Here is a 131,904-nt window from a genome sequence, read left to right as displayed (position 1 = left end):
GTCCGCACCAGCACACACACACATTCCAATAACAACACGGTGAAATAGTGAGTGAGTGAGTAAGAGAAACAGAGAGGGAGAGAGAGGGATGGACGGAGAGAGAGTAAAAGTGTGAGAAAAATATCTTGTCATACACAGACTTTTACTTCAGCAAGTGTGTATGGCCACTACATACTGTACCTTTGACTCAAATGGGGGGGTACGTTACTAGTCCAGAGAGAGTGTGCGTGTGTTTGCATGTGTGTGTGCGTGTGCATGTGTTTGCACGCGAGCACGCACGAGCAAAAAAAAGTCCCGCGCTCAAATGTTTGTCTCTGCCTGATTGTGTACATGTGTGAGTGCAGTCGTCCACAGAAAAGGTGATGAGACGTGATATAAATTAACTGTGGGTTGTGCGCGCTGCCGTTTCGCACAGTTGAGCACTAGGCCCGGTCCCACAGAGTGATGTGGAACTTCCTGTCAAACAGGAAGCATTTAAATGTTGGCTGGAGAGTTATGGAATTGCCTGTGGAAACATATTAGGGGAGGTCAAACGCAGAGGTCAGCACTCCAAGACTTTCCACGTCAGGGTCCTCTCTTCGTCAGAGTCTTCAAGTTTTTCTAGTTCTGCTGGTTTGTTTTAATTGAGATGTCCCGTGATTGGAAAACAAGCCGTGCAAAAATATAAGCGGCATCACCGCAGAATGCCCGAACTGCACTTGAGATATTGAAACCTACACCCTCTCTTATTTTCACATCAAAACAGCGAACGTGTGCACAAACAAAACAAATCAATGGAAATATTCTGTTTCATGCAGAACCTTTCTTTTTTTGTGTCTCTTTTCTGCTGCCCTGAGTGAGGGAAGGCCACAAGTTCTGTCATGTAGTGTATATGCTAACTCAAAAGGAAGGACAGGTCCTAGCGATGCGGTCGCTTGGGTTGATGTGACCAGGACATGGCTATGGCAGCAGTGAAAGCCCGGTTGAGCCACAGTGACACGTCGTCTCCATCCATCTTCAGTCTGAAACATTTTACGCTAACTGACAGAGCGTGGCGCTTGCTTACCCACCTCCCAGAGGAAATAGTCCAGACTGGTGTCTTCTTGACATGCACTAAAGAGTGAGCAGTCCAGAGGTCCAGAGGGGCATTGTGTATTCAGTCCAAGACGAAAGGTTAGATCCTCTGAAAAGAAAGAGTAGTTCAGTATATATTGTTGAAAGTGACAATGACTTTTTTTTTTTTGGTGTGTTATTCAAGCAAATAGACAATTCAGTCAGTGCTTTCAGATATTATTTTTTGTTGTGTTTATTTTGCACATGCCTGGGTGTGCAGGTATAATATGGGTGTGTATGTTTATGTGGGTGTATGTGTCTTGTTTTGATATAAAAGGAAAATTAAGTTTACGCTGTTTAAAATAGGAAAAAAAAAATCCTGAAATATATTATGTGCAAAATAAATGAATCACATTAACATATGTTTGAAATGGGGGGGAGCAGACTTTTCCCATTGATTTTTAATGCATGTTTTAGTGAGATAATTTAATAAAAAATATTTTAAAAAAATAAGAATATTCCAACAGAGATGTAAAATGCTCACTGACACAGGATTTTGTCTCCACTTCTGCTCATATCCTGTATCTCGGTCAGGTACCAAAAGAAGGGGGGAGGTAGAAAAGGAGAATTGAGCAGTGGCTGTAGTAATAAATCACAGGATCGCTGGTGACATTCATACAATACGGATACAGTGTTAACTCAATGAGTCGGACAGCCCTAGCCTGTTCCTCCATCCTGACCTTGCCTCCCTGTCGTAATCAATCATGTTGGCACGGCACACACGTTCCTTATTTATTATTACTCTGGACCCGCATGTACAGTAAACAATGAGTAGAATACATTGGAAAGACTGAGAGAGTGGGCTGCTATTATAAGAGAGAAGGTAAAGGTCCGGTGGAATAACCGGGGGGCATATGTGTCCGGCTGGCTGGTTAAGAGACCCCTGAACAGGATGGGGGGCAGCCACCGTGGCCAATGGTTGGCTATAAGGTGCAGAAATGACCAATACTAAGTGCTCATTGCGCCAAAAAGGTCACGGCATTGTCACCATTTAAAATTTACACGTGCTGCCGCGGATGTTGTGAAACATCACGGTGTCATGTTCATGTATCGCCTTTTGTGTGGAGGCTGCACACTTGGATATGTGGACTTGATTCAAAGGAAGGTGGTGCTAAAGCTGTTTTCATGTCTCTTCCTACCTCCAAGATCACATTAACAAACTGTCAGACAGATGTCATTTAATCCCGAGCCTTTTGACTGTTTCTCTTTCTGAATGATTGTAATTTCACCTCTGTTATTCTCAGGTAGCAGGTGTATATCCTGAGTGGCAAACCGTTTCCTTTGTGGAACTAATAGCTTACAAAGTCAGTGTAAATTAACAATGACCCAATGTGAAGCCTTCATAACACCACCATAACAATCCATGAAAGCCGGCCAAGGCGGACGTCATATAGTCCCATATGCAGCCTATGCAGGGGGCCTGTCTTGGCAACAAAACAGGGCCCCCATGTACAGCGGAGGGCCCCTGAACTCCAAATGAAGGATGGCTGGCTACGAGGAGGGCCGAGGGGGAGTCAGTTTAAAACACATACCATATGCAGTTAGGAAGAGCCTCATTTATCAGCCCCTGAAATTCCTGGGTTTTTACACCTCAGACCCCCCAGCACTTTCCCTCCCTCCCCCAGGGGTTAGCCACCTCCTAACTGTACACCACAGATGACAGGTCGCTGAGACCCCGGCTTTAAGTGCAGACCACAACTCTGATTTGTCCCTCCATCAAAATAACAAGGGATTGATTATATAAGTAATCTTGTGGCAGGCTATACAGCAGTAAGTGTGCGATAAATATCCAATGACCTCCTCTCGTGTTTACTCAGTTATAATCGGCATCTTCTTTTTTAGGGTGTGAATTTTTTTTTTAGGTTTTCTCATAAAGTCCATCATCCTCTCCTGTCTCTTTTGCCCTTCTCCTACCCTTCCTGTCCAAGCTCTTCATCGCAGTCGGACATCATCTGGCCCGTGAATGGCACATTGTTATGCTCGTTCCTCAGTGGCCGCCTGAGCAGATGCCATGAGCAGACGCAACACCGGTCCCTGCACAAGGTTGGTGTAGCTCGTATTCAACGCGAGGCCGTAAATTACATCCCGCAAACACACAAACACTTTGCGCTCAACTGAGTTTCGGCAGTTTAGAGCACCACTGGAGGAGCGAAGCATATCCTGATTTTGTTTGAGTGAAGACCGGTTTCTGGCAGCGGGGGAAGTGGCCCCGCGGTGCACGATTGTGGCCCCGACGAAGAGATCACGCACGGACAGCTGGGCTTTGAACTTATTACCCCGGCGTTCCTGGGGTCAACAGCTTGGTGGCCACAAGGGTCAACCAGCAGCAAGAGGCCGGCTTCTATAGTGAACTACCCGACTTGTTTTGTCTGGGTCCCTGTGGCACGATTACCCCATGGCGACTGGAGGTAACGCTCTTTGGAGGGATCTGGCGGAGCAAAGTTTAGAAATAACATTTGGACTGTATGCGTGCTGGTTTCTGATTGTATTTGAACAAAAAACATGCTACAAATACCTTCCTGAATTGAAAAAGAAGTCTGTTCAGTTTAAGACTCAAACAATTATAAAGAGCTGCCAACTCTGCAAGCCGTTATCTGAACAAAATCACAGAGTTAAGCCTGCTAGAAGTACAGTAAATAACACTATAGATCTAAGATGAGACACAATAAAGTATGATTTGTTATGATCTTGGGAAATACATGGCTCAAAATCCAATCAAACATATCACCAAAGTGTGTTTGAGGAAGAATCCTCCTTGTTGCGACTCGCTACAGACAATATTTACACACTCAAATCCCACGTCTAGTCAACGGATGCATAGTGGCTCACTAAGATATATGGGTTACTTTATTCATAGCACTTCAATTACAAAATCATGTATTGGGGGAAGAATAAATTAATAATAAAAACCCCTATCTGAACTTCTAATATTTTGCTTGGCGAAGGGAAACGAATTACCCTTTTCAGAACTGATGATGTATTACTAGCGTTTGATCCTTGGAGGTTTCACCATGCTCACATTCATTACTTTCAAGTGCTGAGGTGTATCTGCAATTAGAAGCACCTTGCAGTGGAATCCTGACACTCCCGCAGACTTGAAACACCAGATCATAGAATCATCACGGCATTATACTGCAGGAGAGGGGACGGTGTCTCCTTCGAATGGAGGCAAAGAATGGGGGGTGGGGTGGCGGCGGTGGGGGGTGCTTAATTTAACCATGTGCCCGTAAGTGAGGGGAGCCGGTAAGCAAATGAGGACCTTTCATTAAATCAAAGGTGATTTTTGTTCTGCTAATGGGTGCCCCAAAAATCTAGTGCAGCAGCGAAACATGTGATCATTCTCTGCGGAGCCCGCTATACTGCTACAGACCGGTCAGGGCTATTCTTATTACAGTATGCATAATGTAATGAGCATGCTTGTTTAATTTAATCACACTGAGTGGACTGTGTTAGTATTTCTTTGTGACGACAAAGCCATACATGCATGTGGTTTGACAATAAAAAAAAAAGAGAATAAATAATACAATCACTCAACCGGCTCGTACAGTTAATGCACTTGCTATTTCACAAATGGCAGCCGTTTACATGGTATAGTGAGTTCATAGTAAGGAGTAGTCATGTGGCCCTCTGCTGTGTTTTTTGTCCCCCCCACCATCGAGCTCGGGTTTACATTTTAATGCCTAACTCTGGAATGTCTTTAGAATTATCGTCCTCAAGATTCGCGTCCGTCTTCGAGTCGGCTACTGATTGGTCGTGACAGGGCCAAAATGGCCACTGCGGTGGAACACCTCAGAGAAGCAAAGGAAGTTTAGCCAAAAAACACGCTGAGCCATTATGTTAAAGTAAACGACAGCACTTCCTAATGTCATTTGGCAGTGCTAGCACTCAGCAATTAGGGCCTCTCTTAATGCGACGCTGGGAGCATTTCTCCTCAAGGTTAGCGCCTCATTTCCCCACGATGGGTCTGCCGGGCCGCACCAGATGCATTGTGGGAGCTGGGGGGCACGAGTTAGGACAGGTGTCCGCCACCTTGGATATCTCCCCTCGCAGCTGGCACCAGCTGGCACCCCCAGTGCCCCATCCGGACGGTCTGCTCTCCCTTCTCTGCGGAGGAGAAGGCGGAGGAGGTGGCGGGGGGGAGGGGGTGGGCGTGGGGGGTGCAGTAGGGGGGGGCATGTCAAGGGCAGACCTGGTACAAGCTCACTCACAGGGCACCCATGCCATGACATGACCTGGCCACTAGGGGACCTGCCAGCAGTGAGGGGTAGAAGTAATGTGGTGCAGCCGTGCCCGTTCGGAGACCTGCTCCAGCATCCCTAATGGACCGGCAATGATGAGGCCCAGCAGTGCCAGAGGGTCAGAGGCAGCTTCTGTGGAGGACGCTGCTCTTCCCACTGGAGAGCGGAGGATGTCATGTCTGAAGGTGGTCTCTCTGGATGCACAGCAGCAGCCATTTTGCCAAGAGGTAAATGGGAGAGGAATCTTTACATTACTGAAATACTAAGTACTGTGTGTTTGCATACACTCATTGCATATACACATATATTAGTCATGTAAAATTAAAATATCATAAAAGAAGTAAATCTACAAGAATAATTTATCGTTTTATTTAAATTTTATTTTACAATAAATTATGCAATTTAGAGGCTTTATATGATCTTAGAATGTTTATGTATTTTACTCTAAATGTTTATGACAAATTAAATACTGATTTGATAGCAAATCAAGTTTAGACTATGTCCTTCATGCTGGTTTAAATATATAATAGATATTTGTATACAGGAACCGTCATATAAACAGTACGAGTACTGTAAAAACACATATTTTAAACACATGTGTTTTGTACTTTATATACTATATCTGTCTGATTTATACAAAAATTACAGGACTGGATATAATCAGATATCAAATATTGAGAAAACGCTAAAAGATTGCATGACTACAATTTAAACATTTCACAAATCATAAAAACTACGCAGCATACTTTATATATTTTGTGATTATTTTACAAACCAACATATTAAAAGTTTACACCTCATAGATGTTATAATATGATTTCAATTCATTTATTTAACTTAAAAAAATGTAATATTTTTGTCAGTAAAGGGCTGAATGCTGCAGGGTGAGAGCAAATTATCATGGATGTAAAGTGGCTGACTTGTCTCCAGTCAGGAGAAATCACTTCACATTATAAGCACATTATGTTCCAGGCAATGCCACACAGTAGATTCCTACTCATGATGTGAGTTAATTCACTTAATATGTCTTTAATGGGGGGAGGCTTTTCTTTGTATAAAATGGTTTCCACACTGACCATTATCTGAAATCAAGCCTAATGATGGCTCCAGTTTATGATAATGACCATTATCACACAGACCACCATCACGTCTGCCAAATGATCAAATGATCTTGCATTTCTTACTTGCACTATGAATTCGTTAGTCATGTAAATTTAAACCCTTGATGAAGCCCACCCCCCCCATTTCTCCTCACGCCCTCCTGTATATTATTAGACGTCTGATGCTGTTGTTCAGACCTTATATTGAACTAAGGCTGCTTTTGAAGTTGTTAACAGCATATAGAATATCATCTCTGCCCTCATCAGCCCTTAATGGACCGAAAAGAAAAAGGAAAAACATGCAGGAATCTCGCAGCCTCCTTAGTTAACATAGTCATCAGCTTCAGTATGTATAGGTAACGCTGAGGCAATAATAATAATTTGTAATAACACGCTGGCTCTCGGTGTCTGATGCCACATGAATCCTTTGAAGTGCAGACTGTTGATTACTGTAAATGAGAGCTGTTTCAGGGTGGATTGTGGGTAATTATATGCAGTGCACCCCAGGGAGCAGTGCGAGGACCCAGGGGACAGTGGTTCCACAGGAGAGTGAAGCACAGACAGAGCAACACATGCTGGGCCACCGATTCCCAGCATGGAACAAGTCAACAGGCCTGTCTTTTATTTCTAATGTCTGTGATTTACATGAAAGAACCACTGTCACCCAACCGCAACAGAGTGTTGTATACCGCAGTTTGATTGACAGGATTTCATATTTCACATGTCCCCGCCACCGCACCGCCACCCACCCCCACACACCCACCCCTCCACTCGCTCCCTGAACAACTTGATGATGATTGCAGCATTATAACATAGAACATATTGTCAGTGAAGCCACTGTGAAATGTAACTCCTCTGTATTTAGCCAGTGATATATATACATACGTATGTAAGTGTGTGTGTGTGTGTGTGTGTGTGTGTGTGTGTGTGTGTGTGTGTGTGTGTGTGTGTGTGTGTGTGTGTGTGTGTGTAAAATGCAGATATAAGCAGATATGGGGTCTTTTAATAAAACTTACATGGATGTTTTATTTATTAATTTCCATTTATTTAATCAAGTAAAGAAATTCTAAAGGGATAAAAAGTGTGCAAAAATAATTTTCTTTAAAAAGACGAAAACATATTTTGTTATCACAAAATAAAGCCGTCTTTATATATAATTCCTTCTGTGGAAATCTGTAAGTGGATGGTTCTATATAAACAGATAATTAACGACTACACAATTATAATAATATAAAATCTGTCCTCATAGAAATAGCATTTTCCAGAAAGTCCATACTACATTATAGTGTGTCGTCGATTGTTTAAACAGCTTATTTTTGCTAAATTCAGGGGTTAAAGTCCCCAATTTTTCTTAAGTACATATTTTCTTTAATTGTTCTTATCTGTCACATATACATTGAAAATTGAATTCAAATTAGGATGCAATGTGAGGCAAAGTTTCCAATCATGCTGGGAGCCCTGCAATCTCTTTCTCTTCACTTGAGCTCATTTCTCCACTAATGACTTTGCCCTCTGATGCAAGCCAAGGGATCATCAAAGGCCCTTGAAACAAAAAGGGAAATATAGCAATTACTGGGACTTTCATCGGCAAGAAAGAGATTAAAAACCCTGTGGTTGTATAAGCACCCGAGAAAGCAAACCGAGATCTGTTTCACTATTAAATGTATATTCAAGCACTTCACTGCAGACGTTACTCATCATCAACGTGTTCCTCTTCCTTTCGCCACCTTAATTCTTTTTTCTTTTTTTTTTCTTCCCAACGCATGATAATAGAATCAGATGTATTATGTATTACTAATCACATGATAAAAGCCTGTGGTGCTAGTAATGCATGTAGATTCCAAAATGCTGTGCATGTACAAGAAAAGTCATTGCCTTTTTAACAGTGGCCTGAGGGAATGGAATTGTCCCTTAGCCTCCATAACCATTGACACAAAAGGTCCCCAAACAATTTCAAATTACTGCTTTATTTCTCTCTCTTATATAATCCACCCACATTATTAAATCTACCACCTTCTGGGACTTTACTGATACAATAATATTACAGTGCTAAGATGTTTACATTCGAGACCGCTAGCTTTCCTTGTTATAAACATGTATGCCCTCAGGACTTGTACAATACGTATGCATACTACTTGGCCTAAATGAGGCGCGGGTCATTTTCTTTTTAGGAGGGGTCAATATTACCTCAAGCGCAGGGGCCAAGGCCGGCGCTGTAACCTGACTGAGCAGAAAATGGCTCCTGATACCCACAGATGAGATCTATTATACATTAAACATGCTTGTAAATATTCACTAGTCAGACCATTCAAATGGAAAATATGGTTTAGGTCAAAGGTCTATGAAAATGTTGTCTCCAGAGGAAGTCCCCTTAGAATAGAGGCAATGATGATAACAGGGAGAAACACCCATAGGGGACTGGGGAGAACATTAAGAGTTGTTTTACATGTTTGACTGTGGGACAGCAATGATACCAGGGAGATAAATGATGGGCACTTATCAGACTGGACTGACCTAGAGTTATGTACCATGGCTAATGGAATGTAACACTCCCATCAATTATACACAGACGGGCTGATTTACAATGAATTAATGTCCAGTAAAGTTTTCTTTCAAGCATTTTATTAGCATGCAAAATAAAAAAAAACAATTAGACCACACAGATATTAGGAGCACATCCTGAACACGTTGGCTTCTTTTTTTCAATATAACAATACTTATTGAAAGCTCTGAATAGCAAAGCACAATAGGTACAATGTAATATGTGGACGTCAGTGTTATTAGTGGTTCGTCTCGCTGACAGGATCACATGGCTCGAAAATTATTTCATCATGTTCAGGTCCAACTGTGGGACTACGGTGTTATCTTCTATTTTTGTCTCTCTCGGCCGTATATTTCAGAGGCCAGGAACAATGTAGTCTGACAGACATATTCTTTATGAGGGGCTCGTGGTCTCTCTAATTTGACACAGTTGTCAGAGATAAAGCTCCTTAGAGAGTGTGGCCATGCTCTGGGTAAGAATGGGGATTAAATTAACACCCCCACCTTCACATCCTGTGACCCCAATACTGGAGAATAAAACATACATGGTGATTCACTTCAACACCCCACATCTCCCTTCCAACTTCATCACCGGATGCTTTTGATTTTTGCTGCTAAATAAAACAATAACGCACCGCTCTGCTCTTTAATACTGAAATCAGAATTTACCAAGATTGTGCATTATATCAAATTAATAAAATTGCTAAAATATTTATTTTTTACAATTTATTTAAAATGTCATCACCATATGAATAAATAATGCTGTTTATCAACAAGCGTCTTTACTGTAAATGTGGCTGGCGAGAGTGAAATGACACCTCACACAGCCTACACAGTGTAACAATACACTCCCTCTCCTTGGTAGTTTCCTATCAAATGACCCGAGCACACAAAATCAAATCAACACTGGAATGGATCATATCAAATTCTAATGAAAACATAATGTGCTCTTAAAATGTGTGTTGGCCCGGCAGCCAGTCATCCAGAGAGTCTCCCCCAGATGACGTGATGAATAGGGAACACCGATCGAATATGCATCAAAGTCGAGCTCATGATTTATGTAATAGCAGTCACTTGGACACTGATTAGCTGCTCTGTCAAGCGTGTAATACGAGAGGCACAACCCCTGGTTTATCAGTCATTTATCTGAAGTGCGTCCTGATATTATCACTGGATCCTAATGTCATCATTATGCCGCACAGCATGTGCAGGCCAGTGTGTCATGGTGCCGGCGACACTGCCTGTCAGGAGTTCAAGCCTCTTCATTTGCAAAGTGCTCAGACATTCATAGCACAATGTCAACAGTAAAATAGAGAAGCCACATCATATCAGAGATGGAGGGACAGAGGCACAGAGGTGCACTAAATAAGTGGGCACAAGAGGGTACAGCGAAATTTTGTCACGTCTTTGTGGCGGCGGCATACGATGATCGGGCTAATTCTTTTGAGAGGAGTGGAATAACAAAGTGCCAAAGTAGAAAGAACAAAATAACAGGTTGCTTTTTTCATGCCTCCTTCATGGTTGGATTTGGAGAAACAGACATAATATCTACTGTACACTGGGTATACACATTGAGAACACCCGGACCTCCTCCATGTGCAATGTGAGGCCCACAGAGCCATTTCTACTGATTAAAATGCACACTCACACGCGGCACTGTGTGAGAGGATGGTGGTTGTTCAGTCTGTCAGGACTTTCCTGCTCTCGTGGAGAATATCTGATATCATAAATGACTTCAACTCCTCCCACGCCAACTCCAGAGTGAGATTGCGAACACAGGAAAAGAGAGCAAGACACAGACAGGCGGTGTATGACTGAGCTGTGACAATCATGCATTACCGGACGGACAAAAACGGCTAATAAACAATTCTGTCATTCTGACAAAAAAAGGTTGGGGTTGTTATTCTCACAAACATCTGGCGCTGTACACTAAAAGGAAGCTGTGCAACGTATAAGTCTATCAACACCTCACACAAACAAAAATTATGAGGGAAACTGAAACAGGAAAAGGAGCTCTTTGAGTCTCAAACAAAAGATATCAGCCCGGCTGCCAGCACAGACAGGGCACCACACCTTGGCAATGATGCTGCTCACAATCAAAGGAACAGTCGTCATCAGTGGTGCCGTGTTTTTAAAGGATATCTTAAAAAGATTGAAAATATGTGTCAGTATGGAAAACAATGAGCCTGGACCCTTTAGTATACTGAGTTATGTCATTCACACGCACTCCAGGGTGTTTATTTCACCACGGCACGGCCAAACTATTTCCTGTTTTTAAAATAAATTATTTGCACTCATCAGTATAAATATATATGACTGTACAAACAAAATGTAAAATGTGCAAAACAGCCTTGATGTGCCAGCACTGATTAAAATGAATATTCACAAAAAAATAACATTTTAAAAAGCAAAAGCCGTCTTTAAATGCATTTAGAATTGCACATGTGAGACTTTTTTTCCTACTTGTAATAAAGCAAACACAAAAACATTCAATGTGACTGCCACATTCGATAATTGTCTGGCCACCGAATGCAGCATTAAAATGATTTCAAACAGTATGGCTCAGAAGATCCAGCAGAGGGGGCTGCTTACTGCAATCATATGCTGATTAATTGAGCTTGATTCTCCCCATGCTGGGAACATAAGTTGTCCCACACTGTAGGCTACATGTTGGTATGTGGGTAAAGGTTACGCGGCTTTATCGAAGTCACCTTTTACCACAGGTAGCCCTTCACATCATTTTTGATGAATATTAAGAAAACAGTGATTTTCTGATTATCCCTCATCAAGCCTATATCAAACTAGGTTATGTTCATTTTTATTAATTGTGCATGTTGCTCTCTAATTAGCTAATGAGAGACAAAAAGCAGGTTTAGAGCGGAAAAATGCAAATGACTCTTAGAAAATAGCACAAAAAAAGTAAATGGCAAGGCTGAGAATCATTCTTCATTGAAATGTCAGAGATAAATGGCTCAAATGTCACATCAATTAAAACGGGGGACAGTTAGTAGTTCATTAAAGAGAGAGCCATATTGCACCGTCGGGTACCGTTGCCAACCCTTACTATCTGGGGCAGACTGGCAGCGGGTCCAGATGGCACGGAAATCCTCACAGATTTCAAAATGGTCTCTGCAGGGGTGGCGTTTTCTCCCCCTCTCCCACCCTCACCGCTGAGATGGGGTGTGGGCCACAGGCCCACGCCGGCCTACACATTCCAAACGGAGGCATGCAGAGAGCTGAAGGCACCGCAGAAATAAAAATAAAGCAGCAGAGGACAACAGATACTTTTAAACAATACAAATGAGGCCACACACTTGGTCATAATGACTGAAATATGGGCTTCAACTGAATCTATGGCAGCTCCAGGCAAAAACAAGGCAACTCCCTCTCCTGTAAACTGCAAACAACTCTAATGAATGGATTGTGCACTGACTCATAATAACACACTGACTGTATTAGCTGATAAAATGTTAGGGTCACTAGGTTTTTTTATTCACTAACATTATGCCTGGGACTCTTTCGCTGAGATGTCGTCACCATGGAGATACAGAATTGGACAAATGTATCACAATCTGCATTCTTGTATTTTTTTGTGACTGTTGTAGAAATATGAAATAAAACAAATATCTACATCCCCATCTTTACCAGTGTTTGGTGGAGCTCCCCCTGATGGACCCCACATCCCAACATGACACCCAGGAGACAAGTCTTCAGGGTCTGTCCCCAACAGGGGGCGGGGCGGAGACTCTCTACTGACCAATGGCAGAGCGAGAGCGGACTTTTCTCTCTCGCGATTGGCCGCCGCGACCACGCTGTGTGTGTGGAAACAGGAAGAGACTCCGGTCACGTTTGTTTTCGCTGGAAGATGAAACGCGCATCGCACGGACACAGACGTGATGTGAAGGACTTCGTTGTAAGCTACAGAGCTAATATGTGGTTTTAAAGTTCCTCTAACTACAGTTACCTTGAACTAAAAACTAAAAAACGACCCGTAACCGCGTTAAAATCCCGAGGCGGAAGTTGGTGTTCTCCTTCAGACACGAACCCCCTGTCGTGTGTTTCCGTACTTTCACCCACACTCTTAACATTAACACTCGTTTTTAACTCGCTTCAAAACACTCACACGCTCCAAAGGGTTTTTTACCAACGCTTGTCTGCGCTTCGGCTTAAAATGTCCTCCGTGTAAAAAAAAAAAAACCCAACACGACGATGACACATGTTGCGTTTCTCTCCACACCTGCGCTTCCTGCTCCATTAATCCCGCAGGTTTGACCAGGAACTAGTCTGACGAGAAACGAGTCACATGATTGACGAGCACGAGGCCGCTGCCAGTGTGTGTGTGTGTTGTGTTTTTTTGTTGTTGTTGTGTGTTTTAAACAACGCAGGAGCTGCTTATTGTTTGTTGATCCTCAGCGTGAAGAGGAGCCGGCTCGGGCCCTGAACTAGACACTTTGCACTAGTTTACCGGGGAAACTGCACCAAAACAAACCATGATGGCATTATTTTTAATCAGTGCAGAGGCTATTAGCCGGGGCCATTATTGCCAAAGTCCATTATTCCACGTATGAGTCTATTACCAGCTTGCTAAATGGCAGGCAGTGTGTTGAGCGCTTATCCAAAGTGCACTGTACCATTGTTTGGCTCAGAAATTTTCTCGCCTTTATTGTCAGTTCAGGCAAACCCCCGATGAATACAGTGAGAGAGCTGCAAGACTAGAAACAAGAAAGTTGAAGGAGACGCATTTGTGATCGCACACCATGACAGATGTGGTGTGTGTGTGTGTGCGTGTGTGAGGGAGAGAGAAGAAGAAGTGGTGGAGGTGGGGGGTAGCAACTGAAAGTCTAAATGAAACACTGTAAATGCATGACTACCATTTTATCACACAACCCCTTTGTTTAATCTAAAAATAAGTGTATCCATTCTTAAATTAAAAAAGGGTCCACAAGACCACATTGTTCAATGGAGCATTTTTATTTTTATTTGTTGTTTTATCTTTCTAACAAAATTATTCTTAATTATTGGGTTGTTATTTAAAAAGGCACGCTGATACAGACATGTCCGGGACAATTTCCTAAAGCTTAATATGATATCTTTAAATCACAAACAAATGACTTGTTATATTTATTTTGGGTTGATATCCCCCTAAAAATTACTCATGAGACAAAGAGTGAATCCTCACGCTGGCGATGCTTGGAAAAGGAAATGTTTAGTATAAACTCTCGAAAAAAAATAGAAGCAAATATATGTGTTGATTAGTAAACTGATTAATTGTTTCAGGTGTAACAAATCTCCAGGACTGCGTCTAATGAGTGCTGCATGTTGAAGTACATTGTCAATTTCTTTCTGAGGTGTTTTCCTCATGTGGATAACCACAGGAAGTTTTGCCTCAAGAATCTTTTAGGCATAAATTATCAATATTAGGGAAGAATTACTGTGAAGTCTGTCAATAAACTGGAGCTGGAGTATTGTTTCAAATGTGTAGCTTTTGTAAGCAAAACTTGTCAAATTATGGATTTAATACTTAAATCTTTTTCATCTAATTTTAAACTGAATGTGTTATGTTGATAGTACATAACAGCATATTTAAAAAGATCAGTTTGGAGTTGGGGAAACTGTTTGACATTTTTCACTATTTGTGATATTTCCTATAGTAAAGAATTAAATGATTAATCATGAAAACAATGTGCAGCTTAATTAATAATGAAAAATAATGGTTAGTTGTGGCTCTTCATATGTCTCAATTAATGTACAAACATATGTGTTAAAAAATTCATGAATGTGGATTACAAGCACTATTAAAAATAATAAAAAAAGAGAGATATTGTGTTTGTACCCTTTGGACACTTTTCAGATCAAGGTTCCATGAAGGAAAGGTTTCCTCGGTTGAAACTTACAATCAATGTGACCTTTATTTATTATAACCCCCATCTCTCAAAAACTCACATATAACATAGTCAATCATCTCTCCTTCCCTCAAAGTAAAAATAAAAAAGGAACTGCTGTCTGGTTATTGCCAGTATCCATCTCAGTCGTCAGAAAAGCTGCACGTTTTTGCTGTTGTTAAGGGCTGGAAACCAGAATCCCATCGGAGTTGCACCCTAAGGAACAAATTTAATGCTAGAAAAACATCCCGGCCATCAACCAAAAATGACGGATTGAAAATAATGTCGAGCTATCTTGGGAATCCCCCACCAGACAAGGGAACAGACTGCATTGTTTTTCTCATTTATGTGATATATAGAACAGAAAGAGGGGAAAAAATGGGCGATTTATTGGTTAGATAGGCGTATTCTTTTCCATGCACAAAAGAAATATTGGATAGTAATGTAGGGATCAAGTCACATCATGACATTGTTTGGAGGCTAGGTGTTCAAATATGTAAGTCATCATCCGTTGGTGGGCTGCTAGGTTTCCAATAGATCATTCAATGCAAATGTGTGTGGGAAATTGTGAAAGTTGCCACATGAATATGTCAATGAACACCGTGTAATTTGTGCTTCCTTAGCAGGGCAGCGAGATGAAGAAGCAGAGGGAGAGCCAGTGCACTCAGAAGACCATCTCATTGCTGAGCCCCCTGGGGACGATCCAAGTCAGTGGATGTGAGAATGGTGTGCACACCATCCAGATCCTAATGGATGTCGCACCTGCTGAAAGGTACTGTACAACAGCCGGGCTGGTGACGTGATAAACAAAGGTGTGAAATTTACAGGCAGACAGAATCCACTCCTGTGATGGAGTGCCACCATTCCTCATTGGAAGCAGGGCATTTTTGTAGATCCCACAAGAAATATCCTGGAGAAAGTTGGGCAAATATGAGCAGGCACTAGAAATATGAGGGGCACTAGAATACAGTTGGGCTGGAAATTAGATTTCTGATGGCATGTGGTTGTGATTCTTCCTGCAGTATATTTGAAATTTCAGAAAAATAACTTGTTTATTACCCACAAGGGAGTTGATTAGAGCTGATGTCTGTAGGGTCAGCAAAGGCCATGGGGAGCATGGACTGTTCCCTCCTGTTTATTTATGTTGCCTCAAAGTTGAATGCAGTAGTCTTGAGTGTCAAGCGACACTCAGAAATGTAATATGTGATTGCATTTCATGCCCTGCCCATCCCTCAAAATTGTTAGAATGCTGACAGTCTTACTGAAGCGATTGAAACTGATTAAACCCGGCATTAATAAGTACTTATTCCTTATTTTTACAGGTCCACATCCTACATCTCAGATTAGTTTTGATTAGATTGAAATTAAATATCCATGTATCGCAGATTTGCATTTGATAACCTTGAATGGTTTGGGAAATTAAACCATTTTCAAATGCAGCCGGATAGGAAGTTATCCTTTTGAAAATGTATGTTCAAATTCTAATTTATGTAAACCCATTAATGACCTTGTATATTATACCTCAACATGTGTTTCCTCCCTGACTGTCTGCTATTTCCTAAAATTCATCAAGCAGTAAAAACATTCCACTTGTTGTTAATGAGTTGAAGTCTGAAAATTAATAATATGGAATTTTGATTATGGAAGATGTCCTGTAACCATGCGCAAGCACCTTTTTCCGTCTCCTCGTGAACAGGGTTTAATTTGTGTGTTCAGGTTCAGTAGGAATATGCAAATGAATTTAATGATTCGCATCACTAGATCATTTCTCAGTTTAATATCATTTGCGGTGTCGGTCATAAATGAAGCCTCGATCACATCGTGGCCTGTACGTTCTCGAAGGTGTGAGCGGGAAATTACTGAACCAGATGTTTAGATATTTTTTATCACAACCAGTTGAATACAGTGTCATTGTTGTAGGACAGGGGAACTAGAGCCACCTCAGATATACGGAGCAACGCAATGTAAACAGGCATTAAGGGAGGCGAGATAAAGTGACAAAATATAGGCTTATCTTTGCAACTGGCTTTACATGTAGATCTCACAAAAGCCTGCCTGTAGCGGTAATAGTTCAGATCAGCCATTTCCATTGATTTATTTATGACATACTAAACAAGGCTCTTTTCAGCTTTGGATGTGGGGTGGCACAGGCTTAGGAAGTCAGTGTGATAAATGATCTCTAAGAGCATATTTTGGATAAGGGAGATAGATAACGTCCATGCCACGCATAACGTAACATGAGACCCGCAGTAGATATTTGTGACCGAGCCAAAGCTTTACAGGCTCGTGTGGCCGTGTTTGTTTTTCACAATTCACTATTGGTTGGTGTTGAACAGCCGAAGCAGCAACAAAAGCATTTGAGGCATTGATAGATAGTTATTGATAAACACCATTATAGCTACATAAACGCCCTTGAAGTATTGCTTACGCACCATGACCGTCAGCTCTTTCTAATAGAAACGTCTCAAGCCCCTTTTGCTTCCTAACTGATCTTAGGAACATTTCCTGAAATCAACCTCCTCTGCCAGTCTAACGACAGCCCTGAAGGCACCATCAGATGAACAAATTCATTACATCTCAACAACCCCTGTTGGGGCCCTACGCACCAGCCTCCCTGTTAACCGCCTTTCCCCCTCTTTAGTTTTTAGCATGGCCTCAGCGTTCACAGAAAAATGATACGCATTTTGTTTACAGGAGATTACTATTATCTGAAATATGATGCTTCTCGCCTCCTTCATACAGAGCACAGACACATAATACAGAGGAAATCATAGAGCACTTTTTTATTAGGGTGAAAAATGAAAAAAAGGGCTGGACTCCTGCCCCAAGACATTTTGTGAGCATATTATTTTACAATGCTTTGATCAATTTGTCTGTCAAGCTGGCTGAGATGTGGGGGAGCAGGAAAAAAGCAATTTAGCTTGTGAGGTCCTCAATAGAAATGTACTACAGGAGCCTGTGTATGACATGTTGCATTAGAACCTGACTAGCCTTTATTGCCTGATAATGTCGCGAGGCAATGCTGATATCAATCACCCTTTAACAGCCAGATGTGTTTTTATGAAAAGAAAAAAAAAATGCATGCAGCATTTCTTGGAAAATAATTGATTTAATTCTGAGCAGAGGGATTTCTACTTTTAACAACATAAAAATATTGTGTTGTGGGGAGAAAAAAGAAAGAAAAAACGTGCCCAAAATGTGCTAGAAGCTAAAAATTGTTAAGAACAGACTCTTTGCATATGCTCCTATAGAAAATTGTAATTAATTTTACACGGATAAGCATTCTGTCTCATTTGCATATAAATATAAACAATATATTTGTGCATCTGAATTCCCAGCACACTCGAGTCACGTGAGCTGCCTAAAATCCTAAGTGGCTAAAACCAAAAATTATCATTATATTTCCCAGGCCATAAATCCCCCCTTTTTTTCTCTGACACAAAGCCTTATAAATCTGTGTCTGATTTTTCACAGTGCACATTGTTTTTAGTTAATGATTTTCATCTGTTTGTTGTTGCTGTGATAGCGGGGAAATGTACCATATGCTCCGGCAAAAGACAAATGATTAGCAAATGAAATTCTGGACAGCTGTCTGACTGAAAGTGTTTGGTTGATAGCATTCTGCTACCATAATTAGCTTAAGCTTTGGGTTAATTAACTTTCTACCTGGATATGCATAATAATAGCATTCTGCAGAAAGCCAAGGAGCTTTCAGTATCTCGGCAGCAAGGCATGGCGTTTTATTTTGTATTTCAGCTGCATATTTCAATTTCAAGAGGCGATTTAGCTCGGGAGCATCGTCAAATATTGTAGATTTGACTCCTCAAGCCAGATAATTCTGAAACAATAGGGGCGTATTATGTGGCAGAAATGCCATTTCTGAATGTAATTAAAGCGGATGAAAGCAATCACCAATTTTTAAACGCTTTTGTCTAGCACGAGGCCTACTTGTAAAAAAATACCCATCAAGAGGAGAAAGGAGGCAAGAGAACCCCCAAGTCCTTATATAAGAGGCCTTTGAGACTGAAGTGAAGTACAACAGTAATTAGTCTTTTGTATGAATTTGCTGGCCATGGTCATGATTAGTTAAGGATATGAGAGGACTGCAGGACTGCATTGCTCTTAAGGAGGAGGGTGTTAAAGTCTATTTATCACCAGTTATCCTCACAGCTTTCCATTATCACCGACAACACTGGATGGGGGCCTGAGAACAGCCTAATTGTTCTGAGGTGGAGTGTTTTCGTGTCGAACCTGTCACCCCAGTCGCACTGGCATTCATAAGCAGCCAGACATTTTCCATATATCCAGCCCTAATACCCAAGCTGTCACAACAGCTTTTACACACTACTACCAGCGCTGGTGTGAAATATCTGAGGTGATGCATTTATCGTTTTTCTCACACTTGTGTAGTGTTGTGAATCAATGTCCTGGTTCACACTGAATAGCGGAATGGTAAATGTGTTCCCTGTTTGGGGCCTGTTTACATGATGTGCTCACACACCAGGAAACAACAACTTTTTTTTTTTCCACCATTATAATTTCCCTCTGTCTTCCTCTCCGTCTCTCAGCCGTTCTCGCTCAGTGGGTGTGTTTATATTTAGTCTAACATGTAATTTTAATCAATTTAAATGATTGTTTTTCCAGATATATAGACACAACCGTGTGCTTAAGAAACTGCTTGCATTTGTAACTAAAATGCTTTGTCATACAAACGGTGCTCTGCTGAGATATTGAATGAAATCATCAATAAGGCAGGGAGAGACGTTTTGACGTAGTCCCTTTAGAAATGGTATGAATAATTCATTGTGTAATGATATTCAGATGATTTTTGTTCTATTTTTTACTGCGGCCTTAGAATATTGTTTTGCATGTTGTGAAGTGTAGTACTCAGCTGCGTATTCATTAAGGTGCTGCTCCCACTGGCCCTTGGACCCATCTGTGCTCTATGTTTATGCCTCCGTCTCTCGGGACCATCCCAATCAGCCTGCATGTGCCATTTCCTGTGTAAACCAACACCTGTGTAACACACTACCTGTAAACCGCCCATGTAGACGAGACACTGACATTCACTCAGATGAAAATCTGCAAATGTTGTGGTTTCCAAAGCAGACCCTCCAGGGTCAGGACAGGAGCCGAGCGAGAGTTAGCTCTCACTGTCGAGCTGCAGCCAAAAGCAGCTCCTGCACTTTCTTTTTTTTCTGTTGTTGTTGTTTTAAATTTTTTTTTTTCCCTCCCTCCCTGCTGTCGACCGGGAAGTTTTTCAAGCACGAGGGTTGTGCTAGTTTGTTTTAGAACTTGATTGGATTCTATATCTGCAACATGCAGAAGTGTACAGTGTGTGACATACTAACGCAATATGCAGAGAGATGATTCTGCTCTGACATCTTGGAGGGGAGTACGAGTCAATTATGCCCAAGTGTTGTTCTTGCTTATCTTCCTGCGGCACCAAACAAGGATTTAGTCAAGGATTTAGGGGTGAGGGGGCGGTGGTGGGGATCATGGTAAGCGGTTCACAACAAAACACTCAAAACTCCTGGGAGCGGGCACTGATTTAAAAATAAATTACAGAAGACGAAGCGCTAACACTCAAGGGCCCTCAGCAGTGCTGGCGTACACAGGTGAAGATTAGCCTCCTCGCTAATCAGAGGAACAAGGCAGTAATTTGCTCTGAACACAGACAGTAATTAGGACTTGGTGACACTGGATTCCCATAATGCCTTTGTGCTTGACGTGGTCAAATTTTGACAGAGGCTATCCATGCAGGGTCACTGTCCCCCCAGTCTCTCGGCCCTCTTCAGTTGAGGCTCTAAAAGGTCCCTGCAGTTACAGGGGATCCCTAATGTACTTTGTGCCTCCCTCACTGGCTCCTTACCATTCGGGTAATTGGAATCTCTTACTGTGGCACTTGAGAATAGAGGCTAAAAACGCTATTTGAAACTGCTCAGTAGTCTGTTGTAGATAAACATTGCTGCGTCGGGGTGTGGATACACTACATAATGGAGTAAGAGTTAAGGCTCTAGTAATACATGCCTTCACTGACTCCTGTGGCTAGCCAGTTGGGAGAAGACCTAATTGTTGTGTGCTTTGTTGCCTCCTGTACTGTGTTTTACCACCACCTTTATGTATCGGAGTGAGTGTTGTGGCCTCTTCGGTGGACATTCACTAATAAGAGTTGTTGGATATCTGGAGAGCAGTTTATACGGCCCAGTTGTTTTTATTTTGAAACTGCAGAGCACAAAAACGTGCGCCCCACAACAAAATGAGAAGCATTCCTTACAGCTTACCACTCGGAAAGCTCTCGACTTTACTGCTGCAGTAGCTAGATAGGCATCTGAATGATCTTCAAACGGTTGAACAAGCTGCATTGAGCAAGTGGCTTACAATTGTATCACAGCCTTTGGCTCAGAGACCATCAGGATCTTGACATTCATAGAGACATGCTGTATTTTTTTCCCTTTTTAGACAGTCATTTTAGGCTTTTTTCATGCTCTCTTGAGTCTTTGACGTCTGCGAGTTAAGTATCTGGAGCTATAAGGCTGAGGAAAATATTGGACTGCTCTTGGCCTTTTCTATTTCATCCTCTGACCCGCCATGTTACCCATGATCGGTGAAGGAGAACTCTGGCAGGCTGTGTCAAAAGTGACAGCCGATCGAGTCAGGATGAGCGCCATCACGCTTCACAGGATGGAGGCATGAGTTCTGAGTTTTTCCCCCTTTTTGTGCAATATACCATTACACCCTTCGCCAGATTCCTTTCAATTAGATCCTGTGGTTAACCTGTTCCATTCTTACGACTGCAGCTGATAGAAAAAGTCTCACTGAAGTCTTGTGCAAGCACAGATACACAATATGTTAAAGAAAATTGACAAATTTAATGTCAGCTCTTCCTTTTTTTCCCCCTTTGTCTCCTTTGATTGTTTCTTCCAGGTTGAATGAAATAACCTCCAACGTTATATAAATGCTCAATTCATTCTTTATATTAGAGTTGGAAAATAAGTAGGACTCCAAATGACTCCCACTTTACGCTGCAATGATTTATGGTAATTGGAAATTGATTGTGACAGGAGCACAATATTAGAAATTTTCTCAAATCACAATCTTCTATCAAGGGAAATATTCTTTTTAGTGCAGCAGGTCCTGGCTACTTTGAAATTAGTTTCTTATTTCCTTACTTGTGATGAAACGTGATGAACGTCTGAAGGACATGGAAAAAAGAACGTATGATTTTTAACCAGTCAAAGAAAAATAAAGAATAAAGAAATTGTTTATTCAAACTTAAAACCTCTTGTTCCACATTGTTATTAAAATCATGTTTATAGTCTCTGCTAATTATAATTCTTAGATTTTATACAGGGGATGGCAGTTACTTTAAGACAATATAAAGATCGTGCCTCCTCTGAGAGTTTCTTTGTAATTAGCTCCACATTTATTACACATCTCTAATCTCTCATTTGAAGGGCAGACTTTCTAATGTGCCAGTCTGGACTCTGCGAAGATCATGTGATGCTGCTTGATTTGTGATTCACTGAAGCCTGAAGCGACTGGAAATGTTGCCAGTGCAGGAGCTACATCTCCACTGCCCTGCATGCTCTTTAAAAACAATCCCCCATCGCACCTAGAGGTGACAGACTTCAGCTCGACTGATGTTGTTCCACTTTTATTTATTTATTTCGGTGTTGTTTACTGGCCATAACATGTACTGCATTGCATTAACTTTTACTACTGTCAATGTTGTATCACTCAAAACACCTTTAAAGCAGGCGCATCCATATGGGGCGGGGGCTGAGGGGGGTGAGGGAAAAATTAGCCATGGTGACAAGTCTGAAGTGTGAGCTGGAGGTCAAAGGTGCCAAGCCTTAAGCAAAGGTGCTCTAGCCTTTGTCCGGTAGATTGTAAGGGCCTGCGGGTCCAACAGGAACATTTCCACACACAATATCCCCGAGCTGTCAGTGTGCAGCGGCTGGAACATCCTCTCAGAGAGAAAGAGGGGGTGTGTGTGGGGGGGGGTAGCGGGAGGAGGATGAGGGAGGAGGCGCATTGGGGTGGAGGGGATGGGGTGGTGGTAGTGGGGAGGGGGGGGCAGAGAGGGAACAGTGGCCTGAAGATCCTTGCTGAGAGAAAGAGGGATGGGGGATGGTGGGTGTGTGTCGGGGTGTCGGTGGTGGGGAGCCAAAAGAGCTGGAGTGGGAGGATAGAGAAATAGAGAGGGGGGGGAGGAAGAGGAGGGGAGGGATGGAAAAGGAGAGACAATGACAAGTAGGGGCTGGCTGGGCACTCACCCATGCCGACAGAGATTGCCATGAGCCATGGCCATTGTTTGAGCCGGTCTCAGCGCAGGACCCGCCAGTGGGTTTCCGAGTTTTCACCACTCAACTATAAACTGCTGCGCGGGTTTATTTAGAAATGAGAGTATTTACACCTTTTACTGTATTTACACCCACTGTTAAACGGCACCCGGGAGACTTCCATCGTGCCGCTACAAACTAGCGGGCAGAGCGGCTCTCTGAAAAACTGACCTGCTCAGTCATAACACTCCAGTAAACCTCAACTTCACATGTCCAATATAAAACGCTGCTCAAACTGTGACCTGCAGAAGTGTAAAAACACTTCAGGGCCGTGTTGTTACGGCGGGCAAGAGAGAGACGGTCTGTGTGTTTAACAAAGTAAATGTCCATTATTAATACCATACAGGATAAGCCAATTTTGAAAAAGGGGCACTTAAATGGTGATATTATTTATTTATAAGTCCTGTACACCAGTTAATGGAATTGGCGGCCTGCTTTAGATCCACAACACAGCTTGAGGTCCACTTTGCAGTAATGCACATGCTAAGAGAAGACCTTCCCTGTTGGGTCTTTAAGTGTCAAATATGGGTCAGTCTGCTTGCATTGACCTGGGGGGTGGTCAGCAGCGGAGAGAAATTCAGCTGTTAAGTGATGCCAACTCAACCATCGGCAAATTCCTCCAAGCATCTACTCTTGCTAAGATGCGCGTCCAAGTGCAGAGCTTTGCTGGCCAGCATCGCTCTGGCCAAAAAATCCATTTATTCTTGTCATGAACTATAAACTAGACTCAAGCAGAGTTGAAACTGTTGTTAACGCTGTGCTCTTAACTTTTTTTTTCTTTTCTGGAAACAGCTGCAAGACTTTTGAAAAGTCTCTCACTCTTGTTTTTCCAGGAACTGGTTCTGCTTGTTTTAAGTTGGTTGAAATAAAGTGTTCGCGCTGGTTCGTACGACTCGACAATGTTTTCTTTCATATTCTATCACGCTGCACTTGGTATATATATACATATCTACTGTAAAAAAAATGTCTGGATTAGTGTCTATTTTCTTGAACTTCTTTCTGTCTTTCATAGCTCTTGCATTTGTCACCACTGAGTGACAGGAGCGAAGCCAAAGTGCGTAACTTTAGATTTTAAGCACGTCTTGATTAACAACTTTTGTTTCACTCAGCAAATTATGTCATCTTGCATCTGTGTCACCCGTGGCGTGTTATTACACTCTCGTGGCACATTTTAGCGCTGTTCAACCAAGAATCGGGTATTATGATTGCTCCTCTGATCCCCACCTCACCTCCCCATCCTGCCTTATATCCCTCACAGGAGCGACGGGGCCCCCCTGAGCTGTGTGGTCAACGATAGCCCGGCAGAAACGAGCCCCGAGTTGCAGCGCTGCGTTGAATGGCTCCAGGCGTACTTCAGTGAGCCGCAGACCACTGGGAGACTCCCGCTCCCTGCCTTTCACCACCCCGCCCTGCAAGGAGGTCTGTCATGGATAAATATTTGCAGAGCCATGACTGGGATCAGGCTTTCACTCTTAATTGTCAGTTACATCACTTACACTCACTGGCTCACTGTGTTATAATGAAGTATTTTATGGCTGAGAGAGAGAGAGGGAGAGAGAGCGAGGGAGGGAGAGCGAGAGTGAGAGGGAAAGCGAGTGAGTGGGTGAGAGAAGGAGAGAGAACAGAACACAGAGCTGTAACTTGGTTCAGTAATCTGTGGCAGCTCTTACCACGCGTGTTAGTCTTGGCAAGCTTTTCCATGATTCTTGGCACATTCTTTGAAACTGATCGAATTCCACTCTTGACATTTTCAGACAGGAAGCTCTTTTTTTTTCTAATGAGAACATGTGAATGGTGGTAAAGTTTGAATGAGCTTATTGTTGGCTTGACCAGTCACCTAGGGCGAGTAAAATGAAAGCACCCCAAAAATGGACAATTAGTGTCCTTTCAACTGGAAGCTGTGGCTGCGGAGTGAGTGATTGAGGGCGCTGAGGAAAGAAACGAGGATTTAATTATCCCTCCAGTTTTTTTGTTTTTTTTCGGGAGACAAACAATACTCGCAGCCCGACAACTTTTTTTCTATTTTTTCAAATCATAAACTTATCACGCTTGTGCCGTTTCCCAAACAATTCCAGGCAGTTTCTTTGTCACGCCGAGATGTTCATCGCATCTTAACTTAAAGATTTTTCACGAGTGCTCATTTAAAGTCAGAAGCACACCTACACGGGAAAGAAAATAACTCTAATATATGCATTTAACAATTGTGCTTCTCTTCCTCTGCAATCAGGCCTTAGCTGCTCTCTAATTTCATGCAGATCTGCAGTGCTTGAGTGATGGCATTTTCAATGAGCAGGTACTCCATCGAGACCCTGTATACAGCTATGAGTCCCACGCTCCCGCAAAGGCAATGCAGAAATACATCAGGACCAATTACGATATCAACTTTCAGTGTGATTCCCTTCGCCACCAAGTGCTTGTGTACCAGCCCCAGGCTCTTTCAAATCGCATCTCATCTGAAGTCTTTGGGGTTTTAATTAAATTTCAGGATAGATGGAATTCTTCATTAGTACCTGATCTGAATAGGTGATTGTGCTGTGTTCCACCTCTCTCCCTCGCCTGTTGTTTTGGGGCTCAGTAAATACAGGGTTTAGGCTTCGATTGCTCTCAGTAGTCAGAACCATAGGCCATGCCAGTATAAAAATGTTAAATGTGAGCATCAAGAGTATTTGTCTTTTGAGAGAGGAAAATAGAGGTTTTTTATTTATTTTTTTGCTTGTTGATTCACAAATATTAAGGATTAGCTTCTTTTTTTTCTGTACAAATTCCTACTCGATCTAGTCTCCGCCGCCGCCACTTGCCTGGGAACAAAATACAAGTTTAATCAGGTCATTACAATCTGTGACAACCAACTTTTGTTTGCTCAGTTATCTTGTGGGAGAAGCTGAACGCGACAGCGCTCTCGCAGCACTTGTCATGTTATATTGAGTTGTGACCTTCACTTGAAGTGTTGCCATGTTTATTTACACATTTCTGACAAAACAAGCCACTTTTCATATTAGCTGTCACAATATACCTGAGCAACAGAGGTGACATGAAAGGAGACGCGAGTTGCAGTTTTCTATACTGTCTGACTGATTGTCATGCGCGACATCACACGCAAGTTTGGTCGACAGGGGTAGAGGGATGGCGAGTGTCGTGCTCCGTGAACATGTGTATGTTTGTGTGTGTGTGCGTGTGCGTGCACTCACGTTAACCCCCCCTTCAGAAAAACACAGACACCATCGTGAGTTCTTAAAACGATGCATATTCTTATCTCATTAATTATACATCCATATGTAACAGACGAGAGGATCTTAGTCTCGGTAAGCGGCACAGGGAATGTGCGGGGAGGGGGCCAGGCAAAGGGGGGGAAGGGCGCTCTTCAAAGCCCAAATGACTGTGTTCCTGCAGGAGCCTGAACCTCCCCCTGTGCACAGCACAGGGCGAGATGAGACACTCACCAGGACTCGCCCCTGTGATGTGGAGAGGAATTAGGGAAATGAACGTTTTCAGAATATCGAATAATCAGAGAATCATCAGCACCCCGTCAGCCTTCAAAAGTATGGATCCCTCAAGACTCAAGAGACACTTTGACTGGGAGTCAAAGTCTTCCCTCCCATTAGACACAAAGGATAATGAGGTAGCTGTATTTCCACTATTGTCTTTTTATTCTCACAGCCATGTATGAGGTGACTGTCAGCTGGAAGTCATCTCTCCAAATCTATCATTAGCAGGGCTGATGGAATTCAGTTCACAGTTTTTTTTCTCTCTCTCTCTCTCTCTCTCAAATTGCCCTCATATACAAAATTATGAGCAAATCCATCATACATGTCAATATTTCATAATCACTAGAACCGGTCGATTTTACTCCGGGTCAATCTGTCTCTGCCGCTGCAGTGGCCCAATCACCTGGCTGCCTGGTAGGTAATGGTCTGTGACACAATTATGGGATGTCTGTAAACATGTAAGTGGTTCCTCTCAACTTTTATTTAAACAATTGACATCACTGCACCCCGATCTAAAGAGGGTCCTGACCCCAGACACACCATATTAGGCTCTTTATGAAGTATGGGGCTCGGGGACTGCTCTCCAAATCATTGCTGGTCACCTCGAGTGACCCACATGAAGTCTCTGTCACTAACGCTGATGAGGGCAAAGTTCTTTAACCTCTGCGCCGGCAGATGAAAGCGCAGACACTTGATTTGTCCAGAACTGTTGGAGATGTGAAATCTTCCAGGAGAAACGGCTGCTCGGGATTTGTAGAAGGTGCAAACAGCACCGCAGCTTGTTGCTCGGTCTGCTGGCGTGACACCGACTCTGGTTGTTTGTCAATAACGTTCCCATCAGCGGGGATTTGTCTTCAGCCATCGTCTGGGCAAGTTGTCGCCAACCCACCCGTGACAAAGCGATATCAATGTGTACCGCTGCACATCATGTGGCCAAATCAGGGCTTTATGAGGGTGAATAATGCATAAAAGAAATTTCAGGGGTGTATCTTATCTCCTCATAACATTAAGTCTGTCTGCGTAAGAGCCCGTCATCTCGTTGACAGCGTGATTATTACCTGAAAAATTATTAAACAGTACCTACGGGCCCTGTTCAAGACAAAGAACTCACATGGGTGTGCATCAATCAAATGTATCCCCTTTAGGTTTTACACTTATTCCCCCCAGTTTAGGCAAATTGCCTTGTTCGCGTGGCTTTGTGTAGCGGAGAGTGACTATAAGGTAGCGAGGGAGCCTGGGGAGCAAAGGATGTTCACTCTGTAGAAGAGAGACAGGGGTGTGACATGTTTTCACACAATGCCAATTTAGAGGGATTTCTCATAGATCACTTGTCATGTGCTCTCTTAGACCATATAAATGAGAGAGAATGGGAGATCACTAATTGAATTTTCATGACTGAGTACATGTATATACTGGAAGAAATTCACCCCTCTTGATAACGAGACTATTGTTCCTCATCTTGCTCTCTGTGCTTAAAAAAAAAAAAAAAAGGATGTTGTTCGCTCGCTACATGAGCTCGGTGCATCGGTGTCTTAAGGTTTCGAGATGCTTCAAACACTTTTCCCCTTTTCTTTAGCAATCAGAGACAGAACAAACATGCCTCTCAGTCACTGCCTGGTAATCCAGAAAAAAAAGATAATGCTAGTGCTAAAGTGCTAATGAAATCAAAGCCGTTAATGTGGTCGGTTAAGCTGCGGATGATTTGAAGAATTCTGCCATTTAAGTGAAGATGATATAATGAATCTACTCTGAATAGAAAGCAATTAAAAGGACAAATTGGTCTGATTAACCTCAAAGTCATCCCACTGCCACAAATGGTGTGCAACATTCAAATTATTATTATTAAAAATCTGGAGCAGATTTGCAGTCTTTTTGGCCTCTCTTAATCCTTTTAAATGAAGGAGCGAACTTTTTTAATTTTAGCTGTGACCTTTTCAAAGCATAACCTAGATTTTTCTGCCATAGAAATAATTTTCTCACATCAGCTTCTGTAGCATGCTAATACTGGTTCCGAGGTCAACCGGAGGGACTTGGGTGCATTTGGTTGTTTAATGAGTATTGTAAAGAAGAAAAAACGGCACTCGTGCAGATCACCTCTGAAGAAGCCCTGCACCTCAAACACGTGTTTGTGCATAATGGAAAATTATGAAGTGGATCAAAATGTAGAGATGTGTCAAACTTTTTGATTTAAAGTCAAAACACTGTTTATTTCAGACGTGTATAATCCACCTCGCACTAAACTCTTGTCAGTCAGCCGTCTCCGTTTGATTAAACCAGGGGCTCTCGCCTTTTCTCTTCTCTCCTCCTGTCTCCCGCTCTTCCCCTCTGTCCTCTGCTTTGTGGGGAAGACGCGTTCACCAGCCGCGTGCTGCACGTACTTCAGAGGGATGTGAAGTTTGGAGAGACAGTCTCGTACAAACGCCTCGCCGAGATGGCGGGAAACCCCAGAGCGGTGCGAGCGGTGGGAGGGGCCATGAGGAGGAACCCGGTGAGTGTGCTTGACATTGATTGACAGGCTTCTCTGTTACGTACTTGCCTTATGTTGGACAGGGAGAGTGATTATGTTTTAGTTTAATTTGATTTTAATGGTTACTGCATCTTTATGGGTTGTGTGCATTAGTGGACAAACAGTGGAGCTGCCTATAGTCAGAAGTTAATTAGTAATTTAATATGCATAATAAATAAGGAATTTAATAAGACGCACAGGAGACACCATGAATGACTCACCTACAGTATTAAACATGGAGCTCCAACAATTTAATGAATGGCTGAAAATTAATCTACTGGTATTTTTTATATTAATAATATGAGCAAGTACTCAAAAATGTGAGGATTTGCTGCTTTTCTCTGTTTTATGCAAGTAAACAGAATCTTTTGATTTCAATTTGTTGGTGATAAAAAGAAGAACGTTTCAGATTATCACCTTCGAAACTGATAGGTATTTTTTTTAAACAATTTTTTTATGTTTTATAAACCTAACAGTTAATTGAGTATGAAAATAGTCGTCAGTTACGGCTCATATGAAATATTCCTGCGATGTAAATTTTAAATGTAATTTTGATCATCTGCGAGCAAGACGCACAAGTTGTTATAGATTTAAATGTTTTATGTCAAATATTTTCTGCTTTAAATTCATATAAGTTTTCAAAATGGTTAATTGAACAAATACACTAATATATAAATAAACAAGCACAGAAACAAATAAATAGTTATGAAATCTATACTTTCTGTCATCAAATAATTACTCAACATTGAAACTACATAAAAAACATGATAATATATAAAAGAGAGGCACTAATTGCAAAAGACAAGTTGTGTTTACCACTGACATTTCCCATTAAAATGCGTTTTTAAGAGTCCTCCTTGGTGCATTACATGTGTTGTGAAGTGTAGGTGTTCGAATACGTGCGATGACGAAACAGCCGCCTCCCGCTGAGAAGTAAAACTCTACCTCCAGCGCGATTTTAAGCCCACACCTTTTGTTCCCGTCCTCTCAAAGTCTTTACTGTAGATGTTCACTGCAAATCTCCGATTCTTGCAGGAAACCTGGCCCGCATCATTTTGCCCGTGAATCCACTGTGTACAAAATGGAGGGCTAGAGGGCAAGTGGTGTGTCTTCTTTTGATCAAACCCTTTGATCAAAGCCCGTTTAGCTCTGCCCATGTAGTGCTGTGGGCACCACCGGTGTGCTCTGTGAGGCAGAGGAGTCTTCTTGTACAGAAATGCAGCCAGTGAGATGTTCTCTCTCATATGTGCAGTGAAATATCTTGTGTACAACCTCACACTCAGCCCTGTGTTTCCCCTCCGACACCGCTTTTGCGATTAAAGAAGGGAAGTAATTTATAATGACAAAGCGGGTTTATAACACAGAGTAGATACAGACAAACCAGAAAAATAGCAATTTTCTGCATGTTTTTCACACTAGTTTCTCTACCTACTTTATGCATTACGTTAGCCATTGGCATTGCTTCTGGATGGCTGTCGAATACTTCTCAGTCTTGTGTTTTACAGACATTTCTTTCCTTTCGTCAGGGAGGCTGGGAGCCTGAGCCCTCAGCTCCTGATACAGATCCAGAGTCAGATTGTCAGTGTCAATTACTTGTCAGAAGCGCTGCTCCGTTCGGGCTTCAGCTGTGAAAAGCTCAGTGTGTTCAATCGATCCTCTCCTCTCTGTGGCACTTCTTCTTCACCAGGATTTGAGTATTGATAAGCCTGGTGTAGTGCTCTTTTCCCCCCAAGTGAAGAGGCAGATCCGAAGGCCTTGAGGGTACCCAGCTCTCCCTCCAAACCCGGGGAACAGTATTGATTCGAATACTGGAGCAGTATTTCTCTGTCTGCAAGGTTAATCTGGGGCTCGGAAAGTTTTATTGCTGTTGATATGGGAGCGGGTTTAATGATGGATTTGAACTGAAACACACTGCACGCCCCAACTTTTTTCTCTAAAAGGCTGGAGGTGCAGCCATCGAGTCAGGATAACTCATTTAAATTGGAGAAATATCGTCACAATGCACAGGAACAAAATGAGGGAAACATTAAGAAAATTTTACAAGAAGTATTTGCTGTGATTCTTTCCAACCGTTGCCACTCTCCTTGTTCTGGATTCACAATGATCGAAGTGTTTTAGGCTTGCTTGTTTAATCTTTCTCCAGCCATTTAGTTTACAAAGAACTCGGGACCCCCCTGGCATTCGTCTGCAACAAGAGTAAACGCTCCACCGACTTCCTCTTTTTAATGATCACAGGGTTATCAGATCTTAATGTTGACACCCTCTCGATTGAATATTCATCCTGCTGGTGTTTTTGCCCATTAATTTTTGATTGCTTCTTTGCTTTACACTATTAAAGAGTAAAAAACATTTATACCCAAAGACTGAGCCATCACCCTGAATGTGGATTTGTGCAGGATCAAACTAGACACCTCTGGTGTGGCACTTTGTTTTCATGCAGCGCATGAACATAAAAAGCAAAGAAAAAAGTGCAGATTCATATTTTCTGCATGTTAGTTACTTTTAAGTCACATCGTTTATGTGATAAATCAGAGATATTGTCATACGTGTGTGTATCTGCTGCCAGCATCTCCAGCTGCTGTGGTGCAGTGACAATAAACGTCAACCAGAGAATAAGACGGCAGTTGATTTTTAGAGTTCCAATAATATTTTATTCTATTTTTATTTTTCTACTGAGGCATCATAACATATTTAAATGTGTATATACTAAAAAAAGCTTTTTGCATTCTGAAACAATTGCATAAATTGGAAAATGGTTGTTATAATAAAAGCAAAATCAAACATTTTGAAAGTGTGTCCGAAAACGTTCTTGCATAATATTTGCTAAAGTTGCACATGTTTATTTCCTCCAAGTTGAATTCCTCTCCCTGTCTGTTTGTGCGTGTGCCAGGTTCCTCTCCTCATTCCCTGCCACAGAGTCATTTCGAGCAGTGGACAGAGTGGGCCGTACATGAGCGGCAAGGGCGACCATCTCAAACAATGGCTGCTCACCCATGAGAGGCAGAGAGGGGAAGGCTAAAGCATGACAGGCCAACTGTCCTTCATTCAGTCCACACACACACACACACACACGCTCTCACACAAGGCCAGTATTTTTTTTTTTTACGAACACAAAACAGGGCCATAAAGTTTAGCGTGCTTGGCACACACTATGGAACAACTGGAGCTTCTTGTAAATATTCATTTTATACTCCTTTTTTTTAAATCTAAGAATAGAGATGCTGCATTGTTAATGTGATACAGAGTTGTTGCAGAATTAGAATGTACAAAAATAACTTAAACAGAGAACAGTAGGAATTACAAACATATGCTCCCGTGGGTCTCTGTTGCCGTTTGCCAGATAGTGCTGGAATGGTTTTTCTAAAGAATTATTATTCCCTTAAAAATATGTCTCTTGCATTGTTGTTGTTGTTGTTTTTTTTTTTCCTAAGCAGAATTAGTCTTTGTACCTCTCGTTGGTTTTTTAATTTCCTGCCAAGTGAATGCTTTGTTCAACATCCAGTGATAAAGGCTCTGAATTTTACTGCTACAAAGCTTTGTAGTGAGGCATTTGTTTTGTCTTCATTTAGATCTCATTGTTTGCTCTCGCCTTATAAACCACCTAGAGAAGAGATGTCTTCTATGCATTATATACTGTGCTTGTGATACAACAGACATGCTTAAATAAATACATCTCAAAATGACAAATCTTGGCTTTTCATCATTTTAATTGTATTTAATTTAAAAATTGATTTCATGTAGCGTTCCCTCACTTCCGCTCATAATTAATTATGCTGTATGTCTTCTCTCTCTCTCTCTCTCTCCCCGCTGCAGCTCTGGATGTCAGAGCTCCTTCTTTTATTTCTGAGTGGTGTTTTCCATTAGAGGGCAGTACAGAACGGGAAACAGAAATCAACATTTCAACCTTGAATTCATCCTGCACATTAAATCTGTAACTTAAATGTTTATTATGTTATGTTATTTCCATCACAGATGCTTTAAAAAAAAAAAATCCCTCTGGGATAAATTATTCGTTCCTAAAGAGACCATATGGAGAGGTCAGCAGTGGGAGCGTGTGTTTAGAAAAATCACTCACTTTAATTGAGTGTGTCCTGTTTTTTCATGTTCTTCATTTTCTCACAATTATCTGGTGTAAATTGACAGTTTAGTTTTTTCTTCCCCCTAAATTCTCCATTCTCCTCACTGTCGAGTGCAGCTCCAGAGTGACCCTTACTTGCCCATAGTTATTCCTCCTCTGTTCAGCCCAGGTAGCCTAATAATCCGCCCTCCAAAAATAACCCCGGCTCTAACCTTTACCGAACCAATTCAAGTGGCCCACTCGCTGAATACATTTGAACTTTGCTGCATTTTTGAATTTCTTATCCGATCAGCTCCGTGTGGCTGTCCTCGCCGTGCAGCTGGACTCACTTACTCTGCCATCGGAGCACCATTCCAGCGTGGATGTGGAGGCAGCAGACAGGCAGATGAAGAATGAGACTCAGTCTGTGGTTTCACAGAGGGCTAATGATGCCTGTGGTGACTACAGGCTACAGTCAGCCCCCTAACGAAGGGAGCTGTGACACAGCCACAAGGGGTCCCATTTAAGCCGGGCGCACTCTGAAGTGCACTGTAAGCACCCTCCTTTTTTTTTGCTCGTGGCTAAGTAAATTCTATGGAATGCTGCGAATTTAGCAACTAGACTACTGATGTCTGTGGAGTTGTGCAGCTGACGTTAAAAAACAAGTCCGGCATCAAAGCGTCAGACGTGCTGCCAGTAATTGGCCGTGTAATTGCATAGGTACCCACGGAAAGTCTTTCAAATAATAACTCACACTTTTTATTTTCTCAATTTTGTTTTTCTTTTACAATTTCATGGTATTTTGGTATTTATCTGTATTAGTCGCTGTGTTATTGTTATGTCTGTATTATTTTGTGGCTGTAATTTTACCGTGTGTACCACTTCCGTATCATGCCGGCTCAGAGATAAAAAGGAATTAGATGAAAAGAGGCTGAGACGATCTCATCATCCGCACTGTTAATCTCTGTGAAACCTTTAATTTTGGCCTAATATCAGCCTCCATTTCAAGGAGAGGGAGTACACGAGTGCGTGTGCGCGTGCATGTGTGAGTGTGAGAGCGAGCATGTGGCCATGCGTGTTGGTGTGTGCACATGTGTATGTCCATATGTGTGTGGGTGAAGTGGATGATATTGAGTCTGACTTCATAAATCACCCAGACACTGATAAACTCCCCATGCACCCACACACCGCTAATGGGCAACCCTTAAGGAGTGTGAGTGTCTCGTGCGGCGTTTGATTCAACATTTATTAACCCCCTCACACACACACACACACTTTCTCTCACGTACTATACACACTCATTTGAGCCCCAGAAAGAGCGAGGATGTGGTTGGTGGCATTGGCAGCGTTAGTGCGGGGCTTTGACCTGGCCGGGCCGTATTAATCATAGAGAGAACAGCAGTAAGATACATTTTAGCTCGTGCAGCCACAACAACAACCTCCGCATTTCCTAACATTAGTTTCCCTCTCGTAACTTATATCCTGTCTACAACTCCCCACTTCCCATCTCATATCCTGGCACCCCTCCTCATTACAGAGCAATTTTCTGCCCCCGCATCAAATACAAACACTCTGCGAGCTTCCATCTCGTGCTCCTCATACATGTCGGCTCATAACTCTCCTGTTATCATCACCTGCGCCCCTCGGTACGGGTCTCAAGCTTAGTGGGGACCCTGCATAAGTTAATCCCGCAGTCACACCAGTGATTCATCAATAGCTGCTTCTTTAAAAAGTTTGCAAGAAAAAACAATAAGGGTAAAACTTTTTGGAGCATATGAACTCAGCTGCAAGCCATGCACGGCTGCTGGGAAGGCAGAGGAGTATCCGGCATGCAGATAGGCGGTGTCCAACAGTCAGATAGACACGGGGATAGATAGCTGGATAGACAGACATTAGAGTGGGGCTTGGCTGCGCTATCAGGTTTCCTCCCCCTCTGTCTCTCTGCCGGGACAGCCTGGCCTCGGAGGCCCTGACACCGAGGCACCACGCAGCCAGCCGCGACAGCTGCCACAGCAGCATCTAATACCAACACACTCCACGCTACGCCACAACTACAAAGAGGAATATCATTTCAAACATGGCATACTTTGATGCTCCTGTAATGATCTTTGTGTTTTGAGAGAATAAAGCGGGAGGATGGAGGGATCTCGCGGTGCCTTTTTTATGTTTTGTTTCTTAAGAACAAAGGGACCCCCTCCGCATAAGCAAGTTTAGGACAGTGGCGATGAGACGGAGCAGGATTAAATGAGAAAGTAAGAGAAACACCGAGAGGTATCAGCATGTGGGTGTGTGTGCTTTAGCAACCTTGTATCAGTGTGTCATTGTAACCTTATGAACTCGAGTGCTGGTCTGGGGGTCTCTAATTAGGAACGGCTGATGAACAGCCATACATTACGTGAGAGGGGAGGGGGGTCCTGTGATTGTGTATCCCTGCGTGTATCAATCTGTGACTATGTGCGCCGGTTGTCAGCGAGGTAGGAGAGTGTCTCAGCGTGGAGAAAGTGCAGGTCTAGCCTTGGTCATGTTGACGGAGGGGCGGCACTTCAGAGGCTCCAGGACCCCATGGCACCAGTCTCCCCAGTCCCCCAGACAGACTGGGAGCATCTGGGCTCTGTCAGCGCCTCTGGCCCCCGCAGACTCCGATCTATATGACGGGGGAGAGGAGTGGATTGGATCAGGGAGAGGGGAAAATATGAGCCAGATTCCTCTGCCTGCCTTGTGCAAATGCATGCTTTGCCAGTTCGCATATTTCACGTGTGCATGTGTGTGTCTGGTTGTATTAAGGCCTGATAACAGGTCATAGTGATTAATTTTGCATGATGGAAGATGGCGGGTTATTGATTAGCGACTAACGTTGGAAGAACTCTCTCTATAAAGTCTTCAATTAAGCATTAATTAAAAGTGTGAGGCTAAAAATATGCAAAGCCGGTTCTGAGCGAAAACATCAAGATTGGACGGACAGATATCATTCCAGAGTTTCCTTTACGAAAATGATTTGATCGAGCGCTACCACACGGAAACCGATCCGCACACTTGCCAACACTAATTAATCCATACACTAAATTAGGAATATAAATTGTGGTCCCAATTTAACAAGGTCAGTCTTAACTTCTCCCTTTACACTTTATTTAACTGTGTAGGGGAGGGGAGAAAAAAGAAGCCCTATCAATGTGCTTCGCTTATTATGATTGACGATTGATGATTAAGTCCTCCAGCTGACACACACCACCAAAGCCGGTGAGTTGGAATTGGATGTGACACATACACAGTTCTGCGTGTTAGGTAATTCGTTGACGAGGGGCCAAATTCATTTATGGAACAGCGGTATTGGCAGGCATGGACACTCTCTGCAAAAACAACGATAATCACAGAGGTTTGGCGCGGCGTGACAAGGACTCTTCAGGGAAAGGCCCTTACACGCTGCTTTGTTGGCCATTCCTCCCTAAGATGGAGGGAAACATCCGCCACTGTTCTTAAGATGAGAGTCGCTCGGAATCCAGAGGAGGAGCGGAGAGGTTCCACGCGAGGTGTGGACGGTGTCCAAAGGGCTCGATTAGCATTTGTTGGACGGCATCGCTGGAATTACAATATATGGAATGTGTACATTTTTTTAAAAACATGTACATTTCGCTGCAGCTTTTCACTTTTTTTTTTAAGGGGGAAGCAATAAGTGATTATTTGTCCTTTTTGTGCGGAATGGATGAAATAAAAGCTCTGATAAATCCTCTGTAATGAAACATGAGGGGGACCCTGTCTCAAGCCATTTAATCTCTTTTCACATTCTCAATTTTTTCTGCTAATGAGCCTTATTGACAATCAAACAGAAGCTGTCATCCCCCAGGATGCAACACTCCCAGCCCCTGCGTGTTTGTCATAGTGTCCTGGCAATCAGAGCCGCCTGCAAGACCAGGCTGGCAGTTAGTGGTTCTCACAGCAGCACTGCCTGAAAATGGCACACTTCCTGTAGAGTTGCAGCTGCCACCTCTGCTACTTCCATTACTTTCTATAGCATGCAGATGTTGTATCAACATTCCCTGCCAAGGGGACTGCAATAACTGTGAGATTCATGCCATGTTTCAGAGGCACGTCAATTTCTCAAGTGGCACAATTAAAGAGGGAAATACAGTACCAGGTTTTTCACAGGCGCTGAAATCGGAAAAGGGCTTTTTCACTTTTTTTTTTTTCCAAAGGGGGGCCTGTTTCATAAGGGTTCAGAAATCCACCCGATTTTTACTGCCCTTTTCCTGAGTTGAGCTGTTCTGTGCGCCTTTGTGCGGCAGACCTGTCGTGACCCACAGCGGATATGGAAATGGGGCTAAGGTTTTATGGGCCAAACGGATTGGACACAGTCAAGCTCAGGGGGCATGAATATTGGATGTTATTTCTGCTCCCTTTTTATGTAATCCATTGCCAATACATTATTAATAGATGATATCATATCCAGAACTACTGGACAAAGCACTACAGAGCGGTGCTATGAAAGGAGCTCTATGTGGTGGAGACTGTGGCAGAAAATACAGTTCTGGTGATATTATTTTATCGCTGTGGACTAACACTCTCTGACTAGGCAATCTTCACAGTGTAGTGTTCTTTGGACAAAGCGAAGTTCATAGAGGGGAAATACGGTGAATACTGTATTTCCACCAGGGGTGAATCCCGTATTTGTGGGTTTGAGGTGCACTGAAACATTGATGAAGTATCAGATGACACCCAAATACAAGTTTAATGGATTTTAAAGCACCGAGATACGTTGCTCATCCTCCTCTACTGCGGTGAGTGAAGTGGAAATCTTTCCAAGGTTCTGGAGGTCTCGTTGCACTGCAGACTCCCAGTGTACGGTAGCAGGGGAGCCGCCTCTTATCTGATGTACCAATTCACAGACAGGAGACTAATCTGGGACTTCTCCTTTTTTTTGGGAAAAAAAAAAAAAGGTCAGATTCCCTGTTTTTGATTCAAATGTGAAATTGTTCAAAAAAGGTCAGATTCCCTATATTGATTCATCGTGAACTCAAAGTTATGATCTCTGGTTGCCAGTGAAGTTTTTATGAGTCACAGCAGCAGTATCCTACTCGTGTGTAAACTTCACGGGAGTTGCAGCTGCCTCTTTTTTTTTTCTTTCTTCTTCTTCTCCTGCACAAAACACATCGCTCAGCGGTTACACAAATCCTGTCTGTCCGAGAGCAAATCCTTAAAAAGTACTTCTCAGCACTGCCCATCGAGCACACAAGACAAACCACGATCCACCTTTTAGTTTTACGGCCCGTCTTAATACTGTACACACGCTGGCACGAAGGTATTATCGCACGAGCATCAATTAAGTGTGAATGTATAAGTCCCCCCCGACGAGAGTTACATAGGGAGTGGATGCGCGTAAGGTAATATTCTCCTTTTAAGGTCAGTTTGAATTGTTTTTCCTCATGGGAAACGGCAGATTGATAAAGAGCAAACAAAACCTCTTTTCTGAATGCTTGTCCTCCATGGCCTCAATGAAGGTTTCATTCCTTTATATCATCCAGCCCAATTCCCAGCATGCACGGCCATTGTGGCTCTTTCAACTGGAGCTCTCCATTGACTGGCTCATTGTCCGGCTGCTCTTTTGTGCGCGCTATCACTGGAGCACAATCTTTCACCTGAACAGCACAGGAGCGCAGCCCTGGACATGCTCATGTAAAAGCCACTGATTCGCCCCCGCAGATGCCAGGTCACGCAATTAACACGGCACTAATGTTTTTATTGCATAAATATATATATCAACTTAAAAAAAAAAAACATTGGCTGATGCTTCTCAATAACGGGGATATTAGTCATGCTCTGGCAGACGGCGAGATGTTCAATATTAGCGCTCGGGCTTATATTTTTTTGAGAGGAGGGTTTTTTTGAAATATAACAATGCACGAGCAGATGTTTGAAGCGTGGCCCTCGGCTACACAAGGCTAGTTAAGATCGATATTGCTTTCAATATTTCTTTCCTTTGACAGATAACCAGTACTGAGGGAAGTCTTGATAAGAGTGGCAACATATGGATGTGGCAAGCCTCGCTCTCTTTTGATTGCGTGACCCCCTGACCTTTGCCTGTGTCGGAGAGGGAGGCAGCCACATGGTACGGTGGGGGTCTGTCAGGCTCTGGTTATGGGGCATTATTGACCCAGGATTTATAAATATTTAATGCACACATTAAGATCATGGTGGAGGGTGGCCATTAGAGTTCTCCAATAAAGAGGCTCTCACGATGATTGAGTGGTGTGGCAGAGCTCGGGGGCTGCTCGTCGGGTACAGTGAAACTTGCTGAGACGATAAACTGTACCTCCAGCCTGCCTGCCAGGCTTCAGAGCTCTTAAACCTGGCAACAACTGAGCAAACTTGTCATTTTTTTATTGTACTTTTACCCTCAGAATATTATATCGTCTTTTTTTTTTTCTCTCTCTCTCAGTGTCTGTTTTTGTTGTTTCCGCGACGAGAGACAGTTTCCTTGGTTTCATTTGCTGCCGCAGTTAGGACTAAAATAAACTGCGGTTTGTCATTGAATAATGGCGAGGAAGGAGCAGTAAGCAAAGGCGAGAGAGCCGAACCCGTGTATGTGCATCTGAACAGATAATACAATGTCAGGAAGCAGATGTGTGGCTATTGTTATCAGACACATTGGATTATCGAGGGAATGATTTCAAGCACGAGGCGATCGCAGCTGAAAATTAAATCGCTCTTTTGAGTGTATCTGTCCTTTGCGCTATCAGCGACTCGCCGACTATCTCCCGCGCCGCGAGATCCGTGCATGCCGGCTGACATAATAAGCTGTGATATGTTGATTGCCACTCGGATCGGCTGCCGTTTAATTGTGCATTAAAGGCAGAGGTGGCCTCGGACAATGTTGCCTTGATGAGAAATTGACATTTTGTGACCTGCTCAGGATGCCAGATAAGATGCTCAGTTGTTTTTAAGGGGAACCACTATTCTTCCCTCAAACACTTCTCTCCTTCGGTTTGACCCACTTGATGAGTATAGATTTCACTGTGGCCCCCCTTTCAGCGCTCAAACTATAAGAGGTTCAAAACGATACCAGCCCTTATAGACAAAGGATAACCTTGCTCTTTCAATGTATTGATTCCTTATTAACTAGGTGGCTTAATGCAATAAAATGAGGGATTTGAATGAGCCCCATTTGGGGTGCTTTGAATAAAACGCTGGCAATGTTTATGAATGACTGCAATGACGCTTTGAAGCGCCACAGATATGCTGATACAGAGACCGGGAGGAATATGCAACAGTGTCAGAGTGCTTTGTTGAAATAATGTGAGTGAAGAGCAGTTTTCATCTTTTATGGATGTTACACGTTTCCACAGGTTATCAAACAATTATCTCTATGGCAAAGTCATGGCAAACACGACAACTTACAGGCGAATCACAGGTTTGTCCTCCCAAGTTTCTACCTTCTCTGTCCTGCTCGTCAGTTTGTCTGCCGGCCAAACTGCACTGGAAACTGAAGAAGTCCACAGTTGATGAGCTAGTGTGTTTTTACTGAAAATTTTAATAAAACATCACTTATTCATTTCTGTTTCCATTCCAAATGTTGACATTTTTAAATTTTCTTCCCTGTAAACACATGTAAGCTATGTGGCAGAGTCATAAGTGGTGAGTAAAAATGACTTCTATACATTCTACAAAACAGAAAAAAAGTACAACCACAAATGGAGTGTTTTTTTTATCTCCAAGGTTGTCCCTCATGCACATTAGTCTCTATTGGATCTTAACAACTATCATATGGGTCACAAACAATTTATTTGACAATACAACCAACAAAGTTTTCTCCAAAATGGTCTGTATAGATAATTTAAAATCAATATAAAAATAAACAATGAAGTTTGACTTCCCCTTTAAAAAAATGGACAGAGAGTCTTGACGGAGTAACACAAATTTTTTGAGGATACACGTGAAATATATGCACATTGCATTTCATCAAATACAAAAAGAAAACAAATGAAGGCAACAGTTCTTGGCTGAATTATCTGTGCTGCATCACTATATTAAGGGCATGACGATTAATACATACATAATGAAAAGCAATATACAAAATTTCAGAGATAAATACATTATTTATAGTTGATATGTTACAAAATTTCCCTCAGTGAGCGCAAGTGTGTGTTGGAACAGAAATATGACAATGAATTACTACACTCCTACATTCTCGATGGATTTTAATTTTTGTTTTTCAAATGTTTTTTTGTCGATCTAAAAGAACATGAAAAAGACAGATGTATAAATATTTAGCACAAGTTTGGCAATATCACAATAGTCTACAATTTTTAACCACATATAAAACACATAAGGGAGTTGGAGCTAGAAGGGGGAGACTGCTCCTCATCAACAAGAAACAGACTTCACAGTAGCCTAGGAATGCATTAATATACAGTGCTAGCAAAAAAGTTGAAAAACATGGCAAAACACACTTGCTTAAAAGGAAGCTCTAGACATGGAAGTACATCATATTCATCAACAGAGCAGTGTTTTGTACACGTCAGTGTGCTTGTTGAATCAAAGTGGATTTTTTTTTTTTTTACTTTTGAAGATGATTTCTAGCTACAATAAATTACAAAATTTAAGTTAAAATGCAGGAATGAAACATGACACATCCTTACCCGCCCAGGCCCCACCCCGTTTTTTCTTCTTTTTTTTTTTTTACTCGCATTTGTTGTACTTTTATGATCAATTTTTCTACATTATATATCTCATATATTTTTCCAGTTGTAATTCAAACTGTCTTGGCCCCTGTGAATTTTTCCTCACACGTAAAAATACAAAAAAGTCACATTATAAAGACACACAACTGCTGTGAATCTATTAAAAGAGAGTTGAAACAGAAAAAAAGGGAAAAACAAAAACAATTTCTGAGGCAAACAAGTCCATTGGCAAATGTACTGTACATCAGTGTTTTTACTTTACAACCAGATGGTGAGTCCACAGAGTCCCTTCCAGTATTGAATGTGTTGGATGATTGGACAGATCCGAGGCCGAGGCGCGACCCGACAGGTATACAAAATAAACCCTTCTTCATCCCGCATCCTCTTCAAGGGTGATCAAATTGAGGGGGAGGGGAGGGAAATACAGACGACAAAAAAAAAAAGCATCCCACAGAAAAAGTATTGTTCCTTGTGAAATCCTTTAGTTCTGTAGGTGGGGTGAAAGTCATTTAAAAGAAACCAAAAAATTCTTCTCTTTTTTTTTTGTTCTTCATCTTTAAAAAAAAAACAGAACGAGCGGTTGACTATACATTACACCAGCGTTTTTGTGGTGTGTTCAGAGGACAGGGGCGGGGGGTTGTCCTCTGAAGTGGTAGACTGGTGCTTGAGATGATGAAAGTGCATTTACATTGGAGGGACAACCAGGCCGGACATGGCTGCGGAGAAAGAGAGAAAGAGAAGCAACGTTAACTTATTGGGCTTAAAAGCAAGGTTTGGATAATAATTTGAAAATTTTACTGCATGCATGGATGTGCTGTTGCTGTGTGTGTGTGTGTGTGTGTGTGTGTGTGTGTGTGTGTGTGTGTGTGTGTTGGTGTGTGTGTGGCTATGTGTGTGCAAGTCCAGCCATCTGACAGTGCACCAAGTGCGTGAATGCATGCCTTAATGTGGCTGTTTGCGTATGTGCCTGTGAGTGTTTGCCGTGTCCACCAGCCTGCTGCTGCACATCCTCCCTAACAGGCAGAGTTTGAAAACCTCCCTCCTGCTCTGACATTTCAGCCCCCAGCACGCCACTCTTGCCATGTGTGATATTTCTCCTGGCGTTGGGGTAATGGCAAACAGTGGCCCAGACTCCCTGGAGATGCGGCCGTGGTGACGGCAGAGCAACAACACGGTCACTTCCCACAATGCCACAATGCTACAGCACTAGGCGCTCCTCAGATTCCTCCTCTCGCTGCCTGTTCCTCCCCTCGTCTCTCCTCATCCTCCGCTCTCCCAGCACTACACAGCGCATTAGTCCCACACTTTCCCTTTCCCTAAGACGTGTCATTATCCGAGAGAGATTAGGCGAGATCAAAAGGTAGCTTCCCTTATTTTACCAGGACCATCTGCTTCGGATATCATTAGCAACTGTACCTCACCCCGAGAGTTTATATATTCAGTATTTTCACACGTTTTAACAATTAGGCGACTAGTGAAGTGCTGGGATGATATATTATTATATTGCTCTGAGTATATTTGTAGAGTCATGGTTGAAATGCTTTTAAGTTTGCCAGCGCAGATGATGGCAAAGGCATTGCTCATTAATTTCTGCACAACATGTATTAATAAGTATGAACGTGTAGCAAGATGAACTTTAATTTCCCACTTCATTAAGCCCAATGTTATTAATCTTGGGGCACACACTACGGCTAAGCTTGTTTTCAAAGCAATCATGTTGGTCATGACACATGCACAAAACCTAATAAACATAATTACTAAAACAATTCTGGGAAGGTCTTTTCCTGCGACATCAGAGATCATTTGTACGAAAGGGCAACAAGGATGCATGTGTGTTTGCACAGATGTGAGACCAGGCTTGCAGTGCTGTATTTGTGTGTGTGTGTTGTGTGAAGACATGGTGCAGTGTGTGTGTGTGTGTGTGTGTGTGTGTGTGTGTGTGTGTGTGTGTGTGTGTGTGTGTGTGTGTGTGTGTGTGTGTGTGTGTGTGAGTGTGAAGTGAAAGGTGTAAATTGGCCTGTCAAAATGCATATATTTGTAATGATTAATCCCTCACCAAACCGGACAGAGGCCTGAGCAGCGGTATCTGACCAGTAGTCCGTGGGGAAGGGATGAGGGGGTGAGGGGGGCTCACCTTGCAGTCCGTTGCCATTGGCGCTGGTGCAGGAGGGGGGTGGGGAGGCCTGGGGTCGGACCACAGGGGCGAAGGCGCTCTTTTGTTTAACTGCGGAGACGACAGGGGAGGGAAGAGAGAAGGAGGGAGGGAGAGAGTGAGAACGTGCTGTGAGTATGGTGCTCGGGAGGGAGAGGGCAGTTAAGGTAAGGCTGGGATAGTATTTCTGTCAGAGGGGGGGGGGGATACACGATCAGTACTCACAGGCCCCTACCGTCAACATCTTGTCCGGTTCAACAAATACAGGTGGCACACGTTGAAATACACATAAAAACGAATACAACTTCCATCCCGGGCTACATGCGTGTCCTCCGAAGTACTAAAAACCCAACAAGCCCCGGCGAATGAATAGTAATATATTATCTCCATCAATAACGTTATAACTCTGTCACAAGTGATTCATAGAAGTGAAAACGAATGTGTGGAGCTGGAATTAAATCAGCAGCAGCTTAGTGCTACTACAGCGTGTGATAGTGGCAAGCTACTCACTTCCATATGGGGAGTTGGCAGAGGATCCGTTGAGGAACCCAGGGGAGCTTGGCACTCCCAGGTTCATACCGGCATTGCCGTAGCCATTCATGCTGTTGCTGACGGTGTTGTAGCTCGACTGCTGCGGGGTGCTGCTGGAGATGTAGCCCCGGGGGGACACGCTGCTGGTGTTCCGGCTGTAGCCCACTGAATAACACGGGAGAAAAGATGGAGAGGGAAACTCATTCATACCATTCTCTCTGCACAGTGTTTACCAGGGAAATATTCAGTAAATGATCATGGACATTTTACTGCTGCAAATCGGGACATTTTCCAATCGGCACATGATACCAGTTTAATAATAAAGATTTTGGCACTTAATTGGACCCTTAAACTCCCTATATTGCCAATGAGGATGGGGGCTAATGTTCAAAAACAATATTTCAATCTTTTTCTCTTTTTTTCCCATTTTAATGAGTGAAATTTAACTATTTCTCATTTTGCTTCAAACCCCCTGAAGGAACCCCCGCAGGTCCCTGGACCCCACTTTTGAGAACCACTGAGTTATGGAGCCATATACCTCTAAAATCACATACCTTGGTCGTTCCCTTGTGACTCAGACACATTGACTGCTAGCTGGCTGCTGAAGGAGTTGACTCCCATCATGCCGTGGGAGGCTGTGTTAGCGAGCGAGGGGATCTGGTTGTGGTTGCGAGGAACGCTGTACAGGGCCTCGGCGATGTCAGCTGCCCTCTTCAGAATGATCTCCTGAGGTGCAAGAAGAGAAAAGCAGAGGTTTTGTTATTTATGTTTCTTTGCTTTGATGCATGGTTCATGGCTATATGGTTAACTCACAGCGCACGTAGCCTACATTGTTCCAGATATAGTGGTGAAAAGACCCTTTGGTGATGGTATCAGTGAATTTTCAATGGTTTCTTGTTTAGCAGAGGTGTACGTTGCACGGAGCAGCAGCTGTGTGGACACATACCTGATTGTTGTGGGGCATTCCATACAGGGCTTCAACAAGATCGGCCGCCCTCTTCAGTAACACCTCCTGACGAGCAAAACAGGGAGAGTAAATGTTAAGACCCGACCGCATTACGTTTGTGACCCCAGTTGTTGTTACGGTAACAAACAAATATCAAAACAACATTACACAGCAGGGCCGCGGCGATATTCCGAAATGTTTATAAATTCAACCGCCTGAATGAGAAGCCACCCGGATTTTAGAGGCTGCATTTTTACAGCGGCACCACTTTGCTCCTTCCAACCATGCAGAGCAGTGAATAATGTTCCCTATCTTAATTAAACTGGCATAGTCCTTTAAAAACAACACCTCACCCCTGATTCTAGGCTTCACGTTTGCTCCGGAGTTCAGCGCCGAGTCCCCCTCTCTTCAGAACAATAAAGTGAATTAGCTCTGGGTTAATCTAGTTCTGTTGTAATGACATTAAGGAATTTTTCAATTAACCTCTTTGACTGGATGTTGCAAAGGACTTCACAAATGACTTCCCATCCAGCAAGAGCTGGGTGCTTGTGCCTTGGGGACACGGATGCTCAGGATGTGGTCTTATCCATGTCTGCATGCTTGCCCCCGCTTGACAATGCGGATTAGCTGTGTTGCTTTGGCTCTTAACACTGAAAATGAGTTGGCCCCAGATCCTGTTCCCCCCACTCTGTTTCAGGCTCTCGGCTAGGTGGGGTTTGGCCCGTTTGTGTGTCTTTATCTGCTCTTTGAATTCAGCACTTACAATTAAATCCCTCTCAAGCAAGCAGACTGCTCTCTTTGTTTTCTATAATACAGAAGGCAATATGCTCTATGAAAACCCTCTCTTCCTTTTAGAGTGCATTTAATCTGACAAAGGCAAGTTGCAGACATGGCTTTTGCGTGTGTTTTTTAAAATGCTTGCTTGTCACCTGCTGTAGAGCAGAGATTTGTCGACTGTGCTGTTAGAACCCTGGTTAAAAGCAATGCAAATCTGTCACCAGAAACATCTCAGATGGCGCTTGTTTTCTTCCCACATTCGCTATGTTTTCTTTTGCGGGCCTCGGTAATTTGTCTGAAGTGTTCCATCACTTGGCAATAGCAGTGTGGGATTAAGACGGCAGCTGCCGTAAATGAATGTAAACACAGCCTTCGCGCCTTCAAACAGCGGCCTCCAAGACTTGGCCTGCATTTCCAAGGCACGGCGTATGTAGTGTGTACGGAGCGTGTGTATGGGCCCTTTCATCCTGAGGAGCATATCTACCACAGCCCTTGATTTATCAAGATGAATCACTGTAGAAGCCACTTCCAGCGTATGCCATGCTCTCTTATAGAAACATATCGCTTAATCCACCCCACGTTACCGGATGGGTGGCTCTTAGAATGGGCATTTACCTCTGAAATTGGTGTGTATGCTCAACGTTGCATGCATCTAGTTTGCATACAAATAAAGAATTATGGTTGTCGTGAGGCAGGTAGACTAAATGAGAGGACCAGCTGTCTTGATGTGTTCTCATCAGGCAGAACAGATTTCTCTCTCTCTTGCTGAGTGAGATAAAGTGGTTTTCTTTCTTTTTGTCTGCAGTTAATAATTACCAATAATCTATTCTATCATATTTCAAGATCTCCTACATGGCTCTCAATTTTAAACAACAATTAAAGCAATTAAGACTGTCGCATTCGCAAGCCATGTTTCATTCTCTTTAAAACGTCCTCTCCCTCCTTGTCCATATGGTACTTTGCAGCAGTGACATAAGGACAGCTTGGAAAAAGGAGGAGAGAAAACGATATTGCCTCTCATCCTTAATCTGTCGTTTACCGCGTGGTGTCTTAACTAACCAAGCTGACTCGCAGGGCTATGCTTAAGTGGCAACCTAGTCATATCCGAGGATGATGAGAAGTGCTGCACCCAATCAAGGAAGAAGTTTGTTTTCTTCTGACGAAATGCTTTCATGCGTATCAGCTCATGCTGTGAATACGATTAACACGGAATAGTGTTCTGAGGGCATTTCCATGTAAATCTCAATACTACTCTAGCATAAGTGTAATTGGCTTTCTTGTCATGGAGACATATCAGAACGCACCATGTTAAATTGAAACAATTAAAGGCCTCAAATGATTTCTGTTGTTCTGTGACAAATGCGTGACAGATTTTCTGCTATTGTTTGGCTCGCTTTGCATAAAGGTCCCGTGTTCAACAACTGTTTAAACGGCGCCGCTCAGATGACAGATCACCTCAGATTTAGACGCCGTGTTACGTTATTGCAAATGGGGGAGAGAAAAGAAAAGAAAAAAAAATGTAACAAATGACGTGTTATGAAAAAATATCTAACAATAATACTGACGTGGCCTGACTGTGATTCTTCAAGCACTAGATTAACATGGATGTTGTATTTATATTATCACAGTTAATAAAAGAGGGCCTAGGTTATGTAGCTTGGAGTGCTAATGCCATTTTAAAACTGTAAGGCAATTACTCTGTTAGCTCTAGCCCGAGGTAATGAATGCATTTAGAAGCATAGGGCCATTAGATGAAGGTACTTCAAAGAGCACAGGAAGAGAGATTCATTTAAATACATGGGTAATTGCTTGACATGAACACATTTGTAATATTTTCTCCTTGTGGATTACACAAAGAATTGGAAAAGAATGGGCTTATGCTCATTTTGGGGGCCAAGAAAAGAATCCAAAGCAATCAGCTTAATAATAAAACAATATTGAGTTTCCACTTTTAATTTCATAATGAATCTAATTTGTTACAGAAGAGAGAAATTGAGTGTGATATAATGTGATATCCAGTCTATTTGTCCATTACTGCCAGAGGGCACAAAATGGTATTATAAATTGTCTTTTTTATATTATGAATAGAAAATTGTTTTATAACAAGATCTTAAAAAGGAGGGTGAATTCCAAAGTCTCTCTTCACTTAACGCGATGCCCGCAAACCAATCTCCCTTCTCATCACTTGACTGCTCACACTTATTACTTTCATATTCACCCTGGACTTTGCATTGAATTTTTATATCTCCACTCCTCCCACAGGGTCAGACTGTCATCTGCGATGTTGTCTTAGAATTACGAGGTAAACTTCAATCAGAGGCAGCTTCCCCCCTTTTTTTCTCTGTGTAGCAACAATATTAGCGTGCATCCCTTGCTATCCATGAGCACTCCCATATTGGCTTTCTGTCTCCTCACAATTACCACGTGTCTTACTGGTCCCAGGGAGAAGGCTGGTGGAAATCAATAGCGCAGTAATATTATCAACTGAAGGGTGAAGTCATGGGAGGGGGGGGTAGAGGCGGTGAGTGGGCCTGGTGTCGATTTGCCTTTCCGCTAATGCACACCGCGCGTCCTCCAGCTTTATCTTCTTTTTATAGAGTCTCCCTACCTCACCTGCACCCTGTAATGGCTGTTCTCTATATGCTGTTTTCTGTTCTCATTCCAAATGTACATGCCAGCCGCTGCACGCCGCGGGCTGTTTTATTGGGAATGTGCTTTTGACCCCGAGAGCTGACCCTCAGATGGCAAGCTTAACAATGACGAATCACTTGGTGGGATCATTTACATGCCCCCTGAACCCCATATTTGGGTCCATTAGAGAGCAAATCAAATATTTATGTTGTTTATTGGAAGTGCAGGGTTTCATCTCACTCTGTGATTGTTTCATGCAAAGGCTGGGAGACCGTGCTATATTAAGTATACGCACACCCAGGAAACTAATCTTGGGTTCGGTGTCAAAATCTGTCTCGCAGCCAACGCCGCTGCGTACCCGAGGAAAAAAAAGTCGGGGCTTTCTCTCGCAATAGAGCCGTGTTTAACATTGTTGTTCTCTTTGTTTCACAGATGTGGATTTTCCGCAAAGACGCTGTGACTTTATAACGTAGAAATAGTGCGCCTAGATTGACCAGTGATGCCCGCGGAGATAGAGGGAGTCATGTGGATATTAAAGGTAAGTGTACTCAGTTGAAATTAGAGTAACATTTCATGTCTGGGTGTTGTTTCCTGTCTCCACGGGGATTGAGTCTAATTGAAACACTTCATATACTGAACCAGGGACTAGCTGTGATGTTCCATTTCTCCACGTTGCCTTGGTCAAACATCTATAGCCACCACACAGTCTGTTCTTTATTAAATTGTCCATTGGACCTTAATGATATTGCTGTGTTGCATGCTGGGATTTAATAGATAAGGTCTTTAAAGGTTTTACAATATTATTAAAACTCCGAGGTGGCCGCCACTTTACTACATGCCGAGGGGTTCCGAACGCACTAATCAGTCATATTATTACACCTCACACATCTGGAATGTCACTCACCAAAATGGTTACTGGCAGGGTGGCAATTAGTGAAAACACACAGATAGATTTTATCAATAGGAAATGAAAAGAGCGAGGGAATCAAAGGGAATGATGAAAAGAGTCAAAGAATCAAAGAGTTTCTGCAGTGGAAGGAAATAATAATAATGGAAAAGAAGAAGAAGAAGAAAAAAAAAAACCTGTGCACCTTATTTTCATGCTCCAGTCTTTCAATGTGGCAGCCTATTTGTGTGCCACACCAGTGTGTCTCAAACTGATGAGGCTTTCAACTCCTTCACCCAGGTTCAAAAGAAAACAATGAGAAAGCCAAAGCATAATAACATGCAGTCTTTGTCTATTAGCTGCAGTAAGACTAGGGGGTTTACGGCACAGGGTTCTGTAAACAAAAGATTAAACCAAATCGAGCTGCAGAAAATGAAAGGAAAACATGAGTGGGGTAATGAGGGCGCAGACGTCGTTTCTGACCAGATTACCATCTCCACAGACTACTGGAGAGGAAAACGCCTGATTGAGCTATTTTACCACACAGAGAGTTTACGCCTCTCCCTGCACACAATACCAATACCATTACCACGCCGGTTAGCGGGTAAGCCACATATGTGAAGCAAAGCTGTTACGGTTTGGGGTCACAGTGCTCCGTGTCGATGGTAATGTTTTGTGTATTTGTCACATTGAGAGTATTAAAGCCTCAGACAGCTCTGTCTCTCTCTCTTTCTTTTTTTTTCTTTCTCTCTCTCTGCTGCGGAGACAGTGTACCCACCTTTGGTAACCTCTCAGGATCGCCGGGGTGTCTGGGGATGACCTTCTGCAGCCTCTGGAAGCCGTAGTCGATGGTCGGCTCATTCAGGGCTGAAAGAAAGTGAAAGGAGGATGAGAATTGGAAACGTTTCCGGATTATTTTGGAAGAAACTAATTGAGAGATCTGACTTTACAGGAGAGAAGTCATTTCTGGATGCCTCATTTCAAAGAATCCTCAGGGATGAGACAAGGTTTTATGAAACATCGGTGGCTCCGCGGGGGGGCAGGCGATAGAAAATGACACGGGATCCTCTGACACTTGTGTCACCAAGTGTTATTCCATTAACAGCCATGATGGCCTACATCGGTCTGAGAATCGTTTCACAGGGACCCTCCCCCTTTTTATCTGCTTGGGAATATTGACTAAAAGCAAACTACATAGCAGGGGTCTTTTAATCTAACAGAGCTTTAATAATCTGTGAAAGGCTGTCCACACATTGATCTAGTGTAGGTTGCTGTCATTTCACCCGTCTGCACCAACTGTACTGCAACACTGGGCCCGTGAAATACGGCAACAGATCCCATGCAGCCATTAATCTCTCCCACCCCTCAAATAGTAATCTGGGGCACGAGGCATATTGGGCGATGAATCAGAGGCACAAAGTAAATGAATCATAACCCAGACTTTGGTGAGAGCAGGGGCATTTTATGTCTGACAGTCCTAATGGGTAATTGAAGGCTTCCTTACAGCTCCGCCTGATTCTAAACAATCATGTGTACACTCATAGGCAGGACGAGGCGAGGGCGGGAGGGATGGAGGGAGGGCAGGGGAGAGACGGAGGGGAGGAGGAGAGAGCAGTGTAAAGGGGGAAGGAACGACTTAATAGAGAACATCACTTCTCAATGTAGATATCATTTTCAGGAGAGTAACTCCGCCGAGCAAGGCGCTTCATAAATCAATGGCTTTCTATGGAGACTAATAAGAGCTGCCTGCCTCTATTCATTGTTCAGCCTGTAATTTGGCCCATCACTCATTACTCAGCATGTAATTTCAGCATTAACACCGCACAGCTCGCTGAACCTGCTGAACACCAGAGAATGTGAAAGCAAGCGAACGCCCCCCCGCACGCGCACCCAGGCAGGGCCACTGAAGCACAAGCCGGGCAGTCGCAGCAGGAAAATGAACATTTACGTTTCTCAGTCTTTCTTTTGTTCCCTCTCATCTAAATACACACTCCGGCATGCTCACACACACACACACACACACTGTACCTACTCACGCATGCATGCAGCACACACTCTGTAGACGTGAACCACTTTTGCCAAAACCTGAATACAGTAATTGCCAGCTCGACCGTGATCAAATGGAGCAATTATGTGTTCAAGCATGGACAATGCAGGGTGCTAATCGATACTGAGGATCTATCTCGCAAATACAGTGGTATCCAGCCCTGTTACTCCCAGCACACCTGAATACACACCACGCCACAACATACACTGCTGGAAATCTGATTTGACATGTCATCATGCGTCCCGAAACGACAAAAGGTCTGCTTCGAATGTGGGGGGACGCCATCTTCTCCTTAATAAAGGATTGATCTGCCGTATTGATCGTACATGACAAGGCTGTAGCGAGGAATTTGCCCCCTTTCTTTTGTTATTTCCACCTCCTTTCTTATCTATGCACTGTGGTAGACTCATACATGTGTACACACCGGAGCATGCATATCGGCGTCTGTGTGTGTAAGTGCACGTGCCCGGCTGCGAGAGTGTATGTGCATGTCAGCCCTGCCAGACCCCGCTGCTCAGTGTGATGTAAATTGTGTATGTGTAAAAAGCACTCCATAATCAGGCCATCCATCATCAGAGGCTGTCAGTGGGCTCTCTTAGGGTGATACATCACGCTCTCCTGTCCTCTGCCTCAGCTGGGGCCTACACAACCCGCCAGGCATGCTGGGAACACAGCCGGAGAGGCGTACAGTACAGGACGACACCGAGGTTGGGAGAGGTGCCGTGTTTGATGGGCCTCGCCAATGATAATGACGCTCGACTGTAAATGTAGACCTGAGAAATTATGATCAACGTGATTTGGAGGGTGGGATATCCCGTCGTCTTAAAAGTTTAGGGATTTAATTCATCAGTGTTTGTGAAGTTCATATGTTGTATTCAGTGTTTGCATGTGGGAAATTAAATGCGACCAAGTGAACAAATATGTTATTCCCACTCGAGCTGGGTTTTAAAACACGGCTCGGGGTTCTGCAGCCGCCGTCCAAGCGTCAGGCATGATCCCCACATGTCGACATGTCGCCGTCTCATCTATCATGGAGATGATCTTTGTAACAACCCCGGCGTAATGAAATTGGTGACACAGACCGCCATCTGCTATTGATTTCATGCAAATGCTTTTGACAGCTGATGGAGACTTGCATTAGCGCTAAACGGTGCTGTCAGTTGATGAGTTGACAGTTTTGTAGTCATAGCATGTACACTGGTGCAGACGGACACAGACAATGTCAATAATCCTGTAAGAGCCGCTGATGATATATACTGAGCACTTATATTCAATCTGGACAATAAATGCGTTATGTGTGTATTCATCGCATTGCTCCGCACATTTTTCCTCGCGAGCAAAGATTTTCTTTCACCCTCGGAGCTTTTACAAGAATCATTGGGACGACTCCTCTTACACCACACACAGTGACAGTCCCCCCCCCCACCGCCCACCCACACACACTTTTTTTATTTCACTCTCACCTCCTCGCCCCGTGTCTTTTTTAATCTTTGCCACATCATTATGTCCCAACTTCACACTCTGTCGTAAACTTTACTCTCCTCTAAAGATGTAACGGGCAAATCCAGCTCTGCGATGCACTTGCACGCCAAAATTAGTTTGGCCCTCTCCTCGTCCTCCCGACACAATACGGTGAAAGGGAGAGAGGGAGAGAGGGGAGGGGGGAGTGAGGGTGTGGAGGGAGTGTACACCCCCCCCCCTCCCCTCACATTACCCCTCCTGTAAGGGTTCTCAGACGCTGCATGGTAACATGAAACCCTCCACACACATCCCATAAATCCTGCGCAGGGTGGGGAGTCTAGCCGAGGGGAGGGAAGAGGGACAGGGGAAGGTGGAGTGAAGAGAGGGGGGGAGGGGGGGTGACTGGGAGGAGGTATGATGGGGGTGGGGGGTCGCTGGCACGTTCCAGTCACGCCCGCTTCCCGGCCCGCGGCCAATCAATACCACTTTCCTGTTTTAGAGGCGGGTAATTATGAGGTGGAGAGATTGTGTGACCTCTCACCCCTGCTGCATTACTCGCCTGATATTAAGATAAATTGCCTGATTTTGGGTAAACATATGCTGCAATTCAAACTGTCAGCACTGGTTTGCTCAGGGATAATTTGTATTGATCTCCTGGCTTCTTCCCCATTTTGCTTACTGACCTCATGGATAATTAGAGAAAAAGAGACACAGGGAGGTAAGGCAGGGCTTGCATTTGAATACTTTGCAGGGGAGATGAAGAGCACATGCGAGGAGGGGGGGGAGCAGAGGGAACATTACGGACTAATAGAATTTTCATTTTCTCTCATCTTCTGCTCAGATTTAGACAGGTTACATGTTTTGTTCAATTACGTTATTATTATATCTCTTTCCCCCTGCTTGTGTTACATTCACAGAGACGTAATCGCCCATAGATTTGTTTCCGTGGTCTGATTTCCGAGATGATTAGAATTTAACAAAAGCGACGAGACAACAAAGTGGCAGCACATATGTTCCAGATTTAAACAGCAAAAGAATTGTTTCCACATATGAGCGGAATTAACACGATAGGTGACAAAGAAACAGACCTGCTGGAGAGTCGGACGCTTTTTTTTCCATGAAAGAATGAGGGGGGAAAAAAGATTTTATGAATATTTCAGTAATTTTCTCACTCTGGAGAGTGAATGATCATGTTTCAGAATATGAAGAAATGTAATGCATGCCTCGGTGTGCAGCTGTGACCGTATCACTTCCAATTTTGAATATCGCGCATGCGCTCGAGCGCTCGTGGCAGGGCTTCAGTGGAATTCCTCGACCTGGAATGTGCACTTCCCAGTCTTATTTTGATCTGACGCCTTAATCTGCCCGGCCTTTCATGCCCCTCACACATTTTCTGTGAGAGCCCCTTTAGCCGCCTCAGTCCAGCCACTTTACTTAAAATGTAGAGTGGATGGCGTGTACATGGCATCTGAGTGTGGTCTGTTGCTCCTTCTCCGTGTTCTCTAGAAATAGGACATGAGTAACCGCTCTACAGGAACAGTGTAACATGGCCGACGTTGGCAGCCAGAAGTGCTTACACGGCAATACACTGCTGTGTGCCCTGGGTCTATATGGAAGTGGATTGAACTCGTGTATTGACTTACAGTATCGGGGTATAAACATGGGGAAATGTTTGAGCAAAGCAGTAAATTTAAGGGAAATTGTTCCTTGTTAAGTCTATGAGGCTGAATGGAGGCTTGCACAGAGTACTAGCATTCCTGCCAGCCATTACAGCTTATTACGATAACTCTATCTTTCCAGGAGATAAAAACCTAGCCTTGTTGCCATTTGCCAGCTATTACTTTCGCTAATTATACTTAACTGCTTCGAGCTTATCTCCACTCCTCCTACACCATTGAGCAGTTATTTTTTTCTTCCCCCTTAACACAAATTAGAGGTGGAGTGGGAGTTGGAAAGGGGGAGACAGATAAACAGCACAGGCAGAAGTTCATTTAAGTGTTATTGCATTTGTGACTTGTCAAACAGTCTAACTGAAGCCTCCTAGGCACCTGCAGTCGGTTAGATGGATGCGGTTCAGAGCAGTATCAACACACGTAATGACCTCATCTGGCTGCTGCTCAGTACTGGAGACACAGAAAGAGCAAATCTCTGTCACCGCAAGGGGTTAAAACTGAAAACTGTGCAGACTGAAAGGTGAAATACTCGGAAGTCATGCTACAGCTGCGCACTATGGAAATGTTCCAGTTGTTGCTGAGAGAATAGAAAACATGCATGCAGATGTAGAGACCATCTTTACAGGAGAAAAAAAAAAACCAAACCAAGCCAAATTGGAATTTTCACAGCAAACCCACGCAAAGCAAACCTCATCTGCTTCAACACTGACCATATCATCTCCATCCACTGCAGCCAGTTACCACTGAGTGATTCCATCTCCAGCAGTCTCAAGATGAACAGGAAATTAAAATTTCAAAGATCTGCAGTTAAGATAAATCAATGGAGACAGATCAATGATCATTGAAATTTCATGAACTTTGAGCCAATACAGATGGAAAAAAAAAAAATCGAGACAGTTACAGTCTCCGGCAGATATTGCTCCTGCAACAGATAAAATGTAATTAACACGGTTAAAAGGGAGCAATGTTACAGATTGCGGATCCATAATTTCAGCCTCCCTTCATATGGGCTGTATTATTAGAAAGGGCCAGAGACACCTGTTCAATCCTCTTAGATGACATCTAAAGTATGTGTGCCACTTCTCGAAGGACGCTGGCGGACTTTCACACATTACCAGCCAACAGAAATCAAATGGGTTCCCTTCACAGCTGATTGCAAGCGCAAATTAATATTGTAAAATGAAGATCAATACATGGACGGGGCACAGATCGATGACGGCTAAATTACGGCCACGTTTTCCCCCTCATTCAAGATGAGTTGTGTTTTCCTCTCAAAGTCAATACCGCGCTGCCTCCCTCATTCATTTCTCAATAAACTTGCCGATGAATTTCAATCAAAATGCGGCAGCTGGGGGGCGGGGGGGGGGGTGGAATTCTTTTAGAGCCTGTTGGATGTGGATCATACTGAAAATGGGGCAAGAAGAGGAGGAAGGGAAAAGAGGAGGAGGGGAAAATACTCGTCTATCAAGAGCCCCCCACCTCCCTGCCGCCTGTGTCTATCTTTCCTGTGGCAGAGGACTGATGCTGTGACTTAGTGGGGACAATCCATTTTAAGAGCTATTACAAAACAGACCTCTAACAATACTGTGGGACAAAAAAGGGGGTCCAATTAAAATTAAATCAATGAATACCATTCCTAACTTGGAGAGGAAGAAAGAAAAAAAAACACTTGCGTACTTTCATTTTTCTCTTGAAAGATACCCACAATATATTTCACAGAGATATGTAATGGGGGAATACATGCTCAACTGCAAGTACTTATTTCAATCAATTTCCTGGAGCTGGATTTCACAGGTCACTTGCTGATAACACGCTGTGGAATAATGCCACAGTGTGCTTCTCAAAGCCTACCTGACAAGCTGCCTGACAGTGGGGGAGTGCGAGCACGTGTCACGTCAGCCCTCTAATTGGACACAAGGACCTTCCTCCGTGGAACCTTGTCGCGCTCCACACTCGCTCGCAAGGCCTTCAAACCAGGCCCATCTAACTTGGCAACGAGTGTCTGCTCCCACTCCTGCGGAGCTGGTGCTAAATACCAGGGTTGTAATGAGACAGGCAGGTATGAGGATATGGCGAGTGGATAACATGCCTTGACACATGCTAAAACTGTTGTGCCAACTGGTTACAACCCACTTGACTGTGGCGATGACATTTATAAATGCCTATGTCATCTCTTCTTGTTGTAGCACTTCATACTGCGGGGGGATTCTCTATTTCAAATCTGCAGATAAAGTAAAATTGGTTTCGAAAACCTCTTTTACACCAAAATTAGTGGGTGTATGAGAGTTTTTTAAACACAGGTAAAATCGCTAAAAAAAAAATGCGGTCGACCTCTTTCCCATTGCCAGTCGGTTCTGTTGTATGCACTTTACTGTCTGGCCAAATTTACGCATTCACCCAGGTGTCTTTTCCGAATTGGACCAGAAGCGGATTATAACCTGTTGCCTACTGTCGGGTTATTTGACCCGGAATTGAACGCAGATCGTGTCCATTCCCATTACACATCAAAGCCAGATATTAGCGAGTGTTAGTGAGTTTTTTGACCATTGGAAAAGGGGCCTAAATCTGAATTGCTGTGTTTCGAACTTTAAGGGATTTTCAGCTTGTGTACAGTATCTGGTTTGTCTTTAGGAGTCCTCCTCTATGATCTGTTTACATACCTCCTTGAATGCCTTTCATTATAGCCTATCTTTGCTGTTGGCCACACCCCATCACTGACCAGCGACCAGTGGAGTACCACACCCAACCCTGCAGGACAGGAAATGAAAAGGAAGCTTTCCATCTGATCTGCTTCTGAGTCTGGGACTTCAAAGTGACGGCAGGGCGGGGAGTAGACCTTGGTACAGGCCCGATTCACAGGCCGAGCAGCGCAGGGCCCGATCTGATGTGACCCGATAAAGACGTCTGTGTTTGTTTATTTTATTTTTAAATTCTTTCTTTGGAAGAGGAGGGTCCAAAACTACAAAACATGTTTTTCCTCTTTCTAACAGTGGGACCGGAAGTGAGTTTAATTTTCCATCTGGGAATTACCACTACTCATATCCATGTTTTGCTGTAAAAAAACAGTTTCCAGTTTGGATTTGTACAAAGACAGATACATCTACAAAATAAGTAATTGTAGTTGAGGCTTAACTAAAAAAAGAAACCTTACTTCTGCCCTATCATCATCTTCCTTTTCCATCCCTTACAGGACTGACATTTCTTGATCTCCACCAGTATTGAGTGAAGCACACATGACCTCTTTGTCCTTATGTTGATGAATGACTGCCTCATACCCATTTTGTCAGATTTTGGTGCAGTGGAGTCGATAGCGTCACCTTGACGGGGGAAACTTTGTGATCCATCAGCCCTCAAGGCTGTCTGGCCTCAACTACGGCCTGGCAAGAGCAGCTCACTGTATGGGGCATCTGCACCGTCCAAAATCCTTCACCCAGTGTGCTGCTGCTCGTGTGAGGTCGAACGAATGGCTCTTATTACTGCCGCTTTACAGTGAGGACAGGAAAAAAAAAAGGAAAAACACTTGACTTGTACTAATAGCCGAGAAGCCATGCTGGTCAACAAAGGTCTGAAGACGAAGCACCCTGTCAGTGCCCAGCTTGGGAAATTAGCAAATAATGTTCCCTTCCCCCTGACAAATGTGTGACAGCTCGCCTTCGCCAATCATTCTCTCCTAACGTTATGATGCATGTCCTGGATCCCCACTGGAGGATACAGGCGAAGTTTACTGACCCTCAATTTACCCATGACAAATGGGGTCCCGGTAAATGTGCGTTTTCTGGGGCGCGGAAGGGGTTCATTTTAAGCAATCCTGGTTATGTGGATGTCACTGATTAGGATAAATAGTGGCTGAGTGTGTTAGGACTGCTTGCAGAACCATATTACCAAGGGCCTGCATCGTTGCCCCTGGAGGGGAGCTCTCGTGGAAACTAGGAAACCAACAGCTCTGATGCAATTAGGAGCTTAAATTGGATAAATTGTACGGTCAAAGTTTTTATTTATGATTTACTCTTTCATAGAGTGCTGTGACTATGCAGCAAAAAAAAGGTTAGGAGGCTGCAAATGAGGGTGAAAATGGAGACTTTCCCCTTAAAGAATATCTGATAAATCCGGCATGTGCTGTTTGCAGGGCTTAATAAAGCATAAAGTATAATAAAGTATTGACTCAGTTCAGCCTGGACTTTCTTCCTTTGATTTTCTACAACCTTGCTGACAGTTGGTTCTACCAGTCCTGTCCGGACCAATGGATAACCAATACATGGATTAGACAGAGGACAAGCTAGCAACCTCCAAGGGACAGCACTTTGTTAGAAGGTAAAAGGTAAAGCCTGTAAAAATAGCAAAAAAATAGCTGACATGTCATTCCTCTAAAAAATGTGGCAATTAAAGTACAGATATAAGCTGCTTGAAGCAGTCAGTAAAGTACAGCCTAGTAAAGTTTTATATGTTATATCTGTTTGTCTCATTACTGTTTTAAACGTTCAATACTCAATGGCTACAGGATTATTTGACGTCCGCCTCTCTTTCTGAGAATGGATTGTGAGTTTTGGAGCCGTTCCAGGGTACTAACCCGAATGAGGACGTGTCCCACCGCTGTTCGAATCGACTGCAGTCTCCTCTGTGTTGACTCTTGGTAATTTGTGATAATTTCTTAAATTGAGCGAGGTAAATCTCCACAATTAGGGTGGTGGTGCAAGAAGAGTCAACATGAAAAAAAAAAAGTGGGGTCTAAAAAGGCCCTCCTCTCAAGCCGCGCTCTCAAGACACGCTTGAAGCCATGAGCTTTGATAACTAAACCTTTGATATGCACATGTTGCTCTCCAATATGACACTCGGTGCCTTGCAGGCGGCACCATGTCGCTGCATGCCCTTTTTCCAGCCCATGTAATTTGCTATTGTAACTCCAGGTCATTTTCAAATGCCATTTGTTCAAGTGCTGTATCACAGGCAGAAACGCTACGGTTGGAAATGAGCTGTTTCACTCTTAAATACCTGATCCACTCAATGTCTGCACTCAATGCTTCAGCCCATTCCCTTTTTTAATGTGTGAGAGAAGTAGCTAACATCCTTTCACGTAGCAATTACTGTACATATGGAACTCAGTGATACCCAATTCTGCCGTTATGCATTCTGCTCTCTTTAACGGCCTCTTTCTCTCGAGCGTCAACCCTCGTACAATCAGGGTGAGCCACACAGGGAATAGCAGAGCAGAGGAGACGGACCTGTCTATTGGTGACTTTCTCTTTTAATTCACCGCACTAATCAATTGTACCACCGTTGCCTCCAGGGGTAATTGTATCTTTATACTAACTGGAAGTGAGTAGGAACCCGGGGAAGACAGAGAGGAAGAATTGGGGGGTGGGATCAGCAGAGATAGAGAGAAGGGGACACGTTTCCCCAGTAAAAACCTGATGGTAATCATCCCAATCCGCTTAGCCTCTGTGACTAATGGGGTCTGTTCTTAAGGGACCTGGCACTTTCACCAGGGTGCTATAGAAGCCATTAATGTCTTAACTTATACACCTTCTCAGGGCTGTGCAGTAACACATGTACTCACACACACACGCACGCAGGCTGAGCGCACACACACGTCTCTCCCTCTCGCTCGCTCACACAAACAGACACACATGCACTTAACGCAGCCACACTACACTCCTGTTTCATTATCCCGGTGCCTTGTTGGCCTCTGCTCCGCTCCTGCAAGGGAGGTTAAATGCAGGAGAGCTGGGCCAGACTGCACGGTTGGAGGAGAAGGGGACGGATGGCTGGGGGTGGTAGCGGTGGAGGTTTGGGGAGCAAGAGAAAGGGGGGACTTGATGAGAAACAGCTGCCCCAGGATGGAGGGGTCTGGACTTTTTTTTTTTTGCAGGGCTGGGGTTGGGGGGGTTGAGCCCTCACTTTGCAATTCTGAGGTGCTCAAGGCCACGGCTGCGCTGGAGGCCTGGGGGAAGTGAGAGTGCTTCGACGCGGCCCCGTTTCATTCTGCCCATCAGAGCTGGAACAGACAGAGGCTTCCAGGTCAGACAGGCTCTGACCCCCGCAACCTCTGTCTCCTCACCAATGATGACAGATAAGACCACCACTTCCTTCTGTTAGCCAAGATAATCAGATCCCTTACTTATAGTGTGACACACACACCCTCCCTCAACCCACATACACATCTTTGTCGCCTCCACTTTTCTTTCCTTTGAATAACTTTGCCCGCACTCGTGCCACTTAACTTAGGTATTACTTTTCTAATCTGATTCATAAAAAAAACGAAACCACATGTTGCCTCAGAAAATCTGCAAATTAGCAGAAAGCATTATCTATCTCACAACAGGGCAGATTAAGAAACTTGGCAGAACGAGTTATCCTGACAGCTTGAGTTTAACAGAGCTTGGCAGCGCCCTTGTACGATGGCAGGTCAGAGGGGGATCGAGTTGCACTTGTAGGAGCCCCTCCGCGAAAACACCTCTCTCGCTAGCCGTGCAGATCTCACACATTTAGCATTCAGCAAGCAAGGCGCTGGTTAGTCCATTAATAGTGGCTGGACTTGGGGCTGAGGGCTCCATCAGACGGGGGGGGGGCCTGTAGAAAGAGAAAGGTTGTTTTTTTTTTACTCACCAGTGTAGACAAATCTCCCAGGGGCACCTTTGCAGAACTGCTTGGACTTGTAGGACAGCGTGACTTCCACAACACCGGGGATGTGCCGAGGTGGAGTCTGGACGCGGATGGCGTGGGGAGTTATGAGCTGGATTACAGAGGAGAGAGCAGAGAAATAATGAGCCTTCTGCAAAGAGTGAGCCGTTATCTATGTTGGCTAAAAAAGTTTGTCTCCGCAGTTTTGACAGTTTTTTTGAATCTCTAATTTTTCCGACTGGGTTTTATTAGTAAAAAAAAAGAGTCATCATACCTCACTCCATACGAGCATGGTGCCGAACACGACTTGTAGGCCATCAAAGAAGTTGTCCCCTATGATGATGACAGTGGCTCCTCCAGTGGTCCATCCCTCGCTAGGGCTGATTGCCTTGATGCACGGGGTGGCTGCTTATCCAAGACAAAGAGAGAAGAGCCAATTCAGCACCCAGACTTCAACATTCGGGGCCCATGTCTCTTTCCACATAGACACATTGCTGCATCACCTCCACATTCAGCCCACCATGTCTCTCTCACAAAGTCATATCATGGAAATTGCCCCCTGGTAAAAAAAAAAATATGATGGATTTGTCCTTTAAGGCATGAGAATCAAAATCATTTATCAGCGCGCTGGAGTGGTGTAGTTAAGCAGACCCTTCAAATGGTCCACTTCACAAAGGCTAAACGCCGGGCTCGCCAGGAAAATGATTTGATGGAGCAAATTATGTGTCAGGGCAAATGTAGCTATCAGAATTGATTAAGCATGCACCGGCATGTACAGTAAAATTTCAAAGTTGAACACATCTTAAATGAGTCAAGGATACAGGCTGTTAAAGTGGAAATGACAAGCTAAAGCTTTGCTGGTTCATGTTATTTCATTACCTTTGTTCTGCATATGCTGTACAGTGCCGGCACAGCGACTGTAGTCTCAGGTTTCATAACGTGAAATGCACTCATGAATTATTCAGTTTGTTGGGTCTTTTTTTTCTTTCTTTTTGTGATCGATTCAATCCATTTCGTATTGTTTATTACAATGCTTTTCATCTGGCATGACTTCTGCAACGTCGCTCTGCCATTCATCAACAGTCTGGGTTGTTATTATAATCTAATTTGAGTGATCTGGTGCCTCACGTTCACTGTCATTTGATGCATTACCTTAATATGGTGTTCAGCACAACACCGTGTTTACAACAGAAATAGCATGACAGCCCGCCATAAAATAGCAATATCAAATTTAATCTATTTCCATCAATATCTTTTAACACACTATGAATTGTGCATGTTTTCCCTGCTCCGGCAAAATGTGAGCAACTATTCTGGCAAGTTCCTTTTCACCTTACAAGCTCACTTCTAAACCTCTATTATCCTTTCCATCCAGTAAGTAAATCACAGTGGGCCATTGTTGTATGAATCACCTCAGACAAGACATCTCCCTTTGTTTGCCTTGCTGTTGGGTCTGTTCAGGTCATGTTTGCTCTCTCTCCCTGCCCATAAAGTGCACACACGCACACACGCACACACTCACACACACACATTGGTACTACAGGGAATCTGACTTTAACAGGCGCTGTTGACTTCATGCTAATCACCTCGTACAGATTTTCATTTGTGAGGCCTGGAGGAGTGACATTTGCTTTCCTTAATTGCGAAGCAGAGCGTCTGAAAGAGGACCAACCCTCTATGGGCATGCTGGGCCCCCTCTGAGGGCCTGACCTTCATCAGTGCGGACGATTACAGCAAATAATTCACCCTTCAAAATTACTGTAAACAAATTGACTTTGGGGATGAGAGAACGAGGGGGGCAGGAAGGAGGAGGAGGAGGAGGCAAGAAGAGGGCCTGATGGCGTCGGCGACTGTTGGGGGGCAGCTGCGGCCTGAAACCTCCGACAAGCATCCACAATCACACACGGGCGCACACACATACACACACACACACACACATACACCACCTCGGAAATCCCAGTGCCCCCTCCCACACACAGAAAGACCCATGGAGAGGCAGCAACTGAGGCCCTAAGCCGTCCACCCTTCTGCCTGGAAATTTGCATATGTCTCAATGCACAGACAGAGAGGGGAGCATGTGCTGAATGGGGACCGTGGAGAAGTGGATTACACAGTCAGCACAGGCGATCTGATGACAGACACGCACAATGCCCCCTCAGCAGATGATAGGCATCATGAGGACGGATGAGGATGCAAAGAGTCGGCCCGACCGCTCCGAGTGTTGCATCACTGAGTCCACGCAAACTTTGGGTCCACAGAGGAGGAGAATCGCACGATTTGGGATTCATATGTCATGTTTCTCTACTGTGATGACGTGTCGCCTTATCTATTTGTCTGCGGGCTTGAGTTTATCTCTCGGTCGTCAATGCCGTGTAATGACCCGGGGCAGCTGATCTGTGATCTGTCCTAATCTTTCTCCTCTCTGGTTAGTGTTGGTTGTAGAGGACGTCAAAACTGATCTGAGATCTGAGCAGAGGAGGTCCCAGCTCTAGTATTGTGACACTCAAACAGGTCTGATGTGGCCCCGCGAAGCCGTCCTTTGTTCTGCCTGCTGAAATGTGTTGTAATTGTGCTGTGGGATGTCCAGATGGTCGGTTGATAGTGCAGCTGATGGGATTATACCTTTTACCTCTCCCTGGGCCATCTGTTCCCTTTGACTCTCTCTCTCTCGCTCTCACTGCCTCTCCCTCACTCTCAACCTCTCTCGCTCATATTCTCTCCTTCTCTTTCTCCTTTCCTCCTCTCCTTTTCCCCCCTTCTCTCCTCCCTCTCTTTCTTCCTCTTAGGCCCAGCAGTCTGGATTCACTTGTCTTTATTGCATAAACCCTAACAGCATTACAGCCACTTGGCATGCAAATGAGGCAGGCGCTGCAGGCTCTATGCTGAGTCTCCTATATTGTCTGGGGCTCTATAATGGTGGAACTGAGCTAAGGAACGTGTGTGTGTGTGTGTGACAGTGAGAAAAAGAGAGGGAGAGAGAGGCGTGTGTGTGCCGGTGCTGTGCCGTTTGTGTGTGTGGGGGGTGATGCTGCATGTGTGTGAAAGACCCGACTATTTGTGAGCATGTTTATGCACCTTTGAGCCTGAATCTATACATGTTTGAGTGACAGGCAGCCACAAAGCACGTTCGTGTCTGAATGCATAATATGCTTGTTGTGTGACAATCCACACAAGTGAACAAAAATGTCACATGGTGGGGATTCGGTCTGTCATCCGAGGGGGGCTGTCCCGCCTGTGCACCAATAGGGGGCAGCACGTCTTGATCAATGCAAGGCAGCGGGGGCTGCAAGTGCAGTGAAAGCTGAGAGGAAGGATGCCTCAGTCAGTCAGTCACATATCTGAGGCTTCTCGCCCAGTGAACTCCTGAGGAAGAATGTGTTGCTAATTTAAAGCACGCCGTCCGTCTGCCTGCGAGTTGTCAGAGCGCTACACGCAGGAAAAGGCTGCTATTACTTTTTTTTTAGTGAGCGGCCTTTCTCGTGTGTCACACCTCTGTTTATCAAAAGGTGAATCAAACAAAGCGAGTGATCGCTGTTGATGCATGTTAAATTAGTTACGGAGCTGGAGTCACGGAGGGAGGCAGGGGAGGAAAAAAAAAAACGCTTTAGCAGAGGGAAGGTGTTTTAAAGTTATTAGACAAAGACATGTTCAACTGGGCGGTTGACAATAGCGTCTTTTTCTTGCTTTACGGGGCGTCACTCGGCTGCTTTGAAGAGTGTGGTGAAGAGAGGAAGAAAAGGATGGGTTGGGGTAACCTGTAAAGAACACAGGCACACACACACACATACATTGACACACACATACACCAAACACTGGCGGTCTCGTGGGAGTGGGGGAACATGGAGGCGAGGGCTCAACCTCTTTAATTGCTCTCCTCATTAAGAAACTGGTTGCTAGGCGATCCACACCTATCGTGTCATAAACGTGAAACACACAAACAGAACGTCAGCGAACATAATGACTTTGGTGCTCCGGGCAGGACTTTAATTATTTGATTTTGTTCTCCAGTAGAGGAGTCATTAATAAAGACAAAAACAAATAGATTAGCTTTTCCCCCACTAGGACTAGAGAGCACTGAGATATATTAATTGTCTAGTCGTGTATTTTTTTTTTCTTTTTTTTTTATTAGTCGTTGTTGTATTAAACATTACATTTGCTTTTGGTGATAGAACCATTAATGCCCATTAATGTGTAGAGAAGCTTGTTTTAGTCAGTGGTGTATATAAACTGTTTGCCCAGCCATAATTGGCTCTTGAAATTTGAAGATAAGCAATTTGCACAATTGGCCCAAGTCAGTTCTTTCCTTCTTTTTCTTTCTCTTTTTTCTAACAATCTTTCAGCTGCGTGTGCTCCCATCTGTGAGCGGAGGCCACCAGGGTCACAAGGTTATGTTTCGTGCATTTTACTTTTTGGATTTCCCATGGTTTGGTGGTCCGTCTTTTCTCTCTTTTTTGGCTGAGCAGGCAATCAGTCTATCATATGGAATCAGTTGGAGGAAAAACAGTAAGTTCTGTTTTTCTCATAGTGCACCCCCAACCCTCCACCTACACACACACACACACACACACACACACACACACACCATCAACCCTTCCACACTCCACCCCTCCTCCCTGTCTCTTGTTCTCCTTCCTCCCCCTGTTTCAGCTCTCTCACAGCTAACACTGCAGAGCCCAATGACAGGAAATTGACCTCACAGCCAAATTCTTAAGCAATTTGATCATGTTTCACAGCGGCTTTTAGGACAAATGTAGGTGCATTAGCAGGCTGGAAGTAGTTTATATATTTTTTTAAATCACAAATCAGAGCGTTATCATCACCATCATTAGTGATATCGAAATGATTCTGAGTAATGCATACTTTTTCCAGTCAAGAAAAAAGGCAGCAAGTATGAGAGAGGCAAAAAGCAACTTAACTAAAAAGTTTTTAAAAAATGAGCGTGATGGAGGAACAAAAGAGTTGAAGGAACTAGAGGCAGCTATGGTAGGCATGTAGTTTTTTTTTTTTTAAAGTTAAAAATATGGGATGTCTGAGAGGAACTAAAAGAAAAGGAGCGTAGCAAATCATAAGATGTAAAAATGTGCCTACCATGCACCAGATAAGGAGGCGTACCTTCTGAAGGGTCGAGTCTGCGAGCCCTTCGCCCGTGCTTGGAATTGTTGTGTACGAACATGTTGTCGGAGACAGCCAAGACGTGGCCGTCCACATTGACGGTCGTCGATACGACAACCTGCAACAAGAGTGAAGGTGAAGCGTGTGATTAAGCATGTCGTAAAAAGAGAAAACACACAACATGCCAGACATATAGTTTCACAGATATCCCAACTGGTGTGCAGGGGTACAGAGGAGTCTGTGCGGTTGTGTCCAGATGCGTCTGTGCAGTATCGATCACTATTGTCAAACCCTCGTGGAGTGGTTGTTCTCTTTGGACGTATCGCATTACAGTTACCCTGCTTCTCGGCCATTTTGTTTTTGCTTTTTAGCGTTGCGCATTTGTGTACAGCTAATTGACTTTTCAATCGCTAAAATACCATTTCCGTTCACCCACTCTACCAACTGTCGTCCTCGCTGAGTCTCAGAATTATTGATCAGGCTCGTCCATCTATTTGAGGACGGAAGGCCTCCCTTTTAAAATATTACTGGAGTCATTACCAGCTGCGCCGTATTCCATCCCCATCACTCAACAAACATTTTACCAGGATCCGATTCCAAGCCACACTCCATATTTCATAATGCTTATTTTTGTTGTTGTTTTTGCGGCCACCACATCTCCAAACAGTGAGCCGCGTGTGAATGGCCAAAGTGTTTCAGAGCCGGAAACAGAGAGCCCCTCTCAGGTTTGCTTCGCCGGTAAGTGACCTCGGTGTAGCAGTGGAATTTAGGGGGGCGCTTTTTTTTTTTCTTTGGTTGGTTTGGGAAGGCTGTGGGGGCTGCGGGGTAGGGAAGGGGAAGTGAAAGAGCTCCATTCTTGTGAGCAGGTTCAGAGCTGGGCCAAGCTGAGGATGATGGATTGGGCCCTCTCTGGCCTCCAGCTGGTTTTTGGGGGTAATAAGTGGAGTGGAAGGCATGCAGAATACACAGCTCTGGCCAGAGAAACACCTATGCTGGAGCATCTGGGAAATCTATTTGGAGAAAAACGGCTTACTAACTGTTGGACTGCAGACAAGGGATGATCGTCAGCAGAAAGTAAAAAACTGGTTGTTTTAATGTGAATGTTTTAGCTTAACAACGGTGGGGAAAAAAAGTCAGATGCTACAACTTAGTTCTGGCATTCCTTTTGACACACGGGAGTGAGAGGTGAGAGCCTCTTGGTGGCTGTCACGCATCAGTCCACATTCACCCTGAGGGGGAGATGTGTGGAGGCAGGGGAGGTCTGATGGTGGTGACATCAGGAGGGGACACCCCTGTCTTGTCTGTTTCATGTCTGGGCTTCCTCCTGGTGGAGGAGGCCGGCTCGCATGTCTATCACAGAGCAGCGCTGTCAGTGACGGATGCCCTCCTATAGTTTGTCGGTATCCTGATAGGACAAATCACACTAAACTCTCACTCTCTCACCTTGACCTAGCGGGCCACTTGCGGTGAAAATGTCTGGGGCGGGCTGGATGGATGGTTGGATAAATGGATCAGCGGGGGGGGGGTCAATAATTTCAAGGCTCAACTACTTGACACATTAGAAGCGAGAGGGTTAAAGAAGCAGTAAAAGTGTTCAACGGTCATGTCCTCTCAGTGTAAACTGCAGAATTTTGTGAGCCCGCAGTAATGATGGTTTTCAGATGGCTTACGATAGGTTTTCCCTGGCTATACAGAGAAATGCGTGTGTGACTTTAAGTGTATGCATATGTGGGTAAGAATGAGTGAGGGATATAGACAAAGCAAATATATGCGCCGCTAGCGTGTATGTGCATGCATCCATATGTGTGTGTGTCCGTGTGTGTGCGTGCCGGCGCATATGTGTGTATAAGAAGGTATGCGTTTCCGCTGCCAGACAGATTCTGAGTTAACACTGTTGTTACATGTGGTTGGATCGTCCTCCCCTCTGCGCTCAGGCTCGGAAAGCTGTCAGGAACACAATTGATGGCACTCTTAAATCCTATATCCTTATTTGTGTCAGATGCTACTCCCTAATAAATATTCTGTCCAGAGCGCACAGGAGAAAAAAAAAATCCCTCGCTTTCTCACTTTCCCCGGTTTTTGCCTCCTTACGTGCCAATAATACAATCGTATACATATGTGAATGTGCGTTGAGCTGACTTAGTGAAGTGCAGTTGTGCATTTATACACCTGTGCATGTGTGTGTGTGTGTGTTTCTGCAAGAAAGAGACATAAAAAGACAGATGTGTGAAATAGATTTCAGTCACCTGGAATCTGCGCATATCTCGTGGATTCCCTGCATTCTTCAGACAGTTCTGATTGCACTTGAGGAAGAACTTTAGGAAGAATCTGGAAGAGAGCACAAAACAAAAGAAAAAATCACGTTAATTACACCTTTTAAAGCTTAATTGTTATAGACAGAATATTCAAATAACATCTCCTCAACACTCGCACGATCCATCCACGCACTCAGTCAGAAACAAACGTGACGTTACACCGCTTCAGTTTGGGGACGTCGCGCTGTTTAATATTCCTTCAAAATCAGGAGCATCAGTCTCTTTGTCATCTCATCCCCTCACCTGAGTTCACGGGTCTTTCCCAACACCCATCTGCCACTAACATACAGGAAGTCACTTGATATTCCACCCACCTCTTTAATCCCAGGACACCCCCTGTGCAATTAAAGTTCTCCTGTTCAATAGGGAAGCAAATGAGGCCCACCTGTGACCAGGTCTTGTTTGAAGAGCATCAGGGATAAAGGACCTAACAAGGTGAGAGCGCGCCACAAAACTTATAGTCCTGTCAGGCAATTAGGCGGACACTCCTGGGACTGCCGTATGCCACACACACACAGACACGCATACACACACCCATGCACTTGTGGGTGGGTGAGGCAATTATGCCACAAATTACAACCTGGCTAATCGTCTCTGAACAAATGTCACGTCTGAGTGAGATCTGGGCTTGGTTAGTTTGTAAGCTGCCTTTCTCAGCCGCTTTCTCCCAGGTCTCGCTAAATTTACCGATAAAACCCCCGGATTGAGGGCTGCACATGTGAGCTGTGGTCTCGCAGACATAAAATAGTTAAAGAGAGGAAGATTAACAACAAGGCCCGAAAGAAAAATTGTCTCAGATGTTGCCTATTGTGTAAAATCTTACACAACCACCCAGAATAAACAATGAAATCGACTTGTTGTTTCTGCAAATTCTCCCCACAGAATCATGACTGATTGTTCCTTTGCTTTCTCTGATTCATTATAAATACCACGCAGTTATATTTATTTTTCATCACATTGCACTAGCATTACTATATGCAACACTGTGGTTTCCATTGTAAGGCGAACTTGGCTCGCCGAATCACAGCAGCTCATTGGATTACCATAGATTGCACCATAGATTGCACGGCCATTTCATTCAGCTAAATACAGTGGCTTGTGTGGCCTGCCTGCGAGGACGCTCTCACAACACTTAAGACTTCTCGTTCACCCAGTGGGATCCTGGCCAGGCCATAAATCAGAGTCTGAACCGACCCCTCTAACCCCGGCCACATTAACACATGCACTGGTCATTTGGAAGCGTTCTTCGATAGACTCCTATACCTTGTGCTTCACCGAGGGCCCAGGAGGGAGAGGAGAGGTGAGAAAATATTTTCACTCCACATCCAAGGAGCTTTGGCTCGGACATCAATAAAAGGCGTTTTAACCCATGCCAGAATGCTGATTGCCTGTCGGTGTGCGGTGAGGCCATAAAAAACCTGACTTGTCATTAGTGCATTTCGCTTGATTGTGTTCACTGTGTTTTCGGGTTGCATCTGTTGGCTGATCATCAAAATGACCATTATGTACTCTAATTCCCTGACCCTGTTTTTATTTCCCCAAAGAGTCATAATGTAGAGCAGCAGACATCTGCGGAAAGCAGACCTGAAATACGACTTTTATTTGTCTGTCGCCTCTCATACAGATTGGGTAAGGCCAGTGTGTGTGTGTGTGCACGTGCGTCCACACACTGGGGGGGCGTGCGCGCGTGTGTGAGCCTGTGTATGTACATGCATCGCCCATTGGTAGACAATTTACTGTATGTCAAAACAAGAGATAGAATACATTTCCCAGGCAGTACGTGGACTTCATAAAAGAAACGCATTACTCCCAGAGTTAGTCTTGTGTCTCTTCTCAGACACTTCAAAGCTTTTACATACTGCTCCCACCACAGTGAAACCAAAAGTTAAGAAACAATAAACACGAGAAGCCGAGTGCCCACGCCATCATAAAGCAGCTCCTTTATGTTTACTGTTATGAAAGCAATTAAGCACACTTTCTCCGCTAAAAAGATAAGCTTAATTTTCATAGTCCACAACAGTGGCGGTGCTATAGCATCCATTACATTTGAGTTGGTTAAGATTCTCCATGAGCACGGTGCAAATTGGTCCTTGGTGAAAAGGAGAGCAATTAAGACAAGGCCCCTCTCTCTCTGTTTTACTTCTTAAATATCTACAGAAGTTTGCGCTGGTGTTTTGGCACGCACGGAGACAAAAGGAGGTTGTTTAATTGTTTTTTAATGGGATATCAAGTCGTCGCTGCCATTAGATGTTGGCAATGGAGGGCAAAGGGGGATAGAGAGAAAGAATGAACTGCAATTAGGTTTGATTAAAGCTATCCTTCTCAATAATCAGCTGTTCTGACAGGACAGGGGGACCCTGGTGGCCGCTGAGATGGAGGAAGGTGTTGAGTGATATTAAGGCCAATGAAGGGGATATTAACATGGCTAATTAAAGCTCTTCCAAAGCCGGGAGAGGAGGCTCTCAGTGGACCGCACTGGATGAAATAATCGGCCAAGGCAGCTATCAGTTGGAGGAGAGAGAGAGAGAGAGAGAGTGGGAGAGAAAGGAGGGTGAGGGAGGGGTGGGGTGTAGTCCATCTGAGGGAATGGGGGAGTGGAGGGAGGGATAGTAGGAGGCGTAAAGGAAAACTATGAAGTGTGAAGAAAGACAAAGAGGAAGACATCGACAGGCATATAGAGAAAGACTTCCAGGGCAGCCACGGAAGCTCATTTTGACATCAACTCTTTCTGTCTGCGTGCCCGAAGTCTGCCAGTATAACTAAGACCTGACATCGGCTTTTATCTCCGACAGCTCGTCATACAGGTCCACAAATCAACGCTAAAACAATCCTGCTCTTGCCTCAGTCCGTGGCAATTAATACGATTCTGCCGTAGTACCTCCATGCTCGCCCACTGCCGAAGCTACTAATCATGCCATAATGATTTCTCTCCCTCTGGTCAAAGGGGAAATAGATTGTCTCTTTAGTAATGCAGCAGGCTCTGCGCCTTCCACTCCCTGGCTTCACAGACCCGGTAATTGAGGAGAAAAAGGCCGACTTTGGCACTTTGACTGATTTGAGGGCTGCTAGACCCTCTTATCTTTACTCTGATCATTTTAGGCTGACACTCAAAGGAAGACCCATCGCCCTAATTCTAGCTCACCCTCTCCCATCATCAAACGGAGGGGGAACAGGAAAAAAAGAAGAGAGAGAGGGAAAAAACAAACAGACGAGGTGAGGAAGGCCCTCTCTCATTTAAATGGCCAACTTAATTGCCGGGTTGATGTCACTCATGCATAAATGTCCATCCCTTTGATTTGAGTGAAGAGGGCAAATAAGGATAATGTTGTATTATTAAGAAGGCTCCATCGACACTGGAGGCTAGCTGGCCTGTCAATTCCACTCCTGTTTTTATCTATTCATTTTCAGATTTTTATTATTTTTAATGACTTGTTATATAAAAGTTAAAATTTAACTTTTTGAAATACCTTCATGTGGGTGTATTTTTTTTCTCCTTAATAGCACACCTTGTTCGTATTGTACAGAAGGGCTCCCCAACATTTGTTTAGGCCGTTACACAATACACTGACAGATGGCCACAGTATCTGGAAGAGTCAGGTATTGACAAGTCTAAGCTCCTGATTGGTGCCCCGGCACTAATGACTAGCATGCAGTGTCCACAGCCGGCAGCCATGACAGTGAGGTCATCCGTTGCAGGGCGGTGAGTATCGATCACCAACCAGCTCCAGCCCATCAGGCCCCAGCTGCCTCCCAGACTCAATGGGCCCCTGTTATAGGAGCCCTGTAAGAAACGGCTCCCAACACCAGACTACAATCTGCTGACACCAGATCTCTACGCTGAGATAGTAGTACACGGGTCAATAGCATATCGGATTTCCAAAACGCCGGGGTCTTAATGTCAAGCCTCCTGCCTTCCCTACCTACTGCTCCAGTTATTAGGCACTCCACTGAACTGCATTCAGATCCCTGTTGTGACAAGGCGGAGCAGGTAAAAAGAGAAATAGAGACACTTATAGATCTTAATCTTCCACGTACACTTATTTATGCAACTGAGTGGGCTCGCATATACATGCCAGTGAAGTCCCTGGGAGGCCGAGCCGAGCTGCCCGGCCGCTCCCGCCGTATTCTGGTTCGCCGCTGTCTTCTCTCGTCAAGCAGAGCTGTTTTTCTCGCCTTAGCTGAAGTAAACCACAGCACATTAACAATATTTGCTCTACCCCTGTACAAGCACCGAGGGACCAGACCCACAGATCCTATCACTTCTTTATCAGGGAACAAGTGCCTCACTATCCAACCTTATTGGGTTTGGGAGATTAACCCCTTCCACTCACGGGCTCCTGCCCATTTCCTCCGAGAGCAAGCAAGGCAGATGTCACTGTGATTATTAGTGTTCGACATCAAATATCCCAACTACATGTCTGGCAGAATTTATTGAGTATTTCCAAGGCCTATATTTTGTTTTTATTTCTTTATTTTTCCAGCTGCCATTGTCACTTCATTTTGTTGTTTCATATTTCATATTTTTGTTAGTGGTGTGTGTGTGTGTTGCGGAGGTGTCACAAATAATTTATGTGCTTCCTCTGCACCCTAAGATGTAGCTGTGTCCCTCCATTCATCCCTCTTTACCCTCTCCTCCACCATCCCCCCTTTCTCTCTAATGGGCAGAGTGGCATTGACATTATTTCACTTGAGGATCCCTCACTCTGTCAATCCCTCTTCATTTACTCCATGGCTACAGGACTCATTATGGTATCTCTTCCTCCTCCTCCTCCTCTCTCTTGTACTCTCACTCATTCTCCTCACCTCCTGTCTCGCTCGCTCCCTCTCTCTCTCTCTCCGGACACTGTTAGTTTCTTACTTAAGAGAATCGCTCGTCTTCACAAATGGTTTCACGTCAAACCCACTCCTAGCTAGCCCCCACTGATTCCCTTCAGGCTTTGGCACAGGTTTACTGTAACAGATTAGACGAAGACTCTGAGCTCCTGCTAACTATCCATCACTTGCTAACGGTGGACTAAGGCTGTATGCGTTATGCAGCTTTTAGCTCCAGCCCGCCACATACTGCATGTTTAGCCCCGAGCTTTCTCTCTGCCTCTCCCATCCCCTCACATCCAGATACTGCTGAGGCTGTGTGCTGTTGCACGCTGTTCTTTGTTTTACTCCGAATACGGCTTTTCTCTACCAGGACTTTGTACACAATATAATAAGACACCAAACATAAATAATTCTGCGTTGTTTTGTCTTGCGCAGCCCCGTTGTAAAGAGCGAATCAAACACGGGGGTTGCCGCTGTAGAGCCAACATCATCTACATCCAAACTGGAGTTCATAAATATTATTGAATCATCAGCGGCACCATAAAACTCATATGATGATGATTGCTGATAATGGCCATGACAGTCTCAACGATGTCAGTCATGAGGGCTGCTGACATTACAAAAATAATCACGTACATCAACAATACGGTTCTCGGGAATATTTACTCTGCTCGCCAGCTGGACGGCAGAGGGGTATCTCCAGGTTGTTTTTGCGCAGGAGGAGAAATATGGTGCTTTGATTACTGGTCAGCATTGGAGCTTGGGGCCTTGAGGAAATACCAGTCAGCACCTCCCTGCACTAGTGAGATGGAAGATAAGCATATGTTGGAGTTACTGGCGTGTGTGAATAGTTGTATTTAGGGTGTTGGACGTGGGGTTCTGGAAGGCCCCAGAGCTACAATGAGAGCCATACAGCGCTGTCTCACTCCTGTGGCACCTTGGAGTGATCAGACCCAGGCAGGACGCAAAGGAACGCAGCTGTTCAGGGAAGGCCAGCAGGGGGGCTTTGACCGTTTACCGACAGCCATGCTGGATCTAGCAGGCCGGTGGGGGCTTATTTGCATGTGTGTGTGTTACACATAGGTCTGTGAGTCAGTGGTTTTGCTCTCTGTCCATGCATGCTCAAATGTATGTGTGTATTTCTACATCATATTATTACTAATGTATAATACATACATCTAAAGTGGCTGTCAGGACTGGTCAGTCATCATAAAACATGAGGCGGCCACTCTGACATGGCCGCCACATTAACGTGTTCTCAGAAGAGGGGGGAGAAAGGGTGAAAAAAAAACACCCACTGTGGACTGTCATGTAGGCAGGGGGGGATAGAGACAGAAAGACAGAGAGCAGGTCGGTGCTTAAAGCTAACAGGTAACCTTTCTGTGCACCTAGGACAAAGGCAGGGGGAAAAAGAAAATGTCAAATTAAGAGAGGCCAGGCAGAGAGACGTGGCTGCCATATTTGTGTGAAAGCCCAGTGCTGTTGGCAGCAGAGATGGCTGCTTTCTGATTCATCTGGGGCCGTATGGCAAAGCTTTGTCAGTCTGTGCGAGGTATAAATAATTCAGGGTGAGAGATGGCAATTACAGGGCCCTGCACAACCAAAATGAATATTTTATAAGGACTAAAACTGCCCTGGAATGAATCACACACATGGAGTCACACACACATACACACACACTCTCACACACACACACACACACACAAGCATAAGTGAATGTGTGCACACACACACACAAAGGTAGCACATATGAACCCTTAGCATTGCTGTTGTATTGTTGACAATATAACTATTATATAAACCCCTGCATTGTGGGTTAATAATTTTTAATATGCTTGCATGTGCAGTTCCTCACAATATTTGGTTAAGGGTGAGCGAGTGTGTACGATGTCTTGTTCCGTTTTGTTATTCTCTTGTGGGGGGGGAATGCATTTCATAATACATTTAACAAATAAACCCACATTTGATCTTATTTAACTATTAAGTAGACCATATGAGATACATCAGGAGAAAATAAAATTAAAAGCAGAAAAAGTGTTGTCAAAATATAGTAAAGATTTTCACAAAAAGAAGTCCCCAGAGACTTGGAGCTTTACTTTTGACCCTGTAAATATGGTCTTTGTGTGGGAGCAAGGAGGGTGGGGGCAAAATGCTAATGGGAAAAGATTAAACCCAAAAGCCGCCTGGAGCATTTACCTCTAAAGGGTTTTGTCTGTCAGGTTTCCTGCAAAAACTCTGTCTTTATAATTCTGAGACAAAAAATAACATTGTTCCCTGGTCCTGAGGAGCGCTGTGGCTCGGTTGAATGGCCATTGTGTGCGCCAAGCTAATGATACCTTAGCTTTTGTGCGAGGGAGGCCAGGTAGGTCTGTGACATCAGCGCCACACAAGTGCCTCTCTGTCCGGATGTTTAGGGAAGGATTTCGTCCGCGGTGGGAAACGGGTACCGAGAATAAACAGGTCCTGTTTTTGTAGCAGCTTTTTGAACCCCTCTTACTGAGGTAGCCTGAGAAAAAAAATGTGTTTAAAAAAAGCGGTTTTATTCTAAATCATCACTGCTCCTTATTTTATTATATGAAGATAATATATATACTCGTCTCTGGAAGATCTTCCTCTGCAGAGACTGATGTAATTTATTCCCTGTTTTTTTTTCTTCCTTTTTCTTTATTTCAGCAGGAGTCTAGGTGTTTTATTTGTCAGTCCAAAGGGAAGATGGCAACCCTCTGAGGGAGAGGGAGAGACCCCAAGCATGAAGACACAGATCACATGTGTTGGAAAAAGTGACAGCGAGGCAAATGCTAAGAGAAAGCTGCTTCCTTACCGAACCGCACACTGTTAGCGATACAGCTAGCTGTTGTGAAGGCAGCTGACAAACCCGTAGCGTGGCATGTCTCGCCCCGTTTGTGCGTTTTCAAAGAGTGTGATTTGCAAATAACATGAGTCTCTGGGCATAGACTGGGCATGTAAGTACGGTGAATAAAGCCCCCCTGCTCTGCTGAGGGAAACCCTGACTTGTCAGCTCAGTTCTTTGTCAGGAACCTGACAGATAAATAGACAGTGTTTTGCCGCTCGCTCCTCCTGCCTTATGTACACAGGAGCGTGTGTCTGCCTCCACATACAGGTTGACTTGCTTTAGGGGAGGTATCTGTTGAAAGACGCCCCACCGCTTCTCGGGGCAATGACTGAAAATATTGTGGGCCACTTCAGACAGCCTCAAACAACAAACAATGGGGGTTGATGTGTAACCAGATAAAGCGCAGATCGAATAGCTGGGTCTAAGCACCACTACAGGGCTTATTTTTCATGCAAATTACTACTAATGAGCTTCCTGAAATCTGACTAATTATATCAAAGTGATTTCTTTAATTAGTTTGTAATAATTCCTCGCATAAACATCATAGTAAACAGATTAAGCTATATAAAAATATCAATTTGTCACACTTTATATGAGATGCTGTGTGGCGGACGCTAATCTTGCCTCTCCAAAATGCCAGAGCAAACATTTATTGAAGAATTAAATATGTACTTGGGGAATGTTTGGTAACAGTCTAGGATGTATATCTTATATAAGCGTATATAAATATTTTACCTATTATGCACAATTACAGCTCTAACATTGATGGGAGAAGTTAATGACTTAATTGGTGCGCAAGCGTCAAGTTAATAATTCAGTATTGTAATATAAAATACAATGTATAATTCTATGATTAAAAGTTATAAATTAGTGTGTGACTATCTAAGTCAAACAGAGCTCGTGTTTTTTTAATCCGACATCAGCGATAACGCCGCTGAGTGACTGGAAATACTCCACGTCAAACCCAAACACCTTTTTGAAAAATAACAGACAACTTCAGAACAGATAAGACGTTGCATTTATCTACCACTTTGCACCTCCTGTTAATCCAACCTGTTTTCTCAAACCCCTAAAGAGCAAAAATATCTAATATACTACAAGTCACAAGAGAACTCATACGACCACCGATCTTTCTGATACCCTCAATCTGCACTGAGATGGATTAAACATTCAATTTGTTACTCGCCAGACTACCACCTAGGTTCACCACTTACCATACAAATGGAAAACACGCTAGTAATCTATTAGCCTGCCCGGCCTGACACTGTATTATGTTGTATTTGTATTATATTTACTTCAGGGAAATTACGATTCAAGTCATATTTATCTTCATGTGGAAATGTGTGTCTAAATGGAAATCACCTATAGTGTGAGGGTGGATGCAGAGCAATACTAATGTGATCCATGAACCGTGCGATTTAGTCACCCTCTATGGATGCACTATGGGCTGATTCTACATATCAAACATGCTCTCCCCCTGTTAAAGCCCGTACCCAGAGCCCCCGATGCTGTTTGATAATTATTACGCTTACATTACAACACAAGACCTTGCCTGTGGAGCTGGAAGAGCCACCCCTCCGCCCCCTTCCCCTATAAACACACACACATACACGCGCACGCACACATGCATTCGCGCACACCCTTTGTCATATACAGTAGTAAACAGCTTCCCAGTAAGCTGTTTGCACTTCACTGCCCGCTCTAGGAAATAAAAACAAAGAGCAAATTGGGGGTTTTGCGTCTCAGTGAATAAATAAGGTTGTTTTACTCACAGAATCCATTACCTTTTAAAACATGTGCCTAATGCGTTGAGCCTTTTCATTTTACAAACAAAGCCTAAATTAGGAATTAAATACATTCGTATTTAGATAACGGCATTAGCTTTATGACATCAATGTGGAAAAGTTGGACACCATCCATATCGTTCCCATGCTTCCATTGTTACGTTAAATTGCAATATTAATCCTGGCTCAAACCGAGGTACTGTAGCTTTTATGCGGCGCACTTGAATTATGCTATTGAAGTAATTGATAGTGATTCAGTCATTGAAGGTACTAATCCCATGATTCAGTTCATCTCTCTCAGTGCCATTTACCTCCAGATGTTGAGAGTTTGGGGTAATCAATAAAGAGGGAATAAAGATTGGCATTCACAATACTCCCCTTGACAAGCTCCAGCCGAATGTTTGTCAAGCAAATTAAACACACTTAGACTTTTCACCTGCTCCTACAACGACACCACATATGGCCGTGAAGTTAAAAATAAGAAACTGTGCATACATTACCATGCATAATGCACAACTCCCTCCATTTAATATGCAAATTTTGTAAAATATTACTGAATACCTTCTGTTCGGAATGAATAAATTTGAATTGCAATTAGAATAATCTTGTATAATTAATGAAAACTGTCAATTTTGGTTCCGAAGTAATTTGATTAGCATGTTGATAGGACACTTATCAAGTTCAGTAAACTGTTAGATTAAGAAGATGAAAAAAAAAAGATTCTAAGGATATTTTTCTCAACGGCTCTGACATTTTCCCTTGGCATTGTAAACAAAGACAGTAGCTGGCAAACTTCCTGAATCGAGGGGCGAGGGAGGGAGGGTGGAGAAACAGAAAAGGAGAACTGGAGACGAGGACAGAGATAGAGAGCCTCTTGAGATAATCTGTGAATCTCAGTCCGCAGATGAAAAAGAGTCTATCGTCGAGGCTCCTGAGTGAGCTACTCATCTCTGCCCTCTGCTCTCCAGCTAAGCCCAACTTTATGGGATTTATCTCGTGAACCATTTGTAGTTCTCACATCACATGATGAGTTAAAAACAGCACACAGCTTTTCTAAATGTTTCGAGGCTATAAATGTAGAGTTCTCCGCTAAAACCCACAGACAACTGATCCCAGTCTGCAATTCATCTGAGAGTAGCTATCTATTAGCGATCAACAAATTGATGTAACGCCATTGTTGTACTGTATAAAACAGAACCATCTGCACTGTCTACAGATGAACAGAGCTGGTGACCTCCTTTCCCCCTCTCTTTCTCTGCTCATTAGCTACCCTGAACCTCTTTCTCTCCTGCTTTCAGTTTCCAAACCCCCAAATGAGACCTAAATCGCTTGCAATACAGGTTAGCTGGAGGAGGGGGGGGGGCAAACATCTGTCGCGCTAGGTACCCGCACGCAGCTCGGGGTATCTCCTGCGAGGAACTTTGGGGATGTTTAATTCATAAACGCTGTCATCCATGTAAACCTCCTGATTTCATAATGACTAACTCTTGGTGGTTTAATTAATTTAATAATGCCTTTCAGAAGCCATAAATGAAAGGGTCTCTGAAGTGGTGCATTAATTAGCCGGCGCCGATGCTAGCCCTGTCAGACTGGTGGCTGTCAAAAAGCGGGGCAAGGCGGAGGATGGGCACAGCTGCTGTCCCTGGGTCAGAGGTCATGCCAATCACGCTCCTCACCACACTTAATGACTCATAATTTGTGTCTCGTATACACATGTATTAGGGTCAACCTGTGGTCATGTCCATATTTCTCTCCCCCCTGCTAGACTACATGAAAATAACTGGAGGGGCGACAAGGTAGTTACATTCCCAGTAATAAGCTGTGGCATGGCCACATTATGTAGCTACTTGTATTTACATGGCAACCACCCCAGAAGATACAATCCATCAGAGCTTCGCTTTTACCTTTTAATAACGCAGATGTCGTTACCGTCTGCGTCTCTCGCTTTAATTACAACGTTACGGCTTCGTCGCTCACAAGGTTATAACATATAATAGATCAAACTTCATTAAAAGTCCCGGCGACTCAACGCATGAGCACACAAAATCATCACAGAACCAACCAGATTATATTCCAAACTAACTCCATGCATCTCATAAGGAGGTTGTTTTCCTTTTTCATATTTCATAAATATGAACCAGGGAGGTTTGTGTCTGTGCCTGTCCATTTATTACCATAAAAATCAGCTGACTGAAGTATCTCACTATCTGTGGAGGCAATTAACTGTTTTGAGAGAATGCGTAATACGGGACTTTGTAATGGTATCATTTGGAGTCAAGGCACAGATGCGCCGTGCGGAGCCATACTGTAATTAGAGAGAAACGCTGTACAGGTTTTCCACTAATTAGCAAATTATGCTGAAAATAGCATCAAGCTAATTAACAGTTATTATGGCATTTTTGAAAGTATGACTTTAATTAGCAAAGTCCTGACGCAGGCAATTTCAAACTCGTCTCCTAGAAGATGAGGGAAAAAAAAGAAAAAGAAAAAACATGGGGCATGATCAAGAAGATACCCAGATTATTATGATGCCATCAAAAACTAAAGGAAGGGGAGAGAAAAAAAACAGGAGGGGGAAAAGAGAGACTGAGTGAGGGAAGGGAGGAGGCAGAGGAGGACCGGGGGGGTAAAGCTTTTGTGTGTTGTGTCTGAATCTCCATCCAAATGAGGGGACATGTGTGCTGTGCCACGTTGCCAAGAGGAGCCCTGAGCCGTGTGCCCAGTGTCAGGTGGCAGCGGCTCACCCCTCAGCTACCAGGCGAAGACGAGAGTGAGCTCAGCTGGTGCCCACAGCCACTCACTTATTCTACTCCGCTGCACATTAAAGGAGCCCTCGAGTGGAGCCAAGCAACGCCAGCCAGCCAACCTGACAACAACACTCCTCCTCCTCCTCATTTCCAACAGTTCCTCTTAGCACTTCCAGGGACCCACCTTGGACCTAATGATGGTCGCTGACAGCCGATAACCCTGAAGAATTCTGCTTCCTCGTGGTTAAATTTAAAAATACACCTCTCCATAATTTTGGAAACACTGTGTTTTAGAGGAATAATCATTCATTAGCATCACAATTGTTGATACTAGTGAGTATTGGGGAAGTGATTCATGGAAAAATGTGTTTTTTGAAAGGCCTCTGTGCTGAACCTTTTGAAGGGAGGAAGTGTCACCAGTGGAAGTGGGGAAAAGAGTAACAGAGGAGTGGAAGAGATGGAGGAAGAGAGGAAAGAAGGAGAGGGGTGGACTGAAGGGTCTTTGAAGGCCCAGTGTGCGAGAGAGAACAGAAGTGTGCCTAGCCCCAGGCAGCCTACGGCTCAGGCCCATTAGCTAGACTGACCTTGCCCGCGCCTTTGTCTTTGTGCTCTCCTCCCGCTGCTTCCCCTTCTCAAGCATTCCCTTTTTGTTGTCTCCGAGCGAGATTGGGAAGGGGGCCATATCTTTCAGCTTTCTAAACCTCCCAACCCCCATACCACTCCAACACACCCCCGACACACACACACACACCCCCCACGTCTTGCCTGGAGCTCGTGCCCCAGAGGGTTCAGCACAGTGACACCCCTAGCCGGTGGCCACCTCTGCCCCCGACGAGAACTTGGCTGGAGTGGTCAGTGCCCCGGAGACCCCCAGAGAAAATGCAACATATCAGGGAGCCCAAAATCATGGCGCATGTAGGCCTCGCGTACGTGCACCCACTCTGGGCAGCCTGCCTCTTTATTGCCTGCCTCTCATTTGAGAGGATGGAGCCTGGCTGCCAAGTTTTGACACCGCCACATATGGCCTCCTCCATCAATCGGACTAATCAAGCATCAAGGGGAGGCAGGACCAGCTTAATTGCCAGCCAGATATAGCTGCTCTCACTTGACGTGCAACCTGAAATAGAAACAGGTCTGAGGAGACATGACAGAAGATAAATGAATACGGCCATTGTTCTAGTAATTATATCAAAATGCACTTCTTTACACTTAAGGTCCTTGCGCACCAAGTCCGTATTTTTCGTACGCCTTTTTTTAATCAATCATCCGATAAATATCATCACAAACAGAGACTTCGCACACTAGGTCCGGACCGTTGTATTATTTTTGTTCTGTCCGAAAATTCTCAGTAGGAGATAAAATGGACTTGAGCAACGAGGAGGATTTCGTGGTCCTCTCACTTCTTGCATTGGGTCCATCCAAACCTGAGAAGCCGTCAGGAACAAGGAGAATTTCATCTTCTGATCAACGAGCAGCGAAATTATCCCGATCGCTTCCCTAGTCTATTTCAGGATGTCAGCGGTCCAGGTTGAGAAGCTACCGGCACTGAGACCACGTATCAAAAAGACGAAAACAAATTTCTGTGATCCAACTGATCCCGGACAGTTCAGACAACTCTCTGGAAGATCTTTGACAGATGCGAAAAACGCAGCCAATCAAACCCGTTCCGAAAACTTGAATGACGGACGCAAGTTTCTGAGTCTGTGTGTAAAGGTGAAAAGTATGGACTTGGTGCGCAAAGACCTTTATTCTCCTACTATACTCTACACAAATGGCAGCTAATGCAATGAGCGTTCTTGCCTCGACGTGACAAATCAACACTATTGCAAATATTGCCTTAATATAGCATCATCCACTCATTAAAATGTGGATTATGTTCACATTTGTAATTTTTGATACCTCAGGACAGAGAAGTGTACAGTAAGTTTTTTTTTCCCATGCAGGCTGCAGCGCTCTGCTCCTCCAGAGTCCTTGAGGCGTTCTGTCTGCCTCTGCCTGCCTCTCTCAACTTCCTGTTTCCCTGCACCCCCCACTGGGGCAGCAGCCACGGAATAACTTAGCACATGGAATGAGGAGGCGAGATCAACAGCAGCGATCCATTCATCTTGAGTTTCTCCTGTCACTCTCTCTTTCCGTTTGTAAACACTGAGGGTCTGTGGTCAGAATGGCCTTTTGTCCACTGTGTTTTTCCCTGCGTCCCTCTCTCATTCACTTCAAAAGGTAACAAGTGACAGATGTCTGTCTTCGCCGCGGTCTTAAACGCCGAGGCTCCGCGATAGCATCTGGGCTGAATGTCAAACTGTGAATCTTCCCTAAGAATGTACTGTGGTTATGCCAAGCTCATTGTTATTAATGTCAGGGACACTGCCTACAGAAGTATTTAAGATACTCCCTGTAGTTCACAGCAGGGTGAGCGTCGGAGGGGAGGCGTGTGGGGGGGGCATGTATGTAAAAATGATGGACAACAATTATTAGAAAAAATATTAAAAATGAAAGAATAACAACAAAGGATAAGTGTAAATGGATTAATGGCTCAATTAGATCCATCATAATATTTCCTGGTGGGCGTGCGACTTCCCAAAGAATCTGACTCTACATGAATCAATTTAGCCACAGGAGATGACAAAAGAAATAACCAAAAGGGGGGAAATGGAATATATAATATTGTAAAGCAGAAGTTTAGATCGAGTAAAGAGTTTCAGGAACTAAAAAAAATAAAAGTGTCAAAGGTGCTGGTGTTTCCAGCTTGTAATCACAGCACGGTGTTGTGTTTATTTAACTTCCTCGTCTCCATCGCTGCCTCCTTTTGGTATTTACATGTTTAATTGAGAAGTGTGCTGCCGGTTTCTTCTGCCCATCTGCTGAGTCCCTTCCTCTTATCAGACTCATTCCTCAAACTGACAGCTCTCCCTTTCTGCATATCTCTCTTTCACTCCCCGTGCCACTACACTGCTAACTCCCTCTCTCTCCCTCCTCCCTGTCCCTCTTCAATCTGTCAGGGCCAAATATGAGCAATGACAATGCATTTTCCCTCAAATCAAACCAATAAGTAGAAATATCCTCCAGCAGCGTCGCGAGACAATTCTCTACCGGGGGTATCGCATCATGAAATTCAGTTTTTTTTTCTAATCCAGTTTTTTTTTCTTCTTTTTCACCCCCACGTCTAAATCACCGCCTGTCAGACGCAACATGTGTGTCATTGTATCCCCATCAGCGTGTTTCATTGTACACACTACCACCTCTGAAGAGCTGCCTCTTATCAGTCGAGTGTCAGAGAGCCCCCAGCACCGCCACCTCCTCCCCGCTGCCTTTCTAAATGCTTTTCTATTAAGAGCAGTGTTGTGTCCCTGTGATAGCGGCAGCCTCTCCACTTCATCATTCATAATCCCAATGGGCATCAATGGACTCTATAGCCTTGCCATCCACACCAAAGGCTTTGTCATTCAGCGCAAATGAAAACAACCTAAATGAGAGTGAGAATCAGAGGAATTCGCTCGAAGGCCCAATAGGCCCGAGCACTCCAGTCATGAATAGTCCACTTCACAGTGATGCCTCACGTGTTCAGAGTGGGGTAATGGTTCATTGTAATTCTTCCTGAATGGCATTGACGCGTAGAAGGTATTTTACAAGAGTAAAATGGCTCTTAAGTGCTTTGTCAACTTGTACTCAAGTATTTCGTTATTCTATTTCAGATTTTAGTGAACTGCATGGTTTGACACAGAAAAAAAAAGACACAATCAATTCCCCGACGTAGACAAGTGCTCTGCAAATCGAGGAATAAGAGTCGTACGTGAAAACAAGCATGGACACATTTGCACGTTCTACATCATAGCGACGACGTAGGCCAACTTTCACCAGCTCAAAAAGTCTAAAATGATGTTCCCGCCCTTCGCAGCATGCAGAAGTCCCGCTGGGGGCCTCAATGTGATCAGCAGCATCCCCACCACGTCTCCTCATTATTGAGTAAATAGGTTTGGGCATGTCCTCAGTAAACAAAGCCAAGACTGACAGTTAAGGGAGAGAGGGGAGTGGGAGGCAGCCTCGTTCCCAATTAGAGTCGCCTCAGGCAAAACTTTAAAGAGGAGATCAATCCTACAGATCGCTAAACTGATCCTGTCACAGGCTGGGGATATTTAAACCGTGGTGTAGAGCGGAGCGGCGCGGGGCAGTTCTCAGTACAGTTTGACTGTGTGTGCTAATGACTTGGGGGTAGGTTCTCTCACCAGGACACACACCCCACAGCGAGGCGGCCGTGATTGACGGGTGAAATCGGACCTCAGCTGCAGTTCTCGGCACTGTAGGGGCCAGATGGGGAAATAGTGATTTGCGTTTTTTAGTATGCAGCTCCTGCACTTACGGATATTCCCTAATTGTCTCCCTTACTTACCTGTGAGGCTGTTTCCCATCACAGATGCAGAGTACATTTCAAATTAACCCAGGCTGTTTTGATTTTATTTTTTTTCTCCCTCACCCGACACCTTTGAAGCAGACTTATTAAAATGTGCCAGTAGGGGCTCATCCCTGTCCATCTCCACCAGGTAGAAAGAAAGTTAGTTCTCACTGATGTTGAGATGCAAAAATCAAGGGAGTAACACGGAGGGAATGAAGAGTGGTCCGGGTGATACCTGAGTTTAATCGCAATGTCAATCGACGACATCCTGCCAAAGCAGCAGATACTGTATCTGTGACTACAAGTAAGTGGCTGGCACACTCCAACTCCCAGGCACACATGGGTAATGTGTAATGAGCTACCGAGCTCTGTGCAACTGCAGAGGAACTGAACATTTAAATGAGCGAATGATGCATTATGTATATCAGCGAGGTTCCTGTGCAGGAATTAATCATGATCATAAAAGCCAACGACAGAACAACATACTCAGGCCCCTGCAAAATTGTTGTGATCTAATGCAAAACAAATTCATTTTTCATGCCATTAAAGATAAAGAAAATCTTAAAAGGTTTGGTTTTGCTTGTCTGCGTCTCTTATTGAGAGTCATTCACTTTCAACTTTATTTGCGGATTATTGCAAATCCCCGGTACAAATCATATCATGAAATCATGTAGCTGGGACATTGGATGTGTTCTGCTAATGCTCAAGGAAGATCCCCTGAGGGAGCCATTGAGTGGGGGAGAAGGGAGAGAAAGGAGAGAGGCAGATAGAGGGAGAGAAAGTGGAGGAGAGGTGGAGAGCGAGTTACAGGATGGGGAAAGGAGGGAAGGGCGGGAAAGAAAGACAGAGAGGAGGGGAGGGCGGCAGCAGTCAAGCTGCACTTTATCCTGACAGATCTCCTTTACACACTAATTTCCTTGTTAAAGAAGAGAAAATGGCACTCAATCCGGAGAAATCCTTTTCTCCTGGAGCAGGCCTGTCAGCTGAGGGATGAGTGGATACAAGCAGAGCTTTCCTCCTCAGGCTAGCTCCCCCTGGCACACAGCAGCCGGGCTACAGCTCACAGCAGAGCTCTCTATCTATAGCCATAATTAATACACCATCGGAATATAATGAGCCATACCATGATACATGAATTCTAGTCGACAGCAGTCATTTCACAGCTTTCTGCAAAATCAAACCCAAAGTGAATTGATTTCTTGATCATGTCATCTCCATCACAAATGGCAGTCTAATCGTGTACAAACATTTCATGCTCAGTCGCTGTTTATAAAACATTCCCCATGACAAAATAGAAAGCCCCCCCCACCCCCCCACCCCCCCGCCTTCATTCACAGTTTTCAGCGAGAACGATAAAATCCGACGATCTCTCACAGCAACATATTTATCGCTGAATTTGTAATTCACCAAAGTGTATTAGCTTGGATTTGAAGAAGGGGCAGGAAAGAAAAGCCTCTTTTATTTTAAGTCGGCGGTGTTAGCTGTTCAGTCTGGATGTTCTCATCTCCCAAGATTACTATTCGCAGGGTGTGTGTCAGGACTACTTTTCAGAAATCTCGGTAACAATTCAGATGCGATCGATAAGGAGTGACAGTTTATTCTAAGGCTTAGCACGGGCCAAGAAAAGAACGACTGAAGCATCAAGTTTAGAGGAATGAATTTGTTTTGTATTTGATTTTTCCATTAAATTTATCACCACTTTAACTCTCCCCTTTTTTTCCCACCCCTCTCCTTCTCACTTTCTCCCTCGCTCTGTCACTCACTTCAACAACAAGGCTGTAAACGGCTGTCAGTTTCTCATCTGTGATTTCCATGTCTTCACTTTCATCCATTTTTGATTGCTTCACACCCTTTACCTATGATGCTTTTAGTGCTCATCTGTGACCTTGTGAGACGATGGGGAAAATTATAAAATACATTTTCGGTGGCAGAGTGCCGATGCCCTTTATAACACTTCATCATATCTGCAGTGGGCAGAAAATAGTTGAGACACATTTTCTTACGAAAACTGCCTGACGCCGGGTTTGGCGCAAAAATCATATGGTAAATCTATTACCACTTTGTCAAGAGAAACCACTTGAGGTTTCCCACAGTGTAGCAGCAGACAAAGTGGGAAATAGTAACCCTGAGACTACTACTGTCCGATTTCCCTTATTAAAGTGTTTTCAAAATCTACCCTCTTTTCCGGATTTAAGGGTCATTGAGAAAGCCAATCAGAGGGACAGGCCAGTCAGAAAGCCAGCGGCGTGAACAGGACAGGAACCAGCTGATGAAATTCATCCATACTTCTCACTTATGATGACATGATTGATTTTCCCTCAGAGTGCTCAAATGTAGGATTGTCTTCCTACCCCCATCTCCTCCTCCATCCCGCCTCAATCTGCCCACCCACCCGCCAAGCCAGCAGCTAATGGATAAAGCCTCTGTCTGTCTCAGGCATGGCGGAGAGTTGACGAGTGGAAGAACAACTGCAACGAATGAAGGGTGAAATCTGAGAGTGCAATTTTCCGTCTGTCAATCTCCCTTCAAGAGAACAAGTTGACCACCAATCAGCGGAGTCGATTCGGGCGCTGGCGGTGGATGGGAGCCCTCTGAGTGACAGCGTCATGTCACTACATTAACACGGCAATGAAAGACGTAAAAAGGAATTTTTTTGAAGAGGCCGGTCAGTTATTCGATTTCTGGTTGTGTGTGTGTCTGAGGGGGCGGGGGACCATATTTTTCCGCCTTAACAAATGAACAAACTGACAGGTTAATGCATAACATAGCACTATATAATTCATGCTTCTGAATTTGGGAGACTCCTATCATCCACTCGGTGCTTCAAAATACAACCAATTAAACTTTACTTAATTATTAAAGGTAGAAAGTGAGGGAGAAACATGCCTTAAAAACTCCTGCTTGCAGTCAATTACGATAAAACTTTAATGAGGCTGGATAGAGAGCCATAAAAACTGATAGCCCCTCCGTCATGAATTATATATCCATATCGATTTTGTTTCTTTGCTATAAGAATTGCAGGTAATCGTATGTTACCACATGTAAAGTGCACTTCCCTGGCGAGGATAAATATTAACTATCAAATATATATGAGGTGTGTGTGCATTTATGACCAGGCTCATGTAGAAAATGAAGAGCAGAGATGTCGAGGCAAGGGCCATTGGGAATGGATGAAGGGTGCCATATCTGACAGTAAGAGAGACCCTTAGCGGGGCTGGCTTGATATGTTACCTAGTTAGCGTCACAGAGAGAGGAATAAATAGTTCTTTATTATTTGTGGTTGCCATCATGTCTCTCCTAATAGACAGGCTATACTGAGTTTAAACCACATTATCCTCTGCGAGACCATCGCAATTACTCTTGAGAGCTGGGTCTGATGTGTGGATAAGGCAGGTCGCCCATGTCTTAATGAACACAAACAATGTGAAATGGAGGAAGGAGCAGTGGGGGGAAAGATAATGGCAGGGGAGGGCTTGTTTTAATAGAGACAGCACTAAGTTGTTTGCTATGATCTATGCGAAGTCGGAGAATGCTGAAAACCCCCAATGTTAGTTTGTGGAGATCTTTTTTCATGATCCTATTACCCAATCAATCCACACCCTTTTGTCTGCATTCTGCTGGAGAGCAGCAGGCGCAAATCCTGTTTAGAGCATCTCCGCTTGTGGACTTTGTGCGTGTCTTGCTGTCATTGTCACACAGTCCTGCCTCGTTGGACACTCGCGGAGGTTAAAGGGCACCAAACTGGATCACCGTGACACCCGGCGCGAGCATTATCCCCAGCACAAATGGCTCAGTGCTGGGTTAATTGATAAACTGCCGCTCCACTTCATTAGTCAGACAGACCGGGCTTAACGAACGAACACAGAGAGAGTGTCACTCTGAATATGTTAATCATGACTGGCCATTATGGGGCTCTTCCCTCTACCTTCTTGTCTCAATCGCTGGTGAACTACAAAGACGAGGGACTCACTTCAAACTCCGTGTACGCTTGTATCGAGCAAGGCTATTTATCAGTGACAATAGAAAAAAAACCGGAGACAGACAGACGCAAGAGTGGTCCTTGGTGTTATTGAATATAAATATATAATAACCATGTAAAAAATGCATCATTTGGCCTTTTCACAAAGGCAGTTGTAATATAGCGCTAGGTGAGCACTGTACTTGACGTACACACTGGAGGTGAGGGTGTCAGGGGAGAGCTCGCTGGAGCGAGAGGAGGTTTTATTGTTGCCCAGCCCTTCCGCTTAAGTGCACATGGCTGGGAGGAAGCCGGGACCTCCAGCTCTGACCTCTGCGCATGTATATTTAATAGGCCATCAGTTGGCCGGGGCAGCGCTCTGATCAGGATTCAGAGAGGGGCTTTGAACACCCCTGTGTATTCCTGAGCGTGCAGCCTCAAGCTGCTCTCCCCAGCTGTGTCAATCCGACAGCACTGTTACAGGCACCCAGACAAGGCGCTGGGCACTCCACTGCTACCGCCTAATGACTACAGAAGAAAAAAAGAAAAAAAAAGCAAAACAAAAACAATAACATTTGGCGTATGGAGCTATGCTACCATCTAATGAGTGGTTTTTAAAAACTGGAATATTACGCCAGCTGATTTGGTGTAGGGTGTGTGTGGGATGTGTTTGGATTACATCAACTTCACTATACGATGCTATGTTCCCCTTAATAATAACAAAAAGGCAATCTCACGGTGACTGCACTACACACGCCGGTAACGCTTGCAGAAACAAGACGGCAAACAGAGAAGTGCCACTCGCGTGTCTTTTCTTCTAACAAGGTATCACTACTCTTTGAATCAAAACGGCTCTGTGTGTATGTGTGAGCGTATGAATGTCACAGTGCACGTGTGTGTGTGTGTGTGAGAGTGTGTGTGTGTTTGTGTGAGGGCAGCTTAACGAGGGTGGTTCATTTGACAGGCAATTAGTTTGCGGAGCTGCTATTGACAGCCCCTGTGCTTGTGTTTGTTCAACAGCTCTGGGTGAGTTCCACGCTCCCTGGGCTACGTGACAAAGCACCTCCGACAGGGAGCTCCTGATCTCCACCGAGGCTCGGAGGCTCGCACTGTGAGGGGGGTGGATATGTGACAGCCAAGCAGAGAGAAGAGAGGAGAGAGAGACGGGGGGAGATATACAAAACCCACAAGGGTCTATTAGGGGGTTGTTGCAAGTTAATGTAGCTACAACACACTTTTTGTGTCGTATTTTGAAAGGCCTGAGCAATGATGTTGTCATTTGTTGTTTGATTGCGGGGATAGCGGAGGGTAATCTTAGGAGACACCCGGGCTCTCACACTACATGCACACACATAAAAATGCAGAGAGCGAGGAGACAAGGAGGTGGGGGAAAGCTGGAGGGAGATGGAGGAGAGGAAAAATATAACAAGATCCAAACACTCTTTTATCCTTGAAAATCCCATATTCTAATGCAGGGGCCCATCCCTCTTTTAGTTGCAACCGTTTCGTTTGTAGAGCCGAGCTCCAATCAATATCATTATTTTCACAGAGGATCGAAGCGCCTTCACCGAGTTAATGGGGGATTGAGGTGGTAAACGTTTACCCTCTCACTGTCAGCAGAGCAGTGGTCCATAGTGGGCCCAGATGACAGCACTGGCCCCGCTGTGGACACACTGTGTGGAGATGTCCTGTGGGTAGACAGGCTGCATGGACTGTCAACCGCCTGCCATGCCCTAGATGGCCTAACATATCAGCCACTTGAGTTAGAGCAGCAGCATGGGCTTTGACTTCTGCTGGAGCTAACAGAAACAAACCGGCCTGGCAGCAGCCCTGTACTGCTCTGCTTGACAATGTTATCGTTGGTGCCGGAAAAAATTGGAAATACACCCTGTTATTAAGTAAAATATTAAATAACATGCTGCGACATCATAATAAAATAAAACAGCTTTTGGTCAAAGTTGGCTGTCGTCGCTTGTGGATCAGCTGCTCTGTCGGATATTTGAGAAATTAAGACTAATCTGCAGCTGGCAACAGCAAATAAAATTCTCTCGTATAGCAGCATATGCTAAATAGCTCTTCAAGCACGCAGATGCATTGCTGTAAAATACTTCTGTCTGCGTATCTGCATCTCCCAGATGGGTCCCAAGCTGTGCCAAACTGCATCTCATCAGCTGCTATGAACTATGGCATCACATGACCGCACAAGATATGTGGAGTCCTATTCTGTCTCGCCTTGGCACAACATGGTCAAGCGATGCATCATCAGGAAGCGCCGCACTTTGTCAAAATGGAGGTACCTAGCCGAGAGGGGAGAGGGAGAGAGGAGTGGCTGTTCTGCTCCGGGTGCTGAAAGTTCTGTTCAATAAACAGGAGAAGGGAACAAGACTCTTGTCCAATTTCCCGTTTTCTCACTTTGGAAAAAAGACTAATCAGCAGAGTTCGAGTTAGTTTGGGTTTGCACAAGGGTGTGACTAAGGGGTAAGAGATTTCATGGGACGTTGCCCCATGAATCATTGAGTTATTGGTTTCCGCCCTATTTTAATCGCTGGCGGGCCCGAGCCAAAAAATCTCAGAGGATTCCGAAGAGCTCTTTTCTCCACCATTCAGCAGAATGGAATTTGGTCTGCAAGTGCCTCACGTCATTCGAGGCGTCCTTCACAGTTTCAGGGGCCCTAATTCAAACCACATGGAGGCCAGCGTCCGGTTACGGACCTCTGCTAAAAAAAAAAGGAAGGACACGTTCCCATTGGCTGCTCTGGGATGGGAAATGGGGTGTCTTGATGGAAAAAGATAACAAACACATCTAAGTAGGAGTCACAACACAGCCAAAGCACACACACATTCACATGCATAAATATACATACACATGTACATACACGAGGACATACACAAATATACACGCACATACACAAATACACACAGGCTGAGAAACATACACTTACGGGCCTGCAAAAGCTGTTTGCTTGACATGATGGAAGAATGAGTAGCAGGCTCTGTAATATTGCTCCTATTCTTCATTGACAAGCATATATATTTTTGCTGTTCCCAACTGACTTTGCAGCGCTGAACTCCATTTATGAATTATCTGACATATTTCCTGCTATTTTTTTGACAGCAGTACTCAGAGGAAATTTCAAGGCACCTTTCTCCTGACAAGTAGAAATATCAATATTTGAATAAATTGCAGATTTGGATCTCCTCACATGGATGCTCTCCAGCAAGAGAGAGAGTGTGTGTGTGTGTGTGAGTGTGTGTGTGAGTGTGTGTGTGTTTGCATGTGTATGTGTGGGTTTGTGTGTGAGTGAAGTGAATGGGAAGGGGTTTGTTTCATTCTGTTACCACGGTCTTATCCCCCTGAGCCCGCAGGCAGAAATCTGTATGCAGCATTTCATTAGGAGGGAGCTCGACTGAGTGACATGTGAAGCACACCTCGCCGTCGACCTGATGAAGTTTACTTCTCTCAAACGACAAAAAGCCACTTTGTAGACTAGCCCTTTTTTTTCCCACAGAGGAAGAGAACGGGGTGATGGCTGAGCACCAATAAAAGAATCATGAATGTTGTTTCACAGAATGACAGGCCTATCTGTACACAAATATTTCTCTTCGAGAAAAATGTAAGCTTCAGAGATTTTTTTTTCCCTCTTCTCCTTTTTAAAGCAGATTTGACTTGATAGAACTGACAGTGTTCAAAAATATGATCACCTAAAATCTAAGCCTTGTAGAAAACAGATGACACGAGGCACAAAAGAAAGAGTCGGTTCTTATCTTACAAAAGTGGCGAGGAAAGTAGCATTTCACCCAGTGAACTAAATAATTTACAAACAAATACACCATTGTCCTACAACCTTGATAAATACACCATCTCCGTCTGAGGGGTCAATGTCAAGCATCTATAACACTCAGCAGTGTCTTCTTAAAGCTCCTGGTGTTACGTATGAGAGACTTCTGCCTATCTGTCTCACTCTGTTTAGCTGCAGTAGCTGCCATGCTGTCTGCATGTCTGCTGCTGCCGCTGATAGATCACTCTCCTGCCTACCTCTTCAACCTCACCCCCACCACCGCCACCGCCACTCCTCCCCTCTGCACCCTACCGTCATTTCAGGGAGCCTGAGAAATGGCTTAGCCATGTGAGGTTACTCAGGTACCACAAAGGCTGCGACCCCGTGACCCCCAGCGCCGACCTCCCTGACCTGAATGTCATACTTTCTCCCTCTCCAACAGAAAACAAAAACAAATCTTATCATGCGCCTCCACGGCTCTGAGGGGGGGAAAAAGAAAGCCCTTATATCAATGTGGTGCTTTGACAATCATCTATCCACATGACCTGTGATTTCTCCGACAGGGTCTGCTTGACACTTACAACAGAGAGGTGACGGCGCACAGGTTGTCCATCTCTCGCCTCGCCTGCCCTTATCTCCTCTCTTCTCCATCGCTCCCCTCACTCCTCCTTGTGTGCACAACTTAATAAGCAAGCAAGGGGTAGATTCCCATTATGGAAACCCTGGAAAATGGCCCGGACATTTCCCCCCATATCTGGGATCTCCATCTGGAGAAGGCACTCGCGCTCTCACTGCCCCCCTCGTCCAATCTCTGTGTGTGTTCTGGTGATCCTACACTGCAGAGATGGCTTTCACTCTCCACTGGCTACAATGAGATTGGCCCACCAGGTTGACTCTATTCGAATCGACAACCCATTTCAATAACGTAACAAAACAGAACAGAGTGGTGATGTTGAATAAAACATTTTTGAGGAGTGCCCAGGGAGAGAGATGGGTATCTTCAATTATCTAAAGGTGTAAGATTTTTGGAGCATTTTAGCAGAAACGTGCATCTATCCAGACATAATATTAAATAATCTGTTTAGCGATGATTTAATAAAGGCATGCAATTTGGTTAGGTTCCCCCTTGGTGTTATTTTGATCTGCATGTCTGATTCACTGCTCCGACATCAGTTATTCATAACGAGAGTATATGGTTAACAGACTAATAAAGATTACACTGAGGTCAGCGAGTCACTAATCCCCGGCATTATTAGTAAAAACAAAACCTACAGCTTTACGCCATCCACCTCATCACATCTGAGTGCCTATGCACGTGCATAGGGTCCGAACATAATATGGTGTGATTCAAACCATACAATGAGAAGAGAAAATAAATATGCTAAGAGCAGCAAGGGTGGACCGGGCCAGGCCTCTGCGGACCTATGTCATCACTCCCTCTGGTCTCGGCAGTGCTCCCCACCCGAGCGAAAGGCTCAATGATTACGGAGGCTCAGCTTCCCTCTAAGAAAGCAAACCGGAGCTGCAGTCCAAACAAGGCCAAGCCAGCAGCGAGGGAGCACTGCTACACCAGGCAGCTCGGGTTTACCGTCGCCTCCGACCTGGCTGGCCCCCGGGCTTGCATTAGTCCCCCAGCCCAGCCTCTCTAGGACAAACAAACAACCACCACTTACACAGTCAGGGACGAGCAGTGAGGCAGGGAGAGCCGGTGCCACCAGCACTGTGCGGAGGGGAACCTGACCCAATTGGATTTGCTTTATCACCCCATATAATGACTCCCAGACTGGTGTGTTCCAGTGGTAGAAAATAAAAGATTACCAAAAAAAATCTGCCTGCCTGCCATTGTGAGTTTGGCCCAAAATGGGCAGCTCCCCCTAAAACAGATGGGGAGGCATCTCAAAAATGTTCTCTGCCTCTGGGGACATGTGGTTTTCCCCATCATTATATAACTGTAAACTCCTGGATGTCAGAGATTGGGGATAATAACTTTCAGATGTTGGCAGTCCAGGCCAAAGCTGGGACCTGCTGGATGGGAACGGTTATTTGGCAGAGGGGAGGAAGTCTGAGAGATTAAGACTAAGATGTGACGGAGAGAAAAGTGGATCTGGACAGGAGCTTGAATGGGTCGCCTTATTCTTTTTTTTCAGCGTGTTCGGCGGTCGTACCGGGCCCCGATAATGGCCGTGTGGGAGGCACAGGCGCGGCAAGTGTGTGCATGTGTGCCTGTGTGTGTGTGTGTGTGTGCAAGCGACACAAATTAATATCAAAAACACAGGAAATCATGTCATCGTGTTAACACGGCGAAATCAAGCTGAAGTGCTCGGGCTTGATCCACCACTTTTAGCATTCAATTTCAATTTTCAGACAGATTTGATATGACAGCTTTAGCACTCCCCATTGCAGTGCAGATGTGCCACTAATTCAGAAACAGACACACCTCCTTCAATAAATGAGTCCTTATAGAAGTGTCATCCCGTTAAACCATTTTTATTGGTTTGTCTCACATGGCGGGAGAGGATCATTGCTCACTGCGGACGTGGTCGCTGGTTTGCCGCTGTGGTCAAGGTTTGGTCACTTAAACTCGCTGTCCTCTAATGAAATGAAGCATCTCCTCACATGTTTTTTATACATTGCAGCTGGTCACTGTGTGGTTAGGAAAACAACCTTTTTTCTCCTCTTCTTTATAATTTTTTTTTTCTCGCTTTTGCTTTAAAGTATCGATCGCGGTGCTGAACAAGCAGAGGAGTGTTTTTTATTGTAAATCAATACTGATCGATCGGCAGCCTGGGTGTTGAATATGGATCAATATCACACCAGGCAGTGGAGGAGATCTGATTTCAATTGGCAAAAGAAGCCCACAGCAGGTTTCCATCAAGCGGTAATTCAAGACATGGGAACATAAGTCAGATGGATTGATATAGACTAGCCAGGACCTTTCTTGCCACTGAACCAGCACAAGGAAATTTCTGTCATATATCATTAACACAGTTGGGGCAGGCAGTAAAAAAAAAGAGGGGGAGCAGAGTACCTCAGTGACCCTCAATGAAGAGCAATGGTCAAACATTGAATAAATACTCCATTATTAGCGTGAGTCTTGTGTTTTTTTTAAATGTAAAAAAAACCCCTCCAGAATAAAAAAAGTCAAACCAACACAAACACTGAAATAGACGCTGAGGCTGCGCTGTCTCCGCACACATGCACCGTGGTGTGGTCATGTTCTGCAGAACCTCTGGAACTGATTATGCGGAGGTCAGCTCCAGATTCATACTGTAAAAGCTGTTATTCATTTGCTGAACAAATGTCCTGGAGAAAACCGGTGAATGGTGAAATATTTTTATTACGCTTATCATGCAGTCTGTCTTTATTAAACTCGCACATTTGGTTTAATGCAAGCAGCCCGACAACATTCATAATATAATTTAAGGGCACACACGTCGCCAAAGTGCATCGAGCATGTGTATATGTTAAAAAAAAAATAATAACTCAGGTCGCCTCGTTCATTCATCACTTGTTTGTGATTCCTGAACAGAGGGGCACTGTTCCAAATGACAGCATTGTAAAACAATAAAAACAGAGCTATAGTTAGAAATAACTTGTCACTTTTAATAAATGACACTGGTTCAGGGCTCTTTCTCTGGGGCTTCTCGTCCGATACATCCCAGGCACCCCTGGGGCCAACAGAGCAGCCAGCAGACCAGCTCGTTTCCCCGAGGTAACTGATGACCCTCTCCCCGAATTCCCGCATCTTTGTCCTGTGACCTCACACCAGTGGGAGCAGGACCATGTCCGATGAAATCTTCAGACTGCTTCCCATCCTAATCTCGCCCGTGTCACACTACAAATTGCTACATTCAGAAAATGGAAATAGATGGAGGTGGAGATGGAGGGAGGGACTGACCGAGGTGGGGAGAAAGGGAAGGATGGGAAGGGGGAGTGGAGGAGTGTGCATCGACATCCAGTCCCCTAAGAAAAATACTTGAGGAAAGAACGACTCGGGAGATCCCGACAAGGAATCACATCTCAGCGAACATATTGATCTGATTTACAAAACCTCCACTCTAATGCGAAACAAATGGCGTGGGCGTGAACTGGTACTTAACCATAAAACCCCAGCATTACTCCGTCTCCGATGAAATACCACATATATCCCTCACCAGGGCCTAATGTGCTGTTTTACGGCCAGATACGACTGAGGTTGACCCAACAGTTTGTTTGACAATTAGGGGAAACCTAATAAGGATTGAATGGGAGTGAGAACATGCCAAGAGAAAGAAAGGAGACCCTTTTTCACCAGAAGAAATGGCTAAAAAAACACGGGTCTGAGTGACCTAAATGTGATTCACAGAATCAGGAGCCATTCGACAAAGCTCTCGCGTCATTAATGCTTCACGAAACCAAACAGCGTCTTCAAAACAGCTACAAAGTTTAATTATAAAAGAGAGCTGCTAAATATTTGAGAAAGAGTGGCATGTTTTATTTACCTCAGATTTAATTTCAATAATGTAAGGTTTGCTCGGCGGTGGCTTATTGCAGCAGCGTGTCGGGGAAAGTGAATAAATCTTAAAAGATTGTTTTCTTTCATAATATCAAAATAAATCACTTGCATTGCCCCACAGCCACATTTCAGTCACATTAACACAGCGCTAAACCCAAGTGTGACTAGGACTGAAGATAGTAAACTTCAGCAACACATAAAAACATACCCCAAAAAAAAAAAAATTTGATAACCTTCGCTTATTTCTCTTCGGTATGTGTGTGTGTGTGTGCAACTGTGTGTGTGTGTGTGCAACTGTGTGTATATATACAAGGTCCAGTGTTGCTCTTGGCCCAGCATTCATCCCATCACCCCAGCTCTGGCCTTGTTTCTGTCAGCAGTGAACCAGGGGAGTAAAAGAGTGGTGGGGGGAGAGGAGAAGGAGAGGAAGAGAAGGAAAAAAGAGGGAAAGAGAAGGGGGTGGTGAAGGGGGGAGGGGTTGTCTCCATGGACAGATGGACTGCTCTTTCTCAACACATGTGGAACCATGTTTCGTCTTTCACTGCCGTCAAGCTGGAGCCGAATCCGTCGCTCTGTTGGCCCGCGCCACTCTTTCGTACTGCACACCTCTCTCTTTAGCAAAGCACACACACACACACACACACAGGAGCGCGCCAACACACACACACAGAAAACACACGCGCACACACACACCACACAAACATCTCCGTCTTTCTCTGCACACATGTTAAAGTCATCACCCCTGCTCAGCGCTAGTAAAACACAACACCCCCGGCTTCTCTGCTGTTGTCAAGTCTTGCCATTAGCTGATGCCACTGGGGAATCCTACCCTAGTGAGGTGGGTCTCCCTCGGGAACGTCAGGCACCACGTTACGTTCAGCCGCCACTCATGTGAACCCAAACATGTGAGCATAATTTGGAAAATATCATTTATACTGTGCGTCTTTGTACGTGTCTTGACATTTACAAACTGCGATAAAACCGACATGAGGGAGGAGGGAATAGAAAACAGGGCGAGAATAATTTGAGGTAATGTTTTGCTTAGTGAACAGTATTACCCAACGCTGGATGTTGGAGCACTGGGAAGGAGGTTCTGGCTCCGAGGCTGCAGAGAGGGTCTGGGTTTCATTTTTCAGCAAGTGCAAGCCAAAGGAGAGCTGCCAAGTACAGCTTTCGCTCTCAACACTTCCTGCTCTTCCTACTCTGGCTCAGGAGGAGACAGGCTTCACTCAAACATCATGTCGATTTAGGCAGGGGTGGCCAGTTTATTCTCCCATTTCTCAATGGGCGTCAAAAAAACTCACATCTGTCTTGTGAATTACAGAGGCCGGGGGAAGTGGAAACGCCACGATTGACATATTGTTGAGCCACGAATTAAAGGTGTGGTACACGCATGGGTAAATACGGGGGGGAAAAAACATTTCCTATTCAAGTTACCAGCTTTAATTGACTCACTAAAGCCTAGAAAAACACTGCAGCGCCGGTCCCTCAGCGGAATGTAACGCGAAAAAATCCAGAAGAAACACCTGCAGCAATCAACTCTCAATCACAACAACAGTGGCCCCATCCACAGCATCATTTTCATTATGGATGGCGAGAGCACAATGCTAGATTAACACTACCTACTGAGTGCCATCTTAATTGCCCCTCTGCAGATGCAGTGAAAACATGTCATTTACGTACTTCATAAACAGACTTCTCCTCGCAGGTTATCGAGACAGCCGCTCAGCGAGAAACACACCCTCTTTTCCAATGCTGATGTGCAATTAAAATGGTTTCAGAAATCCTCTTTGACAGTCCAGGGCTTAGCCAAAAATGTAAATGACATTAAAGGAGACAATGAATTTAATTTTGTTTAATGTCCCCTTTCACTGATTCTCATTTACATCACATTTCCACATAAAGGGCTGACCTTATAAATACTGGCATTTGTTCAGCTTTTGGAGGTAATCACGGTTTTGCAAAAACCAGATGGGAGCGCACAAATTTTCCGATTTGTTTCTTAGAAGGCCGGGGGAACCGCACGCGAGGCGTTCTAAGGCTGCAGCCTTTTGTTTCTGGTAAACAACTTGACAACAAGTCAAGTGCACTCTGGGAAATGACCTCGTAGGTGTTCCGCAAATGAACGATAACGCGCGGTCGTTTAGAAAATACAGGCTCGCTAATGAGGGACATAACGGAAAGCTAAGCAAAATTTACATTAGGCCAAAATTTAATTGCATTAACACACGAACAGGTGCGGTGAGGCCTTTATAAATGAGCTAAATGAATAAAAGCCTCCCACAGCACAGCCATGTGTGCTGACCAAAAAAAGAGACAAGGGGAAAAAAATAAGGGGAAAAACAAGTCAATGTCATGAATTATTCAGTGGCTGGGCTGCACTCCAAAGGTCAGTGCTCTTTGACCTTTGTGACAGGAAGTGAAAGGGAGCGCCGCGGCCGCTGGAATAAATGGAGCTGACATGTTTAGATCTGGTCCAGAATCTGAATGGCGTGGGTAAATTGACACGGGATGTTAAACTGCATGAACATACATTAAATTCAAAATTCATACACGGGGAAGAATGCACACACTGATAACTCATTCCCTCCGTGTGTCCGTCTCAGTTCTGCTTGCATAAATTTGCCCCGGCTTCCCAGAGCAAAATGTGACCTCTGAACCCCCCAACGCACAGAACGAGTCATTTTCCCTCCACTTCCAACAACATGTGCCGTCTTATTACAAAATCCATGCGCGAGCCCGGACGATGTATCTAATCTTTCACACTGGAGAAGACAAAGTCAATATGCGAGAGAGTGAAGACAGATACCAGACAAGTAGAGTCATCAGAAATTGAGTTATGTTTGACTATACACACTACATGCACTGTAAATGGGGAAACCGTCTAATCAGATATCGGTGCCTCATTACTATAATTCTAAAGACTCAAATATACCGACTGAATAAACCTGCACCCCCCACTTACTTTAAGGCACCATTAAGTTATAAATGTGACATCTGTAGCACTGCTGGATTTATACAGGGGGAGAGATGATTACACTGAACTGCAAAGTGCTGCGGTCATAGCAACAGTCGCAAAAAAATTACTGCTTCCTTTTACTAATGTGAGCGGCAATAGACTTTGACATTTTTAATCGGGTTTGATGTGGGAAGAGAGAATAGCGTACGCTCACGCTACTGAGGACGATTTACTTTCATGCAAATGCACTTAATGCAAAATACACTGACTTCCTTAACAGATACTGAAATTTGAGTCACAACACATATAAAGGCACCCAAAATGCAGCAAAAATAGGGACTTTCTGCGTCCAAAAAATGAGAATGAATAATGCAGGGACATCAAATGTAAGTGCTGAAATATTTAAAGACCAAGCAGTGCTGAAACTTTGTGACAGCTGTTGGGCCTATATCTAACCAACTTTCTCTTTTTTTTACTTTTTCTTTTTTTTTTTTAAGCGAATCCTTCCTCTTCAAAAAATCTGAGTGAAAATCTGTATCAAAACTCTGAGAGAAAATAGGGTAAACAGATGTCTGGCTTGACCGCAGGAAAATAGGACACATTTGGAATGATAAGTTTCCCAAACTCCGTTGGATATGCCAGATCCATGGGAACGCCAGTTAATGTCTCGCTAGATGCCAGCTAGCTGTGCGCGCTCTCCCCTCTTGCCATCTGGGAAAATGTTGCAGCGAACGAACGCCATCAATGATTCACTCCAAATCTGTTTCTTAAGGTTCGACCATGCTACTGTTTCTCCAGGAAATGTGGCAGTGCTAGCCCTGGTTCTCATACTGTAATTGTAGACAGATGAGACGTGCCTGATTCAACAATCAAACCTCTCCTCGAGGTTTATGTCACTCAACTATGTTCTACTCAATTGGAAATAATCAGTTTCTGCCAGCAGTGACCGCAGCACAGGTGCCTGTAATGATGTGCATGAGAAAATGACAGATGTAACAGAAATGGCTGTAAAACATGGAAGCTTTAACTAAAAGCGTACCCGTGTGCACAGCGGGACACACTCGGGTAATTGCAGTAAATAATCTTACGCAGCAAAACCTGCACCGTGCTCTGGTCGCGTCCGTAACTCACGCTAAACCCTGCAACCTCTCACAGGCACCCCTTCTCCGCGAGCCCCCTCCAGCCACTGGGAACCTGTGTGGGTCTGTTAGGGTGAGCTGACGGGCTCATAGTTACGACATGGAGACAATGGGAGGGTCTAATGAGGAACATATGCTTTTGTGTTTCAACAGAGCCGCTCATTGTGCAAGGAAAGGGATACTCCACTCCTATTCAGACTCATCACAATGAAAATCCGAGCCCTCCCTGAGCCAGTTGAGCTTACAATATCCATCCGCTTCTTTTTTCCCCTGCACTTTTTTTTTTTCCCACCCCTCTTCTTGACTTTAATTCTCCGTGCATTCATTTTGCTTATTGTACTTATGTTACATGTATTGTGCGGCAGATTGAAGAACAATGGTGTGCGAAACCCTGAGCAGCAAAAGGCAGCCGAGCGACACAAAGCAAACATGAAAGCAGCGGAAATTAGGCATCTCAAGTTATATGTTAATATTCGCACTTCACTGATAAATGCACCTGACTGATAAATGAAGCAGCCCACTTGGCACCAGATAAAACAAACAAAGAATCCTCTAACCTTACATGGTCTGAACACATCAGTACTTTTTTTCCTTACAGGCACTGTGACTGTCATGAGGAATAAAAACAGTCAGCCGGAGCAGCAGCACGAGCAAAATACAAGCAGCATGCATGAGGACGTGCATGCGTGTGCGTCAGTCTGTCTGCGTGTTTGTGCCCTCGCCCGTGTGTGTGTATCTGCATTTATCTACGTGTGTGTCTGTGTGAGTTTGAGTTCAGACAGCAGTAGCTCTGGTAATCCATCCAGGCTCCCAGGGCAGCCAGCTCCTACTTCCTGATGCATGAGAAGCCGCTGGAGTGGAGTGGCAGCAACAACTGCTCAGCCCTATTTGATTACTAATAAGAGAGTTGTCCCCTCTGTCAGATACCAGGCATTCTCCACTAAGCAAACAGTGATTCCGGCTAGTCAAACATTAGCATTGCTGTCTCTCCCTACTACGTGGTGAGAGTTACATTGAGATCGAGGCTCAAACGAAGCCCCCTACCTCGCCCTTATATCCACCACACACACACGTGCGCGCACATGCACGCCCACCTAAATATATTCACACTGACCCGGACATATAGTTTCACGGTGTGAGAAAAATGCCAATGCCGGAAAGAAAAACCATTTATTCTCCCTCTTTAGAAAGTGATGAAGGTAATATAAACGTGGCAGATGTAACTTTCCTGAAGGTGCAGAACAAAACAGCCCACATAAAATGTTTATCCCCTCTAAAGCGCAACTTTAATGGCGTCAAGCTCACAGCGAACTTGAGCGAAGGAAACAGTCAATGGAAAACAAGTATTGACAGTGTAAAGCATCACTGTCGTAAACAAAGAGAGGAAGCCAGCCAAATAAATCTGAAGTTGCCTAAGCTAATTAGGTGTATTCCCAGCATGATCCTCCAGTGATTGAGCCACCTGTGATTGAACAAACCCTATCCAGGTGGTGACCGCCCCTCAGTGCACAGGTACCTGGGAACGACGCCCCTCAGCCGCTCACACAGGCTCACCCCTCGGTTCCCACACTGCGGGCCGCGGAGGACGCAAGTCAGCCCAACTGGGCCGTCTGGCACACCGGGAGGGGAAGCATTTGTTCACCAGCTCACCCATGTGCCCGCTCGGAGTCATTCACACGCTCACTCATTCATCTACTCATCCCCTCGTTCACAAACACAGAAGAAGGAGCTGCTCACGAGCCGCCTTACCTGTCAATGATCACAGGGTCTGATGGAGTCTCGTTCCTGTTTCCACAGCTTTTCTTGTCACAGCATCGGCTATAGGAAGACAAGACATATGTGTGAGTCATGTGTGTGCGTGTGTGTGTGAGGGAGAACAAGCAATACTTTGCTAAATAAATAAAAATAAATAAATAATGCACGCAAAACCACATACATTTATGAAGTGGCTCGGAGTGGTTTTTGATATCGGGAACAAAATTGCCATGAGATTTCCTTCACTCAATCTATCCATTCCATTGATGCTGATGGCTGATAAAAATGGTGAAAACAACATGTTGTGTTGTTTGGCTTAGTGTTGGAGGGGAGGGGAGTGGGGATTGGGCCAGGAGGCAGGGGAGTCACTTTTCACAGCTTCAGCTTTTGTTTACCTCTAATTGCCAAGCTGCTATTTCTGAGGGAGATGCAAGGTGCCACCCTCAACCAATATTTCTGCGGGGCATTTATCAATTATGGCCTCAAAAGCACTAATCTATCTTCCAGCACATGTTTCAAGCATCTCCTCCCCGAGCCTATAGCTAGCTGCCTTTTCCCTTCTTTGATTAGAACTTGAGTCAAAACCGCACAAAAAAATAAACAAATACATCATCCCGGCTTCCACGTGAAATGAAAACATATAAACATGTGAGAATACGACTGATTTATGCCATATGGTGCAGAAAGAAAAACAAAGATTTTTGTGCAAAGCTACTGTCAGTCAACCGCATGCTATTTAAATATGTGTGATTTACATGACTTTCCAGCAGCAGCAATAAAGATGTGTTTTACACCGAAGGTGCTGCAAAGTATTAGAGCAAATATATAATTCAAAGCCTGCTGTTGTACAAGCAGGAAAAAAACAAGATAAGATTAAATGATTATTCTTATTATAACTGCCCTTATTATGTATATCCACTTATCTGATAATAGGCAGCAGTTAAAGTACTTCTTTATTCAGCAGCAAAACACACTTCCTCTCGGCAAAAAAATATATATATTACCTCCAGAGCACAAGCATATTCAACGTGTCACAAATAAGTGATGGATGCATGTATAAATTGAGCGTGAGTGATGAGTTTATGCATGGAAAAAGACAAATCATTCTCAGCTCTCATGCTGCACTTGCTCTCAGCCAGTAACTTGAACAATGCACCGGTGCAACAAAGGAGAGGTTAACCGACAGTATCCGAATTCAATGTTCACAAAGCTCATGCTGAGCTCGACAATAACAACAAAAGGCGTTTTTCCTTTTAGTATCAATGACACCGCTGAATAGCAGCGCAATACGAGAGGTTGAGATTTATGTGGTTAAATGACGCTAAAAGGCTCGCTGATCATTGTTGACAGGTGGGATCAACCGAGAACTGACTCTCAAATTAAAAAAAGAAAAGCTGATACATGACATGCAACGTCTATGCATAACTTAACAGAGAGCACATTGTCTCTGGCAGGCATCAATGACGACATGCAGTTCTTGAAATGTACGAGAGATAAATGCAGTGAAAATTAAAAAACATAACTTATGTACTGTGTCACTGACTGTTTATTATACATGCAGTGTCCCTTCACTGGAGGAGACAGTCAGCACGTTCTCACTGTCACATTCAGATTCATATCAAAGTTGAATCTCAGCATATCAAAAGTTAGAAATGACAGCAGCTCTCTCTCTCTCTCTCTCTCCCTCTCTCTCTCTCTGTCTGTCAGTGTGTGTGTGTGTGTGTGTGTGTGTGTGTGTGTGTGTGTGTGTGTGTGTGTGTCTATGTGTGTGTGTTAAGTGTGTGTGTGTGGGTGGACCACAGGACAGCCTGGATTGCTGCATCACATCATGAGTGTCAAAACTTCTACTTATTGAATGGGATGGAATTACTTTTAGCCTGGATGTGCAAAATGGACAGACCACAAAAAAAAAAAGATAGAATAAAAATAAATAAAAAACTCTTACCTGCACATAATTTCATGGGTAAGAAGAACTCTGCACATTTCTGGATTCTTGTCTTGGCCCTCATAAATGATGGCCTTTGAAAGGAAATGAGAAGGGGATAAAAAAAATAAAAATAAATCAAGTGAGAACACAGTCATCTCTTAAACACATGTTAGTTCCCATGAATTCACAAATAATTAGTCGAACACAGCTGCTGTTTCTGAACACCACCAAAAAAAAAGAATGATAAATCAGGGCAGGAATAAACATGATGTTAGGACAACATAATATATTAGATGAGTCCTGAGTAAGAATGTGGTTAAGATCATTATATTAATTTATACCCACATCAATTATCTCCTCAAATAAACAATTACAACAATAATTATAATTGTAACAGCACCAGCAATAATTTGTGTGGCACTGATAATAAAAAAAATGTGTATTAAAAAATTATCACGAGTATAAAATGAATTGTGATGGCATTGCTTATAATAATTATAAATTGTAATTTTTTTTTTTTTATTAATCTGGATAATATCCCGTGGCTCACACAGACAGACAGGGAGGTTTTCATAAGGAGAGATCCAATAGAAGTGTCATCAATATGCTTATAATCTGGGGATATTTGGGGGAAAGTGTTAATGGGCAATCTGTTGTTTATTTTGAGCCGCTAACAATGATCTTTCTGTGGATAAAAAGCGGTGTCTGGCGGTACGGTTGAGTAATTTTTGAGCATTGGCTGAAACAGATGGCGTGGAGCTATCAGTTCTGCCGCTCTTCTCTCCCTCCCTCGATCCCTCCCTCCTTCTCCCATGTCTAAGGATAGACTCTTTACCTCCCCTCGCACTGAGCCGGCACCAAGCACAGCCTCCCAGTATTGACTAAATACTTAAGGAAATAAAAACAGGGACAAATAACAAATAAACAAATAAACTGGGGCGTTTGTTTGTGTTTTCGCTGCCACTAATAAATCCTCTAATTATTTTATTTTATTTTTTTGGTTCCTGGCACGCTTCAGGCCAATGTGGGATGAAAAAGTGACACATCTGAACCAGGTCGCAATTGCTCCTATTAAAAAAAAAAAAAAATCTGTTCCACTTGAACCGTTGTGTGTGTTTTTTTTATTTCCTTTTTCTTTTTTCTATTTTTTTTTTCTAGGAACAGGGCGATTATCTATATTGGTTTGATTTATGTCGCCATTTGCAGCTGTAGAAACAGAAATCCATAAATTGCTTGTTCTGCATCATTGACTCGGATCATTCGCACAGGAATGTGACCAGTGGCCCAGGCTGCACGGCTCTATCCCGGGGAGCCTCTGCCCAAACCCTCCGCTGGAATAAATTCCTATTTCCCCCTCGTTAGAATTCACTTTAAATGTTTATTATTAAAAAGCAACAATAAAAAATATATTAGCATGGGCTCTGAGGTCAGTTTGCATGTTTGTGAGGAAGGTGAGAGAAATGCACCTCTGCTTTAAAAAAAAAACATTAATATTCATATTTATATATTACATTTTTACGCATAATTTTCAAAATCATCTTTAGAGCGTCGCTGACCTCTGACTCTTTGCAGGAAAAAGTCAAATCAGATCATATGGAGCAGACGTAGCGTTTAATTTTTAATGTTGGACAAACTGAGCTTACAAAGAAGCCCCAACTCGAGCAGAGCAGAATTGACTTTGGAGACTTGCAATTTGATATGACCCAACGTAAACAGCAGCACCGGAGCCTGTCTCTTCCGTGTCTCAGCGATAATTACATTTTTAGTCTGTGCAACAACTGCAGATTATTTATTTTTATTTTTATTTGCCTGTCTGCTTTGTGTTTGCAGCTCAGGGGTGTGATGACAATTTTTGCAACGGGCGTGTGTTTGGAGTTTAGCTTTTTTTCCCACAAGTGAATCGTGCATGTGAGCAGAGTTGCACGGTGCGTTTAAAGTGCACAACAGCAGCTTACCTGCTTCGTCATGGAATCGATTAACCGTATGTAAAGATCCTGTTCTGTTCTGACGCCTGGAGAGAGAGAGAGAGAGAGAGAGAGAGGAGGAGAGAAAATAGAAAACAGGAGCACTTGTGAATTTTGAGGAATTACAGGCAATGAATTAAAATAGCAGAGAAAGTCCTCGGAAGAAAGAAAAAAAGTTTGGGAACACATAATACAAAATATAGAGTATAGTCTTATTGCATTTGCAGAATTATCAGACGGTGCTATTAATATAATAATAATATTTTTCAGTGGCAATATTATTATTATGAGTATATACATATTTATTAAAGGTGGCGTTGTGCATGCAGGTAAACTAATACGGTTTGCAGGAAATATTATGGACACTTGAACTCACCATTGCTGTACAATAACTGTAGTTTGTAATGAATCCCATTGTTAGTTTTTTCACTGGTTGGTTCCTGCAGAAGACAAACAGTTTGTAAAAAAAATCAACATCAACAACTGTGTGTCATTAGCACGTGTCTGGAGTGTTTGGAAATGTATATTTATATTTATTGTTGCAAAAGACGAGGAACACCTTTAGCTGTTTAAAACGACTGTGTCATCAACGAATTGACTGTTTTCTCTCTCTCTTTTTTTCTTCTTCTTTAAATAAATCAATATTACACGTGACTCCCCCTCAATAACCCGTTGCCATTTCACTGAGCTTTACAATTTGGATGCATGTGCTGATTATGTTTTTTGCAGGAAAGGCTCGCGTGTGTTTTCAAAAAAAAATGCCCCGCTTACTTTGTCCTTCTCCACAAAGTCCACAAAAGCTGTCCTTTCGATCTCCACGGGCTGACCCTGCCTGTCATACAGCGCCAGGACGAAATGGAAAAAATTGGATTTTCTGAGGTTGGAAGGGGGCTGCTTTTCATAATGTGCCCGTGCCAAGCCGACACCGCTGCGGGGAGAAAACAAGAGACCATCTCGGTTAAGCACCGGACACCGGGGATAGCAGCTGAGATGATGGGAGAGAAGCTGAAGGAAAACATTGCAGATGCAGAAAGCACGTTGTCGGGGTGGGGTGGGGGGGGCGGGTGGGAAGAGGAGAAGAAGAGATTTCTTGATTTGTCACAATAATGGGTAATCTCATGTAATGAAAGAAGGGGAAAAGCCGAAGGGGGGGCATTTATTGGGAGACCGTAATTGATACAGAGTATTCAGGGGATTGAGGGGTCGATATGATGAGGAGGGAATGCGTGAGAAAAATCAGATGCTTTTGGCATGCGTACCTTTGGGCGGCTGTGTTTGCGTCCACCACCCCAGCTGTGTGCATCCAGGAGCGGACCGAGTTCAGTCCACCCAGCGGTTCCTCCTTCATCGTCGTCCCACCGCGCGGTATAGTTTCCTGAATCCCAAACATTTAGGACAATTTGCGTGGAAAAGGGGAGCCTCCTGCGAAAATTAGCGGAAAATAAACGTCCAAGCGTGTTTATCCTTCAGGGCTGCTTCTTCTTTTTTTGTGTGGTGCGCGTCGCTGTTGTCACGGGATAAGAAGCCGAATCACACTTGCGAGGGACAAACCCGGTCCACAGGTCTTGCCTCCCTCTTCAGTCCGTCCGATGTGAACAATTCTCAAAGTGCTGCACTTAGTTAGAGCGATATCCACAGACTGCAAAAGTGAATTGTTCAATAGACAAGGTTCTTTCCCCTTTTTTTTTTTTTTTTTTTTTTCTTGCTAGTGTTCCTCTTTGTTTTTTTTTTAAAAAGGTCTTTTCTCTTCTTTCTTTTTTCGTGCTATTCACAGAAAAATCGATGGCAGTTGTTTGTGTGCGCGGGTGATGATGCTGCTGCTCTCAAAGTGCCCACATCCCTGAAGCACCCGCATCCAAAACCTTCAGGACTTCTTGTTGAGTTTAAAAAAAAAAACCCCACTCCTGCAGAAAAAAGGTGCTGCTGCTTGCCGCTGCTGCTGCTTCTCCGCAAGACAAACACGGGCGAAGGCTGATCACCAGTGGAGGTGTTCCTCGTACACAGGAGAGGTGGATAAGGGGCCCTTTCGCGTCGTGCAGGATGGATGGGAACATGCAAAACTAAGCCCTCTTTCCCCGAGGACTGAAATCTTTCCCGGGAGCCAAAACTCTAGACCCACGGGAGAGGCGCTGTCAGAGTGTGACGCGGCCGGGGGCGTGGCTTTGCCCATATTTGGCGCGCTGACGCTTCCTGTCGGGCAGCGCTGCTCCGCGGTGCGCGCTCAGCCCCAAACAGCCGCAGCTCGGCTGCACTCACTCGCTCCACTTTCCCTCTTGCTTAGGCCCTATATGTGGTGAGTTTTGATTTTTTTTAACAATATGGAAAATCGGCTGTAACCATCGCACATAACGAGGAAGGAAAGAAAAAAAAAGAATAATATACATGAGAGTAATAATAATTTAAAATTCAAAGATTATTGCTGATTGGTTTTTTTTTTTAGCTGGCCTGATGATTTGCAATTTCCGTGATTAGCTGTGTTGATATATTTATTCGATTACATCTGTTATTACTTGTTTGTTCACTCATGTATCGAAAGCATCACTTGGCACACACGCCATAAATCACATTTCAATAACGGCACATCTTCATTTTTTTTTTAGATATATTTTTTTATATTGTGCACTTTTAACTCCATGCACGCTGAAGCCTCTTAATTTTTTTTTTTCTGTGATTAAAATGTGATTCACATCAGGCTGATTTCTGCCATCAGACGTGATTATTCATCTGTTAATTCCCATCAACTTTGCACCGGGCATTTATCAATGACTTCCACTTGTTCTGTGGCTGTGAAACCGCGGAGCTGCTCGTTTTATTTATGTGCTGCATGAAATATAAAGAGTTGGAGGAATCAGGGGGTTTAATTTCGCGGCGTCCATATTATTGACGTGAGGAGTGATCAGTCACTCACAGAACATGAAGTCACATCTTCTGACCTCTTTAAACAACAGAGTCATTACATGTCTATCATGACATTAAACAAACTTGCAGGAAAAGCTTGTGTGTCTTCTTTATTTCATGCACGTCCTGTGTATATATATAAAAAAAAATCTGCAATAATCAGAAACATCTTAATCATTTTTAAAGAGCCAACTGATGCCTTACATGTCCGACTCTGTCCGAGAGGGACAAGCAGGCAATCCGGTTCATTAGTGGTGAAAAGGAGGAGAGGATGGAGGGAGAGAGGGGAGGAGGGTGCGAGGAAGAGAGATGTGTGCTATATCCTGAGCAATCTATCTAGCTGGTGCTGAGGGTTAATAGCTGCTGCCAAAGATAAGTGAATTATAAGCTGTTGCTTTCACCTCTACACAATCTATTGCCAAATTGCCCAGTCACAAAATGAGGGTGAGGATTATTTTTTAACTTTTTTTTTATATTTTAAGAAAAATAAAAGTTTTAATTTGTGGGAAATAAACAAATAAGAGGCAAAACTCAAAATAGGCCTCTGTTAAATAATTATCTTTTTCCTTTTTATATAAAAGCAGTGGACATTCATGTTTTAAATGTTTTTGTCTGTTCTGCACAGATTGCAAATATCTTTTTTGCACAGAACTGCACCCTGCTTTTTTTTTTTTTGCACTGTTTCAAGTCGCTTATTAGAACTTAACCCCTGATTACACGCACCAAGGCGATTTAAATCTGATTATCAAATTAGGAGACTTTGAGACAAATCCTCTTAGATCTGATACTGTTGACTGGAGAGGGAAAATGGATCTCCACACCCGTCACGTAGGTAACGATGCTGTCCTGAAAGGGAGTTTTAAACCGTATTTGACAACAAATGCAGCTGCCCCGCTATTTCAGAAGATATTAGAGGGAAAATGAATGCAAATCTGTGTGCAGGGGCCATCTGGACGTGGAGAGAGGGAGTCAGCTGCTGCGCACACTGAGGCGCGGAGCCTGAATCCGTCTCAGCTCATTCTGTGGGATCATCTGCGTGGTGGGCTTACACCGTGGAAAATGCGCTCTCCATCATTAGGTGAAATGTTAGCATCAAAATAAAAGGAGACGCTGATCCCCGTTGGTTTTAGTGGCCGCGTGCGTGGGGACTTCGCACGCGCACGGAATTAGGGGGATCTCATAGTCACATTTTCTCATTTATCACTTTTTTTTTCTCATGAAAACCGTGTTTCTCAGGAGGTAAGTGATGGGTGACAGGCAGGGAAACAAGTGCAAACTGTTTTTGCCTGATCTGTGCGTCTTTACGCGCAGTGCGCACTGGGCTCAGTGCTCGTTTAAATGACCGGTTGATGACACAGGGGCCTGTTATCTCATGCCTCTATTCAGTGGCCACAATGACTGAACCCCCAAAGATTTGGGCCTGTCCAGTGATATAAAAACCCAAACTCCTCGGGACGCGTGGCTCCCAATAAAAATGTAGTACACGGTGACTTAAAGACCTCCCGTCTCGACGGAACGAGCCTCCTCCGTATTGAGGGTGACGTCTTCTTTTTTGTGTGAATTTACGGGGCGAGGCCCTCATGATCTCCTTAAATTTGCATGTAAATGGCGACATCAGCCTACACGCGTGCCAGGGGCCAGCGGGCCTCCCAGATGTCAAGGCAAAGTCAATCAGCCGGCCGCTGCCCAGCTGTCCATCGATGCACTTTGCTGGGACAAACACTTTCATTATATGCTCACCTGCATTGTTTCCTAATGGATTGATTGGCAAAAAAAGAAAAGAATAAAGAAAAAGGAGCAGAAACCTTATTAGCAGCCACCTCGCAAGTTTATTCGCTCACGGCTTTATCACAGAGGCTTGTTTTAAAGTGATCTTTTTTCGATGAAATATTAATCAAATACGCCTACAGTTACGCATCATTTCAAATTCCATATGGAACAAATAGGCAGACAGCCCACTTATTGTTTACTGCGACTCACGCAACGTTGTAAATTCTATTGTTTGTATACCTTTAAAACTTGGGAGAATGTGGCTGAACTTAAAATGTTATTTATTCATGTGTGTTTTTTGTTTATGTGACATGTGCAATAACGTGCAGAAAAATACGATGTGAGAGAAAACAGCCATTGTTTCAAAATTCTTGTCACTTGTAGCTGCATTTATAAAGAAAACATATAGTTGTGTTTTAATATTTTCTATGGTTTTTCTTATAAGTTGGATGAAATAGAAAATATTTAAAAAATTGTTGGATTTTCTGAAATTAAATTAATGTGAAAATTGTCTCCCTTTTCCAATAAAAGCCCACCTTACAAACTTTTGTTTCCACGCGCTGCTTTATACATTATTGGGCCTAATAAATGCACGTCCGGAATTCGATATGACACGTTCAAATATCACATTAAAACACACTTAACACTTCATTTTTTTAATTATAGGAGTAAAACACAAACGGCCACGAGTGATGAGATCAATCATGTGGGCTGCTCGTGTCAGCTCCTGGTTGTGGAGCTGATAGACGGACAGCGCCCCTCGTTGGTTACACTTGAGATCATTGTGGCGATGTGAGGCAGCTGTGGCTAAACATGGCTAAATCACAGCATAGGGTTTGTCCAACACCCACTGAATACACCCTTTACCCCCATGAAGCCCCACCGAAAAAAAATATTTTCCTATTGTTTGTATTTGCAGAATTAATTATCTCAAATAATTAAAATACATTTTTGCAAGGGGTGTTCTAAAAAAAAAAAAAGCGCACACAGGAATAGAAAATTAAATTAGATTTAATAAAAATACATATTTATCGAGATGAAATATTAAGGGGCAGGAGTGCACGTTGGTGTTTTACATTCACATGCACAAAATAAATACATTTATTATAATTATAATTATTATTAATAATATTGTTATTATCATTCTTGTTTGGAGTCCACTCTTTTTGGAGCGTTTATTGTGGGCTGCATGATAAATAGAATAACAATTCAGCCCAGCCATAATATACGACACGCAGCTGCTGTGACCTCACATTTCGTCACTAACTTCTGAGTGCTCATGTTAATTGTGTGCAGTGGTGAGTTCTGTCAAGGGCATTGCCCGTGCGCACAATTTGCATTTCCATTCTGCTGTGGAAATGATGAGAGAGTTTCTGCGCCGGTTTAGAGCCTCGCGGCGCAGTCTGTGGGCGAATTACATTTAAAGAAGGCGAGAGAAATTAAATAAGAAACCGAGACCACTTCAGGGCTATTAACATCTAAAATATCCCCTGGAAATTTAGACCAAAATACACATGACCAAATACCCAGGGTACCTTTCGCTCCCATGCAGCAGCAGCCCCCCGTCTCGATTGTGTCCATCACTGTTTTGTGGGCCCATCAGAAATTCTGTATTTAAGAGAAAGTTATCGCGCCGCCTGCACATTTCTCAGTGGCGCTGATGGAAGCGAGGTGAATTTGATTATTCAGCCCTGAATCGCAGCATATTAACTTATAATGTGGACGCCCAGACTCCAAAGAGAAGGAAAGAGAATATCTGCCTCCGAAAGGTCATTTACACATCTCATCAGTGGGCATGATGCGGGCACATGTTGCATCCTGCGAAGACGTGGCCTCCAAAAAAAATAAAAAACCGGAGTCATCAGCTTTAACCTTGGGTCCGGCGGAGGGCGTGCGTGTGCGTGTGCACGAGGGCTGCAGCCTTTTTTTTGCCTCAGCACTCAGGAGAACTTCAATTTGCCCGTTGACCCCAGTGATGCCAGCTGAACTGTATGAAGCCACACTGCCCCACCTGCAGGGAAACTCTCAAGTCACATTAAAATGTATATTTCCAACATGTTGCATCAGTGCCTCTAATTTCCTTCCACAGGGATTACACCATCGTCAAGGAGATGCAGATTTCCTGGCAAGGTGTCTCGTGCTGAATGTGAGCAGTGCAAGAGCAATCCAGTTCCAACTCTGAATTTTGATTTTAACCAGAGATCCTTATTAATGTTGAACTGTGCTACTATTAACAGAAATGTTAATTATGATGTCAAGACGGAGAGAGTCAAGGTGAAAGCTGCACAGCAATCGCTAAAAATAATCCACGCCAGCTCCGGTACAGTGTGATCCTGCAGAGGAGTGTTACTGGCAGGGGACCTTTTTGCTGCAACAAAGAGGTGGAAAAGAGGAAGTAAATGAATTAGAGTACAAGCCAGATTTTGTCTTTGTTTCATCCACGCTTGTCCTGTCCCTATTTTTTCCAACCTCTCCCTCTTTTCCTTGCCATTGGAAGTGCTGCAAATTGTATAATGCTGCTCTTTGTTCTACAGAGTCAAGCCACATGAATAGCCGTCCCGAGCACACACAAAAACACACTGACAAACTGATCATCTTAAAAAAGCAACGCCCTGGTGCTCACTTGGCCTACTTTCCACGGCAGCGCTGGGACGTGGGAAGAGGAGTAGAATTCAGGGGAGGATGTTCCTGCACGCTGGGAAACATTCAGTATAGCAAGTGTGATGCACATAAACATAGCCTTTGCATTGTCAACCTTAGACCGCATTTGCCCCAGATAACTAGTCCCCATGTGCTAGACTATTCTCTTTGACTTTGCAATTGAAATCCTGAGAAGATTATGCCAAAGCTAAAAGAGGCAAACTCCAGGGTGGGATTTCAATTGTCAATTCCTGTTGGATTTTATAGCATTATGACATATAGTGCACCATCTGTTACCCTTCCTGTGACTAGGTCTGCGTCTACACAAGTGGAGCCTATTGACGTGAATATCATTACGACTGTGGCTCTGAATGGACGGCGATATTCAATCACCAATATTGGTTCTCTCACACGCTCGTTAATGCAGATGTATGACTAAGCACATGTCACAAAACTCCAGGGTAATTAGGAAGGTGCACGAAAGTAACCGCTCCTAACTTTAGCTAAACAGACTTCCTGAAGCCGCAGATAATCTGGGGCTTCTATGTACACCGCCTAACCAAATGTCGACATCTGTGAGGGTGTGCATAAAGAAAAGCTCCTCAGAGAAACGGGGGGATAATAATCTTAGTTCCCCTCACCTTCAGCTCACCCATAGGGCTTTAAAGGGGAGATGAAGAAATCCTATGCAAACACGTCAAGTCAAATTTTCACTTGAAATGTGACGTGGAGGCAAAGGGCAACTTGGTGCATCACTAATGTGGGGTTGTTTTTTTTTTTCAGTGCCCCTGGATGTAAACAATTGATGTATTCAGTCCGAGGCTTGAGAAGTGACTCACAGTGCACACTTAGTGCGTTTGAACATGTTTTTCATCCGTGACTGTGTGTTTGGTGCATAGGTGAAGAGCCCAGAGAAGTCAACACAAAGCTTGTACACAATCAGAATCGCTGTACCCGATAGCTTCCACGAAAGGGAGTTTTGCTCTCCTGAGAAACATACAAAGTTTGAGCATCTGTTCCATCATGTAGTCTTTGTTGAGAAATTAAATATTGAACTGATCTAGTGTACCATGAATGTTTCACTCACATAGTGATTAGACAGACTGGAGAGGCAAGACATCGCAGCACTTTACACTCTGCTTTAATATATCGTATTTGTTGCTCTCGCCTTTAAGTGTTTCGTACGTTGTTGTCGTAGGAAATGGTTTGTAATGTTGCTGCAATTAGACTCAACATGCGTGTGTAACTCTAGTACACATACAAGCAAATTTACACGTGTGCACAAACACAATCATCCACTGTACACAAAGAGCATTATGAGTGCGGTCCACCTGATGGTGCACATCAATATAATTGGAAAAAAGATGAAATTAGACTTTTGATTTTATGATTCAATTATCGACACAATACTTTTTTTACACTTTTATTGTCTTATGCATGTATTGGAAAAGGTGCCGATTTAGATTGTGTTGTTTGCCGTTAAAATGCATCTCAGAATAAAGGAGGTCTCCTCTCTTACTCCATCGTCCTTTGTGTCTCCGGAGAGAGCATTTAATGATTCTTTTTTTCTTTTTTTTTTGACGTTAACATTTCAGATTAGATGAGCAGACGGAGGTAACATGCGAGTCAAGAGAAGGAAACGGTATCATCACAGAGATCATAAAATGGTGTCGTGAGTAGTCTTTTGTCCGGGACCATAGGAGAGTTCTGTTGCTAAAGGGAAGGACAAAAGCACAAGGCGCCACGGGTATAAGGTTCCCCTGAGCAACAATGCTGAAAGTTTCAACTTGCAGCACATGGGTGTAACTTTAACTGGAATACGGTGGATCAAAGACCCACAAACAAAGTGGGTGGAAATGCTGGAGGAGTGTCTGTGCTCGAGTGAAGGACAGGTTCACTTGAGAGAAAGCAGGGGAGACCATTTATGGAACAGACGAGGCAATCAGGGCTAATTACTGAGACTGTGTTTTGTGAACTCAAATGGCAGTGTGATTCAATTAACCCAACTGATATGTGTTTCCACTTTTGTTCATATTATAAATAAAATCACCTTGACGAAAAAACCTCTGGAAAAAAAAAAGGCTCATCATATACAAAGCAAATCAAAGCGAAAGTTCATTTAAAAAATTGAACAAATAGATTTAAAAAACGTGTCGATTGCTCCGCGCACGCACAGGATAACACAATAGATTTTGTCTCAAACATTCATTCCGCGCTCTCATCTGCGCCTATCATCCTTCAGAGAGCCGGAGAATTATTCAGTTCTGCTTCTTTAAATAAGAAACGCAGCCTTGAAATTTGTGAGGCTTACGGCAACTCATCAGGTTAGATCAGTACAATGTGGATGTGTAACCTTTACACTGCAGTTGAACCTGCACATACAAGTGTTATGAAGGGTCCCTGTGGCACTGTGCTCTTCTGACACGGATTTGAAGACTTGCCACTTTATTAGCTGCTAAGCCCCCAATACTTGTTCTATATAGTGGAGGCCTATGTTATGAGCTGGGATCTCATTGTCGTTATTAGAGGAAGAGTCTGCGGCACTCTCTCGTTTCCCCCCCGAGACAATAGCCTGACTGTTTGAAGGGAAGCTACAAGTGCAATTTAACCCATCTTATTTACAATATGATCTGTTACAAGGACATCATCGCTGCGAGGAGTCACTTCTAATACAGTATATCCCCTCAATGTGATTCCTCTCTGTTTCCATTGATTCTGGAGGGTACAGGGTTTTTTTTCTCCGAAGTTCACTTAAGCCTTTAAAGGAAATTCTGTGCATCTGTCAAGTCAGAGAATTCATGGAGATAAAGTGAAAACGTTGGTAATCCGCACTACTCCCATTCTGTTTTCATATACGTTTCACCTCCCATTGCAGAAGTTGAAACAATTGCTTTGTATTTAAAGGTCAAAATAGTTAATTAATAAATGCATATGGAGTTCCTCATGATGCCATCGACATCAGCTCAGGGAAAACAAGCTGTTTGTGATCATCCCTTCTGTCAGCAGCACACACTCATCCTCCAAAATTGAAATCATCCACTGGCATTGAATAATAAGTGCCATAGTGCCATCTAGTGCACACATATGCACACTGAAGAAGCAGCCTCCTGTATATCAGATATACACTGTGTCTTACATATGAGGGTATACGGGGGTCTTACTAGAGAGCTACAACTGACATAGAAGTAATAAAAAAACCAGTAAAGGACAGTGTACTATTTACACTCATCACTTGTGCACTTCAGTGTGAGGTTTAACTACACCGGATGACCACACGGAAAATGTCCACTCAAGGGGGAAATAAACAAGGAGGCAAAGGTTTGTCTTCCAAGCAGGTCTCTGACAACCCTCGGCTGTGGGAAGCCGCAAGGATAATCTCCCTCACACAACGTCGAAGGCTGTGCATGCAAATTATGCCGTGCCATCTAAATTACAAAGACATACACAGACCTGAAGTCATCGGGCCTCATATCTCACTCATCGGGGCTCCTGGCGCTTAATTTGCCAGAGGATGCTATAGAAACAACAGAACAGAAATAATAAGAAAAAAAACACATAGGCCAAAACAAGAGTCTTGAATAATTGATTGTGTTTGTCTTTGCTGTTTGTGTGTGTGTGTGTGTGTGTGTGTGTGTGTGTGTGTGTGTGTGTGTGTGTGTGTGTGTGTGTGTGTGTGTGTGTGTGTGTGTGTGTGTGAGTGTTTGTTTGTTTGTGTGAGTTAAGACCGAGGGTCTGGACAGAGCTTATGCCCCTGAGCAGAGCAGACACATCCACTGGCCAATGGTTTGTGTTAAAAGCTGTCTGATGGGGGGTAGGGTATGTTTGTGTGTGTGTGTGTGTGTGTGTGTGTGTGTGTGTGTGTGTGTGTGTGTGTGTGTGTGTGTGTGTGTGTGTGTGTGTGTGTGTGTGTGTGTGTTTGTGTTTGCAGGGGGTGTATTTATGTGCACGCCTCTGTGTGTAAATCCAACCTGAAACACGTAGATGAGGTCATTATCAAACAGAAACTTGAACGTGATGAGCTCACGGTAAAAATCAGACTTTAGTTGCATGAGAGTGAAACAAAGGAAAGATTTCCAGGATAACAAACGCTTGTTGTTTAATGGCTGAGGAATAGGTGTGCTGTAAGATGTTAAAAAGTCAATATACCTTGATTTTGTCTGTGCTGGTAATGAGCCATGTTTTCTGGGGGAAATGGCTGCTTCTCCGGAGGCACCGTGTCTACTGAATGTGGCCCTGATCCTGGATAAAACAGAAGGCTCACCAATCAATCTCTCCAGGTTGCCCACAGCCAGAGAAAGCAGCTGCACCACATGTTTGCCTTGCGCGATAGCGACAAGTTAACATACGGGCAGCACAGTAACCATCCACAAGCAGCCTCTAGCTGTCTTATAATGAATTCCCACAGGGATGGGGAACTATCAGAGTCAGTGGTGTTACTGGAGGCTCGGAATAAAGTCAACACCTCTCCTTATACCTGATGAAGCTACAGCAAAGCACCACACACACTCACTCTACACACACTTGTGTAAAATATGAAAAATGGAATGTATACAACCATTTGGCTGTGTAGTTTATTAAATCACAAATTAGGCCTAAGACTCAGGTTTCTCCTTCACATTATCAGGGTGAACACAGTTCCTTTTGTTTTTGATTGTATACTATTAGTTTACACAGAAATGTACAATAACATATCGTTGAATAAAACAAAAAATTGACAAACACCATGTCCATGTCCTACTTTGTTAATCCGACAAATAACATCTATACTGTCTCATCATTTTGTTCCACTTACAGGCTGAAGCTCCAAAGTATAAACCACTGTAAACCCATTTGTCGCTGTGTGTAAATACACTCATGTAGAAGTCAATGGTGTTTTAAAGGGCTCTTACAATAATGACGGTTTCACAAAACCCTTGTAAACCATCGATTTTAATTTAAGGTTACATTTCCACGTATTTAACTACAAATTGGATCAATATACAAGCTTATTAGGGCGTTTAAAGTCACAATTCAACACTATCAATAATTTTATAACATATTCCTCTGCATGCTTGTTCTTATCTATGAATAGTCCTACACCAAACAACTTACAGTACGTACCAATACTGCAGGCACAAGTTACCCACCTTTATATATATACAGTATATACACAGAGAGTATAGATCTATAGATATACTGTAGTCTTGCTCACCTCCAGGCCTCTGCTCTGCTTCTCCCCAAGGGACGCTGAGTGAGTGATGAGGGGGATGTGGAGCCTGGGAGATACCGGAGAGAAGGTTTTGGTGAGATTTGGTCCCGCTCTTTCAAACAACATCCTTATTCTCTTCATTTGCCACCTCCAGGACAATCTGCAGACTCAGAGAACAAATAAAAGAACAATGTACATAACACCATCGGTACGAGGTATTGATCCAGAGCCTGGTTTAAAGTATTATTTGTTGATGAACGCTTTTCAGGTCACTGTGGTGTTAAAAGATAGAGTAGAATAAGATGATAAAAGCAGCTGCACAAATATAGGATGTAATTTGACTTTTTACGTTGGAAGTAACAGCCTCTTCAAGAACATGCAGTGCAGCATTCTTGCTTATTTTAGTTCATTTACTGAAATGTGCCCCAGATATTAAACATTCTCACACTTCATCAGAATTTGCTTTTTTATTATTTTTGCAATGTGACTTTATTTATTTGCACAATCGGCCCCTGTGGGTTATCCATCTCCTCCCAGTTCTTGACAACTCCCCCCCTTCAGGGAGCGCTGTTTACACAAAAATAAGCACAAGACTTAAAGCAGCTACCACGGCATTAACATCTATTTTTGTATGTTTATTTTGTGCCGAAAAGTATGTGTACGTGTAGTATGCATACTATTTAAAAAGAAATTGTGAGCAGCGCATTCTTCAAAGTTTGTTTTCTAATTTAATAATACTCAACATGTAATGAAAACAAGAGAAATAGACAGACAGATAGATAGATAGATAGATAGATAGATAGATAGATAGATAGATAGATAGATAGATAGATAGATAGATAGATAGATAGATAGAAAAGGGTTAAACCCCATTACATTCTATCTCAATTAAAAGAGGTCTCAGATGACCAATGAATAAGTTATTTTATATGCAGGACGTTCCTCTTATAGACTTATACAGGATACAGGGTTAAAGAAATGAATTGCTGTTGAAGTGTTATTCCTTACATGTCAAAATCCAAACTCTGAAACTAAATAGTTGTATTTTAACTTTTATATGATACTTGTGATGAATCAGACTTTATAGACAAATTGACAAATTGGGTAGAAACTACAACAAGCATCTGGCAGCACTTATCCCATTTTGGAATGGTACAATAGAGAATGTGCTCTGGAGTAAAGTTTAGTCCTTAACCCGGAATATTTTTGTTTAAATTAATTCATAGGTTCTACCCTGTACGATCTTTCCATCGAAGATTTAAACCAGATATTTAATTCAACTGTTCTTTTTGTAACAATTCAGCTGAAAATGTCTCACATTTGTTATGGAACTGTTCTCAAACAGAAAGGTTTTGGTCAGACATGTTTTCATCCAATCCTTCTTCATTACAGATTTTTCTTATAGTTTTAAAGGGATAGTTCACCCAAAAATGTAAAAGCACTCATTATCTACTCGACACTATGCTGATGGAGGGGTGGGTGAAGTGTTTGAGACTTAAGACACTTTAGGAGTTTCAGGGGTGAGCGCCTTGTCGTCTCCCCAATGTTTTCTTTAAATATGACATATACATATGTGTTTTCTATCCTTTGTGATGTGTTTTATGTTTTGGATTCTGTCTTTAAACTGTGATCTAAGCAGGAAGTTCAGCCTGTTTCTCACAGAAGAGCAACACAAAGTGAACATGAGTCAACGACACATATAACAATATTGATCTTCATCGCTCTCTCCACTAGATGTCACCCTACGACCACACAAAACAAAGCTTGGGTGCCTCTATATTTTAAAGGGGTTAAGACGCACTTCACGTCCAACAGCCACAATAACAAAACCATTTAAAAAAAGACAAAATTAAGTTTGATCAAGCCTGTAAATTGTAGTAAACATAAGTTCATCCCTACAAAGACCTCATCAGTCATCCATGTGATACAGATCCCATGTATGACACTTAACTGACCTATAAACACGAGAAAAACAGGAGGTTCCATTGCATGTGTGTTTTTGTTTGTCCTGGATTTATTGTGCTTCAGCTGTTATGCCTGCACCCAGATGTGTCACATGTGCCACCACCACCACCCCCCCATCAAAGCACAGCTGGACTGACTCTAAACAGGCTAAACATGTCGGGGTTTTTTTTTTAAACACGTAAATCAGCGGAGTTAAAAGGTGAAAACAGGACGAGCAGGCGCTGGATGCAGATCTGATGAAACGATGCTCGGGAGGATGGAGGCAGCCAGGATGTGGCATGCGTGCATGACGTCATTTCTCCATGTACCGTGCGCCATTTTGGAAGCAAAAAAAAAAAAAAAAAATCACGGATAATTTCCGTGGTCCCTGACAGATCCGAGTCCTCACACTGATTGTGGATGCTATCTGTCCCCCTCCGCGGAGAGCTGCGCTGTGCGATCGGGCTGTTGGACGCGGTGTTCAGCCAGAGCTGCTAAATGAAGCAATGGCGGGTAAGCTGCTTTGTGAAGGGGGAGAGGGGAGAAGAAGGATCCACCTCACTTGGTGTGTGTGATGGCCCTGAATACTGCAAGTTAGCCTAGCCGAGGCTAGCGCTGGCGAGCTAACGGTGCTAGTTGTCAAACTGTGTCGCTGTCGCGGGGGTCGCTGCCGCCGCCGAGCGAAGCCCGAGCCGCGCACCCCGAACTGACGCTGTGCTCTCTCTCCTCCACAGGGGTTGCAGGAGGTAATGATTTCCAGTGGTGTTTCTCTCAAGTGAAAGGAGCGATAGATGAAGATGTTGCGGAAGGTACGTGGCTAACGCTAGCTTGGCAGGCTAAGGGGCTACATCGCTGGGGCAAGCTAGCTAGGTGGTGAGATGGTGATGATGCTGTGTGCGCGCTTCACATGAGATGCACGTTAGCTGGATGCTCGGGTGTGATTGAGTACGAGTACAGCTGTCGTGGCTGGCGTGAGTGTGTTTGTGGATCGGCTGCACAAAACGCCCTTTCCCCCTGTAAGTGACTGCACCGCTAGCTAGCACTGTATGCTAGCTGGCGGCTAAGCTATTAAAGGGGAGCGACCGTGTCCATGACGTCAATGTGCTGCGTCCATAAATTGTCCGAGTGACATCATGCGTGTTTTCATTCATTCACACATGAACGGGTGCGTGTTGTTTGTTGTGTGTCGTGCGTGTGCTTGTCACGTTCCCAATGAACTCAAAATGAATTAGCTGGATTCAGCATCATGTGAAAGAAGCATCATGGAGGAAGCTGAGCTGTGAGGTCTGACTCATGTGTGTCCATTTCCAGCTGACATTATCTCTACTGTGGAGTTCAACTACTCTGGAGAGCTGCTCGCGACTGGAGACAAAGGAGGCAGAGTAGTGATATTTCAACATGAACAGGAGGTGAGATCCCACACGACACACAAGGTTCACCTTCGTGTCCCAAGTCACGTCCGGACTCTGTGTCTGCAGCGATGATGTTGACACTTTGTTTTCCATGTGTTTTCTTCTTTCAGTCCAAGAATCGTCCGCACCTGCGCGGGGAGTACAACGTCTATAGCACTTTTCAGAGTCACGAGCCAGAATTTGACTACTTGAAAAGTTTAGAAATCGAGGAAAAGATTAATAAAATTAGATGGCTACCCCAACAAAATGCTGCTCACTTTCTACTTTCGACAAATGGTAAGAGTTCGATTTGTTTTCTTGACGTGACATCAGAGTTTCAAAGTGTCTCTCCATCACGTTCTTTAACCTGTAAAATTCCCAACTTTGTTCCTGTCAGATAAAACTATCAAATTGTGGAAAATAAGTGAAAGAGATAAACGGGCAGAAGGTTACAACCTGAAAGATGAAGATGGACGACTCAGAGACCCCTTTAGAATCAGCTCCTTACGGGTACGTAACCTGTCTTGCATATGAACATGGCTTTTAGAGGGTTTTATAAAATCTCGTCCTAACGGTGCGTGTTGCATGTCTCCAGGTACCAGTGCTGATGCCAATGGATCTCATGGTAGAAGCAAGCCCACGGAGGATCTTTGCAAATGCGCACACCTATCACATTAATTCCATTTCTGTAAATAGTGATCATGAAACGTACCTCTCCGCAGACGACCTAAGAATAAATCTATGGCACATGGAAATCACAGACAGAAGTTTTAGTATCCTTTTCCCTCTCCAGAAAGGAGACAGTAGATATGTTGTCAATATGTGTTTGCACTGTGTCGTGGTAAAACATAAGCCTGGAAGTTCCTTAACAGCGTGTTCCCAGATATTGTAGACATCAAGCCTGCCAACATGGAGGAACTGACAGAAGTAATCACAGCTGCTGAGTGCCATCCACACCAATGCAATGTTTTTGTGTACAGCAGTAGCAAAGGCACCATCCGCCTGTGTGACATGCGAGCGGCGGCACTCTGCGATCGGCACTCAAAGTGTGAGTAGCTCAACTGGGACACTGCAGTGTTTAATCAATTAACTATTTGATTGGTGGTAAAGCAATTTGTTTACGGATTGCGTTCAGGTTTTTTTAATCCCCATCCTGAGGATTTATTTGAAATAACATTTGATTTGTTTTGTTTTTCTTTTGAAGTCTTTGAGGAGCCAGAGGATCCGAGCAGCCGATCCTTTTTCTCTGAGATAATCTCCTCCATCTCGGACGTGAAGTTCAGTCACAGCGGACGCTACATGATGACACGTGACTACCTCTCCGTCAAAGTTTGGGACCTCAACATGGAGAACAGGCCAGTGGAGACGTATCAGGTGCATAGACATTTTTATACAGTGACTTTCAAATGCAACTGTTCAAGTGACAACTAAGAGAAGCTCTCCTTAATGCAATATTTATCTTATATGAGTGGAAAAACACGAAATGGTCGTTCTGTGTTCAAGCCTTTTTAACAGTGTCATTTCGACTACCTGTTAGTATTTCCCCCAAAGAATATAATAATGTCTGGTGTGCTGCTGTGTAGCTGTAGCTGTTAATGTTTATTCCTAATTTCAAATATATTTAAATTCACATCTATGAAATGAAAAGATACAGAAGTAAATATGATCCAATTGATGAATGACATGCATGCTCCTAGTGACTCACAAAAATAGTCACCTCAGGTGTGTTTGTTTAATCTAAGAGCAGTTGTGTTAAACCAGAGCATTTCCTGTGTTTGTGTGTGTCTATTTATTTAGTGATTCGAGACATGAGGCTCAAGTCCTTTGCTTTCTTTCAGGTCCATGAATACCTTCGCAGTAAGCTCTGCTCCTTGTATGAAAACGACTGCATCTTCGACAAGTTTGAGTGCTGCTGGAATGGCAGTGACAGGTCTGTGTTCTTGTATTTCCCTCACTATGACGTTTGTGATACATCTGATATATGGCACTTTTATAGCATTTCATGATAATCACTGTCCTTCTCTTTTGTCCATCAGTGCCATCATGACCGGCTCCTACAACAATTTCTTCAGAATGTTCGACCGCAACACCAGGCGGGACATCACACTGGAGGCGTCCCGGGAGAGCAGCAAACCGCGGGCCACGCTCAAACCCCGCAAAGTGTCCACCGGCGGCAAGAGGAAGAAGGATGAGATCAGCGTGGACAGCCTGGACTTCAACAAGAAGATCCTCCATACTGCCTGGCACCCCAAAGATAACGTGATAGCTGTGGCAGCCACCAACAACTTGTACATTTTCCAGGACAAAATCAACTAGAAGATTTGGGGCTCCCGAGGATAGGGCTTTTACCGTACCTGTGTAGTTAAGCCTACTACTTGTCTATCTGTATAAGAAGAAACAGCCTCGTTGTCCTCCTGGTGAAGAATTCGAAAGCACGTGTCTACTTTTTTTGCCACAGGAGGTTGATCCATAGGCCTGTTTTATTTTGAGTCTGAGCTTAGGTTGTTTTTGCCTTCGGCACCAGGGCAATCAACATGCCCCCCTGACCCAGAAAGCCCAATTCGGGTCTAATTGACGGAATGGCACTCCCTAGAGGTCAAACTCTTGAACGTTGGTGTTTGTGTTGACATTTTAAGCCTTCATTTCATGATTTAACAGCAGAACTCTCGGAAGCCCTTAAAATGACGTCTTGTCAGAGTTGTAACATCATTTCAAAGATTTCGGGCCCTCTGAAGCACGGATTAATGGCCAATAAGCCTAACTGTAACATTCCCCCATTGGTCATGTATTCAGGCCAAACTACTGGTGGAAGAGGCCCTGAATTTGGAAAGTGGACTTGTTTCTTTTCTTCCCCCCCTCCCTCCTCTTACTTTACCCCCTCCCCTGTCAATACGGTGACATAATTTCACTCACTGTATCTACTCAAGTACACCTTGTCATCCACATAATAAAAGAAACTAAAACTACAGATGTGTTTTTAAATTTAGATGTATTAAAACATGTTTATTGCTTTGCATGTTTTTATGTTGTAGAGAGGTGGACAAATGTTCAGTCAGACCACTGTCTTTTTATTTTTTTGGAGCAGATCTCAAGCAAACTTGTGACGGAAATACGCTTTTGGGGGGGCTGCCAGTTTCAGAACCACTGTTGGAGACAACCAATGAGGTGTTTGTGTCGAGAGATTCATTTTCTAGTTTTTGACCATGTTTTAGGATGCAGGCCGGAAACGTCATGGCACAAGATGGGGCCCAGGACAAAGGGAATCTGCAGCCTTAATACCTACTTCGATCAGTGACAGCTACAAGTTTATGTCCCCAAACGTTTTACAAACCTCATGTGCATTATTTGTAAATCCTATTTTATAGTTATGTCCTCATATACTGCTGCTATAGGTGGCTGTCTATGAAAAACACAGAGGAAAAATTGCACACTGTACAGTTTATGTGACAGAGTGCCTCCGAATCATGTAACGAGTAGGAAAATTCAGACAGGCCTCATACATGTGCCCTTATTCATTTATTATTAGGGATGTCACCCAAAATTTGAGCCGCGTATTGCAAATGTGGATCTTATCTCCGTAGTTGTGAATGCCGAAATGAAAGTTGACTACACGAAACATATACTGATGACATTAAAAACAAACACATAATAATGCATTGTCTTTGTCCATTGATTCCTAACATGGTGGCAATGTATTCACTTGTTTATTATTTTTGACCAAAGTTCAATAAAATTTTAATTGTGTTCATCTGCATGTGATCCTCCTTTGACAAGTCAGTTCCATGTTGTGTGCGTAACAATCATCAGCGGCCACTGAGTACGTGTGTTTCCTGCTTTTATTGTGAACGTTGAACAAAATGGACCACAGTTGTGCATAGAAAGTTAACATTTGATTTTCTGCAGTTTACAGTTGCATGGATTGGGAAATCGTTGATAAAAGCTCTGTCTCTCAAACTCTGAGCTAATTAAAAAATGTTTATCCACACCCTGATCTGAAAATTTACAAATAAAATGAAAATTCCTCCTCAAGTGAATTCTCATTGCAATAAGAAAAAAAAAAAACACAATGGCGAACAATATATATCAGCTCCCTAATTTGCAGATTTAAGGAGCAGGAAGCAGCAGTCGTCTCCAGGCCGGGACGACCAGCAAGCGGCAGATGATTGGTCAGTGTTGTGTTCAGGTGTCAGAAGCCACAGACAGCAAAGACAGATCCTTTCCTCTCCAAGGGGCCGCATGAGGCTCTCAAATCACATGGCCACATCTCCCTAGATCTTCCAAAAGCTCCCATTTTAAGGCATGCCAAGATGGTCACATCAAGGTGACACCACACTTCTACTTAGTAGGTGTTGTGGGAGGTTATACGCTTCCCAATGTATATCCTGAAAAAGGAAACATAAACGCAGAGAATTAAATGGTGCTGAAAGTAAAATATACAAAAAAATAGGAGTTCAATTTTAAAAGACACAAATAAATGTGTATTACCATAAGGAGGGTGTGTTTTCACCCGGTCTATTTGTTGGTTGGTTTGTGTGTTAGCACGATTACTCAAAAACTACTGAACAGATTTCAATGAAACTTTGTGCGGGGATGGGACATGGGCCAACAAAGAACCACGTAAAATGTATTCACAATTATTTTAACATTTCGAGATGGGGTGTTTTATTTGAACAATTTCATCAATAATGCATGGATCTTAGAAAAACTCAAGCATTTTTAGGGGACTGATATCAATGCAATCTGTTGTGCATCCACATAAAAGTCCAGATCCAGCAGATTTAAACTGATGGGCCTTGGCTGAGGTATGTGCTCGACAAAATGAGACATGGTGGTGTGTTTCTCTACAAATTACTGATGGTGCTTAGCAGACAAGGCAGCTCAATATCCCTTGCTGCCCATGGCAACCTATCTAACAGTGCACCTTGTCATGCTTTACTCAGAACAACTGCTCTGTGATTTTATTGGTCAAAGAATTATTAATAGCACGTTACAAAAGTACATAAAAAGTGGTGTCACGCCAGCAAAATTCAAAACTCACGACTGTAATCTATCACGGTACAAACAAATTGACGTGCCCTTTTAATACAGAGACACACGCTGGACTAACACTAAATTATTCATGTTGCGTTGGTGCAATTAAAGGTGTTTGGATCAGTGATGTTTCCAAACAGGAAGAAAACAGGTCTATATTTCCATAGATGCATCAATTGTATGTGGCCCCATATTCAGGTTTTGAAGAGTTATTTAAGGATCTTCCAGCAGTTGCATTTAAAGATTACTATTAAGTGTTTTTAGAGTAAGAGCTACTGTAAAAATTGCCAGAGTGAGCAATTAAATGATGGTGCTTACCCTAGGCCAACAGCAAGTATGTGAGAAATGATTAATGAGGGAAGGAAAAGCTTCAGAAAGTCAGCAGAGAGGATTCCTCCCTTCTTCATGACGCTGGTGTTCCTGATGCTGAGAGGGGTCGAGTGCTTAGCGTGCTTCAGCAGGAACTCCCTACAGAGGAGCACATTAATCTTTCATTGTTTTGAATTCATTAAAATTGACGAGTACCAGTTTAATGTCACACTGACACCTTTGCTCACACAGACTTTTTAAATGATGTGAATTTAAATGATAAATCGTGTGATAAAATAAATAAGCTCAAACATGTAATTAGCATTTGGTAATTACCCATTTTTGACTGAAATATTAGAATAATTACTCAAATTAAATCAAAAAAAGAATACCACATGCATTAATAATAGTAAGCAAATTAGGGAACATACTTTGGTGGATTGTTCTCAGGTCGACTGGACCAGTCCCAGATCCAATCAGCGTTTTTCTTCATCAGATTCTCTACTTCCCGTCTTGTTTCTTGGAAGTCTTCATCTGACTGTAAACACACCCAGCATCAAAATATATATAAAAACACCATCTACTGTACAGTATCAAATTAACTGTTTAATAAAAATGATGGGCAATTTGGGTTGTATTCATAGATTTTGACACAGGTCAGTACAGATCAATGTGACATTTTGATTTCTGTTAACTCTAAAGAATTTCTGTTCCTGAGTGAAGGTTGTGGTTATAAACTCCACTTTGTGAGCAGAGAATTATAAACAGCAAAACATTTTACAAATCAGAGCTTAATTATGTATTATACCTTCTCACTATGCACAATGCAAAAGCATTATAAGAAAGCAAGGGAGAGGAAAAATATAAAAAGATGATAAACAAATACAAAACTGAGATGTAATTTTTCAAATTAAGTTTTTTAAAAACACATAAACACATATATATATATATATATATATATACATCTTTGGCCCCCATGGTAGTCAGTAAAAATTGCTTTAGCCTACACTATTTTACATATACATATTTATTTGCTTTGCTCCATGATTATTTTGCCATCTCTTACTTTGTTTTGTACCAAATTGAATATGTTTACCAAAATCAACAGAAAAAAAGGTTCTTTATGAAAATTATATTGTGATAATTGTTGATATGTTTGATCACCCACAACTGTACAGATATAACTCTACCTGTGAGCTGTTTCCCTCTGAGCCCCTCCACAGGACAAGTGGGGTCTGTGCTCTGAGTGGGCTGATGAGAAGAACAAGAAGAACAAGAAGAAAAAGAAAAAGAAAAAGAAAAAGAAAAAAAAGAAGAAGAAGAAGAAGAAGAAGAAGAAGAAGAAGAAGAAGAAGAAAACAACATGTTAATGCAACTCTGGAACACCACTCATTCACCATCTGGATTACACAATGCACAAGGGACAAACAAACTAATTTTCCCACAGACCTGTTGCACTTAGAGCTCCCCCTGGAGCTGCTCCTGCCCGACTCGTGTTGTGCGTCCAGCAGCATTTTCTCCACGTCACCCTCCAGGATGGACGTGGGGATCTGCTCCTGACTTCCGTGATGACTTGTACTTTGGGAGGCGTTGCCACTGAAATGCAGCTCGACCCAGGAACCTACACATCACACACACAGTAAAACAAGGTCCAGCAGTGTCATATCACTGGGCTGTAAAACCTTGGAACAACACACAGGCTACAGTTGATCAATAAACTAAAATGTCACTGGGCTGACAGACTGTCACCACTACTGCCTATGTCTATCTTTAATTTATTTTATATTTTTATATCTCTAGTCTTGTATTTTCACTTTAAAAAAAAACGCATACATCTGCTGTACCACAATTTTGCAGGCTGTGTTAGTCTAACGCACAACTTTGTTTAGCTTGAGTTATTCATCCTTAAATCTGTATTTATATTTGGCTTCAATCTGCCTCGGTTACTTTTGTCTTTTAATCACATTATACTTAAAATATTGCATATATTATATTATATATTTGTCAATATTTATTATTCTTCTGCTCTTGTGTTTGAATCTATCTATCTGTCTAATAGCACAGTAAATTAATTAATCTATCAACTATAACAACAACCTGTCCTTTAACAGCTGTGCCTCCACTTCTTATCAAGCAAATACAAATGTCAGCTTTCTCCTCTCGTTAGCTTTAAACCTCAGGCTCCTCTCGCACAGCTAGCTTAGCATCGTCCACACAGCTAGCCCGTGGTGTGTTGTTTACAAGCTACCGTTAGCATGGACCCAGCTGAGCTACAGGCTGTTTCTTACCTTGTAAAGCCTCCTCAGATGACGCGTCCTTCTGGAGCGACATGGCGCAGGTGAGACGTGGCGGCCCCGCACTGTTTGCGCAGCTTTCTCTTCGTGAACTGTGGCGAAACCTGCCGCGAAGCCGCTGGAAGAGCCGACGTCCACAATAACAATGACGCAACAGCGTGTTTACCTGCGAGGTGATTGGCTGAGAGGGAGGAGGGCAAGACCGAGCGCGTGTCCGTGTGTCCCGGGGAGCGGGAGGGAGCACGGGACACACTTCCGCAACAAACCTCAATAAATGTGACGTAACCTCGTGTGGCCTCAATTAGGGTTAGGGTTAGGGTTATTGGATCAAATTACCTCATTTTACCTTTTACCTTATATATCATAGCAGATCCACATACATGTCTGCAGAGGGCAGCCATAGCATTCACAAATTTCCCTCAGGATCAATAAAGTATCCATCCATCCATCCATCCATCCATCCATCCATCCATCCATCAATCAATATGTCTATCTCTCTATCAATCAATCAATCAATCAATCAATCAATCGATCCATCTGTCCATCCATCAATCAATATGTCTATCTCTCTGTCAATCAATCAATCAATCAATCCATCCATCTGTCCATCCATCCATCCATCCATCAATCAATATGTCTATCTCTCTGTCAATCAATCAATCAATCAATCAATCAATCCATCCATCCATCCATCCATCCATCCATCCATCCATCCATCAATCAATATGTCTATCTCTCTGTCAATCAATCAATCCATCTGTCAATCCATCTATGTATCATACCGCACAATGCCCCCCTTCCAAAGT

General features: G+C 43.6%; 4 protein-coding genes across 8 annotated transcripts; 2 read left to right on the top strand and 2 right to left on the bottom strand.

Moving 5' to 3' along the window:
* Positions 1–12,774: 12,774 nt before the first annotated feature.
* Positions 12,775–32,872, top strand: mgmt (O-6-methylguanine-DNA methyltransferase). Of its 2 annotated transcripts, none has more exons than XM_035173215.2 (5): positions 12,775–12,884; positions 15,480–15,625; positions 24,457–24,617; positions 29,032–29,171; positions 32,080–32,872. In XM_035173215.2, exons 1-5 carry the CDS (start codon positions 12,837–12,839, stop codon positions 32,206–32,208), a joined length of 624 nt encoding a protein of 207 aa, XP_035029106.1. In that variant the 5' UTR covers positions 12,775–12,836; the 3' UTR covers positions 32,209–32,872. The 2 variants fall into 2 exon arrangements, with proteins under 2 accessions (XP_035029106.1, XP_035029105.1); XM_035173214.2 differs by having other exon boundaries at positions 15,477–15,625.
* A 9,672-nt stretch (positions 32,873–42,544) lies between these two features.
* On the bottom strand, positions 42,545–109,738 carry ebf3b (EBF transcription factor 3b). Of its 4 annotated transcripts, none has more exons than XM_035172361.2 (16): positions 108,893–109,738; positions 108,405–108,561; positions 108,010–108,073; positions 107,625–107,680; positions 105,688–105,761; positions 103,737–103,805; positions 68,999–69,080; positions 66,753–66,870; positions 61,915–62,045; positions 61,626–61,752; positions 50,620–50,708; positions 45,548–45,613; positions 45,156–45,327; positions 44,581–44,766; positions 43,975–44,142; positions 42,545–42,634 (listed from the first exon to the last, which is right to left on the bottom strand). In XM_035172361.2, exons 1-16 carry the CDS (start codon positions 109,021–109,023, stop codon positions 42,603–42,605), a joined length of 1,722 nt encoding a protein of 573 aa, XP_035028252.1. In that variant the 5' UTR covers positions 109,024–109,738; the 3' UTR covers positions 42,545–42,602. The 4 variants fall into 4 exon arrangements, with proteins under 4 accessions (XP_035028252.1, XP_035028250.1, XP_035028256.1 ...); XM_035172359.2 differs by having other exon boundaries at positions 61,915–62,048; positions 108,893–109,732; XM_035172365.2 differs by having other exon boundaries at positions 44,053–44,142; positions 108,893–109,731.
* Positions 109,739–122,404: 12,666 nt separating this feature from the next.
* ppp2r2d (protein phosphatase 2, regulatory subunit B, delta) lies at positions 122,405–127,208 on the top strand. The gene is made up of 10 exons (XM_035172612.1): positions 122,405–122,586; positions 122,808–122,882; positions 123,385–123,482; positions 123,596–123,761; positions 123,862–123,974; positions 124,060–124,237; positions 124,348–124,512; positions 124,669–124,838; positions 125,303–125,394; positions 125,501–127,208. The coding sequence occupies exons 1-10, from the start codon at positions 122,580–122,582 to the stop codon at positions 125,778–125,780; spliced, it is 1,344 nt and encodes a 447-aa protein (XP_035028503.1). The 5' UTR covers positions 122,405–122,579; the 3' UTR covers positions 125,781–127,208.
* A 74-nt stretch (positions 127,209–127,282) lies between these two features.
* Positions 127,283–131,280, bottom strand: bnip4 (BCL2 interacting protein 4). Its single transcript, XM_035172614.2, has 6 exons — positions 131,093–131,280; positions 130,254–130,425; positions 129,995–130,055; positions 129,236–129,342; positions 128,814–128,963; positions 127,283–127,846 (listed from the first exon to the last, which is right to left on the bottom strand). The coding sequence occupies exons 1-6, from the start codon at positions 131,133–131,135 to the stop codon at positions 127,804–127,806; spliced, it is 576 nt and encodes a 191-aa protein (XP_035028505.1). The 5' UTR covers positions 131,136–131,280; the 3' UTR covers positions 127,283–127,803.
* Between the last annotated feature and the right edge of the window lie 624 nt (positions 131,281–131,904).

The sequence above is a fragment of the Hippoglossus stenolepis genome, chromosome 12, assembly GCF_022539355.2.
Source record: "Hippoglossus stenolepis isolate QCI-W04-F060 chromosome 12, HSTE1.2, whole genome shotgun sequence".
NCBI lineage: Eukaryota > Metazoa > Chordata > Actinopteri > Pleuronectiformes > Pleuronectidae > Hippoglossus > Hippoglossus stenolepis.
This window is presented reverse-complemented; position numbering and strand designations above follow the sequence as displayed.

What these genes read in the sequence shown, in the direction of transcription:
- mgmt (XM_035173214.2), top strand. Translation starts at nt 12,837, where the DNA reads ATGAAACGCGCATCGCACGGACACAGACGTGATGTGAAGGACTTCGTT. An exon ending in GTGATGTGAAGGACTTCGTT is followed by an intron (nt 12,885 to 15,476) that starts GTAAGCTACAGA and finishes GTGCTTCCTTAG; the next exon opens with CAGGGCAGCGAGATGAAGAA. An exon ending in CCACCCCGCCCTGCAAGGAG is followed by an intron (nt 24,618 to 29,031) that starts GTCTGTCATGGA and finishes TTTGTGGGGAAG; the next exon opens with ACGCGTTCACCAGCCGCGTG.
- ebf3b (XM_035172359.2), bottom strand. Translation starts at nt 109,023, where the DNA reads ATGTTTGGGATTCAGGAAACTATACCGCGCGGTGGGACGACGATGAAG. An exon ending in ATCCTGAGAGGTTACCAAAG is followed by an intron (nt 45,614 to 50,619) that starts GTGGGTACACTG and finishes TTTGCTCGTCAG; the next exon opens with GAGGTGTTACTGAAGAGGGC. An exon ending in TCAGGCCTCTGTCCGGTTTG is followed by an intron (nt 42,635 to 43,974) that starts GTGAGGGATTAA and finishes CTTTCTCCGCAG; the next exon opens with CCATGTCCGGCCTGGTTGTC.
- ppp2r2d (XM_035172612.1), top strand. An exon ending in TATTTCAACATGAACAGGAG is followed by an intron (nt 123,483 to 123,595) that starts GTGAGATCCCAC and finishes TTCTTCTTTCAG; the next exon opens with TCCAAGAATCGTCCGCACCT. An exon ending in GGCCAGTGGAGACGTATCAG is followed by an intron (nt 124,839 to 125,302) that starts GTGCATAGACAT and finishes GCTTTCTTTCAG; the next exon opens with GTCCATGAATACCTTCGCAG.
- bnip4 (XM_035172614.2), bottom strand. Translation starts at nt 131,135, where the DNA reads ATGTCGCTCCAGAAGGACGCGTCATCTGAGGAGGCTTTACAAG. An exon ending in CCTGAGAACAATCCACCAAA is followed by an intron (nt 128,964 to 129,235) that starts GTATGTTCCCTA and finishes GCTCCTCTGTAG; the next exon opens with GGAGTTCCTGCTGAAGCACG. An exon ending in ATACTTGCTGTTGGCCTAGG is followed by an intron (nt 127,847 to 128,813) that starts GTAAGCACCATC and finishes TTCCTTTTTCAG; the next exon opens with GATATACATTGGGAAGCGTA.